The sequence below is a fragment of the Urocampus carinirostris genome, chromosome 10, assembly GCF_059441175.1.
Source record: "Urocampus carinirostris isolate Australia breed hairy pipefish chromosome 10, RoL_Ucar_1.0, whole genome shotgun sequence".
Classification (NCBI taxonomy): Eukaryota; Metazoa; Chordata; class Actinopteri; order Syngnathiformes; family Syngnathidae; genus Urocampus; species Urocampus carinirostris.
Window position 1 is genome coordinate 21,142,849 of NC_142358.1, and position 115,137 is coordinate 21,257,985.

The 115,137-nt window shown below is 39.9% G+C and overlaps 3 protein-coding genes across 8 annotated transcripts; 2 read left to right on the top strand and 1 right to left on the bottom strand.

Moving 5' to 3' along the window:
- Window positions 1-950: 950 nt before the first annotated feature.
- Window positions 951-68,865, top strand: sphkap (SPHK1 interactor, AKAP domain containing). 5 transcript variants are annotated; one of them, XM_088345619.1, is made up of 13 exons: window positions 951-1,157; window positions 13,560-13,662; window positions 17,390-17,500; window positions 42,880-42,939; window positions 44,341-44,481; window positions 44,558-44,813; window positions 45,897-49,215; window positions 53,670-53,771; window positions 57,587-57,739; window positions 58,576-58,659; window positions 60,556-60,599; window positions 66,910-67,097; window positions 67,168-68,865. In XM_088345619.1, the coding sequence occupies exons 1-13, from the start codon at window positions 1,123-1,125 to the stop codon at window positions 67,309-67,311; spliced, it is 4,740 nt and encodes a 1,579-aa protein (XP_088201745.1). In that variant the 5' UTR covers window positions 951-1,122; the 3' UTR covers window positions 67,312-68,865. The 5 variants fall into 5 exon arrangements, with proteins under 5 accessions (XP_088201745.1, XP_088201746.1, XP_088201747.1 ...); XM_088345620.1 differs by having other exon boundaries at window positions 44,561-44,813; XM_088345621.1 differs by lacking the exon at window positions 53,670-53,771.
- Window positions 68,866-69,878: 1,013 nt separating this feature from the next.
- On the bottom strand, window positions 69,879-94,810 carry daw1 (dynein assembly factor with WDR repeat domains 1). 2 transcript variants are annotated; one of them, XM_088345945.1, is made up of 13 exons: window positions 94,706-94,810; window positions 94,518-94,590; window positions 93,860-94,004; window positions 89,742-89,800; window positions 89,549-89,671; window positions 87,736-87,835; window positions 87,554-87,661; window positions 85,276-85,382; window positions 85,100-85,202; window positions 84,017-84,131; window positions 83,034-83,110; window positions 73,724-73,886; window positions 69,879-73,582 (listed from the first exon to the last, which is right to left on the bottom strand). In XM_088345945.1, the coding sequence occupies exons 1-13, from the start codon at window positions 94,743-94,745 to the stop codon at window positions 73,548-73,550; spliced, it is 1,248 nt and encodes a 415-aa protein (XP_088202071.1). In that variant the 5' UTR covers window positions 94,746-94,810; the 3' UTR covers window positions 69,879-73,547. The 2 variants fall into 2 exon arrangements, with proteins under 2 accessions (XP_088202071.1, XP_088202072.1); XM_088345946.1 differs by lacking the exons at window positions 69,879-73,582; window positions 73,724-73,886 and adding an exon at window positions 79,899-80,016.
- Window positions 94,811-98,688: 3,878 nt separating this feature from the next.
- On the top strand, window positions 98,689-110,611 carry slc19a3b (solute carrier family 19 member 3b). Its single transcript, XM_088346135.1, has 8 exons — window positions 98,689-98,838; window positions 101,133-101,312; window positions 102,110-102,275; window positions 103,615-103,924; window positions 104,060-104,211; window positions 107,279-107,471; window positions 107,539-107,680; window positions 110,459-110,611. Exons 1-8 carry the CDS (start codon window positions 98,689-98,691, stop codon window positions 110,609-110,611), a joined length of 1,446 nt encoding a protein of 481 aa, XP_088202261.1.
- Window positions 110,612-115,137: the final 4,526 nt, after the last annotated feature.

Consider the following 115,137-nt stretch of genomic DNA (forward strand, 5'->3'; position numbering starts at 1 on the left):
GGAGTACTGTGCAAGATGTTCTCTTTTTTCTAAGCATGGTGTATGGGAACATTTTTTTAACAAATAAAAAAGACCAAAATTAATAACACCTTGGATTCCTTACTTAAGTTTGCCTTCTTGATGTTGCCTTAATTTGTTTTTCCTGTATAAACCACGCCTCCTCCCTATGCACCGCCTACAATTTGCCACTGGTGACACTCAACCAAATTTGTGCATTGTATTTAATACTTTTAAATACGGCTTGGGAGGGAGAATATCAGTTGGGATAAATTCTGCCTCTCTGGTACTTGGGATAGTTCCACCATTACTATATCAAGTTGTACTTTGTAGAGCCATTATAACCATTTCAACTCCACTTGAACAACAACGGCGTGATGCTGGCAGAATAAGGGTTAAATAATCCATCCCGAGTGAGGGGAACATAATTTCATGAACTGTTTTTGATAAGTAGTGGAGTAACAGCGTTTGAGTAACAAATGTTTAATAATGATGCAGAGTTATTTGTAATCCGTTACTTACAACAATGTTTATTTGATAGTTTGTATATGTTTGCTTATTATTCAAATCAATATTGTTTTTATAATGAATACATTTTGTTTTTACAACTAAGAAGTGCTAAATAATACACAATGTCTCTTTAAAGATGATATTTGTAGTTGGAGTATGTTTTTGGGGGTCTTAAAGGGTCCAATTTTGCGTGATGGCTTAACGCCCTCGGTCGTGATGCACAAGTTCATTAAATAAACATTTTCTATCGCGCGTGCCATTGTTATTATACATAATGCTTAAAAATGACTCATCAAAGACATAATGGTACGTTAGTTTTCACGACAGACTCGTTTAAAGGTCATCGGCCCGTGGAATAACTCGCGTGCGTCAAAGGGCGCGCGCACTCTTGGAGCATTGGTGACGCGCGCTCGAGGGGGCGCGCGGAGCTCGCTCGCGTGCACTTTTTGGCGTGATGCCACACAACAACATCCCTCGTGCAGATTACTGCCTCTCACGTTTACTTCACGGACGCTCGGGCATGCGCATGCAGACCGGAGGCTGACCCGTGCACTGGCACGCTTTGGTGGAAATATTCGCACCTTTCCTGGAGGACGGATTGCCCATTTGGACACCATGACTGACGCAAAGTGCCTGTTGAAAACGCCGAGGTAAATTTGAGCTATTTGTTTTTTGATGTTTGCGTTGTGACATCCGTTTTGTGGCGTTATGGTGGCGTTGAAATAAAAAGACGCTTAATTGGCATGTAAACTGCGTTGAAGTCTTCACAACCACGTTAGCCTTTTCTGGTTGAAAAGTGTTCCAATCTTAATTTCCTGCTCATTTTTTTTTTTACAATTTTCAAATTGCATTTTGAGCTTCTTTTTAAGTCTCAGCTTTATCTGCATAGCCCACTGTTAAGTTAAAGTACAGGCGCCAGTCTGGAAAGGACAAAACGTACTGTGCAACTCCTTTCACGTTTTGTTCAGTTAGAGCAGTGTTTTTCAATTAATTTCTCTCACTCGCCGTATTATTGGAGAACCACTGAGTTAAACCTAGTTAGAGTCCAGAAATGTTCTCTGTCTCCTCCTTCCTTGTTTTGTTCAGTTATAGCCAGTTAGTGTGCCTACATTTTATTCTATGGTCTCATCGTCATCACACCCCCGTCCAAATTTAGGTATTCACTTCATGTTTTGTTCTGTTAGAGCTCATTAATGTTGTACAGTAAATGTTAATAGTGTGCATTTATATACAGTAGCGGTTTTCAAGTAAATGAAGATCTTCCAAAGCGCTATACAATGTGCTTCGCACTTACCCATTCACACACACTCACACACCAATAGCAGCCTCAGCCATCGAGGCAACTACCTACCTTATTCGGGGCCTTTTGGGATTCAGTGTCTTGCCCATGGACACTTCGACATATATACGGAGGTGCCGGGAATCAAACCTGCGACTTCTCGACCGTTTTACCTGAGCTACTGCCACTTAATAATGTTGGAACATTATGTATTTTTATAGCATTCTATTTTCATTTGGTCATTTACAACCATTTTTTTTGCCTTTCACGTTTTGTTCATTTTTTAAATCAAGTTTTTCAACATATTTAGTCTCATGATGAATGATTAGTTTCACCTGTGCCCGCTCGTTTGGCGCCAGCCGCTGCAGGCTTCCTGGTTGGTTCCCTGTCCTTTTTTAAGCCCAGTCCTTTCACTCGCCTGTTGTCAGTCCCTCAGCGAACCTGTTTCTACAAGGCAAGCATTTTGACTTTGACTCTAGTCGGTCCAGCTTATTGCAACCGTTTTTCCACCCGTCCGTTCCTGATATCCCCGTTTGTCTCCGGTTACAACCTGTTTTTGACCCCAACCACGTTTGCTCTCCCGTCCCGGCTTACGACCCGTTTTTGATCTCGACAACGTTTTTGTTCTCCTGTCCCGGCTATCGATCTGTTTTTTCCGTCCTTGCCACCGTTATCTCCCGCTCCGGAAGATCCACTTCCGTATTCGGATCACAATCCAATTGTGTGAGCGGCTTGCTTCCTGTCAGGAAACGGGCCAGGAAGCAGGAAGTGTGAACTAAAAAGCGTAGATGATCTGTCACTTTAATTTAGTAAGAAAAGTTGTCCAACACAAACGGAGCAAAGACAAAACAAAACAGGCTTAAAGGCAATCAAAATTACAAACTAGGCATTTACTCAGAGCAAACAGGCATGAACAGGTTTTCCTCAAGGTTAAGCAATGGTCTGGCAACGGGCAGTCCCATAAGAAGCGTTTAAGTACTCCACAAGCAATCAATTCAATGCGTCTCCGCCGGTGTCAAGGGGCGGGGCCAGCTGGGTGCCATGAGGACCGTGCAGGACATGACAGATTCCCGCGTCCAGCGAGCACCGGATCACTGGCGCTGCCCTTCCGCTTTCTATCAATAAACTTGTGGTTAACGCTACGCATTTGGGTCCTGTTTCCGTTTTAGTTGTGACAATTTAGCAGGAAAGTGTTGTCGAGCCTGTCTTAAGAGAACCGGAATTCTAAAGATCCCAATAAACTCTACTGTTTATTTTCTCTACACTGTCCAATACCTATTCCTTTTGTGTGAATTTAACATTTTCTAAGACCTTTTTTGTATCTATATTAGAGCTTGATAGTTTTTTTAGCTTTATATTTTATGGTCTCATCATCATGGCACTCCGGTTGTTGTCCTCATGGGGGAATGTTTCTTGTTTTGTCTGACTTTCTTGTTTTGTTCTTTTAGAGCTGGTTATTGTTATTAGAACATTAAATGGTTCTATCCACTGTTCCATGCGCCCTCTTTTTTCATGTTTTGTTCTGTAAGCGCTGGTTGTTGTTGGAAAATGATGTAGTTCTTCTGTTCACGCTTGATTATGCTCCTTCGCCCTCCATCTTTCATGTTGTTGAAAACACTGAGGTCAATCTGAGGGTGTATTTATGGCTTGCGGTGTCGAAACATACTAAAATGCAGCGTTTTGTGGCATTAATCATGGTGTTGAAATAAAAGGCGCTTAATTGTCCTGTAAACTGCGTTGAAGTCTTCTCAACCCAATTTTTTGTTGTTGATATCCTGGTTCAGTGTTATTTTTACAATTTTTAAAATTGCATTTCATTGACCTTTCTCTGCTTTTTCTTGCATAGCAAAGGCGCTCTCTAAACGACCATTACTTTTGTAGTATGGATTTTTCTTTTCAGAACGGAAGCAAAATGATATTTTGTTCCCTGTTTCTAAGCACTAAATTTGACATTTATTTTTATGGTATTCCTTGTGGTCTTACTGTATTTGTTTTGAATTGGATGCAGAAGACAATGCACAATGAAAATACGCACAGTAGCCGAACCGTGATGAGTAAACCGCGATACAGCAAGGGATTATTATATACCGTATATATTTGAGGGTAACACGCTGAGGTTTTACTGTAGTATATTACAGTATTTGAGCAATGATTCATCCGTCAGAAAATATCCCAACTTTGGATGCAAAAAGATTCAAATCCGGATTGGGGAGATGAGAGCACTGAATTTTAAGCACTAAAACACTTAGGATGTAGATGACATTAAAATAACATGCTTTAGAATTTACGTTGAATATGCGGGGGCCATGATTAAAAATATTTATTAACAACGTACACCATGGACACAATACCAAAATACAACGTATTATCTTTGTACTTACTCTCCTTCAAAGTCAGATTCTTCATCAAATACACGTGTGTGTTTTTGTGTTTATTTTTATCTTTCAGGTACCTTGACTAAAAACAGTGGGGTAATGAGATAAAACCGAATGCCTTTTCCTATGTCATCTACATCCCCTAGGTTTCCTGTAACTATACAGTGGATTTAGGCTCATTAATATTGTACCAAGGGCAGCACGGCAGCGCAGTGTTTAGTGCGTGCCTGGCACAGTTCTGAAGTCATAGGATGAAACTGTCCTGTGCGGAGTTTGCATGTTCTCCCAGTGCTTGCATGGGTTTCCTCCGGGCACTCTAGTTTCCTACCAAATTCCAAAAACATGCATTTCAGGTTAATTAGCCAGACCAAATTGTCCCTAGGTGTGAATGAGTGAGTGAGTAAGTTGTCCGTCTTTGTGTGCCCTGCGACTTGCTGGCAACCAGTTGAGGGTGTCCCCTGCCCACTGCCCGAGTATAGCTGGGATGGGCTCCAGCACCCCCCGACCCTACTAAAGATAAGCGGTGGGGATAATGGATCAGTGTCATAACATATAAATACGTTTCCAGTCGGTTGTCCCTGAGTGCCAAAACGTAAAAATATTTTTTTTTTGTTTTTTTTAGCTCTTCTTAAGTCTTTGGTGCAGCCCCTCCGAGAGTATCCAGCCTCTGGGAAAGATATCAGTATGATGAATGAGTGGCTTGGATCAGATTTTGGCAACACTTAGTGCCTAGTTTTGTACCTGTATGGCAGTGTCTAGGTGCTCGTGTTGTGCAGAAAAATGACCCCCTCTTCCCCCCAGTGTGGTGATAGAAGCAAAAATGTAAGTACAGGCTTCAAAGCTTTATTCCTTTTAAAAAAGATGATAAAGTACCTATGTAATCGTCGGGACAGAAGGGGATGTCGTTTCGTGCACCTCCGCAGGGAGGCGATCGCCATGACGACCCGAATCATGTTTTCAGTTCACCGGAATCGTTAAGGCTGAACAGTGTCCAAATTCAGAGTCCTTGAAATAAAGTAAAGTGCCCTTGTGTTTATTGAAAGTATTGTTTAGACATTGTAGGTATCAAAATAAAAGTTCTGCTTTTGCAAAAAGCTGTTTCCTCAGATATTTTCTTAAAAAGAAGTATTTACTTAGCAATGGTCCTTGTTAACTACACAGTGGTAAAAGCTATAAGCATACTTATTTTTCTAATGAAAGATCAGAGTTTAAAGTTTTTTTTTTGTGTGTCCATTGCGTATGCAGACGCTGCCCTACTTATCAACGATCCTGACGATCATTAAGTTGAAATTGTTCGTAAGTTGCTTCAGTGCTATATTTTGTATGGAATGTATGTTTAAGGTTTATTTAGGTATGTTTAAGGCTTGTATAAATAACTTGTATTGTTTTGTACTAAAACAAATAAACATTTAATAAAATGACATACTCTATGAAGATAAATGAAGTGAAGTTTAACTTTTTTGGGAAGATGAGCTTCAAGAGTTAAGCAACTTCCTCCTCCGTGGTCAAATGTGGCTGAAAAAAAGCGATCCAACCATTTTCTCAACCGCATCAAGCTTTCTTATTCCACTTTCATTTCAAAAGAAACGGGTCGCCTCTTCTTTACACTTTACAACAACCATATTGAATGGATGCACGACATATCAAACAATAAAAATGTCAAAGTTCTTAGCGCGCTGGAGATACAGTGCAGTATGTTTATACAGGAACTGGATGCTGGGTGACCTCTTACATCGCCACAAGCCGGTAGAGGCGGAAAGAAGCACTACAGTTCTGTCCTCTACTCGGAAAAGGGTGCACAATACAAAAATATAACTTACAGCAATGTCCAGATATTTTTCGGCATCCCATAAACAATTCTGGTGTCTACCGTTTTTCGTAACTCTAATTTTCGTAATTAGGGGAGCGTCTGTATTCGGTAGCTACATCCCACATTTTTCTGTAAGCCTTCAAAAATGAGTCAAAATGGCAATATTTGGCTAGCACTGGCGCTTCCCACTTGATAGGAGCGGCTGGCACTGAATGAAACTCCCAAAACTGTTACGGACTCGATGAGCAGTGCTCCATTGAAAAAAGAGAAACTGGTGACACACATTCCTTTCAGTTTGGAAGACAAATAGGAGAGAGAGAAACATACCCATCCACCTCAGCCAATTGTTTATTAATGATTATTTTGTGTCATTTCATTTTATTTTTGGAATCTTTACAATGTAAAAACGCAAAATGGGAAGAAAAATACATGGAAATATGTCTTTCTCAAATTGTACCATTTGCAAGGAATGTGTTTTATCAGAGGGCGGGTAACTTTATGTACTAGTGTTTATGTTGTAGTGTTATTTTATAGTACATTGAATGTTTTTATGCATTACTTTGAGTGCTATAAAAAAATTCTTTACTAATCATTTACAGAAGAAACTTGAATAGAACACAAAACAAAACAAGAATAAGAAAATAAAACAAAGAAAGATAGAAGTTGGGATCTTGGCTAGCACCATTCAGGTCGAGGTAAGATCTTAGGCCCGACCCCGACCCCGGCCCGAATTTTCAAATGTCAATCATTAAGTCGGGCCGGCCGGGCTTTTCTCAAGTTTTTTTGTTGGCATTTTTTTCCGTTTGTGGAGGATCCGCACAGCATGCACTTACTTTTACTCAAGTCAAGTCAAGTCATGTTTATTTGTATAGCCCTTAATCATAAAGTGTCTCAAAGGGCTGCAGGATGGATGGAAGAAAGAGAGAAAAAGAACATGAGAACCAGCACAGTTCGGAGCTGGAATACGCACCACCGAAGTAAAGCTCCGTGTTTACTTTGGCGGCAAATTAAAGCTTATTAATTTAATTTGTCGGGTTTGGGTGGGTTCGGGTTTATAAATCCACAACTCGGGTCGGGTCGGGCTGAATTTTTTGGGCCCGATCTTACCTCTAATTCAGATAGAATTCTTAATTTTTTACTGTCGTTAGAACCAAAAGCAACTGGGCGTTATTGTAATTGGATCTAATTCCCCTAAAGTCACTCCAATCGATACCTGACACCATGGGATGACTTTGGTGGCCGGTCCTGGACTCCTAGGCGAGTCCTCAAATCCACGATCAGGATCACTGCAGGGCATTGAAGCTAGGGTTGCTTGCTGGATCCCACCAACTTGGCCGCTGGCTTGAGCAGGCTTGGATGCTGGCTAAGCTGACACTGCTGGCACACATTCTGGCCTCAACCAAACTCTTTGGTTGCTTGCAGGGAAGGACTTGGTCCTTTGTTGCTTGTTCGGTTGTAACCTGGCTGGCCATTTCAAAACTCTTTGTTTCTTTTAAGCCAAAATCTCTGGCACGCTCGCTGGCTTCCAAATAACAGAGTACCAGGGTGTCATGCATCTGAGCTCACAGCTCCTGCCAGTCCACTGGAGGCATAGGAGGGCTCTCACAATTTTTCTTTCGGCCTCTTGGAGAGTTGTCAAGGCAACCTGGAATGTTCATTTGTTCCCACAGATAACACCAAACCTTACATTCACGCTTAGTGCCACCTCAGACAATTCTATCACTATAAGTACCGTATTTTCCGCAGTATAAGGCGCACCGGGTTATAGGGCGCACCCCCAAAAAATAGTTTTTGGTCCTATATTTTCCATACATAAGGCGCACCGGATTATAAGGCGCTACAATGGGAACGTCGACAAAACAGTCAGATAGTTCAGTCAAACTTATTACCCCCTTAACATTACAAAAGCTTGCAAAGAAGCAAATACGTGTCTCAGACATGTACGGAAACAGTGTCAATGATGTCACCAATCACTCAAATGCATCGTTCCAAATATCATTCGGAAGGTTAAAGTCTTGAGATTCAAGAAATGCCAAACATTTCTTAGTTTCCATTTTATTTTTTGCTGGCAACTGTGTAGACAGCAAAGTAAGAATTTTATTGTGCAGAGAAACGGGGTTCTTTACTGTGCATATGACAATAAACACTTTGAATTGAATTTAGTTTAAAAATAGACTCATCACAGAAACATCAAGATCGTTCTAAAACAAGATACCGGGAAAATATAAAGCTGCATAGCTCACCTAAGTTCTCTTGCATTATTGAACGTGATCAATAATGATACGTAACCATGGTCTTTTTACAACCGTGAGTGTAGTAAATCCAGGAGAGTAAAATATTTACAAATACAGAATATTAAAAAATGGTTTCTCTATGCCGTAGTGCAACCCAACATGTGATTCCCATTCATCTTTTTCGGCCAATTGCAGGCTTTGTTTCGCCCCTTTAGCCTATGCGAGCCTGTAAATGATAAAAAGGATCCGCACACTTTACCTCCGAATAACTTTAGCCAATAGTGACTGATTCACACATTGGTTAAGAAATGAAACGCCGGTATATAAATCCCAGCATACACCGCGGACTACTTCGCCCTCGGGGGAAGATCTAGTCGGCGGCTGCTTGCCTTAGTTGCAAGACTTTGCGACTTAATATTGATCCATATATAAGGCGCACTGTATTATAAGAGGCACGGTCAGCTTTTGAAAAAAATAAAGGCTTTTAGGTGCGCCTTATAGTGCGGAAAATATGGTAATTGAAATAGAACTACTATGCACATGTTTGACATTGTTTCATCATTTTTGTTTTGACATTGCAAAACACAATGCTGACCCAACGTTGAATGTCCTACAAAGACAAACAGGAAATGGCCTCAATCACTAAAATCAAATACAAACTAAAATCAAATCATTCTTTTTTTACTCATGCATCAGAAAAACAGCTCCCTCAAGGATCAGCATTGTTTCACATTTCAAGCGCCAGTTCGATGCAGAATTGTGCTCGCTTGCAGGTTTTCGATGATCGACTCGAAGATAGCACTTAACAGAAAATCACATCCACTTGTATCCGATATGGTGTCTTGTTCCTCCTAACCGAGATTACTCACTTCCCACCGACACTATTGTTTACTCAGAGCATTATTTTTTTTTCTTTTCAAGCATCACATCGCGAAATAAACAAAAGAAAAAAGGGATGACAGGTTGAAGGCATTTAAGAGACCAGTGGCGGACCGTACATTTGACACTCAGGCTTTCAGCTCCAGTCTTAATTAGTGATGTGATGTTTGCAAATGAACCTGCTCTATGAGCCGGTGTTCTGCCAAATTTTATTTTGAAGGAATGAGTCTAATAAATCTAAATAAAACTAAAATGGTAATTACTCACTGCTTTTAACTGAATGTATCTCCTCTTTCAAAGGAATATATGATAGGTAGACATTTCAGAACAGAACAGACAGAAATGAAATTCCCTATTTTATTTGTGAGGAGTCGGGTGCAGGCGAGGTGCTTTGGGCTCACCCCGGTGACCGTTCCCGTCGAGCGCGATCCGCCGGGAGCTGGCCACGCGGAGAGGGAAAGAGGCGGGGTGATGCAAAGAGCTCGTAAAGCATGTCTCTTGTAAACAATATTATGAACAGAAACAAATTAGAGCAATGACTGCTGGATAATCAAAAAAAGGCAGCGCCCCAACCCGAACGTAATGATAAACATTTAATGCACAACCTTAGCCCGAAATTTGTATCATTTTGGGCTTGAGCTTGGCCTTAAATCATTTTTCCAGGCTGAAAGTGGCGGATAAAACCATTTGCTGCTTGCAAAAGGCTTGCCCGCTTCGGAGTAGTCCGACCTTTTGCTGTCAAATAAAAACAATGTGCAGTATTTTCTTGTGCAGCTCTTTTCCTTATATGTTTTCTAACACAAGGATACTGCCGGAAGTGTGAATTTCTTTACCTACCTACCTACCTACCTACCTACCTACCTACCTACCTACCTACCTACCTACCTACCTACCTACCTACCTACCTACCTACCTACCTACCTATCTTTCTCTCTCTCTCTATCTCTATCTCTATCTCTATCTATCCGTTTGTAGATTACTAATTTTTTTAATCACGATATCCATTGTACAGTTTCTGAGGGTTTTTTTCACCAATCCTTCTCCTCCTTGCTCTCCGACAACAATACATTGTGTAAAACCCGAGACAAACAGGCATCTCATGTAATTTTAATATCAAATGAATCTTCCTCTATCGTCAGGATTTGAAAAGGAAAGAGCTGTGGATCGGCTTTAAAAAATGAAATAGAGAACCACTCTTTTTTTCCTTCGCCTCCATGTTCCTATTTTTTTCTTAAATTGATCTTGCCCCGGGTTGACAGAGAAAAGTCTTCCGATTATTTTGGAATCGAATGCTGTCAAATGATATTCATACGTTTCACTTTGTGTGCCTTTTGTGAGTTGTCTGAGTCGCCATTTTCATTTAACTAAGTGAGGTATAGAGAGAATAGACTTTTCAATTGCTTCACACAAATAGCTGAGTCTGTGGAATAACTGCCCACTCGTCAAATGAAAAATCACACAAACAGGTAAAAGATACGTGAGATGCATATTTACTGCTAAGCTTATTTTCATCCTGTCATCTATTTCATTGCAGCAGTTCATTGTGTCAAACGTTTTGTGTTTTGGTTGGTGTACCCAAGTGAAAGGAAGCAAGAACTGAAGCAGCAGTATTAAAAATTAAGATGGTGTATACATATATATATATATATATATATATATATATATATATATATATATATATATATATATATATATATATATATATATATATATATATATATATATATATATATATATATATATATATATATATATATATATATATATATATATATATATATATATATATATATATATGTAGTGGTTAGCGCGTGTGTCGCACAGTTCTAAGGTCTTGGGAACCTCCTGTGTGGGTTCAAATACAGCTACCAGACTTCCTGTGCGGAGTTTGTATGTTCTCCCCGTGCTTGCGTGGGTTTCCTCCGGGCACTCCGGTTTCCTCCCACATTCGAAAGACATGCATTTCAGGTGGATTGGCCGGTCCTAATTGTCCCTAGGTGTGAATGAGCAGGCGAGTTGTCTGTGCCCTGCGATTGGCTGGCAACCAGTTGAGGGTGTCCCCTGCCCACTGCCAGATGATTGCCTGGATGGGCTCCAGCACCCCCGCGACCCTACTGAGGATAAGCGGTGCAGCTAATGAGATGAGATGAGATATATACACATCAAGCATACTGGTAGGGAACCGAAAAATATTATATTAATGATAATATTTATTACCATTGAACTACCCTGAACAACACGTACCATTTTAGCTGGAACGATAATAAGTCACACATTGGACATTTGGAAATGAGATTGCATAGGATGCCAGTTCTTCATTTTGACTGTGATTGCTCAGTGTCGTTCATTGTTTTGACTAATATGCACTGTTTATGCATCGTTGTTACTGTAGGCCAATCATTTTGCTGCTCTTTGAATTCACACCCTTTAAGGGCAAATCTGATTTTTGTAGCCTAGCATATTTCCTCTTTTTCTTCTTTTATCTTGCTTTTCCTTCATTTTTCTAATTTTCCTTGTACTCTTTTGAGTTTTCTAGCCTTTTATTTTTTTCTTTCTTTTATTGTTTCTTTTTTTTTTTCTCTCTTTTTGCCTTTGTTTTTTCTTCTTCTGTTGTTTGTTTTTTTATTGTCCTTTTACATAATAATTTTTAATATATGGATAAAAGCAACAAAAACAACCCAAAGAGTCTTTTGGGAGAAGAAAGAGACCATTCTCGAAAAAGAGAAGGATTTCCCATCACTCCGAGCTTTTTTGAGTGTGAGGAGCTACCCTGTGAAGGCATTCAACGGCTAAATTCTGCAAACATTTAGCATTACACACTACCGGAGACACACAGATGACAGGCAAAAAGTGCAATATGAGTGAAATTAATAACAACAGTCTTTTGGCTTTTTCTGCTTCAACTAGCACCTGACTCATATAATTCGCACTGTTCTGTGTTCCTTTTACCACTACAGAGAAGTGGTGATGGGCCAAACCAACTTCAAATTTGAGAGGGAGGAATTTCCCCTGATGGTAAAACTCACCTGACCTGTTGCACTGAACGTGACCAAATAGGTGATTAGAAAATGAATGCAGGAGTAAGTTTAGAGCAAGAGATATGTTCAAACCAATTTTCTCATCCAGCTAGCCCAAACTCCACCTTGACATGAGCCGGCCCCACGGGAAATCGCCTATTCTTCCCGATTGGCCACTCTGGCTTTGCTCACCAGTGTAGACCTTAAGCCTCAATGCGTAAGAAGTTCGAACGTCACAGAGCGCCCACATTTTTATACCATACTTTGGTGGCTTTGACAATATATGGTGTTGGAAGTTGCAGGGTCTCTAAAGGCTATTAGACGATCCTGGCTACTGCATAAAAACATAGAACTAGGTGTGGGAACGTCATGTCCAGTCACTTTGTTGGTTGGATGACACATCACTTGTTGATGTTTCAAACTCCATACTGTTTGATCAGCAGTGCAAGATGGATCCTGGATCTGCCTAACCACATCATCCGAGGCTCCCTCATCTTCTTCCCAATTGGGCAAAAACTCCCCGAAGACTCAAGTTTCGACCTTTCAGAACCAAATCGTGTTTGGTGTTGGTTGCCAAAATTGCCTGGAGGGCTTCTTCTTTGGTGAAAACTTAGCTAACTTAGCTAGCGTACAAGTCTCCTTGTGGTGGGTTGAATACCTTAAGTACCACCGCACCCCCACCTTGACCTATCGCGGGCTAAAAAAATAAAGTCAATACAAAGTGGACCAATCACAGTTGAGATTCAAAAACGTAACTCATTCATGTTTCGAAATCTCAGCCAATCTTCATGCACAACATCCGTTTGAAATAATACGGAGATGTACAAAAGTCAAAATATAACACTTAGTCTGGTGGTCTTCACCAAGCACTACTGATGTCTAGACCAGAAATCGTTGTAAAAGTATGCATCATTTTTGGAGCTTGATGCAAAAATCAATTGCGATTCTAGTGGTGAAGGGGTGTAAATGCTCTTAAAATAAAAAATTGGCAATGCGTATGTTTGTACAAGCATAAATAAAACAATTGTGTTAACCTCAGAAAATGTCATTTTGCACATTAGGTTTTCAATGCATCCAAAAATCTGGGAGTCTATGCTAAAAAACTTGTAGATTTTGTGTGTTTCAGTATCAAAAGTATTATCTCATTGCTGCAATACCATAGAATGGTCAGCAGGTGGCAATTCGAAATTCAGGACCTTTCTGACACCCATTTGAAACTTCAGCTTCCCGTTTTTTTTTCTATGCTTTGTCTCTGATTTAAAGTGAAAATATTCCCAAATTACAAAAAATGTAGACAATGTAGCATGAGGGTTAAAACACTTCCTGGAATTTGCAGTGTGAGCTTCACTGCTCAGGTCAGTGTCAAACTAAACCTTAACATCTGATCAGCAATGTCCGAAAAGCAAAGCATCAAACAACAATTTCCTCTGACAAAATCTCTTCTTTTTTATCTTCCAGTAACTTCCAATCGTCTGCCATGTTGGAAGAATCCGAGTCTATGGAGGCTGATGGCGGCAGCGCGGAGACTTCAGTGGCTTCAACCATCAGCGCTTGCAAAAAGGTCAGCCCACATTGCTGTGTGGTGAAGGTCGGAAATATGTCGCTCGTTTTTTGCCGGCCGGTCCGCTTGGCAGCACTTTTTCATTAGTTCCTTTGGGTTTGTGCCGCACCCTCGGGTAGCGCAATAAGGCGAGCTGTCAGACCTCCGGGTCCAGCTAGTAGATTTATCTTCTCCTTCTTCAAGAGAGGAGGACTTGAAGTAATCGTTGGAAGGTGATCGCTAAATTCAATTTTTTTTTCAAGCGTGTGTGTGTTTTTTCAGCCTCAAGCTGAGCACACACCTGCCGCCATTTGCGTGAGGGATTTGGCATCGACCCTTTGACGCTTTTTTCTGCCCTACTCCAAGTTTACATCCCGTGTTTATGGATCATGTGACCATTCAAGTTGGCAACTACCAGAGTCAGATAATGATTTAGAAGACGAGCATATATTTACACGGTTGATACGGTTGCATGAAATCGGGAAAATACTTGAATGTAAATGTTGTTTTTTTCAAGTTCAGGAAAATGCTTGAATTTTGGGTGAAGTGCTTGAAAATGCTTGGAATCATTCCCATGTTTCTCAACACTGTGACTGTGACCACGCATTATCGAAAAAAATAAAATAATAAAGTCGCCTTATGAATGACGACACGGAAGTGATTTTAGGGCTTTGTATGGTGTTGTCATGTGAAGCGTCATCGCCCCCTACAGGTGCATTATAGAATTTGCATCAGAACAGGTTCATCACACCAAGATGCTGAAAAATAAAAACCAGGATTAAAACGTTGAACAAATCCACGCACAGCATTCTGCAACGTGTGCACGAAAGTGAACCAACTAAGCGTACCAGTAAATATCTGTAAATCGCAGATATATTTATGGCTCTGCAAAATACATCATTAAAACCATTTTTTCCTTTTAATGGTACTGGAAAAAGATGGAAAATCAGCCTTGAAAGCTCTTAAAAAGTGCTTAAATTTGACCATGAAAAGGGTGTACGAACCAGGGTGTACTGTGTCAAAAGTTAACGAATGAGGGTTGCGTCGCGTAAAATATATATCCTATATTTCTCAACCAGGCATCTATTATTCACCTTGTGGTGAGAAAACACAAGGAGACACTTGTCCTGTTATTGGGCTCTGGGTTTTGATGCTGTTTTCGTGATTGGCTTCAATGATATCGACCTAGTTGACGTAACCGGTACCTGGCTGAGGTTAAGGACAGATGGTTTGCTCCATAGGGTGCAAACAGGAAGACATGCTATCGGTTATATACAAAAATTACAAGCAACAGGGCATCATGTTTCATGTCTAAATGAAATGAACACACGTGTGGGTCTTTATTCTCCTACCAGTGGAGTATTACTATTTTAACCTTGTTCAACTAATAGGTCTTCCAATATAGAATGGAAAATAATAGTCTTTATTGTTTGCATTGAGAGTAGACATGGCACTCCAGGATAAACAAGATGAACTTGCATAAACACTTCAAAGATAAAAATGAGATAATATTTTGGGGTAAATAGGCAAAAATATTTACAAGTTTGAGACTGGCCCAAGTTGAACGTGCAATCTTCTTAATAGTGCAATTAAAAGTCGTGCAATAACATTTAGCAGCAGCAAAATGCACAGATTAGTCGATAATTAACATATGAATACCCGTTTTCTAAACTATACCTTATTTTCAATGAGACTAGCATGATAACCAACTTTTCAGTCTGTTTTCTTGTTAAGGGTGGTGATGGCCCTGGGAGAGAAACTGTCTCTTAGTCTTTGAGACATTGAAACTAATCTCAGCCAAAACATTTGTGAAATATTTGAAACTATAAATATGACGAGATCATGATCAGGTATGGCCAGGCAAGTGGATCCTATAAAGGTAGACATTAAAAAAATATCTTAGAAAATGATTCATTTACAGAAAAGGGAGCAGTATCGGATAGTCTACCGAAACTGAACAAAAAAAGTTTACTAGGATCTTTGTGATTTAAAGACATCAAAGCTACTCCAAGACAGGTTTGACAACGCTTTCCTGCAACACAATTGATAATTTTGTAGTTTAGTAGACACTTACAATAAGGAGATCAGACATTAATGACATTTAAACCTACAAGGAGAACAGAAGAGGACTGTACAAAAAACCTGTACAATACAAAATCCCAAATCTCTAGACTGTGTGTGCTTGTGTGTGTGTTTGTATGTGACTTATAGGCTCCGAAATGGCTAAACCGATTTTCGTGAAAATTCACACAGTTGTTTTTTAGGTCTTCACGAGTGTCTTGAGCTTGGATTTGTGTTAAGACACTCCGCAATACCAACAAAATCCATAAACATCTGCTTTTGTGTACAAGCGGCTCTGGAGCTGCATGCGGTCATTCTGCTCTTTGGCACTCCCTCGTGGCAACTTCGCTCAAGTAGAGTGCACGGCAACGTCAAGCCCGGCAACCCCAGGCCATCATGCTTGTCTGTCCTACAGGTCCTTCCCTGAAACCTTTCTTTTTATAATCATCCCTAAAAAAATCCAGAGAATCAATTGAGAAAAGTAACTGTGTTCCAGGAACACATTCTTTTGTAATGCGGTAGTTCCAGCAGTGGTTGTGACCTAGGGTTAAATAACCCATACAGAATTCTATGAATTGAAAGCATTGCATTCGACCATTCCCGGACACAAGAGGTATAACTGTTGTGGGAACATTTTTAAAACTGGAAAAAGAATTGTTGTTCTAAAATTCATTACACGTCTTTCTTTTAAATATTACAAAGCACTCTTAGACAGACCGGTTCTAAGAGTAGTGCAACTCGGACACATATTCAAATTTTGGTGGAGATTGAAATAACAGTGTCATTTACGGGAGACCCAGTACAAAGCAAATTTAGACAGGCCTGATTAAAATATAGCTCAAACGTGAGATGCATTCTAAGAAAAACAAAACAAAGCCCCTTTTACAATAATACTATAATTCAGATTCAGATTCAGATTCAGATCTACTTTATTGTCATTCTAGTACACGTGTATACAGAACGAAATGTCGATGCATCTGACCCCCACAGTTTCCTTGAATGTACAGATATAAATAATGTTGTATTGTATTTTGGCTACGTATAGTATTTTACCATAGTGCCGATAGTGCAAGAAGAGTAGCTAACCAGATGTGCAAAATGGGCAGTCAGGTTAACAAGTCAGGTACACAGTAACATTAACACTGTAACAATGACGCTGTAATTACAATAGTGCAGAGAGCAATGTGCAAGGAGTGGCAAGCTATAAAAAAAAAAAAAAAAAAAAAAAAAAAAAAAAAATACATATACAAATAATGTATGATGTACTTGATTTGGGAACCTTTAAAAATACAATGTTAAGCAATACAAGGTGATATTTCATTTTAGAATTGTGTCTTATAAACAGGTTGGTAATCCTTTCTTACACAAATCCTGTCACTAAAAATGTAAATAATCTTCGCCAAAATAGCAGACAGCAAGAAAGACAGAGCCATTTATTGAAAATGGCAGCTTTTGTCAAGACATCATTGCCGCGTGCCCGTCTTGTGATAAGATAATAATTATTGCAATTATAAATACAATGCACACTTGTCTGGTTAGATAAAAGGTTATCGACCTTGGGCTTTGCAGAACCAAAGATTCTTTGGAGAAGGTCAATTGATCCCATTAACCCCTGGGGGATGCTGTTGAAAAGCCCGGAATAGCGAGTGTTGGAGCATGCTCTCAAAGCTGATTGATTGTGTTGCAGGTGCTTTGCGCCAACAGTGTGCTCGACTCGTCCGACTATTGGCTGAGGAATGACAAAGCTCTGTGCCGGCTGGGACTTCTGGACGAAAACACGGAGGGCTGCTACGCCATGGTGAGTAGCAGATTGTTCGTGACCAAACATGCAACACGCAGATGAACCTTGTCGCTTTCAGTCTTGGATCCTCAAGTCTGCCAAGCCTCAAGTGTTTGAACTCTCAGTGCAAGAAGAGTGTTTGATGAGTTTGGAACAAATCCATTTGCCCTAATCAGTGAATAGGAATGATTATGTTGAGGAATGTCTTTTTCCTCAGCGTGTTTGTTGGTTCCAGATATCGTGAAGGCAGGTTTTCAAAATACAGACACTCCCCTACTTAAGCCCATTCGACTTACGTAAACGGTAGATAGAAAAAAATTCGGGATGTCGAAAAATACTTTGCTGTAAGTTAGATTTTGTATTGTCCACCTTTTTCTGAGTACAGGACAGTACTGTAGTGCTTCTTTCCGCCGCTATTAGTGTGTAGTGGTGCTGTGAGAGGTTACCCAGCATCCACCCGGAAGAAAAAATCCGCTTCCTCTTCCTAGTTTGTGTGTAAACTGTCCTGAATCTCCAGCGCGCTAAGAACTTTGACATTTTTATTGTTTAATATCTCGTGCATCCATTCAATATGGTTGGTGTAAAGTGTAAAGAAGAGGCGAGCCGTTTCATTTGAAACGAAAGTGGAACAAGGAAGCTTGATGCGGTTGAGAAAAGGGTTGGATCGCTTTTTTTCGGCACCTTTTCTATAATGGAGGAGAACTTCTTGAACTGCATATTCCAAAAGTAAGTTAAACTCAACTTTTTGTATCTTTATAAAGCATATTATTTTATGAAATGTTAATACAGTTTATTTATACAAGCCTTAAACATACTTATATAAACCTTAAACATACAAAATATAGCACTGAAGCAACTTACGAACAAATTACGAACGATCGTTCGGAAGTAGGGCAGCGTCTGTCAAGGCTGATAACAGATGGGTAGTTCCTTCCAAGGTCTTATTTAAAGTATATTTTATGCGCAGCAATTATATAGCAGACAATAGCTCTAGCAATTCACCTGTGCGAAGACCAACATGTTTTACCATCATTCTTATACAACAAGGCCAGTCCATAATCTGATTGAAAATCTATTACAAGTCAAACATACAGTGGAATCGAGCACGACACTACTGATGACCGCCTCATAATCTTTGAGGAAATTGTACTCAAGTCCCTACACCCCTAATAAGGAAATCAATAATATTTTGTTAAAACGGATGAAAGTTGCACTTTACTAAGAGTGATCTTCTCAGGGATGTGCTTGTTTAGAAATCTCACGAACTGAAATTGATGTTTCCTGATTTTCATTGTGTATTCCACTCAAATAAGTGAGGTGATATTATAAAAAAAACCCATAACTGAAGTTACATAATTATGACTATATATGCGTATAAAAATAAAATAAAATGATATGATTATGTCTAAGTATGGGTTGTGACATATTTCAATATTACCACAATAACAACAAAGCGCTTGTTAGGTTTTCATGAGAAATATAACACACAGAACGTCAGGGCAAAACCCGAGGGTGCAGAAGCATAACGCAGAAACACAGGTTAGTAAAGTGGTCCTTATTCCGAAAGGGTTCGGTACACGGGGATTCAGGTTTCGGGCGACTGTATCGATATCACCTGAGGCAGTAGTCGTGGTCCAAGAGGCAGGCAAGAGGTCGATAATCCAGCAGGCAGCAAAGGTGGAAGTCCAAGAATCCTGCAGGCAGTACTTGGGATTCAGAATGCCTGGTGACGGATTGATACACTGTATAGGCAAGGTCTTTGACAATAAGGCTTGGAACATGAAAGAGTAGCCAACATACTAGCACTGAGACAAGGATAAAGAATGCTTATCACCCTACTGTTCCTGTAAAATTTGCCTAAAATCCCAATCCAAGCCGTACCCAACAGAAATGTAATGCTCTTCTTGAACCATTTTGAAAATATGGACAGGTTTGGTCTTTTTTCAAAGGTAATACTTTGAAGTTTTGTCCCTAACTAAAATAATACCTGCAAGTTCTACTAACATCGAATCTGAGTTGGAACACAAAGAAATTGAAGGTTTTTATTCTCGCCTGCAACGGAGTGTAGTCTGGGCATCTTAGCTGGAAAACTAGTAAGACAATAGCTTGAAGCCTTATCTGGTACTTTCTCAAATTTCATCACATTCTGAAAAACAAACATTGTATTTTACACTTTTTTTCTACTGGTAGGTCTAGGTGTTTCAATGAGTGGCTATTTATACGACCAGTTTACAGGCCGAAAAACTTTGCATTTGTATATTTCACTTTGGCCAATTTTTAGACATTGGGAATAGTTGTAAATGTTTCTTTCCAGAAGTCAATCAATAATTCGGCATCATTGCGGGTAATAATGGTGCGTAAAAATCATTCACGATTGGCTTTGCTAGTGTTTACTTTCTGCTCTGATTTGAATGCACACTGTAAACGTATACATATTTACGTTGGAATTTCAATTGCTAACCAACAATCCCTAACTCGGCAAAGCGGCACAGGGCCTACCGACCCATAAGCCCCCCCACTGGCCCTAGTCCCATTTTACCCCATCCCATCCACTCTCATCTGGCCGTCTAATCCCCAACCCACACCCTCCATGCCCCCAGCTACAATGCTTGACACCCCACCCGGCCTAAACCCCCAGTCCTCCAGCCAAAACCCTTAACCTCCCATAACCCACTTGAAGAGTGTTTAAATCGTGAAAAGGGAGAAGTGACACCAGCTGTTTGGGTTGGTAATTAAAGCTAGGAAGAGAGTGGCCAAATAGGGTAAGGGTAAGGGCAAGCGAGAGAGAGAGATAGATAGAGAGGAAAATAAACCTGAGTGCAGGATTGTGACGCAGAAGATGTTCAATTTTGGTGGTATCAGAACGTTTGAAACAGGGTATCTGCAATTCCAAACTGTTCAGGGTGTCCCCTGCCCAGTCCCCGAAGATAACTGGGATGGGCTCCAGCACCCCCGCGATCCAACTGTAGACAAGCGGTGCAGATAATGGACAGATGGATATTTGCAATTCATTGAAATAGAGTAGCCCCTTTCAATACAAGATTTACCGTAAATTCCGGACTATAGAGCGCACCTGATTATAAGCCGCACCCACCACATTTCAAGATGATAACCGATTTTGTACTTACACAAGCCGCACCTGTATATAAGCCGCATGCGCCCACATAAAAAAAATGTAACACATAATTAACCCAGACCCGGCTTTAAGTCTCGCGATTGTAACTGAATATCCTTCATTAAAGTATGCAGTCAAAAAAATCACAACCAGCTATATGAACGTAAAATGATACCGGTACTTAAGGTTTGATGCAGACCGGCAGAGTCCAGGTCCTGTTGAAACTAATCCAAAGAAAAAAGGGTATATTTCCAAAGGTAAGGGTGGGAAAAATATATATCCACTATTGTCCGCCGTGTCCACAAGCACTCACCTTTACCGGTCCCCACTTCCCGTCAGCCCGCGTTTGTTACGCCCCTTCTTTTTAATTCGCTGGTCCAGAACATATCAGAATAAGTGTCCAAAATAAATACAAATAAATACATTACAAAAATATACAGTTGCAAATACATATTATACATGGTTACACATATTTACAAAAAAAGACGGTACACCGAGAGAGTTTTCAAAGCTTTAATAATAATAATATAACTTCCATCCCAAACGGTGCCTGTGACAGGTAGCAACACGCTCGCAACACAGTAAACGGATCTGTTAAAAAAAACATACCGTACTTGTAAAAATCACGATAAACCGTCCTCATCTTCCTCCTTACAACTGAAGCCATCAAAATCGTCTTCCTCAGTGTCGGAAAGAAACAGTGTCATATAGACGTCGTCCCACGCTCCCGCAGCCTCACTGCGCTGTCACTGTCGCTAGTGTGCCCTCCTCTCCGTCACGGCTTTTCGGAACCAGTTGGTGTTGGTGGATTTTTTGATGCTGCCCCACACTGTCAGGATCCACTGGCAGACTTGCCTTTCACATGCGGCCAGTTTTAGTGAAAGATTTCTCGCCGCTAGTCAAGCCAAGAAGTTGCAGTCTTCCTCGGCGCATATATTCCACCGGTCTAAATCTTACCTTTTGTACTCGAGTGCCGCTGGCGGCCGTTAAAAAAAATTCATTAATTGGCCGCATCACTGAATAAGCCGCAGGGTTGAAAGTTTGGGGAAAAAGTAGCGGCTTATAGTCAAGAATTTACGGTAATTGTTCCTGGATCCAGTTGTATTTAGAATTTCTTGTATTTTGAAGACGTTTTGTATTTGAGTATATGGTTTGACATTCCACAATAAAATAAAACCTAAAATAAAAACTTGTGTGATTGTCAAAAATAATCTCCGAAAAATTGAGACAAATTTTATTAAGACGAGGACACCATCTTATGTTTATTCTGATGTTTTTTTAATGGCAAGGAGTATAAATGGGGGAAGAAAACAAATTACGTCTATGGTCATAATGGGCTATAGCACTCTCCTGCGCTAGTGGTAGAAAAGTGTCAATGCACTCTCACGTCTGGAGAAACCCTGTTCACAGAAACATCAATTTGATTCCCTCTGCGGGACATACAATTATAGATAGCGATTTAAAGATAAAGGCTGCTGTCTTTTATAACACGGTGTAAAATGTGGTCTCAATAAAAGAGAAGCGCACATCAGCAGTAGGTTTATAATAAGGCCACATTTCATATCCTCCAGGTGAGATGAAGTTCCTCACCTTTGGTCTGAAATCCTCATTCTCCTCATTTTCTGTCCCCAAAAAACCTGAACCCACATCTGGACTCATTCGAACTGTGTCACTTTTTTTTCTATTTTCAGCCATTTTGTCTGATGGGCATAATTTTAATCTAATGCTGGGATAATGAAAAAGCCAAAACATGACTTGTGCAGTGAATCCCATCGCGTACCAACTGAGCTGAGGTCTCATGACAAAGCACGCCTTGAATCGCCAACAGTATTGGCCACATTACTGAAAAAGAGTAACAAGTTACAGTTACTGGTTACTTCATTGAAAAAGTAATTCTGTTACCTTACCAGATTACTGACCCCAAAATGTAGCGCGTTACTCTGAAACTATCTAGTTACACATTACCGTATACTCACATTGAAGCCACTCCAACAAACTGATTTTTAAAAGCCACATCACAAAATAAATAGAGGAAAATGTGTACACCAATCTATGGAAGCAGCAAAGCCTTCATATTTCTGAGTCTGTACAATCTTGAGAGCTTGCAAACTAACAGTTGAGATACCATAATATCCATTTTCTCCTTTGCCTTCAAGCCACTCAAATATTTCCTTTTCGATTTCTTCTCCATTTTTTTTCTTCTCCATGAATGGTCTATTTCAATCTTTTCACAAATAGAAAGACTAAAATTCAGCACTCTTACAGTAAATTCTGTGCTCATGGTTGCCCCATTGATATCAGTGTTCCTGTATAAGCCTCGCCGCTCCCCAAGCGCCGCCTTCCATTCAATACTGATGACACAACCAGATATTTGTTGAAACTGAGCCCCTGATTTCAATATTTTATGTTGTAGTTGTAAATATGGCTTGAATGCGAGCTTACAGTACACTGTAGGAATAATATCAGAACATCAGTAGGGTGAAATTCCGTGCTCTTGTATTCTGTGCTTGGGGAGCATAACCATAACTGTATTCTGTTGTATTTTGTTGGTAAATATACACTCACCAAGGCGGCACAGCAGCTGAGTGGTTAGCTCGTCCGCGGCACAGTTCCGAGGTTATGGGATGAAATCCAGCTACCAGACCTCCTGTGCGGAGTTGGTATGTCCTCCCCGTGCTTGCGTGGGTTTCTTCCAGGCACTCCGGTTTCCTCCCACACTCCAAAAACATGCAGGTGTGAATACGCGAGTAAATTGTGTAACTCTGTGTGCCTTGCGACTGACTGGCAACCGGTTCAGGGTGTCCCCTGTCCACTGTGCAAAGACAACTGGGATACGCTCCAGCACCCCTGCGACCCTACTGAGGATAACCTGAGCAAAAAATGGATGGATGGATACAAACATACGAGCCTTGATCATTTGTTGTATTCAGTGTTGTATTGCTGGTGGGAGGAGGTTTGCATGAGCGAAGTCCATCCATCAATCCATTATCTGCACCACTTATCCTCAGTAGGGTCGCAGGAGTGCTAAAGCCCATTCCAGCTATCTTCGAGCAGTGGGCAGGGGATACCCTGAACTGGTTGCCAGCCAGTCGCAGGGCACACAGAGACACACAACTCACTCGCCCTTTCACACTTAAGCACAATTTAAACCGGCCAATTAACCCTACATGCATGTTTTTGGAATGTGGGAGGAAACCGGAGTGCCCGGAGGAAACCCACGCACGAGGAGAACATGCAAACTCCACACACGAAGGTTCGATCTCATGACCTCAGAACTGTGCCGCACATGCGCTCACCACTGCGCTGCTGTGCTGCCATGAGCGAAGTCGTAACTGCCAAATTGCCGGAGAAGTTCAAGATGGAACGGAGTAACGCACCATGTTGTAACGACAATAAAACATTTAGGGCTGCAACAACGAATCCAATACATTGATTAAAATTGTTCATTTAAACTTTGGCAACTATTTTCCCCATGGATTCATTGTCTCGCGCGATTTATGAGCAACTTAGCAAGGTAAATCCTTGCAAATAAGTGCATTGAATTCCGTAAGTTAGCTCTTTGCAGTACAACTTTGGTAAGGCAAGATTGTTGTTTCCTGGTTTACTGTGCAGTCCTTTGAGACATTTTTGTGATTAAGGTCTATATAAATAAATGTGACTTGACTTGACTTGTTGTTTTTTAAAGTATCTGACTTTTTTCTATCATTTTTTAAATTGAAAATTGCATCATTACAAACAAAATTAGCATGAAACAGCCAAACACTACTGCGTCATTTGAAAACATAATCCTACATTTTGGACGTTAAGCCATAGATGGCAGCAGAGTAACACATGTTTTGTGTTTATCTCTTGGACATGCTTGAATAAACTCCTTCTTTTTCATCTTTTGGGGCTTTGTTCCACCCGAACAGGTCTGATAAAAGTAAAATAAAAGCAAATAGGCAAAATGGAAAATACAACCTCAGGGCTCTTTAAACTTAGTTGGGCATTGTTAACACATCCTTAATAGAAAACATATTTAATTTTCAACTTTTTGACGACATATCAAACTACACACCCCACATTTAACAATTTTTAAAGTGTTGCAGAAACACAGAGGAAAAAAAACTAAAAATGAAAAACAGACATACAAAATAAAAAGAAAAATAATAATGATGAAAAGTGACATGTTCTTAAGCATATTATTGTCATGATTACTGATGCGAATCACCTGTGCCCACTCCTTTGGCGCCAACGGCCTCAGACTCTGATTGGCTCCCTGTCCCTATTTAAACCCACTCCTATCTGTCCCCTGGGGTGAGTCTGTCTGTTTTTACATGGCAAGCCCTTTTTCGACCCTGACTCACGCCTGTCTTGTTTTTTGCTCCTGTTTGTGTCCCGCTACGACCTGTTTTGATCTCGACCACATCTGCTCTCCCGTCCCAAATTACGATCCATTTTTGATTCCGACCACGTCTGCTCTCCAGTCCCGGCTTATGACTCATTTCCGACCCCGACCACGTCTTGCTCTCCCAGGCCCGGCTACCGACCAGTTTTCCGCCCCTGACACCGCCATCGCTCGCTACTGAAGATCTACTTCAGTGTTCGGATTACAAACCGAGTACGAGAGCGAACACCGGATCGTGGGCGGACTCCTTCCTCGTTCCTTCAATAAAACTTGTGGTAAACGTTAAGCGTGTGGGCCCTCTTTCCGTTCTGGTCCTGACAATTATATATCATTTGCACATTGCGAATGTTTATCTTATTGAAAGATTCAACCGAAAAAAACAAATTTGTTGACATTCTGAAAAGTGGGTTTACATTAATTGTTATTTGTTATTTTTTTATATTACATACTAATCTTTTGTTCTGAGCACTATTTTTCTCTTTGTCCAAAACTATCATATTTGAATAAAGAGGAGGAAATAAAACATGTGTTTTTAATTCATCAAAAAAAAATTATTGACCGATTCATTGATTATCAAAATAATAGTTAGTGGCAGCCCTAAACGCGTTACATTACTCTTACAGAGAAAAGTGTTGCAAGAACGCGTTTCTTTGTACCACGTAATTTCAAACACTACTGGCCAATTTTAAGAACGGAGGATAGCAATTTTGTTATTCTGCTTTTCCTGTCAATGTGAACGGACGCGAGACATCCTCTGCAGCATCCCTCTCACAATTCAATGTGACAAATGCTTTTCTGGATCTCAACTGTTTGTTAGGATGTGCACACTTTACAAGCCCGATCACCCGGGGTGACAGTAGGGGGGTCGATTGATGAGACCGCCTTCAAGCATGCAGGAACAAAATAGACGGCAGAAGGGAAAATACTTAAAGAAAATGTAAGTGATGGGTTGGGAAATTCATTTGATTGCTGTCATGCACCGGGTTATGGTAATGGTCTGCATTTATATAGAGCTTTTCAGGTCAATGACGTCCTCCCAAAGCGCTTTGAAATGTGCTTCACACTCACCTATTCACACACACTCACATACCGATAGCAGCGTCAGCCATGCAAGGTAACTTGCTTATCGGGGCCATTAGGGATTCAGTGTCTTGCCCAAGGACACTTCGACATACAACACGGAGGAGCCGGCAATCGAACCTGCGACCTCTTGATCCCGAGATGAGCGACTGCTGCACCCTCAAAAATGTGTCTTTTGTTATATTTCTTTCATTCATAGGGCAAAGCATTAAAACTACAGTAAGGGCAACAGTTGCCTACAAAGAAAGTGAAGTGCCATATTTGTGCATTGATCAATCAGTGAAAATATATCATCGATCACAATTGCAAGATTGGAATGAACAGGAATCGAACCCGGAGCATGGAAGGGAGAGTACCAGATTTAACCTGTCTGGCTTCAGGACCCACCATGCTAACCGAATGACAAGTGGTGACAAAATCAAGAAAATAATTCCACTCCTCAAATCCAGTTTTTTTTTCTCCAAAACCAGTAAAACCAAAACGAATACAAGTACTGTATATACTTGCATATAAAACTGCATCGTATATAAGAACCCCTGAAGCCTTTTTAAAATAGCCACGTACCAAAAGAAATTAAACTTATTAATAAAGTGTGTACTTAAAGATCGATACTTTTTTAATAATGCTGGGAATAAAGAATAATGTACGGCTAAAAAAAAAACTAAAATAGAACATTTTTAAACCATTTAGTGTACCTTACAGCAGCACTTCAATGATACTCGTACACTATTTACAAATTTTGCAATTATTCCTTTGTTGTTGTCACCTTCATCCGCTTTTCCTTTCCCTTACTACTAACTTTCTTGGTACCCTATTATGGGCAGGAAAAGGAAATAAAAACCAATAAAATCAAAATAAAATGAAATGTGCTCCCTCTCAAATGCACTGATTGACTGAAAAGGTAGAAGAGATCATGTGGGTCATTATTTTAAATGTCATATTTTAAAGGAATGTTATTAGACCTCAGCGTTTTCTTATTTTTCACATTTTTTGTCAAGGCAAAGATCTGTCACATTCTTTTGGGTCACAACCCTCCAGTTGAGAAACATTGTACCAGACTACTAGTAATACACACCATTTTAGTCTCGGTGCCATGTTGTTGTTATTATTTGGCCGGGCTGCGAGACATTAGACATGGTACAGAAAAGATTGGGGACCACTAAAATACAGTATTGTATTGCCCGTATTTTCGAAGTCCACGAGATTCCGAACTGAATGAGCATAAACACGTAGTGAGAAGTAATTTGGTCATCCTGAAAGATTTAAACACACGGCTTTATGTATTCAACAACATTTGAAACTTAGAATGCTTAGTTTGCACTAAGAAAAAGTGAAATAAGACTTTGTACTGATTTTTAATCACTTTCTGTTTTCTCATTTTTTAACATATCTGACACTGTGGTCAAACATATTTTGATAACGAGACAAGAAATATTGTCTTTTCCTACGTCATCTATGTTCCTGTTTTATCTGGAGGGGCGAAAGCATGACCAACTTAGGTGTCGAGGTGCCTAACTTGTTTGGGTGTTTGGGCATTTGGGTTGGCTATGGTCCAAAAATATTTGTGTGTGTATTTTGCTATTTTTTCCCTTTTATTTTCTTTGTTATTGTATGTGTTTGTCTTGCTGTCGGACACACGTCTTGAGGGATATGACCAAGATAGATAGATAGATAGATAGATAGATAGATAGATAGATCTATCTATCTATGTTCCTAGTGACCTGTTGATTAGGTTTTAGCGCTCTTAGTGTGGCTATCTTGTTTTGATCCCTTTAGCCACCATTGATTTGCAATTAACTGATCAATCATTTCAGAATTATGAAAGAACACCTGTATGCATTACCAATTTTTTCCATACTGATGTGCGCATGCAAATTGCTGGTCAACTGAGAGGTTTTAGGTGCACTTTACCGTCTGTAAAATACAATAATTGAAATCATTATGACATAACATTGCTTGTGCCCTTTGCTGTTATTTTGAGGTCGGATCAATCATTATTTTCAGCCTAATGTGTTTGTTCAATGGGGAGAAAATAGAGGAACAGAAATCCACGCAGTTTTGTGTTCTGAAGGTGAATCTGCCATTATTTGTGGTCCAAAATAGTGAGTTTAGGACAGCAAAAAGTGATCTTAATGAAATGTGAAAATAATCCAATTCAATCATTTCTTCATCCTGAACGAACGTTAGGATGCTGTCACCTTGAATCACTCACTCATGTTTTATCGTGCTGGCTTATTTCTCCACCCAAAATATCTGACATGACAGTGACATAGGGCGGCCGGGCCATGTTTCTACGGGGGACCGATTTTGCCATTTGTATAAATAAATGTATAAATAAACAAATACCAGCAATATGCCATGTGAGTAAATGAACACATGCATAAATCTCTACATTTTAAGACATAAATCCAGTTTATGAATACATTTATATAATTTGTTAGCATTTTGTCATTGATATATTTCGAAACTTACCGCATGATCGTTTGTAAGTTGAATTTGTTCGTAAGTTGCTTCAGTGCTATATTTTGTATGTTTAAGGTTTATATTAGTATGTACAAGGCTTGTATAAGTAACCTGTATTGATTTATACTAAAAAGTAAACATTTCATTAAATAATATGCTCTATAAAGATAAATAAAGTTAAGTTTAACCTACTTTTGGAAAATGCGCTTCAAGAGGTCAAGTGGGCGAAAAAAAGCGTTCCAACCATTTCTCAACCACATCAAGCTTTCTTATCCCAGACAAAATACACTACAAAACACATGACAAAATAAATGACAAAATACACTACGAAATACACAATACAGAACAAAGCGCATGACAAAAATACACGACAAATTACAAAACAACATTCATGACGAAATAAATGAGAGAATACACGACAAAATACTTGAAAACATTCACAACTAAATACAAGACAAATAAGCTGACAAAATACAAGAGAAAATACACTACAACATTCATGACAAATACAGGACGAAATAAATGGGAGAATACCCGACAAAACACATGATTAAATACCAGTCAAAATACACAACAAACTACATGACAAAGTAAATGTCAGAATACACTGCAAAATATATGAAAAAAATCACGACCAAATACAGGACAAATAAAATGACACAATACAGGATAAAATACACTATAACAATCATTACTAAATACATGCCGAAATAAATGAGAGAATACACAACAAAATACATGAAAAAAATCACGACCAAATACGAGACAAAAAAAGACAAAATGCAAGAGAAAATACACTCCAACATTCATGACAAATACAGGCCGAAATAAATGAGAGAATACCCGACAAAACACATGATTAAATACCAGTCAAAATACATGAAGAAATAGATTACAAAATACACTATAAAATACGCAGTACACAAAAAAAGCGCATGACAAAAAACATACAAAAATACATGATAAAATACAAAACAACATTCATGCCAAAACACGCAACGAAATAAATGAGAGAATACACGACAAAATACATGAAAAAATTCACGACTCAATACAGGACAAATAAAACAACACAATACAAGAGAGAATACACTACAACATTCATGACAAAATACACGACAAAATAAATGAGAAAATACACGACGATACTGTATAAATGACAAAATGAAGACGGAAATAAATAAATGACAAAATGCATACATATATGAATATATTGCATTTATATCATATATTTAGGTATTACATGAGTTTTTTATTTGTTCATTATATGTTTAGGTAATAATTTATCTCTACATGTACGTCTACATATATTCTACACTTGTTTTCCTTTTCCTCAAATTTCAAACTTTAGTAATTGCATTTCATCTAAATTTATATGACTTTTGGACTTTTCCCTCATACTGGGGGCAAAATTTTCCATCCCGACATTCCATAAATGACATTGTCCAGCTGGAAAAGAACAACCCATCCGTCATGAGGTTCATGCGTGTCTCCACATTGTAATGTGTGTCTTTCAAATCCAGAAAGCAGAACCAATATATCTTTGTCCGCATATAGAACGTTGATTTAGGACAGGAAGACGGACTTTGTTATTTTAAACTAGTGTAACCTCAATCTTCTTTTTGCGCCGGACTGCATTCTGAACACAGTCTTACATTGAAAGCTGGGTTGCTCGCTGCTTAAGTCACAAACCCCAAGATCAGGTGACAACCTCGCCTTTACCTGACTGTTTAAATCATAGACCTTCCCCCCTGTTTTTTCAACCACATTTTCATTGTATAGATCCAGAAGTTTTTGAAAGGCAATGCAAAGGTTTCTACGGTTTTCCTTGCCCTCATGTAGGTTTTAGATCAGGGATGATGCAATCATAGTCTGTAGTTTTCAATAATCTGTGGTCTGTGCAGCCCTTTGAGACTTCTTGTGATAAGAGCTATACTAATAGACTTGACTACCGTAAAATCCGGACTGTAGAGCGCATCTGATTATAAGCCGCGCGTACCACATTTTGTGGACATAATTAGTTTTGTCCTTATACACGTCGCACCTGTATATAAGCCGCATGCGCCAACATTTAAACATGTAATACAATCACAAGTTTAACCCAAACCTGGCTTTAGGTGCCACAATTAAAACTTCAGATATAGTTCACAATCCATCCACCACAATCAACAAAATGAAAGGAAAATGATACCGGTAGTTAGAATTTAATGCAAACCTTTAAAGTCCAGGTCTCGTTGAAAGTAATCCAATGAAAAAATGTATATTTCCAAAGTTAAGGGTGGGAAGAATATATATCCACTATTGTCCGCTGCAACAACAGAGATTTAACTCAGCTTTATCCCACTTCCCGCCAGCCCGCGTAGAAAACATATCACAATAAGTCTCTAAAATAAATACATTACAAAAATATACAGTTGCAAATACATATTATACATGGTTACACATATTTACAAAGAAAGATGGTACACCGAGAGAGTTTTCAAAGCTTTAATAATAATAATATAACTTTCATCCCAAACCGTGCCTGTGAAAGGTACCACCACGCTACTCCTAACACGCTCGCAACGCATAAAGTACAGCTGTTAAAAAAAGCCATACCGCAATTGTGAAATTCATGTTAAACCGTTTTCAGCTTTCTCCGTATAACTGTTGCCATCAAGGGCGTTTTCCTTAAACCCGGAACAAACCTTTGTCATACGGACAATTCGAACATAAACTAAGAGGATGCAGTCTACCTCAGCGCAATATTCCACCGGTCTAAATCTTACCTTTTGTACTCGAGTGCCGCTGGTGGCCTTTAGAAAAATTACATAAATTGGCCGCTTCACTGAATAAGCCGCAGGGCTGAACATTTGGGAAAAAAGTAGCGGCTTATAGTCCGGAATTTACGGTATATTTCTGCCACTAACGCTTGCAATCCTTTCACTATATTTAATTATCTGATGGATGTGCTCTCTTAAATTTTTTTATTGTGTAAACCAGTGGTTCCCAAAAATAAATGAATTCCTCATTTTTTATTTTTAGGTGACTCAAGATCGCTAAGGCTCATTTTGGCCTTCATTTTTTCATAGACATGGGTTTCAAAGCAAGCTGCAGGCAGATTTATTTGGTAAAAATCTCACAAAATACTGCAAACGAGGATACTGACGTATTTACCTTTAGTGCAGACAGCACTGGGTAGAGAGAAGTGCTCTGTGTGCATAGCTACGCCAACCCCTTGCGCTCTCCCAATCAAATTTCACTGTGTGTTTGGCTGGCGTTTCTGGGTGTTTACAGTTTGTAATGTGGGTTTTCATCATGAAGTGTCTCGATATTGTACCTAAATTGTTGAATGAGTTTCCATATAAGGGATTCCTTAGCGACATACAGCCAAAGTGGGTCTGTTTCTGTGACACCTTGACTGTAAATTGTAGTGGGGTGTATGCTCTTTATATATCAGAATTGGAACATTACAGATGAGATTTGCTTGACTAAATTGAGCCATGCGTACACAAAAAAAGAGCAATATCTTGCTCATGAGCCATAAGTCCCCACCCCTCTTCTCTATTGTGTAGTGCAGGGATGTCAAACTCAATTGCACAAGGGGCCAAAATTCAAAACACACTTAAGGTCGCGCGCCAACCAGGATAAACATTTATTGAACACACTTAAACTTAATGTTTTTGGAACATAAATATGAATAAAAACAGACAAAAATATTCAATTTAAACCTTAAATCACTTATACAGTATTTATTATTTTGCTGTAAATAAAAATAGCTTCTTAAATTATACAACTTAGAACTTAACTTAAACAACTTAACATTAAAAAAACATTCAAATTCCTTTGCTCCTATGTCAATGTATATATTTAAAAAAAAAACTTAAATATCCCAAAAGATTTTTCCCTCCTTAATATATCTCCTGTCAAAAGTAGAAATATGAAAATGCTACAAAACCTGGAAATATACATAAAACAGGTATTTTTCAGAAATAACAATTCTAATCATTCCGTTTTCTTTGCTCTTATGACTCTGATCTGATCATTAGCTCTGATCGCAGCCGGACACTGTGTAGTTCTTTGCAGTATTGTGTTTTCAGCGCGGCGAAAAGGGTATAGCGTATATACATAGTATATAGCAGGGGTCGGGAACCTTTTTGACTCAAAGAGCCATAAAAGCAAAATATATTAATTTTATTTTGGGAAAGAGCTACACCATATATTATGAGACACTAAATTGCTAAACCCGCGCCCCAGACAAAAGCTTAGTCTTCAGCACATTTATTTTTGACGATTTGATAAAAATTATGAAAAGAGAATAATGCCAAAACCCGTGTCCTGAAATCATCAAACATACCACTTTAAACTTGTCTCTTTCTTGCAATTACTCAAGATCGGTTAAACTCATTTTGACCCTTTTTTTACTACATATTGGTTTCAAAACCAGATGCAAGCATTCTTTTTGTAAAAAACGTCACAACATTCTGAGAACAAGGAGCCTGATGTGCTTACTTTTGGTGCAGACGGAGTAGGGCGAGAGATGGGAGGGAGTGCTTGCACTTTTTGCATAGCTCCACCCATCCCTCCCACTCACCCAATCAAATAATTGTAAGTTCTCTTCCGGTGTTTTGGTGTATTTACAATTTGTTCCGTGGATTCATCAAAAAGTATCTGAACACTGAACACAGATTATATAGTGAGCTTTTATATAAAGGATTCTTTACCGTTGTACAGCCAAAACGAGTTTTTTTTTGTGTGGCACCTTGACTGTAAAGCGTAGTGAAAACGTGCCCTATATATTCTGAAAAGTTCTGCTTCAAAGTCTAGTTATGGTTTGGCTTTGTGTGTACCTGAACAAGTTAAATATCAACTTTTGAACGAGATGGAGAACGGGCCATTAATAACAATATTGTAAAATGGTCTTGCGGGTCGGATATGATCACACGGCGGGCTGGACGTGGCCCGCGGGCCGGGAGTTTGACACATGTGATGTAGTGCAACCAAAAATAGGTCCCCGAAAACAAACTACGAAGACTCAAAGTGACCAAACCACACAATTTTTCTGCTATTACTTTTGCTTTACTTTTCGGGGTACCCTGAGCATCAAGATGTAGGACAAATATGTCAGCGCCTGTAGGTGAGCCTCTTGTTATGTCACATTGATGCAAATGAGGATTTTCTTTTTTAATGTGTGTTTTCATCAAAGTTCATGAACTGAATTTTTGCTTAGATTTAAATCAATATTGTTGTTTTTAAATGAATTGAGTTTTTTTTAATTTTTGATTTTAGCTAAATAATACACCCTGCCCCTTTAAGAAGGCAATCAATCACATGGTAATGCATTTTCCCGTGCATTTCCCGTGCAGATCCTCCCCCAAAAATCTTGGATGCATATAAAATGGACAAAATTGGATGTGAAACTGCAAACGTTTGAACAGAAGGAACACTTTTTCGGTTCTCCAAATGTGAGAACAGAACATTTCAAACACCAAGACCTTCTTTCTCCACCCACAACTTTGTATCTATGCAAAACCTGCTGTGAGCAATTTTCACTGCTGCTGTGTGTTTCTTTCCCTAATCAAATTTTTTTCCATGGAGCTTTTCGAAAGGGGACTTTGGGCATCCCAAAGAATGACAATAAAAAAGAAAGAAGCCTACGGGTTCATGAAAAAGACATCGGCATTTAGTGAATGTAAAAAGGGTGGGGGGCATTTAGATGAAGGACAGTGTGTATTATTGAACGATGTGGTAAACAAAACTGCATTCATTAAAAAAATCACAATATTGATTTGAATAATTGGCAAATATACATGAACTATCATCTAAACATACAGTCCTAGGTCGAAAAATGTGTATTTATTCTCTATAGCATGAGCCTCACATAGAAGGAGCTGACATGATTGTCTGCAATCTTGTTGCTACGGGTACCTTCCCAGAACCAAAAACCTAGTGAAAAAAATGAGAAAGCAACGGTGTGGTTTTGTCTCTTTGAGTTTCCGGAGTTTGGATTCTTCCTTGTACTTTGTGACACTCATTTTCGATTGCACTACACAATCCAGCGACATCTTGTGGTTAAATTTTCACACAGAGTCCCTTTATAAGTCGTACAGTATTCAGTAATCCATATTTTTTGTGGGGCTTGAGTTCTAAAAAGGTCCCGCAATAGGCAAAATCTGAGTAGTAGAAACCTTAATTTATTTATTCGTTTATTTGTTTATTAAATGCTCCATGTTAAGTTAAAACCAAAGAACAAACCCTATTTACAGGCTCAAGTATTTGTTTGACAAATAAAAGTACTGTACTCTGGCAGGATAATACACACTTTCCTTCTAATATAGTAAGAAAGTTAAACTTGAGGCAGTATCCTACAACAGAGTAGTCATGTCATTCTCCGCAAGATGTGCTGCATCCAATGTCCGTTTTGATAGTCGGCTGATAGTTATAATACAGTGGATTAATACAGCATGTGTTGTGTTCATTCTAAGGCTTATATAAGGCTTTTAATTTTTTGTGGGTCCTGACAAATGAGTTTTTTTGTTGTTTTGTGTCCAACAGTTTGGGTTGCCGACCCCTGCCCTAGGATCCATCACTATAATTATCAGCTTCGTATTGATTGATGTTGCTCGAATTTGCAAATCTGGGACACGTTGTAGCGAGCGGACACGGAGAGAAAGAAAAAGAAAAGAAAATTGTCTGCGACTCGCTGTGAGCCCATAAATAAGTCTGCTTAAGAGAAATTCAAATGGTGCTCTCCTGTCTTCTATGATTGTCTTTGCAAGCTGCCAATACCTGCACTGCTGGTTTCAAGTGGCTCGTATGTTTAGATTGAAGAAAAGCGTGCACATCATCACCAGTGAGTAGTCAATTTAGGAGTTAAAGACGAGAGGAAGGTCTGAGAAAAAAAGAAAAAGAGAAGCAGCTGCGTGTGGGAGGATAAGAGAGAGAGAGACAGATTTAGAGAAAGAGAGAGCGAGAGAAAGAGGGACGAAGCCTTGATTGGCAAATGAGACTGAAATGGTTGCTCATTTTTTGTATGTTGTCCAAGTGTGTGCATACTGCTTGCATTATTGTATGAAAACACGAGCTTTACTAGCAGGCGTGTGATGAAAGGAAGGTCATCGGTATGTGTCGGTGATTTTACATTATACAGGCTTCCCATGGTTATTGAAGAAGTATCGTGGATTCTGATCTTGTCCTTCGTGTGTTCTCTAAATTTCGGGTGAGGAGAACGGTGGTCAATTAACAGGTTGGAGATGAACTACTTCTTGAGAAGTTTTTATTGGCAGAATATATTGTGGAGACCACCACAATACAAGTCTTTAATCGGACAATCTTAACAATAGTCTCTCTATAACATTTAGAAGCAAGATTTTTTTTTTACCTTTTTGTAGGCATTGTATAGGTCAAGAGGAGACCGCAACTTCAGTTTTCTGCTCACCACCGTTCGCACATTTTTGTGTTATCAGCCAATTCTTAAAGTTTCAGTTCCCCAACCCCTGTTCTCACCTTGGTCTTGTGGTTTCTTGACATCAGACTGAACTTTGTTGTTTTGCTTGAAGTTCCTTACATTAGTTTGCTGATATACTTTATGTACAATAGGTCTACATTATATACCGGGACAATAAATTCTGCAGTCTGAGACACACATGGAGGATGTGAATTTAAATCCACCAGTCAAGCTTATTGGAGGCTCATTTGGCATAAAATTGGTCAAGAAGCAAAGTTCTACAGACGCTCCCCTACTTAAGAAGTTAAATTTGTTTCTTCAGTGCTATGTTTTGTATGTTCTAGGTTTATATAAGTATGCTTAAGGCTTGTATAAGTAACCTGTATTGTTTTGTACTAAAAAAAAAAAACATTTCATCAAATAATATGCTCTATAAAGATAAGTAAAGTTGAGTTAAACTTACTTTTGGAAGATGAGCTTCAAGAGTTGGGCGACTTTTTCCTCTGTGGTAAGAAATGGTCGAAAAAAAGCGATCTAACCATTTTCTCAACAGCATCAAGCTTCCATATTCCACTATCATTTCAAATGAAATGGTTTGCCTCTTCTTTACACTTTACACAAACCATAGTGAATGGATGCACGAGATCTCATCTCATCTCATTAGCCGTACCGCTTATCCTCATTAGGGTCGCGGGGGGGCTGGAGCCCATCCCAGCCATCTCCAGGCAGTGGGCAGGGGACACCCTGAACTGGTTGCCAGCCAATCGCAGGGCACACAGGGACAGACAACTCACTCGCTCGAGATATTGAACAATAATAATGTCAATTTTTTTAGCGCGCTGGAGATACAGGATAGCATATTTACACATGAACTAGGAAGAGGAAGCAGATTTATTTTCTTCCAGGTGGATGCTGGGTGACCTCTCACAGCGCCACACACAGGCAGCGGCGGAAAAAAGCACTACAGTACTGTCTTGTACTCGGAAAAAGGTGCACAATACAAGATCTAACTTACAGCAATGTCCGGATATTTTTCAACATCCTGAAAAAAACATTTGTATCTACTGTTTTTCATAACTCGAATGGTCGTAAGTATGGGAGCGTCTATGATCTTTTTAACTCTCAGCTTGGAACGTACTAAACATTGTTTGCAATGGGATTCGACATGACACTCCAGGGAAAAACATGTAATAAGAACTCAAATTAGATAAACAAATATCAGGATGAATAGGCTAAAATAATCACACGGTATTGCTTGGAGACTTGCCCAAGTTGTAATAACAGTGCAATGAGAAATAGTTCATCGTAACAATAGTGTAATGGAAAGTAGTGAAATGACATTTTGGGAGTGTGCTGAAGACTGAGGACCCCCTCATACTGCTGGGGGACTTAAAACTCTCACTCTGGAGGGGTGTCATTGGGATCCCTGCAGAAATGTGACAGGTGTACTCACTTTTATGTCATACTCTATTTCATGGATGAAAATATGTCAGGTAGTAATGTTATTTCAGTGGTGTAGGTCTTCCTAATTCCATTTAGTCTGCTCAATCTACAGTCTTGTTAAAGTTATTTTGGCAAGGTCAGTGAGAATTTCTGCAAAAAAAACGAGCGACATAAAACTCCATCCAGTCCGGTCCAATTTCCTTTAGAGTTACACCTTTCCTCTATTGTATCTTTTACTTTGAGGCCCACTGCAGTTTATTGTATATCGACCACAACAACACTGTCGCTCCTCAAGTTTCGACAAAAACGTTCTTTCTCTTGTCTGGCACATCTGGTGTCAAACTGATAGAATCAGAGCATCTCCCTGGACGCCTCTTATCATCTGCCTCGGGGTCGTCACTCTTTGATGAGGTCAATTTTTTTTCCCATCCCCGCCCCCTCAAAGTCAAACATGAATTATTCACCCTGTCTTCTTCGGTTGAGGTGTTGACGTTATGACAGGCAGAAGAAGGTGTTCCTGTTCAAGCAGAACTATGTAAATACTGAGCTAAATATAACTGCCGTAAATTTGTTGAGGTTTGGTGTTATCTTCTGACGGGCAGAACAGGTTATCCAATCACCATTCAGGGCTTCTTTTTTTTTTTTAAAGGCATTCTCGATTTCCTCCGGGTCTTTGATTTTGGTCTTACCTGATTTATGTATGCTTGCGTATTGACCTGCTGTGGCAAGATGGTCACCATATGTTCCTAGCCCCCCAATATTGCTTCTTGTTTGTGCCGATGCGCAAGTCTTTTACAATTACTGCATGTGCCAGCAGAGCTCCTGGTGTGTGCCGCTGCTTGTACATCCATTATGCATTTATAGAACAGCTTCAGGAGGTACGCTGGCATGCAAAATTCGTAAAGCTTTCGAATCGAATTATACTCGAGTGCTGGCGAAATGTGTTACAGTCTGACCTTTTAGTCTCTTTTTTATTGTTAGGTATACAGTACACACATGGACAGAGTTGTTAGAAAATAAGATTCTGCTCAACAGTGAATTTGAATTTGAGAAATTCAAGAATTTAAAATGCATTTATTTGGAAGAAGGACTATTTTCAATGAGGTTACTTATATAATTAGATTTAAGATCAATCCTACAGTGTATTTCTTCTCATTGTATAATTAATGTACTGTTGCTGAAATATTTTCTTTGGCCAAGTACCCGAACCTCATAAGTGATTGGCTGAGGATATTTGACATTGTATAAATTTGTTTATAAGTTGCTTCAGTGCTATATTTTGTATGTTTAAGGTATATATAAGTGGGTTTAAGGATTGTAGAAGTAACCTGTATTGTTTTGCACTAAAAAATAAACATTTTATCAAATAATATGCTCTATAAAGATAAATAAAGTGAAGTTTAACTTACTCGTGGAAGATGGGCTTCAAAAGTTAGGCTTCTTCCACCTCCGTGGTACAAAGTGGGCAAAAAAAAAGCGATCTAACCATTTTCTCAACCGCATCAATCTTCTATATTCCACTTTGATGTCAAATGAAACGGCTCACCTCTTATTTACACTTCACACCAACCATACTGAATGGATGCACGAGATAACAAATAATACAAATGTCAAAGTTCTGGAGATACAGTATAGAATGTTTACTCACGAACTAGGAAGAGAATGCCGGATTTCTTCGAGGTGGATGCTGGGTGGCACTACAGTAATGTCCTGTACTCTGAAAAATGTGCAATGAAATGTGAAATGATCTGCATTTATATAGCGCTTTTCAAGTCAATGACTTCCCAAAGCGCTTTACATTGTGCTTCACATTTCCCAATAGCGGCCGTGATCTGTGCAGCCATGTAAGGCGCTAACCTGCTTATTGGGGGTATTGGGGGTTCAGTGTCTTACCCAAGGACACTTCGGCATGTAACACGGACAAGCGGGATTCGAACTGGGATCCCTTAATCCTAAAACGATCGCTCTACCTCCTGAGCTACTGCCGCCCCATACAAAATCTAACTTACAGCAATGTCCGGATATTTTTTGACATCCCAAATTTTTGTATCTACCATTTTTCGTAAGTCGAATGGTGGTAAGTAGGGGAGCGTCTGTACTTGTTTTTCCTTCTTCACACTTATTTATACTTAAGATTACAATACGGTGTGAATTCCTCTCAATACTATCTCTTTTTTGTGTGTGTTTTGAGAAAAATAATCCTTAAAATGACCAAAATTCATGGTGGATTGAATCTGGGGGTTAATTGTGCCGGATCGCACCAGCCAACATTGATCACAAGAAATCAAGGAAATTTTGTATTTGGCTATTCTTCTTTAGCTTTCAGCCCACTATAGAGAAAGTTCCATCTATAAAATAAGAATAAGGCGCTGTTATGTTCATTCTGTTATGCACTAGCATGCAGATGGCGCCTTTCTAAAACATAAAAATGTATAAAAAATAAAATCATAAAGTCTTTTACATAGGCTTTTTTTCAATGTGTCTATTTTAATTTTGTTGAACAAATCAGATTCATCTTTTAATTTTAATTTATTCATTAATTTACTTGATTTCAGATCAATGGTAGAATTGTAACCTGAGCAGTCCTTTGAGACAGTTTGTGATTAAGGGCTATACAAATAAATATGACTTGACTTGGATGCAATTCAATTTGATTAAAGCAATTTCATAGTTAAGCCTCAGTAGACCTGTCAAGGCTGTGATTTGTCATTACCAATTCCCTGTACAACTCTGATGGCATCTTCAGTGGTCGACAAGTGGCAAAATGGTCGTCCCTGAGATGGTTACTGCTGCTTCACTTATATTGCACAAACTCTTGATTGGAAAGCAATCAAGAGTCTGTCAGGAACCCAGGAGCCAAACTGCAGAAACACTGATTAGTGCAGCAAACAGTGGCCGTTTAGACTGTCAGGGTTCACTACCCAGGAAGTCAGGTAGCGAGGCGATATTCGTGGTCTATGATTTAGGCAAGGGACCGTGGTTCCAGTAAGTCCAAGTAGCGAGGGTGACAGTCCAACAGTTCGTTAAGCCGTACTAGTGACCAGGAAAGACAGGTTAGGGTTCGGTACAATGGAATGACAAAATGCTGGGATGAGAGTGCTTGGGACGTGACATGAAGGCATTGAACAAGCACAGAGAGAATGGGGCAGTGCTTAAATAGTGAATAGGGAGAGGCGTGATTGGAGGGTAGTCAGGACAAGTGACCACAGCTGTGAGGAGGAAATTCTTCCACGGGTCCTAAGTGGGGCAACCAAATTATTATCAAGCATGTCCAAAACCTGAATACAATTTTTATTTTGCTGAGTTTCAGAAAATGCTGTATTATTTTTAGATTTTAATGAATTGACTAATTTAATATAGGAAAGTTTGTACTTTCCACAAATGTCAATTGTTTTTACATGAGATTTCCATTTTTAAAAAGTATCTTTTGTTACACAATACTAAAATTTTTACGTATTTATTTAGTCAGTTGCACAATATAGAACTGTATTTAATCACACGTTTTAGTGGAAGTTAAAGGTTGGCAAGATTGACTTCATATATTTGGAAATGATTTGAATGCAACTCAAGATCGATCAAAAATACCCCCAAAAACAATTTTTTTACCTGGACTTTTTCTTCTTTTTCCTTGCCTTTTTTGATGTTTTTTTTTATATCCCTTTTTTCCTTATTCTTTTCTCAATTTGTTTATTTTATCTAGCTTTTTACTTTATTTGACTTGCTTTTTTCTTATTTTTTCTCTGTTTTCGCTCCAATACTTTATTTTTTTTTAGTTTATTTCCCAGAGCCCTAAAGTACAACTGAGTAAATTTTCAAAAAATTGGGTCGGCCATTTTGAAGCCTATAAGTCACACACAGACACAGACACACACACACAAATCGGGATTTATAAATACGTTTGGACTAGATTTTGGGCCCTTTTACGTACAGCTATTACTCTGATGTGGGCCTTGGTGAAAATATGTTTGCCCACCCCTGGTGTACCACATGTATTTTGGCTCATGTGCAGGAGCGGAGATTGTGGCAGCAGGTGATTGTGGGGTAACAGCAGAATTTTACCTGCGCGTGTTTTGCATTTAGAAGACTTTGCGAGTCACTTTTCCGCAAATCAAGGTCAAACGGCACTTGGATTTGGAATGTATATATAGGAATGTCGTGACTGCGACACCCTCGCTCCTTCGGTTCATAAATGTTGCACACACAAACCAACTGGGAACCCCCTTCCGATCCGTTTCCTTCACCACCACATGTGGAGCTATGCTTCATCCATTTGCTTCACGTTGCCAACTCTGATCAGCGGCTGCGTGCGGGAGGACGCGACTGCAGCCTTGTGAAGAGTCCCAAACTCCCCACACTGACATGAGGACTCCATCATAGACCATTAAGGCTGGGGTTGGAAAGGGGGGAGAGTCAACTAGGAAATAAAATGTGACAGAACGCGAGACAAGGAAATGAAGTAAGGGACTGCTGCCTCTCTTTTGTCGGCCAGGACAAACAAAGGCTCTTTTGAACTCGAGATACATCGGTGACAGAGGAATTGTACTCATGACCTCAGAACTGTGCCACAGACGAGCTAACCACTTGGCTGCTGCGCCGCCCCAATAATAATAATATTTCTCAATAATATTTTTGGGCGGCACGGTGTATGAGTGGTTAGCACGTCAGCCCCAAGAAGTAGAAATCCAGGGTTCGCATGTTCATCATGCGTGGGTTTCCTCCCACATTCCAAAAACATGCATGTCAGGTTAATTGTCCCTAGGTGTGAATGAGTGAGTGAGTTGTCTGTCACTGCTTGCCCCGGAATGGTGAGGTTAAGCAGTTCAGGGTAAAAAAGGATGGATGGATTAATATTTTTCAACTTGACTCAAAAAAGGACTTGCAATTATGTTTGATAAGTTTAAAGTTTAGAAGACACTCAAAATAAAGAGGGAAGACATCTATGATTTGCATGGAGAACAGGGGAGTAAGCCTTCATGTGAGAAATTCCAACTTGTTCTAAAGGTTCTCCTCTGAGCCCTTTCTTTTTATTAAATATCATGGGTAACAAAAGCACATCTGCCCTAAAGAGTGTGGAAATCAAACAACAGCAACATGATTGGCCGAAAGTGACAATCATTCCTATTCAATCTCCTTTGCAGGTGTCTGATATGAATAACAGAATATACTTATCAATCTTATGCAGTCATACCTAAAATCAGCACATTTATCCTATTAATTAAGGGTGGGTAATACCAGGAATGTCATTATCAATTCAATCCAAGTAATCAACCAAGCAATCTGAGACATTTTGCTTGGAAACCATAATTATCAAATAATTGAACATATTTGTCAAAGACTAAATGTTGTTTTCCTGTAGGATTGATAGTTCTTAGACAAGGTTCAAAAGCTAAAATGTGCAAATACGTTATTATTATTATTATATATTATGGTTATTATTATTATTATTATTATTATTATTATTGCCTTTTCTGTGTTCTTTACAGATGTGTTTTGTGAACATGGACCCTCAGAAAACAGATGGTCGGCATGAGAAAAATGTTAAGGTGAGCAAAAAATCCCATCATTATTATTTTTTTACGGTATGTCCCTTTGAAAAAACTTACCATGTGTTCTACACTGGGATTGTTTCCATGGTTATAATTAGCATAGTCAATATGTTTGCATGATGTGTAGATAGCTGCAAGCAATCAGTGTGCATGCACTATCGTTGATGGGTTGCTACCGTATTTTTCGCACTATAATACATACCAGATCGAAAATATAGTCTTTTGTAAAAAAAAAATTTCATTTATAAGGGCATGCGATAAAAATTAAAGTAAGAACTCAGGTTTAAATACTAAACAAAATCCACTCTAGTATTGATTGATCAACTGGAATATATCATATATCACAATTGCATAGCATTGAATGGAATTAGATAGGATGGAATATGAACCAGGTTCACAGTAGAGCGCACGGCAGATGACTAGGACATATGACAATGTATGAAAAGGCATTGCGTTTTATCTCATCACCACACTATTTTTAGTCGCTGTACGAAATTGTTGATGTTGTTAATAGGCCCGGTCGTGAGTATAATGTCACACATTAAACCCGTCTGTGGTATAGAAAAGTTGGGGGACCACTGAAATACACTATTGTATTGCCAATTTGCAAAGTTTGTATGAAGCGCACAACATTATGAACTGAAGGGAGAGAATGGCATAGTGGAAAGTAATTCAGTCATTCTCAAGTAAATTATGAGAAAGGCACTGTGCAAAGTGGTTTATGTATCCTGAAAGATACAAACGAACACTTGGCCGCAAATATTCAAAATGTGTATCACTTGCAATGCTTAGTTTGAGCTGAGAAAAAGTGAAACAAAATTTTACACCAACTTTTTAATACTTTCTGTTTTGCGATAACGACATAAGACCGAATGCGTTTTAATATGTCATCTGAATCCTTACTGGATAAGATCCACTTTTATCTCTATTGTGACACTTGTCCAATTCCTGTTGTATTAAATGTTATGTAATTGTGAGCAACCATCCCTTGCAGCCTGATAGTTAGGATATGATGCACTCATCATTGCTATCTGTTTTGATTCTAATTGCCAACATTGTTATACAATGTGGTCAGCGATTAAATGTATCAACTGATCAATAAATGGTGAATAGACTGCATTTCTATAGCGCAATAACCAATTAATGAAGACTTAAAGGGTTCAGTGTCTTTCTCAAGTACACTCTGAAATTTAACTCGGAGAAGCCGAAACTCGAACCGGCAACCTGTTGGTTCCAAGATGAGCACGCTACCTCCTGATCTACTGACGCATAAGGCGCAACGGATCTATAGGGCGTACAATTTGGGTTTTTTGGGTTATCCTTATAGTCCGAAAAATACGGTTTTCAAAAGTCAATGCACCAGCCATACCAAAAATCCATGCATGCTCTCTTCAATAGAAACTGGCACTAGTTTCTCCAGACCTGCCAAAGCTTGTTGAACTTCTAACCGCTCACCAGCCTAAAGACAACGAGATCCTCTTCCTCAATGGTCTTGAGGAAAGCAACCCTTTCCAAACACGCCCAATAGCATCTTCTAAGGTGACTTTTAGACTTTCTGTGTTTTCGTCACCAGTCTGGGGCCTTTTTTTCTAATTGTAATTCTGGTTCTTAACAGCAGAAGCGGAGTGCGGGTGTGTGCTTGCTTCAGTGTTCAGGGCAGAGACGCTTCATCCAAACGAGTAGCATTATATTTGAGATCAACAGGTTCCTTGCAGGTTTCCAGTGGTTAAAGGAAAGACAGCTTCATCTCGGGAAAACAAAGCAACGGGTCGATGACGACACCAATCGTTCGGTTTCCTCCATCGATGAAGACTTTCTCACAGCTTCAGAAAACATGGGTGATGACAGTGAGGATGACGGCTTACGAAACGGTAAATTTTGGATGAATATGACGTTTCAAATATTCATTGAATGTCCTGGTTTAATGTTTTTAGTATCTGCTGTATTTATTCATGTTAATGCGCACCATTCATTTTTAATTAAAAAACTGTATAAAATTTAGTTTCATTTTTTTTCTCAGCTTAAAGTTTGTAGTTGTATGCAGCGGGAATTGAACCCCGGTCACTGTGGTAAAAGAACTAAAACTTAATCATTGACCCACCAGTAAGCTGATTGATACACAAAGGGGCATTTGATTTTGTCTTATCACATCAATCTTAACTACAGTGCCAAAATAAAGTTTAGAGTATAATTATTTAATGTCCTACAAGTCTGATTCATCATCAAATACACCAAAGAGTTATTTCAATTGTGTTTCTTTTTTCAGGGGTGCTTTCTAGTTTCTCTAACATTCGTCTCTGGTACCGTGACTAAATAGAATGTGATAATCATAGAAATCCTAATCCCATTTTGTATGTCATCTATGTGACTGGTGGTCCAGGGGTTAAGATTTAGCACTAACTGTCATGACCTTTGTTTGATTCCTGTTATATCCAATTTTTTTGTGATTGCAGTCATCGATATTTTTAAACTGCATAAATACCTCGTATATACTGGGCACAGAAACTGAGTTAATTTTTAGGTAGAAAAATGTTGTTTAAAACTGCTAAATACGGTATTTCGATCCATTTTGTTGATCACACATAACTTTGCACGAAATCATAATTTTGTCTAAAATGATACATGCTGTTAATGTTAATAATTAGACTTTGTTGAGTCAAATATATTTTTTTTGTCAAAAATTAGCTAGTTCCTGTGTTGCGTTGTCAAAATAACCAGAATAATTTGTTCATCTTATTAAAATAAAACACCATCTGTATCGACTGTTAAAAATAAAACATAAAATATGGTGATTTGTACAAAACAACACATAAATGTGGATGCATTTGATCATTTCATGTTTTACTTGGTTTTGGTCATTTTTTGACACGAGTTAGTTACAGTAGAATGTTGTTGTAATTCTATATGGACATAATTGACCACCTTTGCTTTTTGATCACTTTGTTTCTCCACAGAGGCAGAAGTTGGCGAAAGGGCAGAGGGCTCAGTAGAGATTTTACAAAAACACAATGTTTGCCTCACAGGGCAGAAAGGCCAGCTGGCTCACCATCAGAACAGGGAGGATGCAGAGTTTAAACAGGAAGCACATGATCGGGTCAGCCAACATACGAAGGAATCAGCTGGGCACTACGCCACCAATCTGGCAGAGTCAGTCCTGCAAGACGCCTTCATTCGGCTTTCTCAAGATGAAAGCTTCTTTATCCCCGAGGCTGCAGTCAGTGTGTCGCACTCACAAAATCACTCCAACGCTGCACTTGCTGATCGAAAACAGCCTTTTCAACAGCACACCTGCTCCTTTGAACTCCCCAAAATTGTAATAGTTCAAAGCCCAGACAGTGCAGATGGAAATACAGAGTGGCCAGAGACTCAGGTGTCAAACGTATCCGACCAAGATGTAACCACTAAAGATATTGAGATTCCTGAAAACATAGCTCAAGTCCCGACCCACAGTGGAGGACTTCCTTCAAAACCTGTCGAGATGGCTTTGGCGTGTGCTGCCAATGTCATTGGCACCATAACCTCACCACAGCTGGCAGGACATCTGACTAAGGATTCAACTTTAGAAGAAAACACAGAAGGGGAGCCAGAGAAATTGGAGGAGAAAAGTGACTACTCCTTTTCCTCAGCTGTGTGTGGCATGGCTCAAGTTGCCGGTGCTGTTGCAGCAGTGGAGCTTACAGAGACGTCTGAGGAGGGTGGCAGCAGTAACACAGATATAAGCGGTGGCTACGCAACATCGCAGGGTTTAATATCTGCTGCCCAAACATCTGCAGCTTTCACACTACATTGTAGTGTTGCAGAAGGTACAAGCGTTGAAGCATTCCGTGCAAACATTGCTGAGATCCTTCATAGGGAAGCAGCAGAGGTTCTGACTTATCCGCATGGCTACCGAAGTTTGGCTGACCTTTTGGAGTCCACGCATAACAAATTAGTGGATGGCATTACTTGCCCGAAAAAATCCTACACCGAAGAAAGAGAGGTTGGGGAATTAATTGATGAGGTGACCGACAGTCTTTTTCAGCATGCCCTAGAAAAAGCCAGAAAGAAAAAAGAACTGGAAGGGACTGGGAAAGATGCAGTGAGCCTCCAGGTTCTTTTGCAAGATAGTGTTAACAGTTTGCTATTCGAGATTCTTTGCCAGGCCCAGAAAAAAATCTGTCACATGTCAATAAGTGATGAAGGGTCGCTTGAAACACGGAACATTCAGTCAGATTTCAAAGACCATGTTATCACAAAGGAAGGTCATGAGCCGGGTCAATTACAGGGTTTAGCCTGTCTTAAACAACCTTCTAAAAGTGAAAAACAAAATGGAATGCGACAAAGCCAAGACAGGGTTGTGATAGCTCCAGAAATTCACTCCAATATGCTTGAAGAAAATTATCTCAATGCATGTCTCCATACAGTTTACAATAAAGAACAACAACAGCACACGTGCTGTGCACACAGTCAGTATAAGTCTGTAGTGCATACAAAAGACTGGTCTAATCCCCAAGACACAACTGCTGTCAGGGTACCCTTGAGTGAAATGCCAATTAACGGCACAGAAAAGCGAGGCCGTTTTATGACAGAACGTGACACCAGACAGTCTTCGCTGACTCCACAGTCATCACTCAACTCTTGCAGTTCACTCTTCTCTTGGAGAATGGACTCGGAAAGTAGGACACCCATTACTTGCTATGCTGATGATTTGGCTACCACAGTTGTGTCTATGGCCACAGAACTAGCCGCCATTTGTCTTGAAAATTCAACTGGAAAGCAGCCCTGGTTCTGTGCACTCAAAGGGACCTCTACGGACAGCGGACAAGAGGCATTCTTGATCCCTGCTTGCCGAACAGTATTGAGGCGGAAAGAAACTCAGAGCAGCAACTCATTGTCAAAGAAACATCGAGCACCACGCCTGAGCGAGATTAAAAAAAAAACTGAGGAGCAACCGGAGCTAATGGAGCGTCTAGTAAACCGTGTGGTAGATGAGTCGGTCAACCCAGATGAACCCCAGGACCCTTTTGCCCTTTTTGCCTCGGAGGTCACTGCCAGGATTATGAACTGCCCTGAGCTTAACGTGGTGGACACTTCCAAACCAGGGCAGCCACGAAACAGGCTACAGTGTGAGAGGTGGAGCAGGGGTAAGGCGTCAAGTTATGAAAGCATTCCAGAAGAGGATTCTGACCCATCGGGCACACCAAACACCTTGGGGCCAGGTAGTCGTTTAGGCCAGAACCTAAGCCGCGGAAGCTCTATTTCCAAGCAGTCAAGTTGTGAGAGCATCACAGATGAATTTTCACGGTTCATGGTAAACCAGATGGAGACTGAGGGCAGAGGCTTTGACCTTCTCCTAGACTACTATGCAGGGAAAAATGCTAGCAGCATTCTGGCTGCAGCTGTGCAACAAGCTGCATCCAAGAAAAATGGTCACCTCAACGTTAGGACGGCATCCTGTCTGTCCAAACAGTCGAGCACTGAGAGCATTACAGAGGAGTTCTACAGGTTTATGTTGCGGGACATGGACAAGGAAAATAAAGAGTATGACATTGCAAAGACTAAAGATTGGAGTAACAGCTTATTCCCACCATCGCCTCGCACTCCCTTTTGCATACGGCAGTCATCAGTCCCAGATAGGCGTTCATCTGATTCAAGATTGACGGTCAGCTCACCCATTAAAGCCAATTCCTTTGATGGCTTTGCCCGAAACGTGCATGGCGACACATTAAATATCTACCCGACCAACTCAGTGGCAGCGACAGGACTGTGCAAATCCGACTCATGTCTTTATCAAAGAGGACAGACCGACCAAATCACTGATATGCTAATCCATGACACCTGGTCCAGTTCTATTGAGTCTTTAATGCGGAAGAACAAGATTATTGTTGATCCAGAGGACAGTATTGACCTTGAGGCTGGAGACTCCCAGCCCCATGTGCAGCAATTTGCCCGACGTCTCGCAGCGGACATTGTTGATATTGGCAAATCATGCACCGGAGAGCTTGTCGGAGGCCCAAATGGGCATCACTCACAAACTCACACGCCTGTTCGTGAAAGAAGGAGGGGGTTCAAACAATCTCATTTGAACTGCAGTCGGGGAAGGTCAAGTCAAGAACACTCTGGGTACATATCTGGGTCAAGTGAGAGCAGCACACCCCGTCTCCGAGGTACTAGGGATGTGCCGGTGATCCACATTGAAGGGGATACCAATGAAAGGAGAGAGGGAACTCCAAAACATCCACTGGAGATGCCAGATCCAAAACGTACTGAGAGGCTCAAAGCAAACAGCAGCAGGTAAACTTAAAGCATGAAAACTGATCATTTTTAAAAGAGAGAATTTCCTAATAGTAGTTTCCTGCTGGTATTTTTTATTACCATACTTTCACGGCCATAGGGTGCACATTGTGTAAGAGCACAGTCTCTGTCGCTGGTTCCAATTCTCAATTTAACATCACTAGAGGCGCTGCCACACGATAGGGGTCGGTTGCCCTTGGCTTGCATAAAATGTTACCCCTCGCGCATTTAAGGTGCAATTGCTCCGTGCTTTACTGTTCTATTACAATCCACCAAAACCTTAGATTCATTAATCTTCAAGTCTCGCGCTTCAGCTGCCCCATGTTCTTCTGCTTGGCGTAGAAATCAACAATCCACGGCGAACAAAAACACAGAAAGCATTCAATGGAGGTAAAGTGAGGTTTTGGATTTAATTCATATTTTGGAAGAAAGTCTCTTCAGCCTGCGGTGGCAAAATAACTTTTAAATTGCTAGATACCCTACGGCTTTAGCATCCATGAGCACTTCCGCCAACAATGCATTCGGGATAAGATTGCAATCAAAAGAGTGTAGAAGTAGCATTCAGTTGGAAATGTAAATAATCTCACAAAAAACATCGGATTTGCCCCAAAAAAATCTGCAAGGCTCGAACCTGTGACTTTCCACTCTCTCAAGCGAGGGCCCAACCTGAATGCCACCAATCAATAACTATTATGTAAAGCTATAGTTCTTGCTGCACATAAAAAATTCAAAAGCATTTAGTTAACTTTGTGCGAAAATGGCACTCCTGATGATTTTTCAGACTGGTTTGTTCATGCATAGAAAAACAGTTATTAAAATGTTTATTAACTTTTCTAAATTGGACATTTTGAATTATAAGTAATCCATAATTTAACTGTTTGCATGCGATAATGGCCTTTACTACTTACATACCTAAAACAGTGGTACCTATACTTATGATCAACCAATCTTACGAATGTTTCGGTGTCTGAAGTTCACATCCGACCAGAATTTTCCTCGTTTTCACGATTAGTTTTCTAGTTTCAGAAGTCATTGATGCTATCACCAAGGTTTTGCGCTGGTATGCAACTACAACGTTCTACGTGGTTTATCGAATAGGTGTGATCCTTAACCACACTGTTTTAAATTGACAAATGGTTTAGTTTGTTAATTCATTGGTTGCAGCCACCAGGGCTCATTTCCGTTATTGCTGCCTCAGGACCAGGACAAGTAGCTGTGGTTGACAAAATATGAATTCTGGTGTTTACCAGAAGATCCTGAAGGAGAACGTCCCTCTATTAGTTCCTGTCTGATCTCAAGCGCTCTTGGATCATGCAGTAGGACACAATCCGAAACACACAAGGAAGTCCACCTCTGAATGGGTAAAAAAACTAACAAAATGAAGGCTCTGGAGTGGTCAAGCCAAAGTCCTGTTTAGATCCAATTGAGATGCTATTGTAAGAACTTAAACGGGGAGTTCATGCCAGACAATAGAGCTGCACGATTTTGGAAAAAAACCTGAATTTTTCAGACCTAAATTGCAATTTCGATGAGATTTTTGATTTTAAAAGAAAAGTGCATTTTCTGTGCTATTTTTTTTTTTCGAAAGCATATACATAGTGACGTGTAAACATAACTTGAGATGACATACTTAGAGACTGAGAGTATACGACTGTAACATTATATCAAATATAGGTGTAGAAATAAAAACATAATTACAGTTAAATAAACGGTCTTTGTTGTCATTATTCAAAATCCGAAATTGGAGGGCTATTCCTTTCAGTGTAAGAATACGATTAAGAGAGATGCTGGGAAGCTACACGCTAGAGTCGGTTCCCCGCGATTTTTGCACGGTCTCCCCGACGATTAAAATACTAGAGTCACAAATGAGTTTTTTCTACAAGTGGTAGCTCCAAGTTGTCCGTTTTTTTGGTAATAGAGCTGGCGGTGGCGCTGTGGTGGCTTACAGTGCATCCGGAAAGTATTCACAGCGCTTCACTTTTTCCACATTTTGTTATGTTACAGCCTCATTCCAAATTGTATTAATTTAATCTCTTATCCCAAAATTCTACACAAAATACTCCATTATGACAATGTGAAAGAGTTTTTTTTTTACTTTTTTTGAATTTATTAAAAATAGAAAACTAAGAAATCACTCTTACATAAGTATTCACAGCCTTTGCTTAATACTTTGTTGATCCACCTTTGGCAGCAAATACAGCCTCAAGTTTTTTTGAATATGATCCCACAAGTTTAGCACACCTATCGTTAGGCAGTTTTGCCCATTCTTCCTTGCAAGTCTCAAGCTAAATCAGGTTGGATGGGAGACGTTTGTGCACAGCCATTTTCAGATCTCTCCAGAGATGTTCGATCGGATTCAAGTCTGGACTCTGGCTGGGCCACTCCAGGACATTCACGGAGTGGTTCTGAAGCCAATCTTTTGAGATCTTGGCTGTGTGCTTTGGGTCGTTGTCCTGCTAAAAAATGAACCTTCGCCCCAGCCTGAGGTCAAGAGCGCTCTGGAGCAGGTTTTCATCCAGGATATCTCTATATATTGCTGCATTCATTTTTCCTTCTATCCTGACTAGTCTGCCAGTTCCTGCTGCTGAAAAACATCCCCACAGCATGATGCTGCCACCACCATGCTTCACTGTAGGGATGGTATTGGCCTGGTGATGAGCGGTGCCTGGTTTCTTCCAAACATGGCGCCTGGCATTCACACCAAAGAGTTCAATCTTTGTCTCATCAGACCAGAGAATTTTGTTTCTCATGTCTGAGAGTCATTCAGGTGATTTTAGGCAAATTCTAGACGGGCTTCCATGTTCCTTTTACTAAGGAGTGGCTTTCGTCTGGCCACTCTACCATACAGGCCTGATTGGTGGATCGCTGCAGAGATGGTTGTCCTTCTGGAAGGCTCTCCTCTCTCCACAGAGGAACCATCGGGTTCTTGGTCACCTCCCTTACTAAGGCCCTTCTTCCCCGATCGCTCAGTTTAGAAGGCCGGCCAGCTCTAGGAAGAGTCCTGGTGGTTCCAAATGTCTTCCATTTACAGATAATGGTGGCCACTGTGCTCATTGGGACCTTCAAAGCGGCAGAATTTTTTCTGTATCCTTCCCCAGATTTGTGCCTCAAGACAATCCTGTCTCGCAGGTCTACAGACAGTTCTTTTGACTTCATGCTTGTTTTTTGTGCTCTGACATGCACACTCAACTGTGGGACCTTATATAGACAGGTGTGTGCCTTTCCAAATCATGTCCAATCAACCGAATTTACTGCAGGTGGACTCCAATTAAGCCGTAGAAAGATCTCAAGGATGATCAGTGGAAAAAAGATGCACCTGAGCTCAATTTTGAGCTTCATGGCAAAGGCTGTGAATACTTATGTAAATGTGATTTCTTAGTTTTCTATTTTTAATAAATTTTTAAAAAGTTAAAAAAAAAACTTTTTCACATTGTCATAATGGAGTATTTTGTGTAGAATTTTGAGATAAGAGATTAAATTAATACAATTTGGAATGAGGCTGTAACATAACAAAATGTGGAAAAAGTGAAGCGCTGTGAATACTTTCCGGATGCACTGAAAGAGTCGTTAGGCTAGCTGTTAGCTTTCCCTACCGACGCTCTCTCAGTCAATTCCCGGAAGCAATAAAATCCAGGGAGCTCCCGTTGGTGATCAGCATTTCTTTGTGCTTATTTGACTTCCCTTGAAGTCCAATTTAATTGACAAATTCCTTTTATATGTAACGAGCCTCTAAAACTACGAGCTGTGGCGTTTTTTTGGGTGGCTAGGGCTGTTCGACTGACGGATTAACACCAGCCTATCACAGTCGAGCACACACATCTGGCAACCTTTGCTTCGCCTTTGTTTTTTGCCATTAAAACCTGTTTCTGATTGGCCGGGGCTGTTAAACCAAGAAACGTGACAATTCTTGTTGGCCAAACACTCCACTCAAATAATGAGCTGGAATCATGAATCCTTGAAAAAAACGTAGTGTTTTGCTGTTACACTATCGCTCTACGTTACATCACGATATCGATTAAATTTTGGTTAATCGTGCAGCCCTTCTAGACAACCCTCCACAATGGCAGATTTGAAGATTTGAGACAATTTCGCAAAGGAGAGTGGGCCAAAATTCATCCACAGCAAAAAACTCATTACCAATTTACCAATTCGCTGCAAAAGGTGGCTCATTTCGCCAATGGATTCAGGAGGCAAAAACCTTTGCACATAGGGTCAGATAGGTTTTGATTTTTTTTCGTGCCTTAATAAATGGAATCATTTCAAAACTTCTTTTTATATTTCTCTGGGTTGGCTCTGTGTGATATTGAAATCGCCCTTTGTGAGTTATAGATATATAAAAAACACAGAAATCAGGAAGAGGGCATGTAATTGTTCACGTCACTGTAGCTAATAAGCGTTAAATCAACCTTTAGGCAGTAAGGTCATTAACGCCTCTTTCATTAATTTTGTGACAGCCTCTCCATCATGAACGGCAACAAACAGCAGAGTTTAGCCAGTTTGGTGATAAGTGACCTTTATTTGACTAAGTTTTATCGTTTACAACACAAGCAAGCACAGTAAGTATATAAGATTCTGCTTTTTAATGTGTTTAATGTGAACAGATTTTGCGTAAAATTAGATGTGAAACGGAACCTTGCAATAATTTGCAACATAATAAACCTTCCTTCTATAACTAGTCTTGCTTTATATATACGTCCTGAAAAGTTTCTTTTGGGAACTGTCAAATGAAACCAAAGTGTGACTAAGGACTATCATAATATCTGATTGGTTACAGTTCATAGAAATGATTAGTCAAATAATGGGATGTTTTTTCCCCCCTAAATAAAATGACATTTATTTAATTTGGGAGATGATAATACATCAAGAAGAATGATTACAATGAAAAATACATATTTTATGGAACACACTGCGGATTCGTACAAGATTTAAATAAAAATCTAAAACTAATAAGGGGCACTACTCGGTCAGTAGAGACATGAATCCATTGATAAACCTCTGTCTGTTTTAGGGACAGGTGAATAAGAAATAAATTAAAATCAAGTAAAATATTGTTCCCATGTAACCAAGAATAGGGTCATTAGCAGCAGTATAGCTGAAAACAGAACAAATAGTATGTGCATTGTGTGAAGTACATCGGGTGGTCAACTATAAGGTCCGAAAAGAAAGTAGTTAACGATTCTTAACAGTTGGAAATCACGCAGTTTTAACAACTGTTTTATGTTTTTAATGTTATGGAAAACTGACCTTTATTCTTTGGACTGCAAGGATTAAACTTCTGTCTGACAGGCACCGTTTGACATAACACTCTAGTTCTCTTTTATAAATACAGTTGGTTGGTTGGATCCCTTGACCTCTTGTGGTCATGGAGGCTCCATATCCTGTGGTCGGTCTTGGACAAGTACAGCCTGATGGCGCCCATCCCTATCCAGGCCTACATCTTTACGCTTTTAAAATATATAATGTATGTCCCCTAAACTATATTGGCCAGAAAGTTTCTTGAATCTTGTCGAGGCGAGTCAGACTCTGTTTCTCTTTAAATGTGCGTGTGTAACGGGGATACTGCCATGATACGCAAGGTCTGCCTTAGAATTTTTTATACGCAGTTTCCAGGATAAAATTCTGCCAAACTTTAGAAGTTGTGGTACACGTACATTTCTTGGCCTTAAGAGGGATGTGTTTCACCCGGCTGTACTTGCCCAAGACACACCACAGAATATGGTGCCCCTACGATCATCGTGTTTAAGGATCCACTTAACCAATCCACCACTTGATGTTGACACCGCTTATTTCTGTATGTTTATGTTACTGCTTGAGTTACAGACGCTATTGCGCATGAGTGAATCTTAGGAGAGATTATATTAATGTAGAGATTCCTCTCTCTGGTCAAAAAACGTTCCTGGCGAAAATAGTCAACAACTGAATTCATTGTCGACTCTTTTTTTTGTTGACGTCGACTAATAGTTGCAGTTTATTTACCATTTACTGTTTTGATCAAATTTTATTCTTTGTTTATTTTTTGAGACATGAAGAGCATTGGATTCTGAAGTCATTCGTAGTGAAAAACCTCAACTACCAAGTTAACAAAAAGAATCACTACAGTTAAAAAATAAATAAATAGATCTAATGTGTCCAAATGTCTTCTAAACCACTTAATGGGGCATATACAGCTATTTTAACAGCCTTTTAATGTTTGGAGTTAATGAAGGCTGTCACTGTACTTCAGGCATGCCAAAAAACAAATGAACCAAAAAAAAAAGAGTTCCAAATGAATTCAGTTAAAAAACTAAGATATAAATAACACTGGACTGTACTGAAAATGTAATGCCAACAATGGTTTATATATTAAGTGACACAATCATTGAGGGCAAACCAGAAATATTTTATGGCATGAAACAAAAACTGACAACCTTACTGTTGGGAAACAAAAATAAACACATCTTTGCATTAGGACACATTCTAAATCCAAGTCTGAATAGCTCATTCTCCGTGCATTTCACACCTAAGCCTTGAGTAGCATTACGTCTGATTCAATTCAACCCTCATTAACTATTTTATGGCTACTACACATTTACTGCAGCTACAGCTGCAACACATCAAAAATCATCAACAATAACCACATCAAATGTGCAACGTTTTTTAGGAATGTAGACACATTTTACTCACCCCAAAAAATCTATCCTACTTTCTTTCCTTAAAGATTTCAATCACTCTGTCGTGCAGATTATCCATGCAATTCAATTCCACCAAGAAGTTCTTTTCGATCACCGTCAAAGTTAATGCTGAAAGCAGCACGGCGGCGCAGTGGTTAGCGCGTGTGCGGCACGTTTCTGAGGTCATGAGATCGAACCTCCTGTGTGGGGTTTGCATGTTCTCCGCGTGCTTGCGTGGGTTTCCTCCGGGCACCACGGTTTCCTCCCACATTCCAAAAACGAGCATTTCAGGTTAATTGGCTGGTCCAAATTATCCCAAGGCGTGAATGAGCGAGCGAATTGTCTGTCCCTTTGTGCCCTGCGAGTAGCTGGCAACCAGTAGCAGGGCACAAAACAATAGTTGCCCACCCCTGTATTTCTAATCATGTGCGCTAAATAATAAATAAGAGTCCTATTATGTTGCTGCTTGTGTACAAAGGATCAATCGGGCTCAGGTCCTAACATACTGTAGGGGTGGCAATTGGTTACTTAGATACCATTGTTTGTTCTGGTGTATTCACAAAGTTGACAGGCCTTAATCATTTAATTGACCTGACTTAAGAAATGAGAAGCATTAAATCCTTAGCGCAGGGGTTGGCAACACAAAATGTTAAAAGAGCCATATTGGACCAAAAAAATAAAACACAAGAAACAAATTGGTTTGGTACCATATAGTGAATGCAATCTTAGCCTCAAACTGACTAAGGTTGATGACAGGCAAATAAGCGCAAAAGTTTGGTTTAGCCCTTATGTTAGAAGAAGAATAGAATAGAATAGAATTGACTTTTATTGTCATCCTTTGTAACCATGCACACAGAACGAAATGTCAATACACCTGTCGATGCAGCCGCAGCCAAACAGGGCGCAGCCATTTTAGTCATTAGGTGACCAAACCCCCCAATCCCAACCCGTAATGCCCGAGGCAATGAGTACCAATGTTGTAAGTCTTAGGTATGACTCGGCTTGAACCAGCGACCTCCCAGTCTCGGAGCGGGCGCCCTCTATCTACCGAGCTGGTTTTGTGTTAAGGTCTCCAGTGACCTGTTTCAAAGTTATTAAATGTAATAGTGTTGTGTCTCAGGGGCTGTAAAATCAAATTAAAATAGGAATACATGTTTATGGATGTATATAATATTTGTTGGGATGTTGTATTAACTATATGGAGTGATACAAAACTTCTGAGTTAGACCCTGGGTCAATATTGAACTGCTAACAAAGGTTAGTGGTGCCGATTCCTAACACAACATGAGGGTTAGTTCCTCCTTCATAGTTTTCTATTGGGAGTCATTATTTTCCAGTATGACAGTAGCACCACCTGACAGGCAACTGTGCCCGCCTGGTCGAACAACACTGATTTTAATTCAAACGTACCAACTCATAGCTCTGTTTCAAGTTCAGTCGGAAACATAGCAATGTCAGTAAAACAATAAAGGGTACAAAATAATAGAACATTATTAGTGTGTGAGTGAGTGGGAATGTATAAGTGTAAAGTAAATTATAAAGAGCATTAGCAGGTCTACAATGACTGGTTAAAACACTATAGAAAAGCGGTCTATTTACCAATAAATTAATTTTCTTTCTGTGTGGCCCTGTACCAAACTACCTAATGCGTCGTACTGGTCCGCACATTGGTGGTTGCCTACCACTGCTCTAATTCATAACGGTAAATTTTGTTCTCCCAGCAGCGAAAGGGACAGATCAGCGGACAAAGTAGTGAAGAGGGACAAACGTTCAATGAGCGCTAGCAGTGAGGAGAGCTTGGGCAGCTGGTTCCACGTAAACACGGAGGACGATGCTCCCGAAGAGTCCAGTAGTTTTATCCAGCTGAGTGAGGGGTCAGTAAGTGCTGTCTGCCCATAGCTGCTGCTCACCGCTTTTACCTCACCGTCATTGGCTCATTGCTGCTGACTCCTTTGTTATTCAGTGCGCTTTGCTAATGCTGCTGCTATTGTGTCAAAGCACAGCTTTCGTCATTAGAAAAACAGACTGTAAGGCATCTCAAAGCAAAAACCCGCTCAGCGGTCCCCTTGGCTTTGTGAAACACATCAATATTTCTTATTCAACACTTCATCCTCAAACCATGTGGCATAATGGCATGGTGTCCAGTCCGGTTCGTCCATCAACATAAACTCATTCCCTGGCATTGACGGCTGTAGACGTCAGATATTTTGGCTAGGCTGTCGTTGACGGCTATACATGTCAAAGGTCCATTTTAGCTAGGCTTTCATTGACTGCTATAGATTCTTGAAATACATTTTAGCTAGGCTGCCATTGACAACTACAAATGTCGGTGTCAAAGATTGATTTTTAGCTAGGCTGCCATTGACGGCTATAGATGTCAAATATCAATTTTAGCTTGACAATCATTTACAGCTACAAGTGTCAGAGATCCATTTAAGCGAAGCTTCCATTGACGGGTATAGATATCAAAGACACAATTAAGCTAGGCTGCCATTGATGGCAATACTTTTAAAGATTCATTTTAGATAGGCTGCCATTGGATGGCTATAGATGTCGAGGATCCATTTTAGCAGGCTGGCATTGAATGAGTTAATTTCGAATCAACAGCTAACAGGCAATATCATTTGAATAACTCCATGTTGTCATGAGTGAAGAGCGAGAGATGTAAACTTAAATGTTAATTTTCTTGTCTCCACGCGGATTTAACCAGGAACGGGGCTGGCAGCGGTTCAAGTGCAAGCATGGCCGATCTAGAGACTTTCTCGGATATGCCCTCTCAAAGCACGGAAATCAGGTAACTGATATTTTGATGCCTCTAATGATATAACACAGTGGAATCTCAGAATACAACGAGCTACTCTAGTTACAACATCTATCGAGCAAAAATATTGCTCAACATACAAGAGAAAACCAAGTTATGAGAATTTCTGGATGCTACCACTAGAGAAATCTCAAGGCCAGCATCAGTATGTCCCAGTTAACATACAGACCGGATGCCACAAGCTTTTGTTGTGTTTTTTATCGTGCTAGCTTTGTAGCTAGCTCACTCCTCCCAAGCTTCTCTCCCTCGTTTCTCCACCACTACAGATATGACTTCCTTTGTGGTAAATGCCCATAATAAACTTCAATTTTATTTCCTTAATATTATCATGTTTATCTTATTCCCATATTCTTATGTTAAAAAACTATTTGAACATGTTCTAGTCATTAGGAAGATGTGTCTTATAGCTATAAAGGCTTAACTTGGATGATTTTGGGAACTGATTAATTTGTTCTCAGTTATTCGTCATGTGAAAAATTCATTCGGGATACAAGAAATTCTAGACACAAGCTCAATTCAGGAACGAATAAATATCGTATTTTAACGGGCTAGTGTATTTTCTTCTTTGACGTGAAATATAGTGGGGGGAAAGTATTTAGTCAACCACCAATTGTGCAAATTATCCTACTTAAAAGTATAACAGAAACCTGAAGCGGTCACGATGAGAGAGAGAATGTGAAAGAAATCCAGAAAATACCATTGTAGATTTTTAAAGAATGCCTTTGCAAATTATGTTTGAAAATAAGTATTTTGTCACCTTCAAACAAGCAGGGTATCTCGCTCTAACAGACCTGTAACCTCTATTTTAAGAGTCTCCCAGGTTCTCCACTGTTGGATTTCATTAGCAGTATAAAACACACCTTTCCATAAACTCAGTCACACTCCAAACTCCATTAAGGCCAAGACCAAATATCAGTTGGAGGACAAAAGAAACAAAGTTCTGTATCAGGTTGGGAAGACTGCGTCTGCAAAAGGAAAAGAGCCAACATTGACACTCTCCCTCAATCTGGGGCTCAATACAAGATCTCACCCTTCACAAGAACACTGGTTATAAATCCCAGATCCACACAGGGGGACCTTGTGAATCACCTGCAGAGAGCTGGGACCAAAGTAACAAAGGCTAATATCAGTAACAAACTATAGCGTCAAAGACACAAATCAGTCGTACACAACCAGGCCCATCTGATGTTTTTTAGAGCCTGGATCAGCCAGGAAAGAACATGGAAAATGTTCTATAGTCCAATGAAACCAAAAAAGAACTTTTTGGGAGAAACACAACTTCTCGTATTTGGAGGAAAACGAATACCATGACAAGAACATCTACTTACTGTGAAGGATGGACCAATTTGGACCGGCAAATTAACCTGACATGCATGTTTTGGAAACGTATGAGGAAACCGGAGTGCTTGGAGGATACAACGCAGGCACAGGGAGAACATGCAAACCCCGCAGGGGGAGGACATGGCAGCTGGAGTCCAACCGTGGAGCTCCCTGCCCTATGGCTGCACGCTAACCACGCAACCGCCGTGCTGCCGTGAAAGAGCCATAACAGACACAAAAAAAGTCTGGAGCTGCAAAAAAATATGTTATAATTTTGTACACCTTTGATAAAGTTTAAAAGTATTTGTTGAATGAATAAACCCTATTTGGCAGTATGTATTTCCCTCCATCTCCTTTTTCGGTTTACAAGCATTTTTGAAAACGCTCCAGGGAGCCACTAGGCAGCACTAAGGGGCCATATTCAGCTCTAGAAATGCAGGTCTCTTTGCCAGTCTCCAGATTTCAACCTCATAAAAGAAGCTTTCATTGAAAGAGAGAGTACTTTGACAAAGGCTTTTTATTAATATTGCTTTTGTTTTGTGTTCTCAGTGCAGGGTTGGCAAGTTGTGCCCAAACAGGAATCAAAGCCTTTGGTAAGTATGGAAATGGAAGACTACATCCAGGGTTGGAAGGGTTACATTAAAAATGTAATAGGATAAAGTTACTAGTTACATTTTAATCAATGACCTAATCCGAATACTACAATATTAAAATAATGTAACAGGATTACCTTGGATTACTTTTGGATCACTCCGAAACCAAATATGCTAGTAAAAGACAAATTGAACAGTATAGATAAAATTACTCAATTTGGTTTGAAATAAACAATATAACCTTGAAAAATCATGAGAAGAAACCAAAGTTAAGTACTTGATTGTAGTCCTTCAAAAAAGTTCCCAAAAATTAACCACATAGCATAGTTTGTTAAGCAAAAGTATAACTTTCTCTTTCACATGGCAGACAAGATATGTTCTGCTTTAATTTACATTGGTTGGTTGGTTGATTCGGTGGCTCCCTTAACCTCATGGGTCGTAGGGGCATTATCTGTGGTGTGCCTTGGGCAAGTACAGCCTGGTGGCGCCCAACCCTCTCCAGGCCTTGTTTTAAACACACCAAGTTGGGTTGATTTTTACATGCCAAACCTCTTGAAAGTATTCAGATTTATTAGGCCAAGTTTATCTTTCTCACAACATAACAATGCAGCGATAAATAGTGGACTTTTAATCAACAATTAACTGCAAAATCCTCCCAAAAGATAATTGTATTTACTAAATGTTCCTGAACACACCACTTGTTAGCAACTTTGTTGTCTAGTGCCAAATATGTACACTTTAGCAGCCTCTCAAAAGTGCAGGGCCTGCACTGCAGGCGTGCACAAATTTTAACAAAATGAGTGCTACATTGAAGGAGAGATAAAATACAGACAACAAGTGTAGTGCTTTTACCTGCAGCACATTCTGACAAATATGTATTGGTGGATAAGGTGCCGGTCGATACAATCTGCGCATGTCACGACCAGAACGTAATTAGGACCCAGATGCATAACGTTAACCACAAGTTTATTGAGATAAAGAGGAAAGGCAGTGCCCGCAGTCCGGTGCTCGCTGGACGCAGGAAGCAAGCCTCTCACAGAATCAGAAGTGTATTTTCCAGAGTGGGAGATCGTAGTGTCGTAGTTGGAAAAACAGGTCGAAAGCCGGGACCAGAGCAAAACGTGGTCGGTAGACAAACAGGGAAATCAGGAACGGACCGGTGGAAAACGGGTGAAAAAAAACGGGACCGACGGGAGTCAGAGTCAAAATGCTTACCTTGAAGGAACAGAGGTTCGCTGACGGACTGACAACAGGCAAGTGAAAGGACTAAGCTTAAGTAGGACGGGGAACCAATCAGGAAGCCAGCAGAGGCTGGCGCCAAACGAGCGGGCACAGGTGAAATTAATCAGTCATCATGACAGCGCACACTGTGTGTAAATCTCGTCTACTTCTCTCTCTCTGTTTCTCTAGTGTCAGTGATTTACATTATGATGGACAGAATTATGATGGACAGAATTTGTCTGTCAGTACTGTATGTATATATACATATAATTTTAAATGAAATTGTAATCTGCAAAGTAAATCTTAGTTTGACTAAATGTACCTGTAATTTGATTGTCTTTTTTTCTTTAACCGGAACAGAATACAATTACAATTTTTGTTTCCTAATTACATAACTCTGTTATATGTATTCCGTTACCCCCAACTCTGACTACTCTGTTCCTTAAACTGACTGACATAAAGCAGACTAGGTTTAGCTCAAAACGTAAAAATCACTTTTTTAAAAATATACAGTATGTCACAAAAGTGAGTACACCCCTCACATTTCACTCACTTCAAGTTTTATTATGTTTAATAGAACATCACTGAAGAAACATCACTTTGACACAATGAAAAGAAGTATGTGAACAAAGGTCATGCCTTACTGGAAATATACAATCCAGTCTGATGAGATGAATAATTATTTATTTGGTTCAGATGGTGTCAAACATGCGTGGCGCAACAAGGTGAGGAGTACAAACATGTTTGTGCTGCGCCTAAAGTCAAGCATGGTGTTGAGACTGTCATGGTTTGGGGCTGTAGGTGTGCAACTGGAATTGGGGAGTTGCATTTCATTACCAGAAATTGATTGATTTGATTGATTGATTATTGCTCCAGCGAAGGTCGGGGGGTCCCGTCCCTGTGCGTTGAGCCGACCAGATGAACCAGGTTTTTTCAATGCTGGCGGTCTTGTGCCAGCTGTTCTGCATCCTCTACAGCAACTCCGTGTTGTTGGAGGTCACCCGCAACGACGTCGAGCCATCGAGTGCGGGGTTTCCCTCGTGGTCGTCTCCAGAAACCAGAAACACAAACTCAAATTTGTACTGTGAAATACTGGAGCAGAGAATGATCCCCACCCTCCAAAAACTGGGTCGCGGGGCAATGTTCCAGCTTAACAATGACCCCAAATACACTTCCAAGATGACTAAGGCTTTTCTAAAGTAGCTAAGGGTAAAGGGGATGGACTGGCCAAGTATGTCTCTGAATCTAAATCCAATAGAACATGGTTGGGAAACAGGTTTGACACAAAGAGCCGATTTTTTTAACTGTGATAGTCAAAGAGCCACACTACGCACTGACCTGCCATGACAGACACACACACACAAAGACACACAATTAAAAACATGTTATTTCCTATAACACAATCCTCTCTTTTTAATACAACAAGTATTGTTCTTGTGTTGATTTCAAGGAAAGTGTCCACCCTCAATACACAAAAAAACTAAACATGAAACAACGCAAAGAGCCACAGTATATAGAAAATATGATGAGACAAAGAGCCGCATTCTTATCGTCCAAGAGCCGCATGCGGCTCTAGAGCCACGTGTTCGCCACCCCTGCAATAGAACATGTTTGGGGGATGCTTCGGTGAAGGTGAAGAAGCAAAAGATCTTTAATATACCCCAGCTCAGTCATGTTGTCAGGGAAAAATGAAAAAGCATTCCAGTGGCATTTTATGAGGCTCTGGTGAAATCCATGGCCAGGAGGATTAAAGTTGTTCTGCAAAATCATGGTGGCCACACAAAATATTCAACTTCAGGAACTTCCAATTAAGGGTGCACTCACTTTTGTTACTCGAGTTGAGTTGTTTGAGGGAAAAATACATTTAGATTGCTATATAAGCTTCACACAGACAACTGTTCATTGTGTCAGAGTTATGTTTCTTCAGTGATGTTCAATAAAACATTATGATGAAATCTCTGCAGAAATGGGAGGGGTGTACTCACTATTGTGTCATACTGTAGTTGTTTTTTCAAAACTTTCAGAAATAAAAGATGGAATTTGCAACCTTTTGGGAGGAGAAACAACAAATTCACGGCCTAGCTAAATGGCCGATATCTAAATTATTCAGAAAAGCTGGCGGAATGGGTGTTCTGAGTCCATACTGGACATTTGCAGGCCAAAAAAAACGACAAAGATGTGACCACTTTGCTCCTGGACACATGGACATCAATCAATTAGAGTAGGCCCTAATGATTTTAGATGGTCAGATTAAACCCTTTTATTCATTGATTTTCCTGAGCTCATTTTGTCATTCTGCCTGCAGAAGAAAATGACTCAATTGGTTCCTATTTTTGCTTTTATATGAGGAAATTGTGCATTATTTTGCGCTCTCTAGTGGTCAAAAAACGTCATTAAAAAAATAGCAAAAATATGTGAATTATGATATAAAATAGTCTCATCTCATCTCTCATCTCATTAGCTGCACCGCTTATCCTCAGTAGGGTCGCGGGGGTGCTGGAGCCCATCCCAGCAATCATCGGGCAGTATAGTGTTTTTTTTAAATACAAAAACATTGAAATATTATTATTTTTTCTTTACATGAAATGAAGCTTACATGATTGTACGCCAACTTGCTGCTACAGGTACCACAAGCCTGCGAAGTGCTGGGCAAAAAAATGGGAAAGAAAAATGGTGCAGTTTGGTCGCTTTGAGTCTCCGTAGTTTGTAATCTTAATTGTGCTTTATAGCACTTATTTTTGGTTGCACTATACAAAAAAAGTGAAATTTGGCGGTCAAACCTGATACAGTGCCCATTTAAGTATATTTTTCTCTAGTTTTCTCTAGTTAAAAACACTACTAAATTATGAGATGTTTTGATTAAAAATCTCCTATTTACCTAGTTTTAAAGAAAGGATTACAACAACAAAAACATTACTTGATAATTTAGGATTAATACATACAATTTCCAAACGTAATGAAAATAATACTTAAACTGAGCATACTTTTTCTGGGTTTACTTTATTTTATTGCTCCCTGTGGCTGTAAACTGCCATCCTTTGTCGATGAGTAGATAGGCTTATTTAGGGTCATATTCCCCACTGGGTTGCTCTGTGCCCTGCTATAGCTATTGATAAAGTCATTCCTTGTTTGCGCATTATCTCAGGGGATGACTTGGGAGAGTGTGTAGAAATGTTAGGTAATCACATTTTTCATATACAAAAAGGTGCTAAAAAAGTAGAGTTTTCATCTCAAGTCGTTCTTCACATCTTAAAACATTGAAAATAAGAACATGATTTATTCAATTCTGAATTATTTTTAAAAGTTTGTAGGATTGGGGTTCATCCGCATTCGGACTTTTTAAATCTAAATAATAATTATGATTTTGGGATTATGTGATTTGTTTCAGAGCTGTCCAATGAAACAAAAGTTTTTATTCGGAAACTGTGTAACATTCGACCACTTGATGTGATATATTTTTTAGTGCAGTTAAGAAAGTGTGCTACAAAGCACAAGGAAGAATACAAACAACGGAAATGTCACCGCACTATTTTTCTTCAAATTTTTTAGCTAAAGCTTTCACAAGCTTTTTGTTTTCATGAGGATACCCATAGCATCAAGATGGCAGACTGTAATGTCAGTTCCCTAATGTTGAGAGACCCGAAGCACCCCGGATACATCACTGAAAATGCGTCCCAGTAGCGCCTAGGGGGTGTTTCTTTTGAGCCAAAAATGCCTGTTTCTTATAGTTGATGTATTTTTGCCTATTATTTAAATAAAGATTGTTTTTTTTTATCACCTTTTTCGCCAACCAGGTTTTGAAAAGATAGACCCAAGTGGGAGAAGCAGGAACTAGGGCAATGGGTGCTCAAAAAGAGGAACTGCATTTAATAACGAATAACGAAAGGAGGTACTAAGTGACCAAAACATGGGTTCACAAAACAAGGAAATGTCCAAACTAAAAAACAAAGACCAAAACTAGAACTTGAAAATGCACGGAACAAAGATCCTCCCAAAACAAACACACGACGAGGGGGTGGAAACAAAATGGAAAACCAGAGTTACAATGGCAGAATAACTCCAAATATTACCATGACCAAACAACTAGTTAAGATCAAAATGTTCTTTTAAAGGGCTCTGGATAAATGGGCACATCTGTGCCCAGTTTAAACCCTGGTTAGGGCCTTCTGGTGGTAGGAGGTGTGTCAGACCACCAGCTCGCCCACCCCGAGACTGGGAGGTTGCTGGTTCTTGTCACAGACCAGAACGGACACAGATAGATAGATAGATACTTTATTCATCTCCGCAGGGAAATTCACATTTCCAGCAGCATCCTTGCGCTGAGAACAATACAATAATAAAGCAAAAAGAATACAATATACAGGACTCAATTGCATGCGTTTCTCAGATTTTATTGAAAGAGAGTGAGAGTAAGGCTTGCTTAATTGCTTGATCCGAGGACTGGCGGAGAGCGGGATTGAGCCAGGCGGGGGTGACACTTCCGTGTCGGAAGAAGGCAGGCGGGAATGGCACGTCGTTTGACCAGGGCTGGAGATCAGAGGCGATGTAAAGTTCATAATAGTGGTTGTAGGCAGGCAAAACAGGCTTAGTCAGGTTCGGAAACGCGTCGAAAAACGGGACTCGGGCAGGAAACAGGTTTTAACAGGGACAAAGTCGGATGGGAACGCTCACTGAGTGAAACACAACAGCTCGCAACGATCTGACTAAGTTTGAACTGAAGTTGGGGGCTTAAGAAGGGTGTGGCCACCAATCAGCTTGTCCAGGCTGTTGGTGCCAATCAAGCTGCCACAGGTGTTCCAAATAGGGCAATTATGACAGTTCTAGCCTCAGCCGGTCATACCTAAGACTCACAACATTGGTACGCATCGCCTCCCTGCTTGGCGCTCAGCATTAGAGGTTGGAATTGGGGAGTTGGCCACCTACGACTCCCAACCCATCCGTTGGGCTCAAATGGACAAATGAAAATCTCATTGTAAGAATGTGGTTGTCATTAAACTGAAACTAAAACCCAAACCAACATTCCTTTAAATCTTGATTTGTTTTGAAGGATTCAAATCAAGTAATGATTAATTTATGCCTGACATTTTAGAGAGCATATCAGCCAGGACCACAGGAGTTGCTGGTGGCCACAGCAGGGACCTTCTTGTGGTAAACTGTGACCTGGAGGCCGACTGCGTAGACTCAGAGGTGACCGTGGCCCTGCAGTGGATCGCCGCGACGGAGCTTGGCCTCCAAGCTCTTTACTTTAAAAAGTCCAAAGAAAAAAGTGTTGCCAAGGTAGGTGAACAGACTCGTCTTCTGAAAAAAATGTTTGTTCGCAAATCTTCAAAACTTTTCTCCATCTCAGTTCCAGAAGGTGGTCCACCTGATGTCGCAGAAGTCATGGCGGATCGGTGACCTGTTTAACGCCGTGGTTCGGTTCTGTAAACTACACCTGAGCGAGGATGCGTCTCAGTCAAGCCTGTTTGACTGGCTTTTAGAGACACTGTGAAGAAGACCAAGTCCCCCACCCCTGGCCGACATCCAAACGTGCATGCCCACTTCCTCGCTCCATTGGTTGCATTCTCACCGAGTGTGTCCGATCCCAAAGCTGAGACTGCAAAGAGATCAGCCAATGAGACAAACACTTCTCCCCTCACTGCTGTCACACAAAACCCATGGAGGTTTGGTTTCCCGTCTGTCATTGACCACAAACCCCAAAGGAACACGGGTTGTCCATGCTTAACTCATTCACTTCCGTTAATGGCAACGGGCATCAATTACCTTTAATTTATTTACTGCCATTGATGCTTATTGTAGATAAAGATTTTTTTTAACCAAGCTGACATATGTTTTCTGCACTATAGGGCGCACCGGATTTAAGGTGCACCCCAAAAAATAGTCTTTTGTCATACTTTTTCATATATAAGGCGCACTGGACTATAAAGCGCATGAAATTAAAACTACTGTCGGAACTACCGTAATTATAAGTGTACACCCATGCAGACTTACTGTATATATCAGTGCAATAAATATAAATCGCAAAACATTGAACCCGGGTCACGACAGTGAGTGTGCCGAAACCAAACCACTAGACCATTAGTGAAACAGGTGACGTACGAAAAAGCATTTGATTTTATCTCATTATCACACTAATTTTACTCACCGTGCCAGAAACGAATGTTAGAGAATGGAGAATACAAAGTAGACTTGAAGGAAACAATGAGGCAAACAACTCGTTGATGCATCTGATGATGAATCAGCGTTTATTTATATCTTTCAGGACAAAATGTCAGTTTTCTCCATTCTCTAAAATTTCAGGCACCGTAAGAATAGTGTTAGGTTTCGGGGCTCTCACTGCCACTACGCCAATTCGGTTCTCGTTACATCTTACCTTTGGCAGTTTTTGGAGAGCTAGTTTTTTTCGATTGCTCAATCATTGCACAAATACGGTAGTGTACCATAAAACCTCGTGTAGTAACGCACACGTATACTGTATCCATAATGCGCACCGAATTTTAAGGCACACTTTCAAATTTCCGGCCATTATGGGGTTTTTAGGTCCGTCTTATAGTTCGGTAAATACGGTATATTGTTTTCATCACTGAACAACACTTCCTTGTTGTAATTGAACTTAATCTAATGTGTGTTACATGAGAACAGATGTTAGATTGTTGTCTCAAATATATCGACCGTTTGGACCTGCAGCACTTTGGAGTAGTAAACTCTTTAGCATTTACGGTCAGGAAAACCGAGTAAGTTTCGTAATTGTTGACTTTGTTCGTAGAATCGTATTTATTTCACTTTGTGGTACCCTCGTGTTAACAGAAGCACACAACTCAGATGTAAAGTGTCATTATATAAGTGAATGTATTTATCTTTTTGACATGAAATTAAAAAAAATCTTGTGATGTGATGCAAATGTAATACTTGTGGCATCTGCTTGTCGAGTGAGGTATTTCACAACAACATATTAGGTTACAAAATAAATAGAATGACTTACAATAGCTGCAAGCTTTTTCAAGGAATGTTTCATTTTCTTTATTAAAGTCGAAGTTAACCCAAAGCATTTCCCTAGTAATAATCTGATGTCAAGTCTTACCTGTTTTCAACCGTGTGACTTTTGCAAACTAATTGGTTGTAGCCGTACATTCTATTTTCAGTTGCCATCAATGACAAAAAAAGGCATTTGCAGCAGTACTATGTTGCAAATGTGTGTGGTCAATAAATTATTTAAACAAATAATCATGGAAATTGAAGAGACGAGTTCATTCGTTCAAACTCGTCTTTCCTTTTTGGGGCAAAACATATGTATCAGGAAAACGAATGAAAAACCTTATAGTTAATTTGAAGGATCGGTTTATTAGAATTAATACTTGAGATTGTAGTAGAAAGAAGAAAAGAACACACTGATGAAATTTAGGTTTTTGATAGCCCTTTCCATCGGGGGTACGTGCTTCCAGAATCAGCCCACCTCCTTTTTCAGAAAGATCATTTATTGTAAAAGTCAAAAAAAGAAACTACATCTGATTTGTTTTTATGAACACAGGAACTGAATCTGATTGGTTTGAACAGGAATCACATATTTCAATGTGGTGTATAATGTCGATATCTAGATGGCGTGCGAGCATAATAAATGAGTAGTGGAACTTTTGCATGTCAAGGTCATCTTGATTAGCCAGCTAGCAGGCCTCAGAGTAGCTTTTAAGTTGTAGCTTTCAAGTTGTAGAGTCTTGATAGAATTGCCAGTGGCCTTCACGTTGTATGGGTTAGCAAAAACGAGTTAGGTGCGCCTGTTTGATAACAGATAGGGACCAGTGGCCTCCAAGTTGTAGAGACAAAGTTTTTATGGCTTGGGAAACCCACTTTCCTGACCCTGAAGGCGTTTGCGAAATCCTAAAACCACACACTTATTGAGCACTATTGAAATATAAATGTAAAAGTCTATATTGGATGGAATATAGTATAAAAGGCCAGTTTGAACCATAATTTCCTTTTCTTGTTACAAAACAATTTTAGATCAATTCTTGTCACTGTTTTTGCTGAAAGTTCAACACAATTTAATCAAGACACACACCCTCAGATTTTAGGAATTGTCTTTATTAATCATCAGAGGAAACTTGAATGGAATACAGAACAACGATAAGAAAAGAAAACAAGGCAAGATAGAAGTCAGGATCTTGGTTGGTACCATTCAGATAGAGAACAAACATTGTTGGCTTAAATCTTATTGTGGATAGGACTTAAGGTAACTGGGCATTATTGTAATTTGATAGATATCCCCCAACGACAAGACAACCTGTATCTTCCCTTTGTTTCACAAATGCGAGATAAGACCAACCCCCCCCCCCCATCACGCCCAGTGCAACCTCAGACAATTCAATCACTTTAACTCATTGAATTCAAACATGAGATTCAATGCACGTGTTTGATATTGTTATTTTCTGACATTGCGAAAGAGAATGCTGACCCAACGTTGAATGTCCTAGAATTCATATTCCATGAGGAAAATATGGATTAATGTACGGTATTTAGACTAGTGGAGACGACAAAGCTGAAATTATTGTAAAGACCATTTGAGGGTTGACATTACTGAGCGACCTGGACATGGACTGATTTTTTTTTTAGCTTGCAATACTTTCCAGTGTTGTGGTCTACATACTATAGTTGGCACTTAACACAGTTCCTTAGTTAAAACAATAACATTAGTGAAGGTCAAAACCTAACAGCTTAGTAAGCTAAAGTCTCACAATTCTATCTTGTGAAAGCATAATGGCTTATTTAAACTCCAAGTTTCAGTTGAACTGCAAATCATAAAACTTTAAGACTTGAGGTTCATTTTCAAGCAGGTGACATCAACCATTACCTCATTTAATGTGATTGAGGGCAACAAAGGACCGATCCTGCCATATGTAAAGACTTATATATGCCATATAAGTAAATGAACACAAATAGATAATGTAATACCAAAATATATTACGTAAATGCAATTGATCAATTTATTCATCAAGTTTGTCATTTATCTATTTCAGTATTGTCATGTATTTTTTGTACATTTTATCATGTTAATTTTTAAGTATTTTGTCATTTATTTTGTCGTATATTTTGTCACAGCAAAATGTTAATCAAACAAAGGGGAGGATCGAATTGGCTGAGCGTTTCACCCATTGGTTGATCGACGAGTGCACCGATCAACTGCATTGCATTTTAACCAATAGGTAAAAAGCTCAGGTAACAGGCCCGCCTCCTCATTTAAACATTTTCTTGTGATAAAATGCACAACGAAATACACGACAAAATAAACAATAAACTAAATACTTGATTAAATTTTAAAAAAAGAGTTAATAAATACATATATGACTGAATTGTGTTTTTATATATATTTATTCAGATATAACGCTTACTTGTGTATACAGTGGAACCTCGGTTCTCGAACATAGTCCGTTCCATTTTTTTTGTACGAAAACCGATTTGTACGATCACCGAAGCCGTTTTTTCCCATTAAAAGTAATGTAAAATTGTTTTAATCCGTTCCAACACCCTGAATGTTTATCTTGAATATTTAAAGTAAAGCTAACCCAGGCTAATCGTACGTTCGCGTTAGCGTAATCTTCCGTACGAAAGATTACGCTAACATGAACGTGTAAAAATAAAAAAATCAGGTCTTTTACACGTCATTTAGCACCCGGGTCTCCACAACAAGTGGTGAGTGGTTAAAGGATAAAGAAAAGAATTATGAATAGGATTTCTTACCGGTCGGCAGACGCCATGCTGCATTCCTGAAAGAAGGGAAACTCGCACACCTTCATATTTTGCTATTATTTCTTTCTTAAATGCAATAGTTGTACGCACTACTCCTCTTTTTTCACCTGTAGCAACTTTGCTGCTTGCACCAACCTTCTTCCGTGGCATAATTAGGGGTTAAAAAACTCCCTTCACCGCTTTTGAAAAACCAAAACAGAAAAGGAGTGCGAGTTGCCGTGACAACAGTTCTTCACGAGGGGTGGGGGCAATCTACACTAGTACGCCGCTCAGCGTCGCCCCTAGCGTACCGGGGTTCGAACTCCGATTTTTTGAACGAAAAGCGAAGCAGGAATTTCTCGAAATTTTTGGTCGAGAACCGATTTGTTCGAACTGAGAGGCGTTCGAAAACCGAGGTTCCACTGTAACTCAAATTCTTAATTTTTTATTTAAATCTGTATTACATTTACACTTTTTCTTAGCTCAAAGTAAACATTGAAAGTGACAAACGTTGAAGATGTGTGGCCATGATTCAAATAATTTCTTGACATTAACTATGAAAACAATACCAACATAAAATTTAAAATGTATTTATTTAATGTCCTTCAAGGTCAAATTCATTATTAGAGACACTTAAGAGTTGCTTCCCTTATCATCCTTTTTTCCATTAATTCATAGTTTTGAGAACAAATTTATTTTTTTCTCCATTGCGTAACATTAGTCTCTTGTGTGGTTTGGCTTAACCACGAGGATTTTAGGGGCACGATTTCCTGTGGTGTGTCTTGGGTAAGTACAGCCTGGTGGTTCCAGGGCAACACATGTTACCACCCGGTCTAAATAGTGTGTGAGATAAATCAAAGGCTTTTTCATTATTTATTTATAACACAGGTGACATAGTGTTTAGGATTTGGCGCTCTCACCGCTGCAACCCGGGTTCTATTCCCATTGCATCTAATTATATGCAACTTTTCGACTGATCAATCGTTGCACCCATACGATCATATACTACCGTTAAACCTTGTGTATACCGCACACCCAAACTTTGAGTTTGTTTTTAGGTAAAGATGCATGTTCTAGACGAATAAATCCGTGATTTATTTATGTCTTCATTTATTTATATGGCATTTGATTGTGAGGGGCGCCACGGCGGATGGGTGTTTAGCATGCAGCTCCACGGTGTGGAGGTCAAGGATTCAATTTCAGCTACAGTGTGGCATTTTCGTGTTCTTCCGACTTCCTCCCACATTCGAAAAACATGCATATGAGGTTAATTGGCCGGTCCAAATTGTTCCTAGGTGTGATTATGCGTGTAAATGGTTGTATGTCTCTGTGTGCCCTTTGATTGGCTGGCAACCAGTTCATAGTATCCCCAGCACACTGGCCAAAGATAGCTTGGATGCGCTCCAGTACCACCGCAACCCAAGTGAAGATAAGCGGTGAAGGAAATGGAATGAGTATTGTATGCACTATTGATTTACTTGTACTTTTATTCTACATATGGCATGATCTGTCCACCTTAGTCTTTTGCAAGGAATTGTTCATTGCCAGAATGAGTTCAATGTTGCAAATTTGTGGTTGCAATCGTTCTCACACTGCACCAAACAAACTTATTCTCAATTGTCTCCCTGAGCACAAATAAGGCATAATCAGTCAGAGCTGATATCTGTGCACTACATATGGAATTTAAATCTTGTAGGATTTGTCCTTAAGCTACTTTAGTATACTGCGAGAGAAGAACAAGATGACCTTGAGTTTAAGTGAGACGAGGAAAATATGTTTCTTTGATGGAAGTATGAATGTCAAGAGATCAAGCTGAGGATTTACATCAATAATTGCAACCAGAAGATCAAAACATTGCATATGAGTGATACGCTCTTGCACGAGCATTTCAATGTCACGTCGAGACTGACGAGCTGCTCGCTAAAATGAAGCTGTCCAGGGCGGCCGTTCAATTCCCGCACCGATCATAACCCGGTGACAGGAACATCCACGGGTTCCCGTGGAGGGTCAGGACCATATCCGGCACGTGTTATCCTTGCTGCCTGAAGTAGGACAAAAACACGAGCAGGTGGTTGCACAGCAGGGACCAGCGCAATTAACAAATTGTGACGAGCTGCCTCGGACCGCTCCGGGCCACATTAGTCGTTATCAAACGCATGCAGGAACATTGGTGATGTGAATACCTGTGATAACGGTGTCGCCTTCGTAATTGAAGGCGCAGGAAAAGATCTCGTCGGTGTGGCCCTGCAGGACCTGAAAGCAGACTCCGGACTGGACATCCCACAGGCGAGCTGTCTTGTCTGAGCTGGCGGTCAGGAGACGGCTACCTTGAGGACTGAAGCAGATCTAACAAGAAGAGACTCAACTCAAAAATAGATTCCAGCAGAGGCTCTGTAAAATGCTGTTAAAACTGCATACTTGAGTTTAATACACCTCATTATCATAAAAGATCAACCATTAAAAATCAGGGTACTTGTGGTGTAATTAAGGGGAGTTTGTGCACGACTTGGCCGCTTATTTTTTATTCTGCAAATGAGAAAGAGGAAAAGGGAGAACGCCATCTAAACAAGAGCTCTGCCAAGTTATTCACCAACAAGTAATTTTCTCCAAAGTAGGCGTGGGCGGATCGATACAAATATTCATATTATCGATACAGATCAAGTACTGGTATCAGAGCATTTCTATTGTCCTGGGATCGATACTTTCAGGCATGAAAATTCACCATTTTGAATTAAAGAAGGGTGACCTACGTGAATTGTATAGACCCAAGGAGAAAATATTTCACAGTGCAGGGCGTGTTTTGTGATATTTCCCAGAGTAAATCAGGCGTTTGAGGTGGTGCGTTTAAATTAAAACCAGTGTAATTGGCGCGGGCAGGAGAACTGTAGTTATTAGTGTGTAACGCACATTAGTATACTCTAAAGCAGTGGTTTCCAAGCCTTTTCGAGATGAGAGCTAAGTTTTGTTACTACTTAGCGCAACAGGCAACCAGTTTGAAATGCATATCTAAAGTAACAACTTGTCACGTTGATACTATGTTGTTACTATGTTATTATCAGGTTAATTATTGGAAGCATGGTTAAATACACTCATTTAATTAAAAAAAATCAATATACTATAAGATCACAATGACTAAGCACTAATAAGCTATTTTTACAACAGGTCCGCGGGCACGTCAGCTATCCTCACGAGGTACCCTGGTTCCCGTGGGCAAAACGTTGGGGATCCAAGAATCAAGCTTCAAAATGTCCCTCAATGTAGCAGCCATTTTGCCAGTGTCAAATTATTTGAAGTCATTTTTTCAGTCAACAGAAAGTGGCAAAATGGCTGCCCACGTGGGCTAGATAAAAACGACTTGTGGTACTCACAGTGCCTTGCAAAAGTATTAGTCCCCCCAGGAAGTTTTGACATATTACCAATTTTCAGGCTTTAAAATCATAGATTAAAAAATAACTCAAAATATGTTTTAATAATAAACAACATGTGAGACACAATTGCGAAAAGACATTGTGCTAACAAATATAAAATGGAAAAGTAATAGTTGTAAAAATATTGGCCCCCTTTCAGTTAACACTTTGTCCAACCTCCTTTCGTTGTGGTCAGATACACAAGTCTATCTTTGGTATTTCTCTATACGTTTTGCACATCTTAAAGAAGAAATATTGGCACATTCTTCCTTACAAATCAAGTTCCTTAAGGTGTGATGGTGATCATTTGTGCACAGCATTTTTCAGATCTTTCCACAAATGTTCTATAGGATTGAGGTCTGGGCTTTGGCTTGGCCAATCTAACGTCATTATGTTGTTAGTTTTAAACTGTTCAATTGTAGATGTTCATTTATGTTTAGGGTCCTTATCCAGTTGGGAGGTGAACCTGTGCCCCGTTCTCATGTCTCTTTAAGACTACAACAGATTTGTGTCCAGAATCGCCCTGTATTTAGCTCCATCAACTCTAATGATCCTCCGAATCCCTGCTGAAGAAAAGAAACCCCAGAGCATGATGCTGCCACCATGTTTGCAAGTGAGGATGGTGTTTTCAGGGTGATGTGCTGTTTTTCTTTTATGCAAAATGTTCCTCTATGCATTCAGCCCAAAGGGTTCAATTTTGGTCTTATCTAACCTGAGGATCTTGTTCTACATGTTATTTGTGTCTACCATGTGGCTTCTTGCAAACCCCAAATGGGCCTTTTTACGGCATTCATTAATTGTTATCTCGTGCAAAGGATGTCCCACCTCAGCTGTGTATGCCTGTCATCCAATATGATCCTGGGCCTCTTGGTTGTTTCTCAGATCAGTTTTCTCCTTGTTTGGGCAAAAGTTCAGAAGGATGGCCAGGTCTTGGTAGATTTGCAGTGGTTTCATGCTCTCTCCATTTTGATGTCATTGCTCATACAATGCTCTGGGAGATGTATAAATGTTGCAAAATCTTCTTGAACCCTGTTCCTGCTTTGAACTTTTCCACAACTTTATCCTGCCTGGTGTGTTGTTTGGTCTCCATAATGATGTCTGTTCTCCAGCATGTCCAATTGAACTGTAACTTAATGACACACATTTGCACCGTGTCATTGTCGGGCATTTAGGTCGACATAGGGTCATTAATCAGTGAAATTCTGGAGTCAGTTGGCTAAGCTGAGAGCACACGGGGCCAATATTTTTCCATCATCTACTTTTTAGCGTTTTTGTTTTTTTTCAATATATTTTAAAATGTTGAAAACATTTTGTTTAATGTCACGACTGTGCTTCAGATGTTGTTGATTCTTGGAAAATATTTTCAGTTTTTTTCAGCTTTAAGTTTGAAGCCTGAAATGTAGCAATGTAAAATCAAAAAGTTCTTGGCGGGGCAATACTTTTGCTATGCATTGTAATTCTAAATCCAGAAAGGGATTATTCTTTCGAAGGTTATGTTTGGAGTAAATCATGTGATTTCACAGTAGTTTAATTGACAAAACTGGGCAAGCAATAGTATTCACTTCATCAGCCCGTGGGGGCCATTTTATTTGAAAGACTTGAGAAGGATAATAAAAGAGGCAGCAGCACTGGAGAGCGTTTTGAAAATCACGCCCAATGACAACTAAGTCCGACCCGGGGCCTGGCCTTAATGGTTCTATTCTTGCACCGAGGGACACTACGGAAAAGAAGATTAAAAAGCCCTCCTCGGGGTACCCGTGAAAATAAAGTTTTATTATGGATATAAATTGAACACCAACAAGCCACCCAAGACTGGACATAGAAATTGACAAGAATACAACCATGAATGAAGGTGCTAAAAAAAAAAGGAAAGTAGAAAAACAGTCTTCAAGTCAAGTGTGTGCAAACTAGGACCTGCGGGCTTCATGCAGCCCATCAAGCCTTCTGATCCGGTCAATAATTATGATTTGTGAAATAAATTACCTCCAGAAAAATATTTTTGTTTTGGTGCCATTCTTGTCCTAGTGTCCCGTTGTGTATATCCCCATTAAAGTATAATTTTCATAGAGTATTAATAAAGATTCGTATGGGTGCTTGAAATCATTGAAAATGCTTAAATTTTAATGTTGTGTTTTCAAGGTTTGACAAGTGTTTGAATTTAGGGTGCTTGTAGATGCTTGAAAATGTTATCATGTTTCCCGGCAGTCTGACTATACATCACATAATAAATGAAGTAAAATAAAACAAGTCTGCTTAAGTCTCGCATTGTGTTTCTTCTTCTCTCATGATCAACTGCATCTGGTATTAGTTTGTATGGCACAGTCATGTGAAGCATCATCGCCCCCTAGAGGACAGGTGCATAAGACCAAAACTCATCAGTACACATGCTGTTTCTCCAAAGGTCTTGAGGATGATCAAGATGCTTTAAGGAAATTGTGAGACTCATTGTGTTTTTTTGTGACAGCAGGGGTTTTCACCAGGGAACTCTCCCATTAATGCCATGTTAGTCCAGTATCTTTTTTATAGTGGAGTCATAAAGGCCAGCAAGACCTGCAGTTCCTTGGGTGTTTTTTTAGGTTCTTTTCAACCTCCTGGATGAGCCGTCGTTGCACTCTTTGAGTAATCTTAGTTTGCCAGGCACTTATGGGGAGGTATTCCCTTGTTCTCAGTTTATTTCCATTAAGGATAATGCCTCTGACAGTGGTTTGCTGGAGCCCTATAGCCTTTGAAATGTTTTTGTGATCCTTTCCGAATTATAGATTTCAATCACTTTTTTTCTAGTTTATTCTGGAATTTCTATGTATTGTGACCATTTTTGAGATTTTGTAGCCTATTTCACTTTATCTAGCAGATTCAATACAAGAGATTTATTTATTCAACGTAGGTAGTGGCCATTAATTTTGGGTGTTGCCAGTGGAATTGAACTCCCAAAACTGTGGTTAGTCATAGTTACTTTGTTATTTAACAAGGAGGGGAATTTACTATTTCACATTGGACCAGAAAGGTTTTGATTTTCTATTATGCCTTGATAAATGGAATCAACATTTCAAAACTGCATTTGGATTTTCTCAAGTTTTCTCTGTGTATTATTAAAATTGGGTTGATGATCTAAAACCTTTGTGAGTGATAATTATTTAAAAAAAACAGAAATAAGAAAGGGGGCAAATCATTTTTCTTGGCACTGTATGTAAATTACATATACATAATGCATATACATAATGCTCTACATATAGAGCATTTTTCATGTTTCGTGAAATTGGAAAATTGTCTTTGAAAGTCCTCAAAAGGTGCTTGAATTTGGGCATTAAAAAGGTGTGAAAATGCCAAGGTGAAACTGTAATTGATGCTTACTCCACTCAAAGGCCAACATTCTACAGCTGTCTATATTTTTCAACTTGCCATTTTTAGATTATAATGTTTTTATCAACCTAAATGTTTATCAAATTGTATCCAAAAAATACACTTCTGAGCCAGCCATGTTGCATTTGGAGTTCTTCAATGCATATGAAACGTAGTGTCCCTCACTACTTGGACACTCAAGAACCTAAGTAACAAGGAAAACTATTCTACGGTAATATAGAGCTTGACTTTTATTGAATCCCTAATGTACTGCAGAGGTATTGGATTTCAGACATTGGAACGGATAAAAAAAAATCCCAATCAATCAAAAAAATTGCCCATTCCTGATTTGAGTCATTAAGTAATTATCAGTGATGACAAGACAACAAAAGGGCAAACGCAAGCTGACAAGAAGGGAAATGGGTCAAATAAAAAATGGGAAAATGTCACAGTTAAAAAAGCAGGGGTAAGGTAGAAAAGGTGTCCTGTTTAAGAGAGATAAGGCTCATAATCCTCAGGATTGATCCCCCTGCAGTATATTTATAACACACGGATACAACATAGGGACCCTCTCACGTGCAAGACATTCACCTTTGCGCACAAATCTTCAGCTCTTTCAAAAAATCATCCGCCATCAAGGCATTTGACCTTTCTTTCCAAATGTAATCAAACACAAAGGCCAGGCTAATCATGTTAGCTTGAGTAGGTTGCTGTGGTTGCGTCAGAATGGACTGTTGGGAAAAAAACCCTCGACAAGCAGGTTCAGATTGAGGCTTTATATCTATCTATCTACTCTGTTCATATCCCTCGAGAGGCGTGACCGACAGCAAGACAAACACATACAAAAACAAAGAAAATAAAAAAGGGAAAAAGTAGCAAAAAACACACACAAACATTTTTGGACCAAGGCCAGCCCAAATGCCCAAACACCCAAACAAGTTAAGCACCTTGGCACCCAAGTTAGTGATGCTTTCGTCCCTCCAAATAAAACGGGACACAGGAAAGCGGCCATGTCACTCGGGTCAGGGTAACACAACACACTCTTCTGTTCAACAGCAGGGTCCGACAGCTTTCACTGGTTTACCTCTGCTGCATCATACATGTGCCCTGCCCATCCCTTAGAACACGTCTAATAGGTTGGAGCTTATTTTCAAAGTAGCAAAACGTCACTGTCTTACCCCCTAATTGTGTTCCATTACACAAAAGAACAATCGCTGTGCAGTTTGGTCTAAATAAAATAGAGGTAGCTCAATTGCTGAGAAGTTTGGAATTTTCTATCAGTTTTCTTAAATGGGAGTTCTAGATATGCTGGGATAAGCCAAAGATGTGTTAGTTTATATCTCAAACAATTATTACAATCATTATTTTATGAGGGTTTGTGGAATGTGCATCAGATTTAGCCATCTATTTATATTGTCGTGCTAATTGCGAGAGTGTCTCGTGTCAATAAGTCCAATGTTCACAAGACCACAATGGCACGCTGTCGAAATGGCTGATATTGATCAAAAGATGAAAAACAACCCAGTTATTCAATAGCGGTTTTAAAATGCCTAAAAAAAAAAAACTATAAAAAGCTTGCATCAAATGTCACGTGAAAATTGTTTCCATAATCTAGACTTCGTCTTCTGTAGCACAGTGGTGTCCAGAATATTCTGCCATCAAAAAACTTCGAGAAGTAGTCAATCTCCGGTCTCTAATTTCTTCGGATCACCCGAAATTCAACAATCATGCTACGGACAAGAGAAGAAAATTACTGTGCTTCAACACATTACTTATATTGTTTTTAAGCAACAATAATAAATTTGTGTCCTGCTAAACACGATTGAAGTTATCCACTGCTAATTTAGATGGATTACTACCTTGTGAAGACAATGATGAATTGACAGGGAAACTCATTTCTTCTATGGGGGAGTTCAACAAAATAAAACCAAAAAAACCGATGTGCCCATAGATCAGAACTGGGTACTCTGGTCCTCGAGGGCAGCATGTCCTGCATGATTTAAGAGGTTTCTCTTCTTCAACTCCATCCGCCTATCTGCACCGCTTTTCCTCGGTTGTCTCGCAGGGGATGTTGGAGCCCATCCCAGCTATCTTCAGGCAGTGGGCCGCGGACACCCTCAACTGGTTGCCAGCCAGTTGCAAGGGACACAAAGACAGACCACTCAATCGTTTACTCAAACCTAGGGACAATTAACTCGACATGCATGGGTTTTCTTTGGAATGTGGGAGGAAACCGGAGCACCCAGAGGAAATAGCTGGATTTGAACCGATGACCTCAGATCTGTACCACCTACGTGCCAACCACTAAGCTACTCCTCTTCTTCAACTCAGGTGATACAAATACTTAGCTAGGAGCTGTCTGGAGCTTGTTAATGATCCTGGTGATTGCAATCACCTCTTTGAAAATCATGCAGGACATGTGGCCCACAAGGACCAGAGTGCTAAGGTTTGTCATAGAAGATTAAAATGGGGTAATGGTGATTCATATGTGTGGGAATTCACAGCTGATGTGAAAAACTATCTTTCTATATATGGAAGCCATACCCCCCCCCCCCCCTGTGAGAGATGGCTAGGGTCAAGAACAAACTAAAAATCATTCCAAACATTCCACTTCGCTCTTCCCAACCTGACACCGAACATTAAGCCAACAAGCGTGTTGTATGCTACTCTGTGTACCTTTTAATTGCCCCTTGGGGACAAATTAAGTGTTTTGATGGATGGATTGATTTAACACAACAACCATGTAACACTTATTCAGCAGAGAGAACAACAGCATATACTGGTTTACCCCCTCTGCATCACATGGTTCGATCCCACAAAGCGTCTCCCTCACCCGCTGGCCCAAGCCCAAAAAACAGGTGAAGAAAGGGAACTCTGTGCAGTTCAGAAACAAATGAGAACTTCAATGTGTTTGAGAGACGACAATTACAGGTGAAAAAAAACGTTTTTTATTCGCTCTAATTTGTGTTTTATCATGCCCTCGCCTATGAGTCATAGTTTCTTCCCAAGAGCCATCACCACCCTTAACACACACCACCCAAAAAACTGAAACTCTTGCAAACACATTACATCATACAGATGTAAAATTGTATTCATGCCTATGCTCACTTTGCACAATGTTGCCTATTTTGCACTGCCGCATATTGTACTAATACGATCCCAAAACTGTATGTAACAACCTACATGCCCACACTTTCGTGTGAAAATATTGTGTAAATTATAACCTTTATCTTTTTTGTTCCTTTATCTTCTTTGTTTTCTTTGTTCCTCACTGTAAAATGTGAACTTGGAGTGCCACGTCCAATTTCGTTGTCACAATATGTTCAACCTATTTTGTAACAATGACAATAAAGGTATATTCTATTAAATTCTATTCTTTTTGTGATTTAAAAAAATGATAGTATTTTGTCTTCGATACTTAAATGAGGCACAACCAAACTGTTTTGCTCCCACTCTATGTTTAAATACACACATTTGTATCTGTGTGTGTGTGTTGTTGTTGAAAGGTGGATGTAGTAGTGGACCTTATTAGAACATCTTTAAGAATAAAGGGCAGGCATGTGGATTTTATATGAAGCATGGGCCCTGTGATCACATGTGGCTTCTTTGTGTGTTAAATACAGCAATGCAATGCGTGATTAAGACTGGACCTTTTAGATAGATAGATAGATAGATAGATAGATAGATAGATAGATAGATAGATAGATAGATAGATAGATAGATAGATAGATAGATAGATAGATAGATAGATAGATAGATAGATAGATAGATAGATAGATAGATAGATAGATAGATAGATAGATAGATAGATAGATAGATAGATAGATAGATAGATAGATAGATAGATAGATAGATAGATAGATAGATACTTTGTTCATCCCCGAAGGGAAATTCATATTTCCAGCAGCATCCCTGAGCTGAGAACAATCGAGAACAATCGAAAATAACACGGGAGCTGCTGGAGTGGCTGCCATTCGTGACGGCGCCGGAAGAAAAGATTCAATTTGAATCATGTACAAACAAACAAACAATTGAATCATGTACAAACAAACAAACAAACAAAATATTCATGTTTCAATAAGTGGAGTGTTAATAAAATGGGGGGAAAATAATACAGATAGATAGATAGATAGATAGATAGATAGATAGATAGATAGATAGATAGATAGATAGATAGACAGACAGACAGACAGACAGACAGACAGACAGACAGACAGACAGACAGACAGACAGACAGACAGACAGACAGACAGACAGACAGACAGACAGACAGACAGATAGATAGATAGATAGATAGATAGATAGATAGATAGATAGATAGATAGATAGATAGATAGATACTTTATTCATCCCCGAAGGGAAATTCATTAGTACGGTGCGCCTTGTTTTTTTTGCATGTAAATTATATGTCGTGATTTCCTTTACCTATATGTATTTTGCTGTATGTTGTTTATTTTGTTTTTAATAATTGTTGGAATAAATATGTTTTATGTTACTTTATGTATATTTATTTTGGAATTTGTCAATGTCTTCAGATATACTGCAGGTATATATTTTTTTCGTTTTTATTTATTTGCCAAGATATTTGTAAACTTGTGATTTATACATGTGAATGAATTGCTTTTCAAGATGTTTTTTCAATTGAGTACGTCAGTATTTGTGTGTTTACATGGAAGTGAATGCATAGCCCCAAAATCAACCCCTAAAACTAAGCTATCTGAGTCGGATTAGGGCGATCAATTCTTACCTTCGAGATTTCTCCTTCATGGCCTTCTAGTGTTGTTAGACACTCATGTGTAATTGCACTGAATACCTTAGCTGTGCCTGTTCAAAACAGTCGACAGAATTTAGGCAATAAAAAGAGTGTTAATCAAATCACTGCATTGAAAACTGATGTTCAGAATTAACAGTAGCGGAAATAAAAGGATGCACCACACACTAGAAGAGTATGGGTAGGCGGATCTATCATAATACAGATGAAATGAAATGATCTGCATTTATATAGCGCTTTTCAAGTCAATGACTTCCCAAAGCGCTTTACAATGTGCTCCACATTTGCCAATAGCGGCCTTGCAGCCATTTAAGGCGCTAACCTGCTTATTGGGGGTATTAGGGGTTCAGTGTCTTACCCAAGGACACTTCGACATGTAACACGGACGAGCCGGGATTCGAACTGAGATCCCTTGATCCCAAGACGAGCGCTCTACCTCCTGAGCTACTGCCGCCCCAGATGCTCCCATACTTACGACCATTCGACTCACGTAAAACGGTAAATACGAACATTTTTATCGGGATGTCGAAAATTGTTTTTGTTCTGAGACAGGTGTGATAGAAATATATCTATTTTCTATACTCCTTATGTAGTTAGTAACAATCATTTTAGTGCCTAAAATTTGTGTGCCTTGTTTATCATAAATATAAACTAACTCAGGGGGGAGGAGTTATTATATTCGATGCTTGTTTCCAAGCAAAAAGTATCGGTATAGGATCGCTATCAATTGATACTACCCTATATTGACTTGGATCGGACCGATACCAAAATTCCTGTTATCGCCCACACCGACACCTAATTTTTCTGTATTTGTACATTTTGATATATTTTACAACGAAAGGTGCATCTTTTGGACGAGTAGAAATAATCATAAAAAAACAATATGTTCTCCTCATTTAGTCACTACTCTTGATCGGTGAATACTTAAAACAGTGTGGTTAAATATGACAAAATCTCACCATCAGCTGAGGCGGTAGCAATTAGTTGACCTCGTAAATCAAAACAAACGTCCAGCACTTCCTCTTTGTGTCCAAAAAGGGTGGCAATGCATTTACCACTGTATGCATCCCAAACCTGAGGAAAAATGGCACCATAAAATATATTCACTAGAATTGAAATTGTCTTCATTGTCATTGATAACAACGTAATGAACATTATTTGCAATGAGATTAGGAAAAGCACTCAAGAATAAACATTGTCCTACCCCCACAGGAAAAGTCATTTTGGAGTTTACTCAAGTCTGTTTTACACATTTATTTTGAAGGATATTTTCAGATAGGAAGCGACATCACAGCCATATTGGTTCAATATATAAACGATTTCCTTTTGCGGGGGTCACCAACCTTTTTGAAGCGCGACTTTTGATTATGGATTACTCGAAAAGCTACCAGTTTGATATGCATTTCAAAAATGACAATTATTATGTTATTACTATGCTGTTACTATGTTATCACCAGGTTGTAATTATTAGAATTTGAGTTTAAATAGGCTCAGTCAACAACTAAAACACCATGCGATTAAAAATCCAATTTCTTGGAATTTAAAATGACCCATATTCAGAACCGATTCACGGGCTACTCAGATGTTCTTAGAAGGATACCTGCTGCTCATAGGCACCACGTTGGAGACCCCTGATTTGCAGCCATCTGCTTGCATTGTTGTGCCTTTATCTTCATCGTCTGTAAGTTTCCCAAAAAAGCTTTTGCTAATAGATACTTGTGGTGTATTACACTGAAATTGCTTAGTCCTTATTGTTTGTGGTGTGGTGTCAGACTCACTCTATTGTCATTGTATGTTTTAGTTTGACTCTATTTTGGATTAAAGTAGAGTTTGGACGCTCATCTAGACTCAGCCTTGTATTCTAAAAGCTGTTAAACTGCTGCTAAATTGGAAAACAGAGCATAGTTCCACAAAGCCAAATTAGAAAAAGTAAAAAAAAAAAAGTGAAATATTATCAAAAACAATTACTCAGTGCTATAACCTTTTCTCCCCCCCCCCCCCCCCCCCCCCAATAGTAAATGAGTGTATATGCATGTTTTCACCTTTCCCGTTTTGTCCATAGAGCCTGTGACTATTAGTGAGCAGTCCCAGTTAAACTGCACGTTGCTGATCTCTGCCAGGTGACCCATCAACGTGTGGACACGCCTTCGAATACAAAAGCAAGTGTGTTGGCTGTTCCATCTTGCACAAAATTGCTGCAAGAAGTCGGATCACTGACCTTGCTGAAGCAACATCCCAAATAATGACGGAATGGTCGAAAGAGCCCGTCACCAGCTGACTGCCGCACGAGTTGAAGCACAAGGAAAGCACCTCTGCAGTATGACCCTGAATGCAATCAAGAACAGAGAATTATGATACACTCTGGTCATCCTGGAAGGGGGATTACCACTTGTGAGGCCCCTTCTCAAGGTGTCTTATTTTCCTCGTGCTGAGGTTTTGAGTTTTTCCTTGTCCGCTTGTTGGTTTAAGATCAGGGGATGGTGTCATTGTAACCAGTCCTTTGAAACATCTTGTATCTACAAATAAATGGGAATTGACTTGATTTAACTACACTAAGGGTGGGCGGATCGATTCAAATGTTGATATTATTGATACTGAGCAAGTACTTGGCTTGGATCAATAATATTGTCTTTGGGTTGGTACTGTCTTCCCCTTTTAACGATCAATTAGATAATGGTGAAATGTAGTTGTATGTTGCTGTGTTGTGTTTAAACATTATTTGCACTAGTGACTTTGTTTCAAAATATTGTGCAATGAGAGGTATTGTAAGTGTCTGCTTGACTTTGTTATACAGCATTTGTAAAAAAGTACTAAAAATCACAAAGAAGAATACAAACTACAGAGACTCAAAGGGACCAAAACGCAATATTTATCTTATTTTTTGCCCATCCTGTCACGAGGTTTTTGGAGTTTTTTTGGTACCCGTAGTAGCAAGACGGCTGACAACAGCCACAACCTTTTGGGTGGATGATTATGTAACTTTGGAGATTTCAACGGGGAATGCTTTGAGAACATGTTTGAATTTACTTTTTGAGATTTGGGCATTTTCCCTGTTCCCCTGTAATTCCGTTGCTTTTTCTCCTTATTTGGAGAGTCTACTAAAGTTGCTCTACTGGTGGATTTGGACCCAAAAGTGGGTCTCCGACCCGTTTTCAGTGGGTTGCGGGGCCTTTCTTTTGGCAAACTAATGCTAAGAAAAAAAGAGGGTCAATTACACTTCTTAACAGTAATGTCCTGTTTAATCTCTTCTTCCTGCTCAGCAATTTCCCAATTGTGTTTCAGAAGGACCACATCTCCTTTTATTGTTCTTTTTTGGTTCTACTTTCTCTTTCTGTCCATGATAATGAGTCCCAAGTTAATGAGAGAAGTAAGGAAATGTGGAAAACAGTGATAAATGATTTCAAATTATGAAAATGGAGTAAATTGTCTGCCATTGGAGTGCTGCTGGAATCTACAGTAAATGGTTTAAAAATGTTTCATTTTTTGCTTACTGTCAGAATATTAATCTTTATTATCTATTTATGGTTATAATTGTTTAGGTACAGGTTTTCTTGATATTTTGGCTATGAATTTCCTATAGTAAGTCGCTATTTGAAAGCAATTTTAGGGAGTCGCTTATCTGCGATAAATAAACTTATGTGCGATCATATACGATATTTGAAATTGCTTTGTTCTTGCTGGTCATTTTGTTTTGGGGAAAAATAGGTGAGTATAATCTACAATCGCTGCTTTAAACTGCACAATCCTTTCAATTGATAAATTTGAGAAGTGTAATTTTTTTCTTGATTTGGGTCACAGCTACGGCACGGTGGTAGGTGGTTGGCGCCTCAGCAACACAGTTCAGGGGTCCTAGGTTCGAATCCAGCTGCCAGTTTCCCTGTGCAAAGTTTGCATGTTCTCCCCCTGCTTGCGTGGGTTTTCACCAGGCACTCCGGTTTCCTCCCTCATTCCAAAGACATGTATGGCAGGTTTGGCAGGGGACTCAAAATTGTCCCTAGGTATGAATGTTGTTTGTACCTGTGTGCCCTGAAACTGGCTAGCGACCAGTCCAGGTTGTCCCCTGCCGACTGCCCGGGGATAGCCCCAGCACCCCCGCGAACCTAGTTAGGATAAAGGGTGTAGAAAATGGATGGATGGATAGGTCACAGCTTGTCATTAGGGTAATTATAAATCACAATTCTCCAGCACTGCTGAGCTGTTATCATTCATATAGCCGTAATTTACTCGGGTGAAAAATGGCTTCGGAAGTCGCAACTCAAATGAGGTCATTGATTTGCAAAACTACTCTACAAAGATTAAAATCTCCAACATTTTCATTTAAAAAAAACCTTTCACAAGAGCGTTTTGTGCTTTAATAAAGTCTCACAATGAAACTCAGATCACAAACGGCTGCATGCGGGTACAGAGTGGCTAGGGAAAATGCTTTTTATTGATGTGCAAAAATGCTTCATGCAAGGCCAGTCAGAGGAAAAAGGAAAAAAAAAATAATGACTCACAGTGAGTGTGGCCACTTCCCACCCGTTCGCCACGTCCCACAGCTTGGCGGCGGAGTCCATGCTGCCTGTGGCCACAAGCGTACTCTGGGGGTTGAATCCCAGACACACCTACACAACGTGTTTATTTTCCTCACATATAGTCACATGTGACATTTGCATCTAAAACAGAGCTTTCTACTCACTATTTCGGCTGTATGACCCCGAAACGTATAGATGCATTTTCCCGTTTCGGCGCACCACAGCTTACAGGTCTTATCAAAGGAACCCGTAGCAATCTTGTCTCTAAATCAGAAAAAAACAAAAAGGTGGGGTGTATCATAAAGGTACTTTTGGACATATTTCCATATTTCAGGCTTCAAACTTATACATAAAACCTCATAATCAACAACATGTGAGACAAAATCGGGAAAAAAATAAAAAATGTATTCAGCAATATATATTGTGGTAATGAATAAAAAAAATAAAAAGTAGGCTTTGCAAAAATGTGCCCCCCTTTGGGATTTTTTGGCCTGGAGAGGGACGGGTGCCACCAGGCTGTACTTGCTAAAGGCACACCACAGGAAATGGTGCCCCTACGACCCATCTGGTTAAGAGAACGAACGAACGAATGAACGAACCAACCAACAAAACAACAAACAAAAGAACCAACGAACCAACCAACGAATGAACGAGCCAGCCAACCGACGAACTAACTAACAAACGAAAGAACCAACCAACCAACCGACAAACCGATAATTTCAACCAACCGACGAACGAACCGACGAACGAACCGACGAACGAACCGACGAACGAACCGACGAACGAACCGACGAACGAACCGACGAACGAACCGACGAACGAACCGACGAACGAACCGACGAACGAACCGAAGAAACGAACGGACAAACGAACCAACAAACGAACCGACGAACGAACCGACGAACAAACCGGCGAACGAACCGACCAACGAACCGACCAACCAACGGACCAATCAAAGAACCAACCAACGGACCAACCAACCAACCAATGAACAAACCGACGAACGAACCGACGAACAAACCGACGAACGAACCGAAGAAACGAACGGACAAACGAACCGACAAACGAACCGACAAACGAACCGACGAACGAACCGACGAACAAACCGGCGAACGAACCGACCAACGAACCGACCAACGAACCGACCAACGAACCGACCAACCAACGGACCAATCAAAGAACCGACCAAGGAACCGACCAACCAACGGACCAATCAAAGAACCAACCAACTGACCAACCAACTGACCAACCAACTGACCAACCAAGTTTTGCACAGCTAGTAACGGAAATATTTGCCCATTCGTCCTTACAAAACATGCCCAAGTTCCTTAAGGTTTGATGGTGATGGTTTGTGCACAGCATTTTTCAGAACCTTCCATAATTCCTCTATAGCAGGGGTCTCAAACTCCAAAAAAAACTTGGGGGACACTTGAGCTCGAGTCTGGGTGAGGTCGGGCCACAAAAGTTCAAATAAAAACATTCCACTTTTCTCAAATCTCGTTTTTTAAAATTCCCCACACAAAAAAACATTGAGAATCAAAATCAATTAAATCATAAAGAAGGGATCCATAATCTACTTCAAGGGACAGTGTGTATTATTCACTTCCTCCTAGTGGTAGAAAGTGTAATCCATTGGAAAAAAGATATAGAAATACCCGTCCTGATGTCCTCATTTTAAAGGACATCTTTATACTTTTTATACAGTGTACATGCAAATGTGAATAAAAACATTTCAGTTTTTCGACTTTTTGAACCAATCTTAGGAATGTCATGAAATTTAAAATTGAAAAAATGATGTGCCCTACGTCTGTAGAGCTAAAGAGCTAAATTTTCTGTTGGCCTTCAAAAATGAAACAAAATGGCAAAAATTGGATGGCACCGGCACATCCCACTTGAGAGAAACGTCTGGCACTGAAAGAATTCGTGTAAAATGAGCTAGAAAAAAAACAAAAGAGTTGGCTGTAAAAGTGTTATTACCCAAAGGGGTTGTTGAACGAAATGGCGTACACAACATTCCGGTGACCCTCCAGTGTGTGAAGCTCAGTGCCGGAGGCGGTGTCCCAAATACGACACGTTCTGTCATAGCTCCCGGTTAGAAACCTGCAGAGGCGACAAAAACCATAAACCAACCCAAGAGTTTTTTACAGGGCGGCAGAATTTGCCACATCACCTTGACCCTGATTTGTCAAACGCAACGTTAGTCAGAGGCAGAATGTGTGCTTTTAACTCCTGTAAAACACAAAGGAGAACAAAATCTCAGGTTTTGTGGGTCATTCTGTTTCTCTTGGCTTTTTTGCAGGGTGGACGCAAGTGAGGGGGATCCAAAACTGAGGCATGGGTGCTAAGAAAGATGGTAATACTAATAACAAAACCAGGAACAAAGTAACAAAAACAAGGGGTCATTTCCACTACCAACCCAGGTTTGTGTGCTTTTTGTTTGTTCCTGGTTTCTTATTTGGACATTTTGTTAGTACTTAAGTTCCCACGTTGTTTGTTTGTTACTTTGTTCCTTGCATCTCCATTTCTGGTTTGGTCTTTGATTCCGGATTGGACCATGTCAGGTTTTTTTTTTGTTTTGACATGTCATTTGTTTTGTGACCCCTTGTTCCTAGTTATGTTATTAAATACCATCCCTATTTTGAGCACCTCTACCTCAGTGTCTGCTGTTTCTTTACTTGGGTACCCAAAACATCAACCTTAAAGTTTTTTTAATGAATGTTTGTTTGATTGTTCCTGTAAATGTGAATGGTCTAGATTTATATAGCACTTTTCAAGTTAATGAAGACCTCTCAAAGGGCTTTACAATGTGCTTCACAATTAACTATTTAAACAAACTCAGATACCGATAGCAGTGTCAACCATGCAAGGCAACTACCTGCTTAACAGGGGCAATAGGGGTTCAGTGTCTTGCCCAAGGACACGGAGGAGCCGGTAATCGAACCTGCGACCTGTGAATCCCAAGACAAGCACTTTACCTCCTGCACTTTATATACAGAAAAAAATATCACAAAAGACCATTTCTGCAAATTAGAATGCATAGGATGCCGGTTCATTATTTTGACTATTATTTCATTCTGTTGTTTGTTATTTTCACCATTATGCACTGTTTACATCATTGTCGCTTTCGGCCAATCATGTCGCTGTTCTTTTGTTTTTATCCTTAAATGGCGGATCTGCTTTGGTATCCTAGGAGAAGGAACAGGTTGGAATTTCTTATCCGACGTTTGAGCTCTCTCCCGTTTACTTATTTTGAGTGTCTAATGAACTTTAAATTTATCCCTGATTATGGCTGGCAGCAGGGGTGTCAAACAGGCGGCCCACGGGCCGTATCAGGCGAGTTAACGCTGAGGGAAGCGCAAGAGAAAAACGAGCTGCAGGTTGAAATATGTCCACTTGATGCTGCCAAAGCCAGGTGCCTCTCATAAAGACACTGTAGTTGTATTTCTCTCTCTCTCTCTCTCTCTCTCTCTCTCTCTCTCTCTCTCTCTCTCTCTCTCTCTCTCTCTCTCTCTCTCTCTCTCTCTCTCTCTCTCTCTCTCTCTCTCTCTCTCTCTCTCTCTCTCTCTCTCTCTCTCTCTCTTTTCCTCCCTCTCTTTTTCACTCTCTGTGTCTTTGTCTCTCTGTGTGTCTTTTTACCTTCATTTGCTCTCTCCTCCTTTTTTCTTTTCTCTCTCTTTTCTCTCTATCTTTGTCTATCTCTCTTTCTTCCTGCCCTTTTGTCTCACTCTCTATTTCTCTCTTTTTCACTCTCTCTGTCTCTCTTTTTCTCTTTCTTTGTCTCTCGCTGTGTCTTTTGACCTTTTTCTGCTCTCTCTTTTCTCTTTTTCTCTCTTGCTTTCCCCTTCTATCTTTCGCTCCTCTTTTCTCTCCTTCTCTGTTTCTCTTTATATTTCCCTGTTGAATTTCTTTCTTTCACTCTCTTTCTTTCACCCTCTCTCACTATCTTTTTATCTCTTTTGCTTCTCATGTTCTCTCTCTCTCTTTATTTCTCTCGCTCGCTCTTTCTCCCTTTCTCTCTTTCCCTGTCCCACGCTCTCTATTTTTCTCTCCTTCTCTTTCTCTTATTTCTTTCTCTCTTATTTTTCTTTCTCCTCAATCTACAAGTCCGGCCCCCGAGAGAATGTTTGTTCTATTATGTGACCCCTGAGGTAAAATTAGTCTGACACCCCTGGCTTACAGCTTACTAGTAAACCTTTTTATGATATACTAGTATTTTGAGATGGAATATGTGAGGTTTTTTTTTAATCTACAATATTAAAATAACAAGAGACTTGATATATTTTAGTTGATTTGTAATAAATCATGGGGTCTACTATTTTTGTTTTCATTTACATTAAAGAAAATAAAGAACTTTTTCACAATAAAATTATTTTCTGATGAAGTCTTGGAGTCATTTCAAATCACTGTCCAGGTCTTTGTGTAGTCTTGTTGCCCTCTAGTGTTGAAAAAGGGCAGTGGCTTCATCATGTCAATTCTAAAAAGGGAATTGGCAGTTACCGTATTGAAAAATCAAAGGGCATTTTAGGTCAGGGGCCACATGGTCGAAAAACAACTCCCACGGGGGCCAGACTTGTAAAATAATGGTATGAAAAGATGTGGATATTTCAGAAACTCACGATCAAATTACGATGATACAGGGGTGTAAGATTAGTTTGAAAAACGATTTTTTTTTCCTGAATATGTTTCTCCTTCACTAAGATTTAATCTCTGGTAACTGTGCTTTTAAAAATAAAACAAAACAACGATTGAATTCGCTTCCACTAGTTTGGTTCTCTCAAAGAAAGTCAACCATTTTGTAAAGGCACATGAACACTAATTTAAATGCAAATTATAAAGAGGATAGATTTAATGATAATTTATTTCTGTATGGAAATATTGACCTAGATTTGGGAGCCTCGCTATTAATGTCATATTTATTACAAAAAGGAGTTAAAGGTTCTATAAACCTCTGAACCCTCGGTGGTATTATTTTACTTTGTATCCTTTAATTCAGATGCTAATTTCCAATCACGGGGATAAAAAAACGTAGTCTAGTAGCGAATATTGCATTTAGGAGAGACATCCAGGTGACACACGTGACTGCAATCGTATTGGGTTAAAACATTGTTTCTCAACTTGTGGGTTGGGACCCAAAAGTGGGTCACAGACCTTTTTTCAGTGGGTTACAGGCCTTTGCTTAGGCAAAACATGCTAAGAAGAAAATAACGGAGGGGCACTTTTTAACAATAATTGGCGATGATTCCCTGCTCGATCTAGACTTCAATCGTTGATGTCCGGATTGTGTTTAAAGGGACCACATCTCATTTTACTGTGATTTTGTTGGTTTTAGTTCCCCTTTCTACTCATAATAATGAAAGTTAGTGATAAGGGGAAGAAGAAGTGACAGTGACAACAAAGATTGATTGAAGAAGCAAAATATTGCAAAATACCAAAATTATATACTGTACAACTGGTAAGGCGCTACTTAAAGGTACAGTAAATGGTTTATAAGTGCTATATTTTCAGATTTTTACCGGTATATTAAGCTTTATTGTCAGTAGGTAAAGCACTCGTCTTGGGATCAAAAGGTCGCAGGTTCGATTCCCGGCTCCTCTGTGTTATATGTCGAAGTGTCCTTGGGCAAGTCACTGAATCTCTAATGGCCCCAATTAGCAGGTAGTTGCCTTGCATGGCTGACGCTGCCTTCGGTGTGTGTGAATGGGGAAGTGTGAAGCACATTGTAGAGTGTTTTTTGAGGTCTTCATTGACTTGAAAAGTGCTATATAAATGCAGACCAGTTTAGGTACACTTTTATTAATATTCAGGGTACATATTGATTGTGGTATGTGGCTATTTTAAAGCAGTGTTAGGGGATTATTTGCGATGTAAGCTTAAATGCGAGTGTTCAGGTACTCAAAGTTGTTTTCGGTTTTGCTGGTCATTTTGTTCATTGAAAATAAAAATAAAAATTAAGGTGAATATATTGTATTACATCTGGTTTGAATCGCACAGTACTTTTCATTCAATAAACATATTGCAGGTCTTTTTTGACGTGATGCGGCTCATTCTTCTCTTGTGCTTCTCAGCATTTTCTTGCGGGCTAGATTAAATATGTTAGCAGGCCTGATCCGTCCCGCAGGCCGTATCTTTTATACACTTGCTCAAAGGTCTCTATTCAAAATGAAGTTAGGTAAAATGTTCTTGAAGTATTCCACAAAGTATTTGGCCTGGTTTTGGTGCGAAAAAATGGAGCAATGTGAGAAATGGGGCAAGAAAATGTATAAAGACACACAGACGTACTGTACGAACCTTGGAAAAATTGAAGCAGTTTTGGTCTTCCTTGTTTTGTTTCTGCTGAAGTCGAATAATGAGCTTTTTTACCTGCTCGGCTCGAGATTTTGTAATTAGTGGCTCGGACTTCATGATCTCTTTCAACAACTCATCTGGATTGCTTCTGCAAAATAAGATAAAAAAAAACAATAATCAAAAATTAACAATGTAAAATTCAGTCTTAGCATAGTTATATGATCACCATTACTATCATAATCAAATGTTTAAATTATATTTATACTTGAATATGATGAATATAATTATATTTACCTTAATGTGCTCAGGTCAAAATAACCCGCCTCTGTGTCGTTAAAATTCTGAAAAAAAATCCCCTAAATCGGGGGTCTCAAACTCGCAGGCAGGGGCCAATTGCGGCCGCGGGATCATTATTTTGAGCCCTCTGCCTTAATATGAAACTTGTGGTTAGGCAATAAGCGGCACTTTGGCGCTCCCTAGTGGCTCTCTGGCATTTACAAAAAAAAAAGAGCTTGATAATGGAAAATAAAATGGATTTTCTTTAAAATGAGGACAATGGGATTTCTATTATTCACATTATTATTGAACAAAACATTATTTTTTTTCCTCGTCTAATCGCTTAACACTATTCTTGCATACGGGTAATGATAAAAGCACGTACTGGGATGTCAAATCCAAAAGGTCAATTGATTTGGTCCTCAATAGCCCTCCCTTGTCATATTCCAGGATAATGCCTGTGGAAAAATCAAAAATATTTCGCTTAATAAAACATTATTGCGTTCCTTCTCGGGCCTATTTGCCATTAAAGGATACAGAGATTTTGTTAAAGCAGAAAAGGACTTGTGTTACCTGGTGGGTAATATCGAAGAAGAAACCTCTTAAGTCGCATTTTGCGCAAGCGAGCCCACGTCGTGTCAACAAACAGTTGATATGGTAACGGCAAGAGGGTGGCCAATGCGCATGCTCAGTCGAGACCCGGAAATAAAAGAACGCAATTAACGCGTAGGCATTTTTTGAGATAATATACCGGCATAATAAAATGTGTTTTGAGACGCCTTGCACCACTCTAAAACAAAAAAAATGTGACAGACCATAAGTGCCATAATTTAATGAACAAGATAAACGTTTAAGTGATAAAAACGGCCTTACAACGAAAATTCAATTGATGATAACGGCATTTTAAAATAAAATGTCCTTAACAGAATTATTGAATTTAAAATGTTTTCATAGATTAATTTTATATTATTTCTTATTTTTCTCTTTTAAGAAAATCCTTTTGTAACTGAGTGTGATTTAAAAAAAATTCTAAAGGCTTTTCATCTAAAAAGGACGTTATTATTATTTGAATGTTTGTTTTGGTCATTAAATAATGGCAATCTTTGTCCTCCATCCATCCATCCATCCATTATCTGCACCGCTCTCCTCAGTAGGGTCGTGGGGGTGCTGGAGCCCATCCCAGCTATCTTCGGGCAGTGGGCAGGGGACACCCTGAACTGGTTGCCAGCAAGTCGCAGGGCACACAGAAACAGACAATTCGCTCGCTCATTCACACCAAGGGACTGTTTGAACCAGCCAATTTACCTAAAAATGCATGTTTTTGGAAGGTGGGAGGAAATCGGAGTGCCCGGAGGAAACCCACACGAGCACTGGGAGGACATGCAAACTCCACACGGAAGGTTCGATCTCATGACCTTAGAACTGTGCCGCACACACGTTAACCACTGCGCCGCTGCGCTGCCCTCTCTGTCATCCATAAAAGTATATTGATGTCTTTAAAAATTGTAAAAGTAGATAGTTTAAACTCACTGTTTCTCAATGATATTGTGTAATTTCCCCACCTCGGAAGAAGAAATCATTTTGCGCCCACCACCCCCTGGTTGAATGTCTTTAAAGGGACAGTGTGTAATATTTAGTGCCTCCTCGGGGCATTTTTATTCAGTGAAAAAAATGATTTGAACATCAGGTAAATATACATGAACTATTTTTCATTTAAAAAAAAAAGAAAAGTCAAGAAATTGCCAGTTCAGTGCTGTACGTGGTTAAGGGTCTTTTTCTCTCCGTACAGCCTCGCTGTTGAAAAGCATTTGGACTGAAGGCCCACACTGGAGTGACCAAACCTCTCATTGGCAAAAAAAAAAAAAATCAACAAGCTACACTGAGCTTGGCTGAGGAGCATGTAATGTGGAAAGAGGAGAACTGGTCCAGAGTTCACTTCTTCGATGAAAGAATATTTAATTCATTTGGGTCAGATGGGAAGCATTATGTTCGGCGACACATCAGAGAAAGACTAAACCCAAAGTAGGTTAAAAAGTCTGTGAAAGGTGGAGGAGGAAGTGTCATAGTTTGGGGCATGTTTTCTGCAGCAGGAGTTGGGCCTCTTGTAAAGCTACATGACCGAGTGAATGCAGATGCGTATCGGGACCTTCTTCAACACCATATGGTTCCTTGCGTTCATCGCCCATTTAGCCTGCAGTCTTCATGCAATAAAATGCTCCATGTCACACAGCAAAACAGAATTGCCTTGAAGGCAAAAACATTGAATTTATAGATTGGCCTGCCCAGAGTCCTGATCTCAAACCAATAGAAACACTGGAAAATCATTGGTGACAAAGTTATGGTCAAGAAACCCCCTACTGTGGAGGGGGCTGGAAGAAGAATGGACAAAAATCACACCAGAGCAGTGTGAGACACTTGTACTATCCTTTGGCCTAACTTTTTTACCCTTTAGATTTTTTTTCCATGCGAGTCATTTAAATTCTTTTCTACACACACACACAATATATACAGTGAAATGAAATGAAATGATCTGCATTTTATATAGGACTTTTCAAGTCAATGAAGACTTCCCAAAGCGCTTTACAATGTTCTTCACATTTACCCATTCACCCACACTCACACACCAATAGCGGCCGTGCAGCCATGCAATGCGCCAACCTGCTTATTGGGGGCATTAGGGGTTCAGTGTCTTACCCAAGGACACTTCAACATGTAACTGCGATCCCTTGATCCCAAGACAAGCGCTCTACCTCCTGAGCTACTGCCGCCCCAGTGAAGAAAATAAATATTTGAACACCCTGCTATTTGGCTATTTCTCTCCCTTAGAAATCATGGAGGAGTCTGCAATTTTCATCGTAGGTGCATGTCCACTGTGAGAGAGATAAACTAAAAAGAAAAATCCAGAAATCACAATGCATGATTTTTTGTAATGATTTAGTTGTGTGATATAGCTGCAAATAAGTACTTGAGCACCTGAGAAAATGAATGTTAATATTTTGGTACAGTAGCCTTTGTTTGCTATTAAAAAGGTCAAGCATTTTCTGTAGTTTTTCACCAGGTTTGCACGCACTGCAGGAGGGATCTCAGCCCACTCCTCCACACAGATCTTCTCTTGATCAGTCAGATTTCTGGGCTGTTGCTGGGAAACACGGAGTTTTAGCTCCCTCCAAAGATTTTCGTTTGGGTTCAGGTCTGGAGGCTGGCTGGGCCATGCTAGAACCATGATATGCTTTTTTCGGAGCCAATCCTTGGTTTTGCTGGTTGAGTGCTTCAGGTCGTTGTCATGTTGGAAGACCCAGCCATGACCCATCTTCAATGCTCTGACTGAGTGAAGGAGATTGTTCCCCAAAATCTTACAATACACTGCGCCAGTCATCCTCTCTTTAATGCAGTGCACTCGTCCTGTGGCATGTGCTGAAAAGCACCCCAAAGCATGATACTACCAGCCCCACACTTCACAGTTCTGATAGTGTTCTTCAGATTACGCTCTTCAGTCTTCTTCCTTCAATCACGCTTAGTGGAATTATGACCAAAAAGTTGTATTTTGGTCTTATCTGGCCACAAAACTTTCTTCCGTGACTCCTCTGTATCATCCAAATGGTCATATGCAAACTTAAAACGGGCCTTGACAATTGCTGGCTTAAGCAGGGGAACCTTTCGTGCCAATGCATGATTTCAAACCATGACGTATTTGTGTACCGTAATCCCTCGGTTATCGCGGTTAATGGGGACCAAAACCACCCGCGAAAAGTGAAAATCCGCGAAGTAGCGACGCCCCTTCAAAAATGCTTCAAAAAAAATATATATATTTTTTTTTTTTTTTTTTTTTTTTTTATTATTATTATTTTTTAGACCCGGTTAGTGGGGACCAAAACCACCCGCGAAAAGTGAAAATCTGCGATTATTTTTTTTCAGACCCGTGAAGCTCTGAACCCGCGAACGTGGAACCGCAAAGTAGCGAGGTCCCACTGTATTACCTACAGTGACCTTGGAAACGGTGGTCCCAGCTCTATTCGGGTCGTTGGCCAACTCCTGTCGTCTAGTTACGGGCTGATTCCTCACACAAATAAATTGTTAAAAAAAAAATCGTGTTTTGTGATTTCTGGATTTTTCTTTTTAGTTTATCTCTCTCACAGTGGACATGCACCTACGATGAAAATTTCAGACCCCCCCAAGATTTCTAAGTGGGAAAAATAGCAAAACAGCAGGGTGTTCAAATACTTATTTTCTTCACTGTATATATTGCTTCTATATTGTTTTTAATAAAGCTTTTTATACAACTAGAGGGGTTAAATCATACACAATGTCTCTTTTAGAATAATACATGAGTTTTTTAATGATGGAAAAGAAACTTTAAGCTTTTCGTTCCATAACTTTTGTTGCATGGATCTCTCCCGAAAGGTGAAAGTCTAAGTCTCATAAAGCGTTTGAAAACGCATGCATAACTTATTAGATGACCTCAGCTATTGTTGATAACTAACTGGGGAGGTGTCATAACGTCAAAGTATGAGTAGAAGGAAAGTGCCACAACGGAGAAATTGTATTCGGATAGAACCATGGGTTGGTGGACCAGGCTGAAGTCCTCGAACTGGGCTTTCCCGACTGCGGTCTTGTCGCTTTACGGGTTTTTTGCCAACTGCAGGATTGCAGAGCCTTTCCTTGCCCCGTACTTGATGGGACCTCACAAGAACCTCTCTGAAGAAGCCGTAAGCTCTTCTTAACGATCATTAATGACATCCAAGGGCGTAGGTTTGGCATGGACTTGAAGGGACAGGTCCCCACTAATATCAAGCAAGTATTGTTTTGTCCCTACTAATACTATGTGAACTGTTACGTGTGGATGTGTGGACCCAAGTAAAAAGAAGCAGAAAATGAGGCAGGGATGCTCTTAAAAAGGATGTTATTTAACAAAAAACCCCGCAAAAACAGGAACAAATTAACAAACAATCAAGGGGTCACAAAACAAATAACACGTCCAAACAAAATTAAACTTGACAGTAGGGTTACCAGGTTACCAGGATACCAGGTGTGGGTGGGCAATATTCTTACATTTTGGTCAAAAAAGTGCTGCAATGCTCAAGTAGGTTAAAATATTGCGCATGGCTACTGTTTTTGTTAGACGCATCCAGAACTGAACAGTGTCACGGTTGCTCATTGCCCTCACTTGGGCCCGCTTGTTTGGCGCCAGCTGCTGCTCGTTGCCTGATTGGCTTCCCTCCTATTTAAACTCAGTGCACTCTTTCACTCCTTGTCAGTCCGTCAACGAACCTCTGCACTTGCAAAGACGTGTATTTAAATCCTGCTTGTGAATACAGTATCTGGTATCGATACCGTCTGTCCGGTATCTTGCTCCAGTGTCCAGTATCTGGTATAGATCCCGTCTGTCCCGTCCTGTCCGGTATCTTGGTCCAGTATTCGGTATCGATCCCGTCTGTCCCGTCCTTTCCGGTATCTTGGTCCAGTATCCGGTATCGATCCCGTCTGTCCCGTCCTGTATCTTGCTCCAGTATCCGGTATCGATCCCGTCTGTTCCATCCTGTCCGGTATCTGCTCGTGTATCCTGTATCGATCCCGTCTGTCCTGTCTGGTTTTGATCTCATCTTCCTCCGACTTCCTGTTTTCCCGTGCCTGACTTCTCTGTCTCACTTCTTCCGCCTAGCGATAGCGGAATCACTGGCCTTGGTGTTCGCGCGCATGACATTTCCGTAAAATAAAGCTTGTGGGTTGTCCGTCTATTCTGGCTCTGACAAACAGTATAGACATGCAGGTGACAAATAAAGGTTAAGGAATACAATAAGTTGTGCAAGTAATAAGGTACAAGTTAGGTAAAAGCTATATCTTCGTTATTCCCGACACCATCTACAGGACAAGTCTGCCGCTGCACTTTGCAAATTCTGTCACAAATCTATTTATGTCAAGATTTATTGTAATTTCTGACTAAATCTCTCTCCCGTGAATGCATCATTGTTTAGTGGAGATGTCAGGAACCAGAACAGTATCAGGACCCAAATGTGTGATGTCTCACACACAAGCCTTTTATTTTACGTAAAATGGGGAGTCATGCACGTTAGGCAGCAGTCCGGCGTGGAATGATAGGAAGCCAGAAGCCGACAAGATCGATACCAATTGCCCGAGCAGATATCGGACGGAAGGGGTCAATACCAGACAGGACGTGACAGACAGGTTGATATCAAAACCAAAATAAACAGGACAAACTAGACGGGAACAAAACCGGAAACCGATATTAAACAACAGGACAGACAGGATTGATATCAAAACAGGATATTGAAATTAAATAGGACAAACCAGACAAGAACGAAACTGGAAACCAATATTAAACAGGACAAAATAAACGGGAACAATACCGGACAGGAAATACCAACAGGAAACAGGACCGAGTCAAAACACATGTCTTGCGGGGCAGAGGTTCGTTGTCGGACTGACAAAGGAAGAGTGAGAGCACTGAGCTTAAATAGACGGAAAGCCAATCTGTCAACAAGCCGCAGCTGGCGCCACACAATAGGGGCCAATTGGGCGCCATGGCAACCGTGACAGAAGAGGAGTGAGAATAGTGATAAACAGAAGCAGGACAAACATCAAGAACTGTCCGAATATCTGACGGTATCTGCAAGCTGGAAACAAAGACCAAAATGGAATTGCAAGGGACATATTAACAAAACAATAAGGGGTCTCAAAACAAATAACATGTCCAAACAAGAAACCAGAAACAAACAAAGAAAAAAAACTGTCGTGGCAGTGGAAAAGCAAATAACCCGACCCCGTGTGCTGTCCTAGCAGTTATTATAAAGGGTCAGGTTTTTGGTTATTGGACAGACCGGGACCAGTTTCAAACCCAATTGGCGCCCTCTGGGGGCAGCTGGCGTACCAGATCCTAACGTGAACACTTTAAAAATGTGTCTCACCAATACCAAGACCAAATCTACGCCCTTGATCACATCACATTATATTGAGATCATTCTTGCTTATTGTGTTCCTCTAGGTGACCAATTACCTTTTCCCCATTTGGACATATTCATACCTGGCTTTCCTTTTTCCCGTTTTCCTTCTAACGGACTTTCTGAGGTATAAGCCCCTGATTGTGATGCAGGGATTCTTCCTGATTTCCAACTATGTGCTGTTGTGCTTTGCTCCTGGACTAATCGCCATGGTCTTCCTTGAGGTTTGTTTAAAGGGACAGTGTGTAGTATTTAACCACTGGATGTTACTGTATTGTGCGGTGCAACTGAAAACGAGAGCTACTAAGCACAAGGAAGAATTAAAACTACGGAGACTGAAAGTGACAAAATGCACTATATTCTTTTTTTTTTTGACCGGTCTTTCACAAGGTTTTTGGGGTTTTGGAGACACCAGTAGCTGTAATATGGCGGACAATAATGTCAGCTGCTTCTGGTCGAGCGTCGTGTCATCAAAACTACTTTATAGATCCCGATTTGTGTGCGTGTATGTCTGTATTTGTGTTTGTGTGTGACTTATAGCCTCAAAAACGCCCAAGACGATTACCTCGAAAATTCACACAGTTCTACGTTAGGCCTCCTTGAGTGTCTTTCAGCTATGTTTCAAGTCAAGGCCCCTCTAATAAATTCCAACAGAATTGATAAACATCTGCTTTCATGTAGTCCGATTTTGTGGGGTCTCTAATGCCCTCCCCCAGCAAAATGGGGCACTGCAGCTCCCGACCACAGACCACTCCAACCAGCTGAATCCAATCTTCTATTGGCCCGGCAACGCGGAGCCATTTGGATTATGTAAAATAAATACAAATTTCTCCACCTACGAGTATTTATGTGATAGTAGATGTAATTTTGTTTTTTATTTAAATCCTTATTGCGTTTTTAATTGTTTTTTTTTTCTACCACTAGGAAAAGTTAAATAATACACAATGTCCCATAAAAGTGGTAGAAGTAATACTGTACACGGGGTTACACATATTTAGATGACGTTATTGTGTTTTTCCAGATTTTTTATGCTGTGGTGACTGCCACAGAGGTGGCGTATTTTTCATACATATACAGTGTGATTCCTGTGGAGTATTACCAAAAAGCCACTGGTTACCTTCGAAGCGCAATGCTTTTTGGTTACACATTTGGTGCAGGCCTGGGTCAAGTGCTCGTCTCCTTGGCAGGTGGTTTTTATCCTTCTTCCATCGTCACCAGTATTGGGCAGTCATTACTCACAGTTACTAGTTATTTCATTTAAAAAGTAATTACCGTAAGTTACCTATCAGATTACTAACACAAAAAGGAGCGTGTTATTTTAAAAGTAAATATCTAATTACAAATTACCATATAAAAGTTACACTGGTGCTTTTTTAAGGAAGGGTACAAGGACCCTGAATTTCTCCTCATGGAGATATTATCCCTACAATATATACTCCCATCTAAGCTGAATTTACAACTATAGTATGAAGTACTGCAATCAGGGGGTTGGTTTACATGTGTACAGGGTTGGGTAAAGTTACTTTAACCTCATTACTTTGAATTACTTTTGGATTACTCCAATACCAAATATGCTTATAAAAAACAAAAGAAACTAAATATGAATAAAATTACTAAATTTTGTGCAGGCTTGGGGAGTAACGGAATACATGGAACGGCAAAAATGATGTTGGCAAGCTATTTGGATTTATTTTCATTTTGTTTCTGTCGCATTTTATGTTAGTTTTGCCGCAGATCAAAGAGATCAAAGCCAGGAGAGAAAACTTACCACGTGTTGTGAGTCATAATTTTATTCATATTTAGTTTATTTTGTCTTTGATTAGCATATTTGGTATTGGAGTAATCCAAAAGTAATTGAAAGTAATCCAGTTAAAGTAACCCTACCCAACCCTGCATGTGTATATTTGGTTATGTTACACCAGTAGTGAATGGTCGGCAGCACATTGGGAGAGCGCGTGTCTTATACAGTAAGAACAAATCAATAGGGCAACCCCTGGGCAGAGAATTGATGTGAGAAGTGCAGTATTTTGTTTTTTTTTTTCATAAAACTTGATTTTTACAATACACCTTGCCTGGTGGAAAAAATAAGAAAAAACGTCTTGGCCAGTATTCAGATATGGAGGAACTCTTCGAGTGGTTTGAAGCCCGGAGACAAAAAGGATATGGAGTGTCTCGGCTACGTGTTCGTTTACAAGCTCTCAAAATAGCATAAGCCGAGAAATATGAAGGGTTCAATATGTCCACAGGTTGGTGTACATGTTTTTTTCTATTTCTTTTATTTTGTGGCTATTCATAAGCATTTTTAGAGGCCTTCTATGTGAGTATTTAAGGTAAATTTTAACTAAATATTGACTTTCAGAGTAATGCGCTACTTTTGGGTGTTAGTAATCTGGGGATAACTTGTTTTAAATGAAGTAACTTGTAATTCTAACAACTGTTTCTCAGTAAAACGTCCAACACTGCTGATCATTCCAGAGATTTGTTCTTAAAAAAAGCACGATGATGAGTTTGAATTCAAATCAACAGGGTTAGACTACTTCTACATCAACGCCATCACTCTGGGCGTCACAAGCGTGGCTTTTCTCATCTCGTTGGGCCTGCCGATGCCTCAGAGGAGCATGTTCTTCAAAAGCAGAACAGCGCCAGTTTCGGGTCGAGGGTCCCAGGAGGTAGTCCCAGCAAGTAGGGACGGGCCTGATGAAACATCAGCCGACGCAGCTAGCCTCGGGAAATACAAGATGGAGCGTCATGACAACGCCGGCTGCTGCGGAAGGAAACATTTTCTCAGTGCAGGTCATTTACTTTGGCAAAGCTTCAGGGAATCCTACTCATCAAGGCATTTTTTTGATACTTATTTACCCCATACACATGAATATGTGTCGTTTGACACGTTCCACATCAATGGAACATTTCTCAGTGTGACTCCGTACTTTCTAATAACATTCTTTGGGTCTTAATGGTCCTCATTCAGGCACTTGATTTATTGGTCGCTGTGGTGGGCCATGGCCACAGCAGGATATACACAAATTATCAACTACATCCAACTCATGTGGGACCATATCGAGCCGTCAGCCACCTCATCGGTTTACAACGGGGGCGTAGAAGCTGCGTGCTCTCTCGTTGGTAAGACATTTTCTGTACAAGCGTGCATGTGTGTGTTGCTTTTGGAGAAAGGAAACACATACTTGCAGCATTCATTTGATTTACAAGATCGCTTCGGTAAATTCAATATATAAATGAATAAATGCTGGTTCAAAAAAGGTTTTTTTTCCATATTATGGAACTCCATTCATCCATCCATTATCCTTCGCTTATTCGGGGTTGGGTCGTAGGGCAGCATTCTCAGCAGGAACCCCAGACCTCTCTATCCCCTGGCTCTTTATTCATGTCATCCGATAGCCTTCCCAGGTCAGCCTAGAGATGTAGTTTCCTAAGCGTGTCCGGGGTCGTCCTCGGAGCCTCCTGGCGAAGATACATGCCCGGAACACCTCCCGAGGTTGGCGTCAGGAGGCATCCTTAACAGTTGCCCAAGCCTTTTCTCAACGCGAGAAACAGTCCCTTCCAAATGACCAAGCTTCTTTTGGTCACAACACACAGCTCGTGACCCCCTGAGAACCGTGGTCTCAGACATGGAGGTGCTGATTTTCATTCCTGCTGCTTCTCATTTGACTGTGAATGTCTCCAGTGAGAGCAACACATCTCCAAAAAGCAGAGATTTAATGACGAGGCCCAAAAAAACAGATCCTTACCATGCCACGAATGCGCCAAGAATTTTTGTCTGTTCAAGTTACGAACAGAATCCGCGACTAAAGGCACCTTGGTGGAGACCAACTCCCACTGGAAAGAAATCAAGCTTACTTATGACCTAACAGTTTTCAGCCTTATAGGGGAAAAATATACCTGAAAATTAGTCACATGCTGCCAGACTAAAATATGCTATCAGCTGAGATTGACAGCTGCAGACACAGTCCAGAAACAAGTGTCTCAATTGCAGCGCAATGTGTGACTTTTCTGTACTAGACATGTCCCCGCTGTTTTTAAAAAATGTAAGAACTGATAAATGAGTTTTTTTTCATAGCTGTTTAGGCGTGTGGCTTACAACTCTGGGCACATCAGTTTTCTCATCTCATCTCATCTCATCTCATTAGCTGCACCGCTTATCCCCAGTAGGGTCGCGGGGGTGCTGGAGCCCATCCCAGCAATCATCGGGCAGTGGGCAGGGGACACCCTGAACTGGTTGCCAGCCAATCACTGGGCACACAGGGACAGACAACCCGCTCGCTCATTCACACCTAGGGACAATTTAGACCGGCCAATCCACCTGAAATGCATGTCTTTGGAATGTGGGAGGAAACCGGAGTGCCTGGAGGAAACCCACGCAAGCACGGGGAGAACATACAAACTCCGCACAGGAAGTCCGGTAGCTGGATTTGAACCCACACAGGAGGTTCCTGAGACCTTAGAACTGTGCCACACACGCACTAACCACTGCGCTGCCGTGCTGCCCACATCAGTTTTCTATCCCATTCAAAAATTGAAAAGCAGGTTGATTGGCCCTAGGTGTGACTGAGCGAGTGATTTGTCTGTCTCTGTGACTGGCTGGCAACCAGTTCAGGGTGTCCCCTGCCCACTGCCCAAAGATAGCTGGGATGGACTCCAGCACCCTCGTGTTTCTACCAAAGATATGCGGTCCAGAAAATGGATGAATGGGTAGATAGGTAGTTCATTCCCGTCTTCCCAAAAGCATCCAAGTTAACGCTACATAGCAATAAAACACATCTTCCTGATCACTAAAAACTCATTCAAATTGTATTTGAACATCGAAAAATGCATGGGATGATATTAACAAAATAAAACTTGAGTTTATTTTAAGCCCTTAGCATAAACGTAGGTGTGTGCATACCTGTCGACCTCAGACAACTGCTCCCCTAATTAATGGTTGCAGTCCTCCTTATGAAGCGATAATGTATCCCACAAACAAAACGCGGCAACATTTTACTCATAGCAAGTCAGACTGTGTTGAATACTGTGACAATATTAGCAATCTACGATGACGTTGTCGTCTGCTACCAATGACCGAGATGATCTGGATCAGCGCCAAATAGGCAGGACAAGATCGGTCAAAGAAAAACATCTTGTAAAAAATTATTATACGACATACACGATTTGAAAGGATAAAAAAAAGTATAAACTACCTGGAAAAAAATAAAAGTTAACTGTTAATTATAAGTGTACAGCCGGTGCTTACGTATCATTAACAGTCTCTCGATCTCATACCTGTCAACCTCCGCCAACTGTTCCTCTTATTAATGATTGCAATTCCCCTTATCAAGCAGTAATAAACCTTCCAAACACGCTGTGGGATCTATTCACTCACATCAGAACAGACAATGCAAAATTGGCAAGACGAGATGTCTTTTTTAATTTTAATTGTTTTATGGCGTACACAATTTGAAATGATTAAAAACCATATGAAATACGGGATAAGTAAAATGTAAATAACATGTAAGCACTTGGGCAGCATGGCGGAGCAGTGGTTAGCGCGTGTGCGGCACAGCTCTGAGGTCGTGGGAACCTCCTGCGTGGGTTCAAATCCAGCTCCCGGCCTCATTGTGCGGAGTTTGTATGTTCTCCCCGTGCTTGCGTGGGTTTCCTCCGGGCACTCCGGTTTCCTCCCACATTCCAAAGACACTGGCCAGTCCAAATTGTCCCTAGGTGTGACTGAGCGAGTGAGTTGTCTGTCCCCGTGTGCCCTGCAATTGGCTGGCAACCAGTTCAGGGTGTCCCCTGCCCACTGCCCGATGATTGCTGGGATGGGCTCCAGCACCCTCGCGACCTTACTGAGGATAAGAGGTGCAGCTAATGAGATGAGAACATTTAAACTTAAAGTTACTGTAACTTAAAATGAACGTAAACACCATTTCTTTACAACACATTATTTAATTCATTTTCTTATTTTTCATGTGCAAACTAGAATGAGCTAATGCTGGCGATAAGCAGTCACCAGCAGTCTCTGGTGGTAGGCTCTGGGAATGCTCGTGACCTGGATTTTCCGTCGTATGTGGAGCAAGATTTTTGTTCCGAATAAAACCTGAATATTGAAAATTCTCGTGTTTAGAAATACCCGCACCACTGAACTGTAAATCAATATATGATTATGCTCTTCCTGCGTTCTTATTTTGTGAGGCAGGTGCTGCAACAGCTTTCTCTGTTGGTTACATCAATGGGAACTGGTCAGTGTGGGGAGAGCTGGCATTAGGTTTATTTTCCGCCATTGGGGCAGCCGCCGTGTTCCTCATTGCGCTCACCAGCAATATTTGGGCCTGCTACGCCGGCTATGCACTTTTTAAATCATGCTACATGCTGCTCATCACTATTACCACGTACGTTGACTGCCTTTTCTCGAAAAAGTTGAAATTAGACGTACTGTAAAACTTCAGTGTGCTTTAGATTTCAGATTGCTGCGAATCTCTCTATGGAGTGCTACGCCCTGACTTTCGGGATCAATACTTTTGTGGCCCTGATTCTGCAAACATTGATGACATTTATTTTCGTCGATACGACCACGTTAGGAGTGGACATTGTGACCCAGGTATGTTAGGATGGAACGTAAAATAGAGGTAATGTAAGCCCATTCGGTATCACGGTTTACTCTTTGCGGACTTTCATTGTGCAATGTGTTATGCATTTTGATTGGCTAAACAATCGCCCCGGCCCCTCTTTTCTGCATGTGTTTGCCTGCGCCTCAACGACGTTGCGGTCTGATGTGTACGCATACCTAAGACAGCTTGACAAACTTACATTACAAACGTTTTCAACCTTAAGTTTTTCTAAAAACCATCCTGTCAACAAAACACACCCACAAAAACACCTATTGCTGAGACAAAAGGCAAGAGAAAGATGCTTTCTATGGCCAACAAATGGGACCTCTCCACCTGCTCAATTGTTTGAATACATGGTTTCTGTAAAAGGGGCAGACAGGACACATTCTTTATGTATTCCGATAAATATGCATAGATACAGTCTGTATTTCCTTCCTTATAAGGATTAAACAAGAATTTTATTTATTTATTTTTTGAATCTCACATTTTTTTTTAAATTTTTGATTCAAAGTCTTGTTCTGATTTTTATTTATTTATTGTAAACATGTTTACATGAATTTGGAAACTTTGTGCCATGGTTGGCACCAGCAGTCCCTCTTTTTTGTAATAGATGGCAGCTTTACCCCATTTTCCAATCCTCTTTACTTGTCCTCTCCCCAGCTGTTTTCAATTAGACAATCCGATATTTAGGTCTCCCTTCTCTCTTTGCTGAATTGTTTTATTCCCAAAGTTCTTTAAACTTCTGGAACAACAAACCTTCACCTTCCATATTACAGTTTTGCTCCTTCAAGACCCGCTACACCGGTTCCCTACAAACGGCCACCCAAACCATCTCACCCAATGATATCCCTAAATATTCACTCCAATATTTGTTGCCACCCCAAGAAACCCTCTCTGGTTTTCCTCAAAAGCCTCCCTCTCGAGATTACCTCCTCAGCTATCCTGGTCCCACACCCCCTTCTCGCTGGTAAAGTTTTTTGTTTAAATAAACGTCCCCGCTAGTAGGGTTGGACCACATTCCCTGTGTCTTACGTTTGGGTCTGTCCAAAATCTCGCAACAGAACGGTTCAGCCAAGACACAGGCCGCAGCAGGCACAAGGGACATCAGAACCGTGATAAACAATCATGGCATCATCCATGACCGACATGCTACCACCTTGGCTTCCTTCGATGACAGTCTGACCGATCTTGCTGCCTGCACAGATCTCACCCTGTCCACTTTATCTGCTGTTGTTCTTGAACCCTCTGTAGCTTCATAGGAGAACTGAGCCTTAGCAGTCCGTTTCCATGGGCCCAGGCTTCTTCGTTTGGCAAGTGTTAAAGTTAAAACTTATATAAACTATATGTTGGCAGAATTACTCAAATAAAAACAAGCATTAAGGTAAATACATTTCCCAAGCGAGAGAGCACTGTCCCGTGGCCCATCCGGGCCACGACCTTGGCAGCACTGGCCCCTCCCGTGTGTGTAGTTAACTTTATTCACACAGGAAACAGAAAAATAGACCGGAAATGCGACTTCAAAATAAAAGAGTACAAGACTGATAAACGTACAAGAGATGCAATTAGACTGATTATTGAAACGTTACTTCATGTGTGTGTGTGTGAAAGATTGTTTTTATATTCACAAATATAAAAACAAAGTTATATTCACCCAGTGAATTCTGAGAAATGTTACAACCAAAACGACCAACCTATCACAAGAAGGATAGGTAGCCTGTATCTATTACTGAAGGCTCAACCACATTAGGGTTTGAACCAAGTACCCCTTCCACTCATGGACTCCGCATTCACCTTCATCTTGGGTGCAACAGTGTTTACCAAGCTGGACCTTCCCAACGCATATCCCCTTGTTCCGAGCACCACATCCGAGTGAAATCGTATTGCCCTGAACGGCATGTCCGTTATAACTGTTTTCAGTAAAAATAACATTGGGATTGATTTTCTTCAGTGACATCCAGTGGACATATTTAAAACTGCAGGTTATCTATTTGATGCAATGAGGCTCATTTTTCTCTTGTGCTTCTTAGCATTGTCTTACTAGCCGGATTGAAACTGTTGACGGCCCATGGGTTGTAGGTTCAACAGTCCTGTCCCAGTGTATATCATGCACCTGACACTTGTGTGATACATACTGTTGGGAATTAATATCAAAATATACCGTTTACCTAATTGTTCGAATTAGTTATCTGACTCCATTAACCAAACACAAACTACATTCACCCAACAATTTATGCGTGCTCGTTACTTGAGGGAAAAATGAACAGGAAAGCCGACATTTCCACACGGGGGCAGATTTATTTTCCCTAACAATTTACTGTGTACCCCATCTAAAATGGCCGAATTAGTGACGTCGGAGTCTCTGGGAAGCCCTCTTCTGAAGTCCTTTAGCTTTCTCCAATTGGCCATCTCCCCGCATAATGGTGTGCCGGCTCCTCCCATGGGCGTGCCAAGGAAGCCCAACGTGGGCTTCACAATCTCATAGACACGCGTCCCGATGTCTGTGGTTTCTCAAAACAACGCCTGCGTCAACAACATCTGGATGTGCTGATTGTCTTATCGGCAGTACGTCCCGTTCCTGTAAACAATCTCTTCCACCACTTATGCCTGCCCTAAAATTTCACTGCTCATTGAATAAAGGCACAGTCAGTAAATAACTATAGCATTAAACTCAATAAACGTAACTTGTATTCAATTGTATTAAATCCTTTATAGTCAAATGTATAAAATCCTTCAATACAGAGTAAAAAAACGCTTTCTTCTCTTTCTAGTTCCTCATTTACGGGATCTATCATGCTGTCATCTCCGTGCTGTTTTTGATTCGAGGAACCTACACCGCTTGTAAAAATCGAAGCACTCCGGAGCCAGCACGTTTCCTGCAAAAAGGGAATAGTGTGGAGGTGATCTGCGCTCAACCTTTCTGATCAAGCTCAACCAATTGTTGTCCTGAATATGTACTTGAATTACTATATTACAGTGGTACCTCTACTTAAATTTAATGCGTTCTGGGAGTAACTTTGTAACTTAAGAACTTCATAAGTCGAAACCCATTTAAAATGTAAATTATTGAATTCATTCCAAACCCCGCAAAAGTTCAATATTATTTTAAATAAATCATAAAAGATCATCAGAACATGAAACAATTACATGAAATTAGATTTCCACTCAATAAACATAAAACAAGAGGCACAAAATGTAAAAAAACAAAGAATTATGGAAGTAATAAAAATAATCATTTACCTTTTTGCCCCGCGTTTCTTGAAAAACTGATCCACCGACATCTGATTTTGCCAGCTTTTTACAATCCCTCGGAAATCCGCGAGGCATAACTACTGATAGCTGATTCCTTCGGACTAATTCTGAGACTTCTTGGAATTTTTCCCAAATGTCTTTAATTTCACCTTGGGCTGCGTCCTCCCCCCCGCCATCTTGCCAGAATGCCCTCTCCTCCTTGTCTCTGAACTCTGACGGTGACACAAAGAGCAAGCTGGGATAACGCATGCGCACTGGGTTGCTAGGCAGACTTTAAGAAAAACTCTGGGAGATGCTAATATTCAGATTCAGATTCAGATCTACTTTATTGTCATTCTAGTACACGTGTATACAGAACGAAATGTCGATACATCTGACCCGCACAGTTTCCTTGAATGTACAGATATAAATAAAATGTTGTATTGAGTTGTAGTATTGAGTGCTAATAATATACTAAATAACTATGGCTATGTATAGTATTTTACAGTAGCGCAAATAGTGCAAGAGGAGTAGCTAACCAGATGTGCAAAATGTGTCGTCAGGTAAACAAGTCAGGTAAACAGAACAATAACACTGTAACAATAACGCTGTAAGTACAATAGTGCAGAGAAACAGATGTGCAAGGAGTGGCTAGCTATAAAGAACTCCCAGTAGTGCAAAAAGTCAAACAAAACCCACAGATGTACAGATTAGCAGCAGTTTAGATTTACTATGTGTTTGAGTGACCATTTAACAGTCTAATGGCCAGGGGGACAAGACTATTGTGGAACCTGGTGGTCCTGCACCGCACACTGCAGTACCTCTTCCCAGAGGCTAGCAGAGTGAACAGTCCATGATATGGGTGAGAGGGGTCCCTGATAATGTTCTTAGCTTGGGATAGGCAGCGCTTCTGGCCAATGTCCTGAATGGAGGGAAGAGAAGTCCCGATGATTTTCTGTGCTCTTCGTCACCCTCCTCACACTACCCCAGTCGGTAGCGCTGCAGCCTCCACACCACACAGAGATACAGCTGGTCAGGATACTCTCTATGGTGCCCCTGTAGAATGTGATGAGGGAGGGTGGGGGCAGGCGGGCTCTCCTCATCCTCCGCAGGAAGTACAGGCGCTGCTGTGCCCTCTTAACCAGTGATGCAGTGTTCACGGACCAGGTGAGTTTGTTTGTGATGTGCACCCCTAGGAACTTGATGCTGCTGACAACCTCCACAGCCTTGTTGTTGATGAAAAGTGGGGCATGGTTGGGCTGTTTTTTTCTGAAGTCGCCAATGATCTCTTTAGTTTTGTCAACATTCAGGACCAGGCTGTTGTCCCTGCACCAGCCCACCAACTGCTCCACCTCCTCTCTGTAGGCCAGGTCGTTGTCGTCCCTTTTGACTTTATGGTGAAACACCTTTGTATCTACAGGCAATATTTTCCCGTTCAGGTACTTTACAACCTGAAACATTCGTATGTAGAGACAATAGCAAGTAGAGGTACCACTGTATTATTAAATTGTTATATGTAAACCTTTTTTAGTTCATCAAGAATAGAAAGTCCGAGCGGCATTTACAAAAGCTGGTGACACTTAATTTTCCAAACAGGAAGTTTATGACAACATTCTTCTTCATTTATTTGCCTTAGTTTCTATTCTTTACTTGACCACTTAGTCCCCGGTATTAAATCGCCCTGCATGTACTTACTCCATATTTGTAACCGCAGGCCTCTGATAAATTTATACTGTTTTTAATATTGGACACCTGCGGAAATGATCGCATAGGATGCCAGTTGGTTATTTTGACTTTATACCTCACTATTTTGACTACTATGCACTGTTTACATCATTGCTGTTCTTTTGTTTCCACACCCTTTAGGGGGGATCTGCGTTTTGTAACTTGTAAGATTTAGTAAAAAGAAACAGCTCAGGGAGGACCTTTTAAAGAGATTTGGAATTTGGCATTGTGAGAGATTTTTTTCTCTCCTGTTCGCCTTGCAAGTTCATAATTCATTGTCTTCTCTCTTTAATTTGGGTGTGTGCTAAACTATGAATTTCAGCCTCAAATTTCTAATTGATAAGGAAAATATCAACATTGCAGGAATGTCACAACAGTATTCACTCCTTTTTTTTTTTAAGTAATCTTGTTTTGATATTAGGAATTAGACTCCACAGTCAAATTGCGATACAATATTCCCTTGCTATAACGCAGTTCACCTTCCACAGTCTTGCTGCTCCATTTTATCATGCACATGCATTGTGTTCTGCATTCTGATTGGCCAAACAGTCCCTAAGAAAGATTTATAAATAAATTATATATATATATATATATATATATATATATATATATATATATATATAAGCCCATAATAAAGGTTTGTTCCCTTGTTTCTTTGTAGCGTTTAATTGTACAATTATTGTAAAAAAAAAAAATAAAGGTTTCTGCTTTACAGATTTTGCCTATAATGGGTTCTTTTGAAACTTAATCGACCCCAGGCGATTAATAGAAGTTAACTCAATGAACAGGCAAAATACGACTTTTAACCAGGATGGATTCCGACCAGCCATTCATTTTTGGACCTGCCTATCCTCACAAGAGTGTCTATTTGAACCCCCCTGCTCTTTAATCCAGTGCTTCCCAAACTTGTATGTACCACAGACCAATTTAATGTCCGACGATATTCTCAGAGACAGGCCCTTGATATTTGTACCAATAACCATAATAATAATGATGATAATGGGCCCAATCCACTCTGTAATCACAGGAACACTAGGGGTCGACATAGAAAAATGCATGAGCTTTTATGTTATCATCACACTTTTTTACTCATGGGACGAGAGATGAACGTTTTTATAAAATCGAATGCCTTTTCCTATGTCACCTACGTCTCTAGTGGTCATATGGCAGCGGCTGGCCCAAAAAATATCTATCTGCTTTTTAGTTTTTATACAACACAATAAAAATGCTCAATCTTGATTTGATGTATGCGTCAACCTAGGTTGATATGCTTTGACAGGACTACTGGTTGATTTATTAGTTTATCGCTTAGTTGCTTGCACAGTGAATGAAAAGAGACAACAAATCCAAAAGGCAGGCACACATTTTGCACACGTATGCTCTGATCCCGTGTTTTTTAAGACGAGGCACACTTTATTTCATTAAAAAAATCTTGTGTCGCTCAGTCCATCCAAAATCTTTAACATTTTCCGATACCAAGTTTATTATTCAAGATGTCCACATTGACAGTTATTTTTTCTTATCATTTATGGTCGTGATACCTCAGGAAGAACATAATTAATTTTGGTTAATAATTTAGCTGTTATTTAAGATTTTAAAACTTTTTTTTCCCAACTTTTACCATATATTTATCTGTTTTTTTCTAGAGAACAATACATAAAACAAGCAAAATCTGCCAATAGAACCAAACATTTTTACTATACCTTCAGACTTTTTTTTAAAGTTTTTCTTCTTTAGTAAAGAAATAAAACAATAACTAAAATAGGCAGGCTAACCAAAATGTCATTTTAATCTAAACGCAGCGCACGCATATTTTGGATACATTTAATAGTGATCATTTTATCTGGATATAAATCCATCGTGTTTTTATTTTTAGAAATGATTGCGACATTCTCAACTATATTTTGGAACATTTTCTACACAAAGTTTTACTACTGCTTCTTTTGTGAAAACCCAGTTTGGCCCTAATCTCATCACCCTAGCGCTGGCGGCCCCCAAGTAAATTAAGTTTGAGACCCCTGCCCTTGAAGTCTTGCGGAATCCGGATGTTGTTTAGAGTAGTGTTTTTAAACCTTTTTATAGCCGAGGCACACTTTTTTATAACTTTAACATGTTTATTTTCTTTCTCCAAAAAAAAAAAAAAAAAAAAAAAAAAAAAAAAAACTTAAAATGAGCAAAAAGATACCAGCCAGTACAATTATTTCATTTTACTACATTAAATTTTTCTGTTTGTTTTTTTTTAAATAAGAAATTATCAATCCAAATGAGTACAATTAAAAGCAATATTTTTACACTGATTAATTGTATTATTTCTATTGGAGTACAGCTTCCTCAGACAAAATAAGTTATTAATAACATTTCGCTGTCTACCTCATAATTAATATATAAAGGGTAAAATAATAGGAAACTGTGGCCAGATAGATGAATGTTAAAAGGTTTTTGGTTGACCACTGGAATAAAAGGAAATATACTGAACAATGGCATGCTTTTTTTA

Excerpts from the sequence above, each read along its gene's own strand:
- slc19a3b (XM_088346135.1), top strand. The coding sequence starts at position 98,689 with ATGGGTTGGTGGACCAGGCTGAAGTCCTCGAACTGGGCTTTCCCGACT. Across the intron at positions 98,839-101,132 it reads AGAACCTCTCTGAAGAAGCC|GTGACCAATTACCTTTTCCC; the intron begins GTAAGCTCTTCT and ends GTGTTCCTCTAG. Across the intron at positions 107,681-110,458 it reads GAGTGGACATTGTGACCCAG|TTCCTCATTTACGGGATCTA; the intron begins GTATGTTAGGAT and ends TTCTCTTTCTAG.
- sphkap (XM_088345619.1), top strand. The coding sequence starts at position 1,123 with ATGACTGACGCAAAGTGCCTGTTGAAAACGCCGAG. Across the intron at positions 13,663-17,389 it reads CCATCAGCGCTTGCAAAAAG|GTGCTTTGCGCCAACAGTGT; the intron begins GTCAGCCCACAT and ends ATTGTGTTGCAG. Across the intron at positions 49,216-53,669 it reads CTCAAAGCAAACAGCAGCAG|CCTCTCCATCATGAACGGCA; the intron begins GTAAACTTAAAG and ends ATTTTGTGACAG.
- daw1 (XM_088345945.1), bottom strand. The coding sequence starts at position 94,745 with ATGCGACTTAAGAGGTTTCTTCTTCGATATTACCCACCAG. Across the intron at positions 85,203-85,275 it reads TGGGATGTTGCTTCAGCAAG|GCGTGTCCACACGTTGATGG; the intron begins GTCAGTGATCCG and ends TTGTATTCGAAG. Across the intron at positions 84,132-85,099 it reads CTATGGACAAAACGGGAAAG|GTTTGGGATGCATACAGTGG; the intron begins GTGAAAACATGC and ends ATTTTTCCTCAG.